The sequence below is a fragment of the Argopecten irradians genome, chromosome 6 (genome assembly GCF_041381155.1).
Source record: "Argopecten irradians isolate NY chromosome 6, Ai_NY, whole genome shotgun sequence".
NCBI classification, from domain to species: domain Eukaryota; kingdom Metazoa; phylum Mollusca; class Bivalvia; order Pectinida; family Pectinidae; genus Argopecten; species Argopecten irradians.
In genome coordinates this window covers 28956660-29075140 of record NC_091139.1, presented here as the reverse complement: position 1 = coordinate 29075140, position 118481 = coordinate 28956660, and the positions used below count along the sequence as shown (strand labels likewise).

Below are 118481 nucleotides of genomic sequence, written 5' to 3'. Positions count from 1 at the left end.
TAGACATTGTAACATTTATTTAAACAGACACTGTGTAGGCAGTAGTACCATTGGAGCAGATTTACGGTATTATCAGTAGATATAACTCTGTTTCAAACAACATAGTTTTAGTCCTACGGTATACCGCCTACATGACCCTGTGGTGTAACACCTATTTGATACAAGTGTATCCTTATGAGGGAGTAATTTTATGCAGTTTTAACACTAACAAATGGACGCCTCTGTAAAAGTCTAACCAATACCGTCTCAACGACAAAATCATTTCATTGACATTTAACATTTAGCGGGATTATATTAATAGGAAATTAAATTACAAATCGATATTGTATTATATTAAATACCTTTATGATATTTTCTTTCTACATGCTATTCATTCGTTTTAATTTTTTATGACTATCTAATACTTATATTTTTTATCCATAATGAGCACAAATCTGAATCACATAACAAACTAAATCACACAATAAATTTATACATCTTAAAGTCTATAGTACATACTTATGCCGTATGGTATGCTGGCCTGGACAGTTGTACATGTATGCCTCTTTCAATAACATCAATGCATCCATATTTATTACATGGAAATATGAATATAGTAGTCTCCATATTAAACTCCACATAAGAGTAGATCTCCAACATAAAACGTTTATCAATTCGCCCTCTTTAAAATTAAATCACTCGAATAAAGTGAAATGAATCCCGACCTGGTTGCTAAGGTAAATACTCGGATGGTTTCTAAGGTTACTTGTTGGTAACCAAGAACTAAAGGTCACTGGCCATTCTGGCACTGTGTCAGTGGGTCAGGGATATCAGCTCTACCCGGTGATGGTACGACTAGGGGACTGTGTCATGAGCGAAACCATCTATATACTGTATATATATATAAAGTCACTGACCTGAAGGTTACGATAGGCAGTAAGGCACTGCTGGCGAGCTGGCCGCAGCCCAGCGTAACGTTATCGAGAGGGTAGTGATCTCTAACGTGTTCATTAGCCTTTAGCAAGAGACATGGAGCTCTTTATTAGCATACATAGTTACACACCAAACATAAAGTCACAAATTAATGGCAGTGAAATGTTATTTAAGTAGATGTTTTGCTGCTCTGCAACGATATTGCTATATCCGATGAATGAGATCGCGACGTTGTGACCAGAAGACGAAAACAAGCAATTACCAGAGTTACACAAAAACATGTTTATTATGGGATCAGAACAAATAGCATAACATGGAATATAAATGAGTGCATTATTTCCGTGGAACATTCAGATCGTTTTCACGAGAAGAATTATCCGTGGTATGTTAATGGAACAATGGTTACAATAATATAAGTCACAAATATATAATACAAGGCCCAGTGTAATATCGTCATGGTCCTTATACAAAACAAAGTTATTGTTGTTGCAAAATAATGTTTTAAACACCAACATTCTGTCCAAAAAGGGTTCCGAACATATCATTCTACAGTATGTTCAATACTTGCTATTTAAATAATGAGCATCTGCAATGGAAGTTTATGCCTGCAGTCTGTCGTCGGATAACGGATTTTTGATTGACATTATTATGCAATATAAATTGATGAAGTGTGATACATTTGGATGATCTATTAAAGTTTACATGATCCATAATGTTTTGACATATTGATAAATGTCACATTTACACCTTTAGGGCCAATGTCTGCCGCCAACAAAGCTCCGACGTACGACAATGTCCGCAAGCAGGAAGTACAAACCTTTTCACGTCGCTGCCTTCCCTAACGGACACTCGTACAGTTTGGGCAGAGCAAAATAATACGAATGTTTACAATAGAATGGACAGAGGTCAGTGCTCACTTCATATAACAAATATACTATACAACAGTGTCAATGGCCACGGTACATAGCTTTCATTAAAGTTAAAATCGATATTTACTATCATGTAAGAAAATAAAAAGTTTTTACTAATTCGAATATCGAAATGTAGTTTATATATTACTACTTTGACTCAATCTATACAATATGGCTTTAACTGTACATAATGGCTTATGTGATATTCATATTTGCAGGAATAGGTAAATAGGTGGAACGTACAAAATGTATCTAATACGAATTTATTTCAATTTATTAATTTTTATTTGTATTAATTATTTTAATGAAACTGAACTAACAATTATCGCAAAAAATGCAATTGCAGGTACAATTAATTAATGTCTCATTAAAATCTCCATAGAAATTATTAGATTAGTATAATATGACAATAGCGTCTATTATCTAGTGTGCACCGAATATATTCACACATCCCTATCCACTTATGCAGGAAGTGCGGGACGTAAGAAGTTACATAACTAACAGATGACTGCACCTCTACAAACACATGTAAACAATGAGTGATATATACTGTACCTCACACGATATCTAGTAAATATGTTTCTATATATAAAACACACTAGTATAACCCCGGGTGTTTACCTATGGAATGACAGCTGACACTCGAACCCAAATCGACATTGGAACCCCCGTAATTGCGTGATCATGGTGCACACTGCTACCAATATACGTGTTTATGTCCAGGTAATGGTGCATTGTATAAACGAACCATTGTATTTACATTCGCTTATCTCGATAAAAACAAATGATAAATTGATTACATGTTGTTATAATAATCAATGTTCAAACAATGTGATACTTCAAATGTTTGTTTAGAATCGGAAGTTCACCTTTAATGGTCTTCAACCTGTTGGCGTGTTTGGTAAATGAATGTCTTAAGTCATAGGTAAACAACAAATACAAATAAGAATAATTATGTCAATATGATCCAGTTGTAAATATAGAAAATTATGTGTTTTCAATTGATACGTATATTATTTACAACTACGAAAATCCCGTGACAAATGAAAGATTCTTTGTTGATAACATATAAGAATAAACTAGAACATTTGATAATTGTAATGGGCGATGAATGCCACAAATGTCCGTAAAACGCCCTAAAATTCGTGCTACTGCATGTGGTATCCCTCAAAACTGTTAACACCCGTTTTCGTCAAAATAGGATGATTTCGACCAATCAAAAACCTCTTTTAATTGACCGTGAAAACACAGGTTATCTAATTGTACCATTGTATTCGGTGTCCTTATAGTCTCTACAAACCAATTTTTTTTCTGAAATGTCTAATTTTTTGGCAACTCAGGAGCTAAGAAATGACGGCCATGTCTTACCGAACGAAAATCATATACCCTGCCACATCTAATAGATCGACCTTAATACTAATGTCATAAGTGTCATAGGAACTCGCCAAAAGGTTTTCGAGAAATCGTGCGGAGAAAACTTCACAGCAGATAAGATAACTGATTGAGAAGCAGAGTAAGACCAATAAGTATCCACTTTGTATTAAAGGGGCAAAATAAGATAATTTTTCTTTACTATCTTCTATTGATGCCATAATGGCATAATTACAAATGATATGATCTAGTAATCGATGTTGATTATTCACTTTGTGCATGAAGAATATTAGAACAATGAATATCTATACAATCCTATGTGATTGTTAATTTTTGGTTTATGGAATTGCAGTTGCAGGAGGACTAATGCTGAAGATACCTGAAAGATCGAATAAAAGAATAACTTGCGAGAGTATTTTAATCCGAGATTGACCATGCAGTGGTTTGTCTTTCTAAGACTCGTCAATATTACGACTAAAGGTGTGTTGTTTTGAACGAGGTTCGACAGACACCACATTCTACAAAGCAGGAAAAATTGATTCAGTCTAGGAAGGGATTGGAGATGACCAATAGTTTACACAAATTCAATAATTGTACTTAATTTTTGTATTTAAAACGTGTAATATATGATAAAGTACTAAAAGACATATACAGTATACGACCTAAACTGGCCACTAATCTCTAGATTATTAAAGCATCACTAAAATTTGGCTTGATAATTTTTTTTATTCTGCGACATATCTGGTTGTAGACTAAGATTCAAACTAGCGGAAGTAGCCAAATATGAATAAATATTATAATTCTGCCGAGAAAACATTATTATATAACATACGGTACGGTAACCATTATAGTTTATGGACCTTGGTGACGCATTACTTTAACAATATAGCATTGGTGAGAAAAACGAGTTATTTATAGTATCCTGTTGATAATAGGTTAGGATTAAAAGAAATAGCACAACAATAATCTTCGCGTATTTCTATTTCAAAAAACAAAATCAATTTCAGTTTTATAGGATTAAGCGCTAGAAATAGAGACGGCACACATTCGTATCAACACTAGATCAATAATATGTTATATAATTATATATATTTCTATAAATATGTTTAGCTTGGTGAATGATCTTATCAAACACAATAATGTATTGTTAGTAAAATGTCTAATTTCCTGATCAGGTAACATGAAAATAATCCGGCTTTGAGACGGCGATCATAGTGGACAGCTCTAGCGTATTGGTATCGATCTCTCACTGTTGACCGACTACGGGTCAGCAGTATATTACAGAAGGTCATGTCCGGACTGTTCTTTGACCCCAATAAATTAGTTATTTAGAAATTCATTCCAAAATACAAGTTCCTCAATAGAGCAAAAACGATTGTTGTAAAAATACACTAAAATATCAATATGGATGAGTATTATATTCTATTTATATATTTTTCTTCAAACAGGCTTATTTCTATAAAAGGAATAGCTGAAGCTACACATGGTCATTACACTGTATAGACCACTGACCTCCCCGTAGCTGATTAGCCGGACACAGGTGCCCGACTCAGTTGTCACCAACACCAAATCCTCCAAGTTCAATAACATCTTTATGCTACACATCTTACTAGTAATATAAATTTCCGGCTGATTTCACAACATTCGAATACATGTCTTTTATATATAAACAACATTTAATCTATCTCCACTTCCTCACCTGATATTTGACGCGATGTTCTTGCGTCTCCGACAAACAAAATACACATGTTATGTCTAAAATAATAACACCCTTACAACATTGAATCTTTATGCTGACATTATGACTATGAGAAAGAGAATCCAAAGCTCATAAACTAGTTTTCTATTAAATATGCATTTGTTATGACTTTTAAGAGGATTTCTAATAAACAACTGTGTATAAGTGTAATTCGAATACTCGAGTTTTATTGACACTTATTTTTCAAAATACAAAATTTTGGATATCACCGGCCATAACAGAAAACAAGTTACAAAAAAAAAAGAAAAAAAAACATGAAATTTTACATCCGTGAAATGTAACAGCCACACAGTATACTTTAAGCCATTTTACAGTGTGTGAAGTATGATATTAGCGGTCGGGTGTACTGATTGGTATGATTGTAGTATAATTGTAGCATACTATAATAAGGCAACAGTATAGCACTTTAAACAATTGAAAAAACATCCCACATATTTATAACCTATATAAACACGCCACGTAAACCATGCATTCCTTTCAGTATAAGATAAACAGAATATCAATTTGATAACTAAAAGTGTATTTTTTTTAAAAATTCGATAAGCAATATATGGCTTAGAGTAGTAAACGATCTGAAAGCAGTACGTAAATCATTCTGTAATATCTTCCATATGCACAATTAAACAAACTGTGATCTGCAAGGACGACATGAAAAAAAGTGTGTGTCAAGTCGTGACATCTGCTTCTCTGTGTGGCTTCTTTGTTTTGGCAAGACTACCTTATTAGGCTCTGATTTGTTTCAATTTTGTTTTAAATATATAAAACTTACAAAATATTGGGCATATCATGATTCGGTATTTAAGTTTATCTTTATTTTCATACAATTAATGTAAAAGCGGTGTTACGTCAGTACGACAGTGGCATCCAATTAATATCGAAGACGTAATTGCATGTCAGAAGTTAGGACCAAAAAGTGCTGCACTAAAAAATTCCCTGGAAATCGTCAGTGATGATAAGGGTTAAAGCTCCGATCTGAGAGGGCAACTAAATTGAAAACCAAACTAGTCTGGATAAGAAGGTGTAAATGACCCACAGTCTTATCATATTTGCATTGTTTTTGGCTTGGAATATCTCTGTATGCTATAGCCATCATTAGCGAGAATAATAAAGACTTATAAATTGGAGATGGAAATTTATCTTGTCTCTCGTTATTGTAACAGCAGGTAGTAAAGATACTTTCGGACACTGGTGTCGCTATTGTTTACTGGACGGTAAATGACCAGCGCGGTCAATGATTAACTGTAGTAGTGTCCGAAAGGGTCAACCACCCTTTTGATAAGAAAGAAGCCGAGCTGTGTTGTACTACTTGAGAGCACTATAGCTAAGGATCACTGATTCTTAGCCGTGGTGTTAAATTGTCTACAATTCATGGCACGTCAAGCAGACATAAGTTCATAATTTTTGTTCTTTACGATATTTCTTTATAGATGTGAGCAGCCACTGTCCAATGTAACTGATAGCTGGAAGTTTGACTACATAACAACTCTGTACCTGACGAGTTATGTATCAAATTCTAAATGCACAAAAACTTCTTTAAAACATATTTATTCATTACCAATTATTGTGAAACGTGTAATAGGCAAGATAAATTGCAATGACATCTAACCTTAGGCACATGGTAGACCTATATACCTGTTTGGGTTAAGATTGCGTGTTCGGGTCTTGTGTAAGTGTGTTTCTTTTAATTTGTATTTCAAAGTGTTATAGTTTTCGTTCAGAATCCCCGAAAGCGATTTAGAATTTCGTGAGATTTTATTGGCTAACAAACCGGATTTAGTGAAATTATACTTTCAATAGCTATTGAATGTAATCGTGATGTCCGGATCGTAAAGAAAGCATAAGTATCCTTAATAATGACGAGCAATCCGTGGCACGGTTTTAAAATTCAATGGACATGGCGGCGGATGTAGACACACTATCTATTATACTTCTTCCTTCATCATGTTTATGTCAGAGATAAACAAACAAATTTAATCATGCACACTGTTGCAAACACATTTGAACTAGTCATGCTATCAATTTCATTTAATAGCAAGTTACTTTCGACATGTTATTAATTTCGTATAATACCATATACTTTTGACACGTTATCCATTTCGTATAATAGCAAGTTACTCTGGACACGTTATCCATTTCGTATAATAGCAAGTTACTTTGGACACGTTATCCATTTCGTATAATAGCAAGTTACTTTGGACACGTTATCCATTTCACATATTATCAAGATACTTTGGACATGTATCCTAGTTTTATCAGATAGAATCAAAATTCTTGTTAAAATATAAACAGAATACATGTTGGCGACATCTAACATATTGGACGTTGCCACTTGACCAAAGTCGGTAAATGAAACAAATCGAACAGGAAAAGTTCTGACTGTGTATACATGTTATATAGCCTTTCTGCGGCAATGGTCATGCAGCTAAAGCCAATGAACTTCACGTTCGAGCAACAGGTTGAATGACCGGGGCTCTGCCTCCGATCTATGTCCACCAATCAATATGGCGGATAATAAAGAGTTGATGGACATTGAACTTGAGCATTAAAATGCTCATCTGAATCAGATACATATACCTTTGTAACAATAAGATGCCATGCAGTATCCCACTAGCTTCAGTAGAAGTTTGTTATGAAGAGGGGTATAACCGATTTATATTTATGTAAGTTGCTGCACAGTATGGACGCGATTAAGAGTGGCAAAGGTAGATCTTCTTACATTCGGACATTTGCCCCTTGTTCACCATTTAATTATTTTTTCACATATGCTTTTTGCCTTTCATATTTGTAATGCGTAGGTGTTATTGCTGTTTATGAAACAGTGAAAGAGGGCATTACATAAAGTAAAGAGTACAACGGATTTACATAAGATGGTTGCACAGCTTGATATTGTTCACGAGTGTGTGACCGAAGTATATTCATTCAATACCTGATGTAAACGGTCATTGGCCTTCTTACCAACGATCGATTTATCCTCCCATATGCTGTTTCTTACATGCTTCTATTGAGTTAATTATATTGCTTTTTACGATAAATGACCGCACTGTTGTCCAGTTTATATACTAAAAATACAAAGTACAGGTTTTATAGTAATGGCAAGTTTCTTTGCATTGATTTTTGCAATGTTTTCTTTTTATCAATGGATGCGTACTTTTGCTTAGTATAGCAGTATTGGATTTTTTTGTTTTGCTCTTTTATTTGGCAAACGTGTGGTAATTAAAAATATATATTATTGTCAACTTCCTTTTTGCTCTATAATTTACAGGAGGTACAATATGGCGAACGTGGAGTTGACAATCTTGATCGTGATCTTGTTATAAAATGAAAATCCAACATCATAACAAAATTTCAATTTAAATCAATCAAACAAAATAAAAAGAAACTCATCTAATGTTTATGAAGATACTTTAACATAGACAGGATAACAGGTCCATGCGCTTCGGGAAAAGTGATTTTTGTACACTTCATTGCAAACAGCCTCTGCGCGAATTAAGTTCAAATTTGGGCCAGATCATGACATTTTGCGTTTATTTATGAACATGCAAAAAATAGGGATGCGATAAGGCATTTTATTTCTAAAATGATTACAATAAGCATTATTAATATGACAAGAAAAATGTACTTATTTAGCGATCATTGAATATTGGAAAATATTGATATACATTGATACACATGTGTTAATTTTGTAGAGGACGGGGATAAAGTTTACGTGTTGCATTATGTAGAACACATTTAAAGCATTGTTCAGAACATCAATATAGTATATACACAATAAGACCTACTGATTTGTGTATATAATGTTGATTGGCCTTGTCCTAGTTTCAAAAAGAAATAAACTTAATCGTGTTTCTGACAGATATAGTATGACATTCAGCATTTCAGCGACTGAATGTGTGACATGGAATTCCCGTAAGAGTTGTATTATTTCCTTATTATACATTTAATTAGATAGATAGGTCTATATAATAATTTGTAAACACGTGTAAGTATAATTAAGATTCAAAAATCTAATTAATTAACGGTACGTATCACAATCGTGTCATTGTGTGTCGCGATAGACCTTGAAAGCGGAATAATCATTATAACTTTTGTCAGTATGTTTTAAAACAATGCATGTATATCTTAAAATATCATTTAGCTTGGGTTTTTTTTGGCCGGGATAAGCCGCTTTACGTGACGCTACAATTAAAAATCACCAAATAAAATTTTATCGTTGTTTAAGTTCATTCAATAACAATATACATCGATAGAATCGCATGTCGGCTGTTTTTATTTTAGTTTGCTAAATTCAACTTTTCATGATAAGCATTATTGGAATTTTCATCAAAATATATGCTAATATTTCTCGGCATAGTGGCTTTATTTAGTGTATTTCAATATGAGACACAATGTAATAATAGAAATTTATTAATTGTACAGATTCATCACAAAAATGCTTATAAAGTCTTCCGACGTTTATAAATGCTTCAACTACAAACTATACACCTATTGTATAAGTCGCACACCTCATAAACTTTAAACAAATGCAAGATGCATCATAATGATTTGAGTAAACAGGTGCCCGATATGATCTTGACAGGCAGTTATTAGCAAAGTGAGAAGCGGACAATGTCTATTTTACGGTTAAACAGACAATCGGTTCCGGGTAAATTGCCTGGGAAATACAGCAGTATTTTGACGGCCTGTCAGTAAAAGAGACCACAACACTATCGTCCGTAATCAATATATCTGTACTGAGTGGCCAGGGCACCTGTAACCTTCGTAAGACACCGAAAATCCATATCACTGCCAACAGGGTAAACTGTTATCATGTCCAGTGATCCTTATAATAAAGGTGTTAGACTATGTCATTGTTATATGCATGATAATATGGCAGAGATACAAAATTTTGATGTTATTGCGTTTTGTATTTCTACCAGGCCGCTTGTAATGGAATATATTCACAATGTCGAATGATTGTGTACCCAAGTGTCTTTAGCTCGCCACATTCATTCTCGTCATGTTTCTAGGACTGCTAATGTTTCCATGTTGCACCTATACTTGGGGTATCTGCCGTCCATCGCACGATTCGTTTTCTAAGTATATGCAAGCATTCAGAGTTCTGTGACATCTGTCCTCTTTGTCTTTTTACATTTTTATCTTATTGTTTTCCATAATGACCGTCTCCACTGCCATGTAATGTCCTGAGAGTCGATGTCTTATCAATGATGTCGATATTCTGTCACTAGTTTTATCATCCTAAAACTACCATAATATCATATTGTTTATCACTATTATCCATTCTCCATTCTTATTGTCTTATTGTTTCTATACAATATGAAGATTTTAGCATTTCTCGATTAGCATGACTTTGCTTGCCACCCAAACAAAAGACATGAATTCTAATTCACTTTTATTTTGAAAACATAAATTGATGCATATATACAAGATGTTATTTCCACATAAATTAAGGATGAAATTAAACCGTGTTTTTTAATATGCGCTTCCTTAATTAATCTATTACCCCCATCTAAATATATATATACGTCGAATGGTTGGATTTATATTCAAATTAAGGAAATGCATCTTTTAGGTTTTAAACGTGCGACGATTAATTAAGGAAGCAATTATCGTAAACTACCTAATTAGGCTAATAACAAGATTTATTATTTGCAACGTAATTCTAATTAAATAACATTAATGTTATAAATGTAACTAAACAAACTTTCTTATTCAAGATTAGTATAAAAATTGGGAAAATAAGTTAACATCATTATTAAAATCGGGTTTATATAAAAAGTGCAAAAATGCAAATTTATATCGAAGTCAAAAGAAACATCATTATCAAATTCGCATCCATATCCTTATAAACGTTTGCATACACACGATTATAAATACAAAACGTACATCATTTTATGTATGAAAACTTAAATTGCTTATGTACATCCATATTGATTCCCTTGCCACCATATGATCTTATTTGTTGGTGGGTATACCTGATGAAACAGTTCATTGCCAATACTAGATCAACTGGTTTCATCATGTCTGTTTTCCCCGTGTTCCTTTGATTTTAATATAAGTTATGGATTCGTTGTCTTTATTTCAGCGCAAAATCTCATACAGCAATAGTATAAATGTAGGTGATTAAGAGTGAAAATAACTTCCGACTTGGATGGACCAGCTTTGCACCAAGTTGACATAAAAACGGGGGTAACAGTATTTAGGTATTATCTTACATAACAATGGATAATGGTGGTAGTCCCACGCAAGTAATGATTACCCCAGTGTGACTTCAATGAATTGCCTTATTTCGTTGTCCGAAAACAAAATGTTCAACTCAGCATTGTTATAGAAAAGTAAGGTACGGCTTGTAGTTGTATTCTAACCAACTAGACATGACGTTATGTAGAAGGGATTGTAAGAAACATCGAATCATATAAGTTATGCCATTATTCTTAAATCATACTTGCTGTCATAATTCGAGAATGTTGGGTAAATGACGAAGTCAAAATTGTTCAGTGTTAATTTATATAAATTGATAATTCATTGCAATGTATTCCTACCATAGCATATCAAGCATGTATTATCACAATTTCTCATTTCTAAATTGATTTTCGCACAATGGAAAAGGAATTATATCATAAGGTCTTTCGTCTCAAAGTATTGGCGTAATTGAAATGCATGAAGATAATGCACATTGATTTGCAAAATTAGACAATATAACAATGTATTAATTATTAAGCATGAAAAGATAATAAAATAATGCGTCCAGTTACTGTTATTATTTTCGTTTATTTGTGTTTCATTCAGCAATGAGCAATGAAAATTTAATATTATAAGCAAAAATTTACTCATTTTGGTTGGTACATATATATGTACAATTAGTCAAAAAGCTTGTCGTAAGGCATTAGGTTTACTATCACATTCCTGAAAGTTATACATGTATGTGATGCCAAAACACATGTTCTTATCAAATTCATATCTCCCTTATCAGATAATATATCTATATGGAATATTGGTGAGATTTGATATTGACAACCATGTCACATATCAAAGTGAGAGGCGGACAAATCTTATTAATGGTTAGACAGGCAATCAGATCTGGCTAAATTACCCGAGAAATACAACAGTATAATTTGACGGGCTGACAATCTGAGATACAACAACATTGCCGATTGTAATCGATATACATTTTGTATGTGTACTTACTGATCTCTCGTAACTCTAATTAAATAACAACACTGACAGAACATTTTAAGTTATACAGTTAATATTCTACTACATTACTGAACTCAATGATCCAGTTGAACAATACACGTCATTGTGATTGGACTAATGAGTGTATCCCATTGATCTGTTGGTCACTATCTGTCACGTGAACCGGATGTGTAGTAAAATATATACTTTACATTCATTCATTAATGGACACGCATGGTTGACCATACTATTACAATACTACTCCCTGATCTCAGCCAACCAACGAGTGTCTGTCTCGTGTTCAGATCTTCTTATCTGTTTTGGCTCAAAATATAAATTGAATCCACTGCAGGTCAGTGAGGGGAGCATGTACCCTTTAGGTGCAGACTTTATGTTAGGCTTGTCTATATCGGCGTTAGAAGTATAGGTAGTTAAAACCCAAGCACTGAAGCATGATCACACAAAGGTACATCTCGTCCATTATCTGAAACTAGAGAATAACTATGAACCAGGAGAGTTTTTACTTGCTCGATCCTAAGATAGAACAACACACCTTGTTAGTCGATAATCACCAGTAACACTCTCTATAATTAGACGGTATCTGGCTTCACACAATGCTCTGTTGGCTTTTTACGATTCAGGGACAGGAAGTGCTGACTCGATAGCGGTTTTGTGGTCATTGTGAACTAGAGTATTTAACCTAGAATATACTAAATCTGTGATAAAGTGTAAGACCTTAATTTGTAGCCATTATTCCGAAAGCATTGTCCATGCTTCCGGCTGTCTATCAGAAATCATAACATGTATCATATCAATCTAGTGTGAATAACGATCAGTGCTTTATTCAGTTATATTTATTTGTTGAATACATAGGATGACTTGTCAAAATGCCATTGCGTAACAACTGTATTACACGGTGGGGCTGAGAGGATCATTCGATTCGCATTTGTGGATCAACCCCAGCCATTTCAAATGAAGAGATCAAACGTGTAAAGCATTTATAATATAATTTGATTTTTGATAGATTACGAAATTTTTGTTACACAATAAACCTTGCAGTTTTCTTCATTGTTTTTATCCATCTTAATTTGACACCGATATCAATCATGATCCGTCAAGGTTAGTTTGACAGAATGTTATTGTTAGTAATATCGTAAACTTGACACTGGCATATTACAGATGAATGTCTTGTTTTATTATACGGATAGTATGTCTTCTTTACATCCGGTTCCGTATTGTTACAATATCAGTAATGGTAAATTACAAGATAAAGACGAGTGCGACAGCTTTCATAGCGTGATAGATAAGTTGATATCTCTATGTCCCGAAACAATTTCTCTGGAGTGCCTGGCGCGTGTGGGACACATTTACACCAAAGAGATAAAACTGATAGCGCTCTCTTCTGTTTCTCCTCCGCGTGATCCGAACATGGGAGATAGATTAAACACTAATTAGTCTATATCATAAGTACATATCCGGCTTGTGTGTGTCCTGGTGGTCTTCAAAAGCTCTCTCTTTTTTTTCTCTCTCGGTTAGTCTTTACAGAAGCTGTGAATCTGATCAACTGGGGCCATGTTTCAAACACTTCAAACAACTTCATCCAAATTTCGTTCCGCGCATAGAGATAAAGGGATTTTATTCATATAATTTGTATACTACACAGGCATATTCCTTATTTATCAACTGTCGTTGAATTACTATTATGTATGATATGTGATAATTTTGAAGACATGACTCGATCATACCATGAATAAGGATGTCCCATCAATTTATAAATCGCCAGGCAGCACGTGCTCGCAAACGCACGTGTACTTAGTCATTGTCGTATCAAATGCAAGATCACTGTGATATCAAGATTGATTGACAGCTGGAAATCCGTCAATAGATTAACCAAAAAAATTTAAACGATTTGTTTTCTATGATGCTTGTAATTCAAATAGGATTTTGAACAGGACATTACAGATTGGCATCATCAGAATCCGTAAGTGTTCCGTAAAAATGTCCAGAAGCGAGCTGTCATTGGGTAATCACTTTTGATATTCGGGCTGATTTAGGTTGGTATATTATCGTCAATGTTAGCATTAGATAGAAAGGAATAAATCTTATTACGAATTATCGTTAGTATGGATGTCCTGAACAGAGACGAATTATGCAACAACTTAGATCCTTGTATGAGTAGCCCCTTTGCACCAGACAGTACGGGAAACAAATGTTTGTTTTTTGCAATCTGCGTCTAATAGTGAATGACCTTTGTGCAGTGGCCAGGACGGGTCTATGGTAGAGAGATTAGCTGTTTATCGGTGCTGTCTAGCCAGGACTTAATTATGTCTGGAATTTGCCTGTTCTATCTGTGCACAGGGGCCCGTTACTACTGTTTATATTATAATATATATTTTCAGTCACGGTATTGGGATATAACGTACCCAGTGACTGAAAATATATATTATATATAAACAGTAGTAACGGGCCCCTGTGATCTGTGGAGACTGTCCAGTAGCAGTCAGTCATCAGCAGTCTGCGTCGGGACACTTCAGAAGGCGCGAAACAGTGGAAGCCTCTTGCGTCTTAGATCTGGGGATGGGATTCAAGGTCGCCAGTGCACGTTTATTGACCGGGCCTGTCAACCCGTCCCAAGGAAGGTGCAATCTCGTTATAACTCGATCGCCGTCCCGTATGTAACAATTGCTTCTTCGGAAACATGAATGGGGCCCTGTAGGCTGCACTGTGTGGCTCGTGCCCCACTCCTTGTGTAATATGGTGTGGATGTCAGGTTGTTTGTCTAAAAGTGAATTCCCGCAGACTGATCTGTTCAACACATGTGTGTGTGTGGAATACCAAGTACAGTGCACTACCGACCCAATACACAACACAAAACTCTAGTGATCAGCAGAACTGTAGATATATGCTGAATACATATTTCGGAGCGCTGTGTCGGCCCGCGCGCTGGGAGTCTAACATTAATCATTTGTGGACTACAATAGCATGAGTCCTCCCCCACACTCCTCGGTCTAACTTCCGCACTGACTTACCCGGGAACTCATCGCTTTCTCTCTGAATTCAAAACGGATAAAACCGCAAAATTCTATTATAAAGGCCACATTTCCGCCGAGACTCCGATTAGCGGCGGATTTAAAGCTAACGACTTCTAAACATTCTTAATCGTATCACCTGTTATTCACCTGAGCTGTTTCGACACAGTACATGATCAAAGGCTGTTGTTTTTGAACCGCCACATTCAGTTCGGTTTAAAATATACATCACTTCGGGTGAGTTGGTGCCCCACGTGTATCAGGGTGCTACAGGTAAAGGTTTGAGGGTCCGTTGTGAACTTTGACGGAAGGGTACCAGCTAACCACATCAAAAGTATTAAAGAAATAGAATATACGATGACTTTTCAGAATGGTAATTGGAGCAACAAGGCTTAGCCTGGACAAAGAAAAATGCCCAAAAGAACCGCGTTTTTCAAATCTACACGTGACTGTTCAGATGCACAAATATTTTCCATCCATACAACCGAAAGCATTTAAATTACAAATATCATCGGCATTTTCTGATATCGGATGTATTGTATTAGATGAAAGAAGATTTTGTCAGTGCTAAAATATCGGTTCTTGGTTTATCTCACGATTAATCGCAAAGTTATTCACATACATATATTGTATAAGGCTCCCGAATCCATATGAACATGTAACATGGGTAACACTACACATGCCTTGTACCATGCCTTGTACCATGTGAATTCGTTGGCAAAAAACGTCAAGATTCTTGTACTCTAGGTGGTATCACAAATATAAAAGTGTACCAGGTACCATTTTTTGAAGGAGAGATCAAACCAATGTATCAATACTTGGCCTGTGCCCTTCTGGTTTTTCCAGTCATGTACCTCCGCCACCTCCGTCAGTGGGATGGGTTGGAATGGAAGTGAGAAGCAGGGGAGTAATACAGTTAGGAGGCTGCCAGCACGCGGAAGCAGCCACAAGAAGGTGAAGGTCGTCCATCCGCCACTCCTCGACAGACGGGTCGATATCGTCTAAAGCATGTGGATGATTACCCAATTATGTATAAAATTACGAAAATATGGCAGTAGTAGTAAAATGGTAAATGTAACACGTTAGCGCCATGACTGACGTCACAGTTATCGTCCTACACATCATTTTAAGTGTAAAACAGCACGCTTTTATCACGTATATACAGCTATCACATGTATCATATAGACATTGCCAGCTATAGCAGCAGTGAAATATAAACACATTTATCAAATTTTAGTACATTGCACAGAATTTACTGCACACCAAACTCTTGGAGTGGCCTGGTAGTAGATTGCAGTGGGCAGTTTGAAGTTTGAGGTAGGGGCGAACATATGGCGCTATATGTTTTCAAGGTATCAATGTATTGGGTCTATTTTAAATAAATACCAGATTCTGCATTGACAGTTTACAACAAACGTCACATTTTATGCTACATCTAGCTTAACAAATCTACATTCGCACATATGGTTTATGCTAATATCTTCGACCCTTTCAAATGACCACGTGGGTGACCAATTACATGTCACCATGCCACCACGTGCGCCCGGTCCTCCGGATGTTTGACAAGGTCTAGGTATCCTCTTACTTTATTTGTATTTATACACGTGGCTTTAATGTAGATATAGATCAGAACCCCCTCCTCTTCTCTATCCCATTACGCCTTTTGACAACGATACCCCTTTGCCGCCTCCGTCGAAGGAATGGCCCTCCCCCGCAATGCTTTAAATGAGATAGGTGTGCGATCACAGTATACACCATTTCAAGGTCAAGCCTCCGACGAATTTTAAAGTCGGTAGTGTGTTAATAATGTCGTCTCTACAACCGGTCTCGGTCGAACAGACACACTTACTATGTGTGACGTCACGGTAACATCGACACTTGAACCACGTGGTTCCGGCTCGGAATAGATACTAGGAAATGTTTTGCAGATTCAGAACACAAGACAAATCTATCTCTTTTTTTTTCATATATCTAAATATTATGGATAAAACTTTACATCCGGCCCTTTTGTTTTAAATGTGGTTGAAGGGTATCATAATTTATTGTATTATTGTTTTCCTAACGCAAACAAACAACGTACTTTTTATTAATACTCAAATTTAATAAATACTTAAATTAATTCTCTATTCTAATTTATATGCTGCTATCAAACGGTCATTTTTTTTACATCTGGTGCCGTTTTTAATTTCCAGTTTTTATTCTACAGTTTATTTTCTATGTTTAGTATACTCTTATGTTCTAAGTATCGATATTCTTATTGTAGACATGAAAATAGGCAATCTGTTTTATTGACTATATTAATGTTATTGAAAGTTTGCACTCTTTCGGCTGATTACTTAGTATGCAAATGAATTTGAATCTCAATTAACATTAATTTTGAGATAATTTATGCAAATGAATATTACATGTACAGAGGGGGTTTCCCCAATTTAACACCATGACGACACGGGAGGCCCTCCCACCACACCCATAATAACTTACTCTCCAATACTGAGAAAATGACGTCACATCAAACTCATTAGTACGACCTTTAGTACGACCTTGAACTTCAAGGAGTTTTAGAATATTAATTAATTTTGACACATTTACCTGGAATTGTTGACAATCTTATCAGCATTATACGTGGTAAATGAGCAAAGCAAGTGTGCATAATAAATAGTTTTAGTTTTTATTTTAAATATCGTAGTCTTTGTTTTGCGTTGTAATTACAATTCGTGCGTACAAGCATTAATACGTTGTATATATTTGTAAATACTATCTAATATTATTAATTTATAAAATGTAAGATTTGTGGGTATAACCATATTGTGTAATAGTATTTTTCAACGCAATTTAATGTGATAAAATATCCTTGTTTTGTAAACATAAAATACTAACACGTCAACCCATTGCTTATACAATTCTTAACAGACCGTGTCACTTTAGGACGACACCTATTTTATGTGTGACCCGGTGGATGTTCTGGGAGGCTGTGGTATATTAATGTTGTGTCTCTTTATCATAGTGGAATATTTGTATAGCGCTTTGCCATGCAGTTTTAATGTGATAACAAAGTGTTGTTTTCAGTATACTGTCAGATATGTATAGTGATAGAATCCAGAAGTATACACTTCCTTCTATCTGTTTTCTTTCACACGACTTTAGCCCGTATGCAGATAAGTAAATACAGACACAGGTCCCGTTTAACAATTATTTAGTATTACTTGTTTTGACACCCGATTCACTTGTTATAGACGCCTTTCCGCTACTATGGAGTATGATCGTTAACGTGAGGTCACAACTGACACGACAACATTGTTATTATTATCGATTTAGACAAGATAACTCCGGCCGTGTTTACTTCCTGTGTGATCCGAAGGTTAACGAGAATGCACCGGTGCAGCGGTCGGTGGTCGCCAAGGAGACGTGTTTATGTCCGAAATGTTACGGACTTTAACATAGCTTCTGATTACGGATACACATCACTCTGTAACCTTCACCTATGACAATCGAACGTAAACACGTTGATTAACCGATATAATCAAACATCCAGGGTATATTGTCTGATTAAATTTTATTTTACGTTGTATAATATGCGAGAATAATAAACAATCAGTGTTAGGTGTTATATATCACACTGAATCCCTCACTCTTGCTCCATTTAATGATCATCTGTTTCTCCTATTTCAAGTCTATTTACAAATCTGGTCATATTTATGAGGACGACTACAGATTCGACGTCGAAAAAAGATGGAAGTTCCCGGAGAAAAGTCATCAATTTACGGTCAGCATCCGACAGTTGGGTGCATCGCGCACGTAAACATTTGGTTTGTGATAATGAACGATAACAAAAATGAACAGTTCACAATGAAAGTCGCAGTACAGTTCACAATTAAAGTCACAAGTATTTTACATGCTCATTAATTTTCTTTAAAACATGCGTAGTTGTCCGGTTCTATATTCGTGGCGCGGTGGTTTCTTTTAGGGTACCTCCTTAGCCCAACATGTCTTTAAATGACCCTGGTTGTCAAGGAACTTGAACAAAAATAAACTCCAGTTCCTGATAAATTAAGTATATGCAAATTTTATGAAAATAATTAAAGCAATACAAAGAGCTAATTATGACAGATTACTTAAATGAAATAAATTACGATTTGATTTTAATAGTCTACAGAGCGGAGGCCTGATAATATACTCCGGGACTAATAGATCAGAGGATAACACTAACATAAACTTTCGTCCTGATTTCCACTTTCCCTGACCGATAAAGTTCCTGCCTAGGTCGGTCAGTGTATGTTTTGGTTTTGTTATACATGTACCGAGATACCCCATGACCAGTATTTTAATCTTAAGTGGTGACGTCAACAGTTGTAAAACTAAATGACCAATGTACCTGCGGACACCGGGTTTGTAAACATTACATTCGGTCAATGTTTGTGCTAGGTAACGCCAGCTGTCTGCGGTACTGGTAGTCAAATGGTCTCCCTTGGCTGTGGTTTGATTATCTCCCCTTTCATGTGAACGACAACTGTTGAATCCCACCGCTATCTCACGGTGTGGAACGATGTCAGTCGCACCTGTGTAACCCTACTTCCCTAGTTACGTCTCGTGAGATCCCGGACATCACTTAGGATTAGTGTCATAGATGAGAGATAACATTAATTTGTCATCTTGACAGGTTTATAACGGTATCTTTTTCTAATGTAAAGTCTTTCTTTAATTGTTTACAATAATTTAAGCGATCCATTGTTACTGTTATCATTTACATTATTGTTGGTGCAGATTCATACATGAACATTGATTTAAATGTTAAGTTTACGGCTTTACCTCATAACATAGGACTGTGTCTCCTGGGTATATACTTTAAAAATCACGATAGAATTCTCATTATTAGGAGATAAACATTCTAAAGAGCTCCTTACATGTAGAGCAGCCATTACTAGAATTACAAGTGAATAACCACAATTTTATGTTTCACACTGAGGTGGATGTCATATGATATTCGCTCCTAGTTTGTTTTCGACTTGGCAAATTAGTTGGTGAACTCCAGTCTGATTTAACTTCCTAACGCCAAGTTGCAGCTTACTAAATTTTGAAACAATACAACGGAGATATGTATGTGTGTTAATTTAAGATTGACGCTTTGTACAGAATCCTCTGTCAATCCATTGGATCTGCAGTTATCTAGCGTTAGATAAAAGGCGACTAAATCATCTGGCTTTCATCGGGCGAACGTCTCCCTTGACACCGTCTCACTGTTTGCCATTGAGCTGAGCGATTGCTCCCGTGATGAAGGCTTTGGGTTCTGACCCGGTCAAGACGCACCATAGTCTATAAAAGTGGTAGTCTCTACTCCTGCTTAGCGCTCAGCATACCTTTTATAAACGGAGTTGGGCAATGCGAGCGAGTGAGTGTGTTGAACGGTGTCCTTGGCGGCTTGCTTCAGTGAGATAGTATAATAAATGGCAAGAGCCTTACTATTATAAAGAGTCACAACACAAGCATACCACAGTCTCCCAAAAACACTTACACAACACAAACATACTGCAGTCTCCCAAAACACTTACACAACACAAGCATACCACAGTCTCCCAAAACACTTACACAACACAAACATACTGCAGTCTCCCAAAACACTTACACAACACAAGCATACCACAGTCTCCCAAAACACTTACACAACACAAACATACTGCAGTCTCCCAAAACACTTACACAACACAAACATACTGCAGTCTCCCAAAACACTCACACAACACAAACATACTGCAGTCTCCCAAAACACTTACACAACACAAATATACTACAGTCTACCAAAACACTCACACAACACAAACATACTACAGTCTACCAAAACACTCACACAAACAAACATACTGCAGTCTACCAAAACACTACACAACACAAACATACTGCAGTCTCCAAAACACTCACACAACACAAACATACTGCAGTCTCCAAAACACTACACAACACAAACATACTGCAGTCTCCCAAAACACTCACACAACACAAACATACTGCAGTCTCCCAAAACACTCACACAACACAAACATACTGCAGTCTCCCAAAACACTCACACAACACAAACATACTGCAGTCTCCCAAAACACTCACACAACAAAACAAACATACTGCAGTCTCCCAAAACACTCACACAACACAACAAACTGCAGTCTCCCAAAACACTCACACAACACAAACATACTGCAGTCTCCAAAACACTCACACAACACAAACATACTGCAGTCTCCCAAAACACTCACACACACACAAACATACTACAGTCTCCCAAAACACTCACACAACACAAACATACTGCAGTCTCCCAAACAAACACACAAAACTCACACAACACACAAAACATACTGCAGTCTCCCAAAACACTCACACAACACAAACATACTGCAGTCTCCCAAAACACTCACACAACACAAACATACTGCAGTCTCCAAAACACTCACACAACACAAACATACTACAGTCTACCAAAACACTCACACAACACAAACAAACTGCAGTCTACCAAAACACTCACACAACACAAACATACTGCAGTCTACCAAAACACTCACACAACACAAACATACTGCAGTCTCCCAAAACACTCACACAACAACAACACAAACATACTGCAGTCTCCCAAAACACTCACACAACACAAACATACTGCAGTCTACCAAAACACTCACACAACACAAACATACTGCAGTCTACCAAAAACACTCACACAACACAAAAACATACTGCAGTCTCCAAAAACACTCACACAACACAAACATACTGCAGTCTACCAAAACACTCACACAACACAAACATACTGCAGTCTCCCAAAACACTCACACAACACAAAACATACTGCAGTCTCCCAAAACACTCACACAACACAAACATACTGCAGTCTCCCAAAACACTCACACAACACAAACAAACTGCAGTCTACCAAAACACTCACACAACACAAACATACTGCAGTCTACCAAAACACTCACACAACACAAACATACTGCAGTCTACCAAAACACTCACACAACACAAACATACTGCAGTCTACCAAAACACTCACACAACACAAACATACTGCAGTCTACAAAAACACTCACACAACACCTAACATACTGCAGTCTCCCAAAACACTCACACAACACAAACATACTGCAGTCTCCCAAAACACTCACACAACACAAACATACTGCAGTCTCCCAAAACACTCACACAACACAAACAAACTGCAGTCTACCAAAACACTCACACAACACAAACATACTGTAGTCTCCCAAAACACTCACACAACACAAACATACTGCAGTCTACCAAAACACTCACACAACACAAACAAACTGCAGTCTACCAAAACACTCACTCAACACAACACAGTCTCAAACATACACAGTCTCCCAAAACACTCACACAACACAAACATACTGTAGTCTACCAAAACACTCACACAACACAAACAAACTGCAGTCTCCCAAAACACTCACACAACACAAACATACTGCAGTCTACCAAAACACTCACACAACACAAACATACTGCAGTCTACCAAAACACTCACACAACACAAACATACTGCAGTCTCCCAAAACACTCACACAACACAAACATACTGCAGTCTCCCAAAAAACACTCACACAACACAAACATACTGCAGTCTCCCAAAACACTCACACAACACAAACATACTGCAGTCTCCCAAAACACTACACAACACAAACATACTGCAGTCTACCAAAACACTCACACAACACAAACATAACTGCAGTCTACCAAAACACTCACACACACACAAACATACTGCAGTCTCCCAAAACACTCACACAACACAAACATACTGCAGTCTACCAAAACACTCACACAACACAAACATACTGCAGTCTACCAAAACACTCACACAACACAAACATACTACAGTCTACCAAAACACTCACACAACACAAACAAACTGCAGTCTACCAAAACACTCACACAACACAAACATACTGCAGTCTCCCAAAACACTCACACAACACTCACACAACACAAACATACTGCAGTCTACCAAAACACTCACACAACACAAACATACTGCAGTCTACCAAAACACTCACACAACACAAACATACTGCAGTCTACCAAAACACTCACACAACACAAACAAACTGCAGTCTACCAAAACACTCACACAACACAAACATACTGCAGTCTCCAAAAACACTCACACAACACAAACATACTGCAGTCTACCAAAACACTCACACAAACACTACTGCAGTCTCCAAAAACACTCACACAACACAAACATACTGCAGTCTCCCAAAACACTCACACAACACAAACATAAACTGCAGTCTCCCAAAACACTCACACAACACAAACATACTGCAGTCTCCCAAAAACACTCACACAACACAAACATACTGCAGTCTCCCAAAACACTCACACAACACAAACATACTGCAGTCTACCAAAACACTCACACAACACAAACATACTGTAGTCTCCCAAAACACTCACACAACACAAACAAACTGCAGTCTACCAAAACACTCACACAACACAAACATACTGTAGTCTACCAAAACACTCACACAACACAAACAAACTGCAGTCTACCAAAACACTCGCCACAACACAAACATACTGCAGTCTCCCAAAACACTCACACAACACAAACATACTGCAGTCTACCAAAACACTCACACAACACAAACAAACTGCAGTCTCCCAAAACACTCACACAACACAAACATACTGCAGTCTCCCAAAACACTCACACAACACAAACATACTGCAGTCTCCCAAAACACTCACACAACACAAACATACTGCAGTCTCCCAAAACACTCACACAAACACAAACAAACTGCAGTCTACCAAAACACTCACACAACACAAACATACTGCAGTCTCCCAAAACACTCACACAACACAAACAACTGCAGTCTCCCAAAACACTCACCCCACCAACACAAAGCATACTGCAGTCTCCCAAAACACTCACTCACAAAACACAAGCATACTACAGTCTCCCAAAACACTCACACAACACAGCATACTGCAGTCTCCCAAAACACTCACAACACAACACACAACATACTGAGTCTCCCAAAACACTCACAAACAACCAAGCATACTACAGTCTCCCAAAACACTCACACAACACAAACATACTACAGTCTCCCAAAACACTCACACAACACAAAATACTGCAGTCTCCCAAAACACTCTCACACAACACAAACATACTGCAGTCTCCCAAAACACTCACACAACCCAACATACTGCAGTCTACCAAAACACATCACACAACACAAACATACTGTAGTCTCCCAAAACACTCACACAACACAAACATACTGCAGTCTCCCAAAACACTCACACAACACAAACATACTGCAGTCTACCAAAACACACACACACACACAAACATACTGCAGTCTCCCAAAACACTCACACAACACGACATACTGAGTCTCCCAAAACACTCACACAACACAACATACTGAGTCTCCCAAAACACCACACAACACAAACATACTGCAGTCTCCCAAAACACTCACACAACACAAACATACTGCAGTCTCCCAAAACACTCACACAACACACAAACATACTGCAGTCTCTCCCAAACACTCACACAACACAAACATACTGTAGTCTCCCAAAACACTCACACAACACAAACATACTGCAGTCTCCCAAAACACTCACACAACACAAACATACTGCAGTCTCCCAAAACACTCACACAACAACAAACATAATGTATCTCCCAAAACACCCACAAACAACAGTCTCAAAAACACTCACACAACACATACATACTGAGTCTCCCAAAACACTCACACAACACAAACATACTGCAGTCTCCCAAAACACTCACACAACACAAGCATACTACAGTCTCCCAAAACACTCACACAACACAAGCATACTGCAGTCTCCCAAAACACTCACACAACACAAACATACTGTAGTCTCCCAAAACACTCACACAACACAGCATACTACAGTCTCCCAAAACACTCACACAACACGAGCATACTACAGTCTCCCAAAACACTCACAAAACACGAGCATACTACAGTCTCCCAAAACACTCACACAACACGAGCATACTACAGTCTCCCAAAACACTCACACAACACGAGCATACTGCAGTCTCCCAAAACACTCACACAACACGAGCATACTACAGTCTCCCAAAACACTCACACAACACGAGCATACTGTAGTCTCCAAAACACTCACACAACACAAGCATACTGCAGTCTCCCAAAACACTCACAAACACAAGCATACTGCAGTCTCCCAAAACACTCACAAACACGAGCATACTACAGTCTCCAAAACACTCCACAACACAAACATACTGCAGTCTCCCAAAACACTCACACAACACGAGCATACTGTAGTCTCCCAAAAACTCTCACACAAACACGAGCATACTGCTGTCTCCCAAACACTCACACAACACGAGCATACTGTAGTCTCCAAAAACACACACCAACACAAACATACTGCAGTCTACCAAAACACTCACACAATACAAACATACTGCAGTCTCCCAAACACTCACACAACACGAGCATACTGTAGTAAAACTGTCAGTCCCAAACCACACAAAACACGAGCATACTGTAGTCTCCAAAAACACTCACACAACACGAGCATACTTTAGTCTCCAAAAACACTCACACAACACGAGCATACTGCAGTCTCCCAAAACACTCACGAAACACATTCCTTACATGGAAGGCCGTCCTTTAATGACATTAGCTGTTAATAGGGCGTTGAACCTGAGCCTGAACCAACTGTTCATCCTTGCTAGAGAAGTTACCTATTACTTGTTGTAAAGCAGGTATTGGAATATGCCGAGGCCGACACAGAAGGAAGTTGATCAAGGTTAGTAAACACAATATTTAGTCACATCCACCCACGGCCAAGTAGTTTATAACTCCGTGCGTATGGAATGTCTTTTCTCCAAGAATAATTTTAATGTTTTGAGGCACACGTGGAACAACACGTTAGAAGTGTACAAACATCTGTAGGCAGTACAGGGTGATCAAAAATAAATAGGAAATGTCTTTTAATCTGTGATTGACGGTCTGTTTTGGTATCATTCAGAATGATTGGTTGTGGCACACAAAGTCAGTAACGCTGACACCCACGCAGTCTTACAAGGACGAAAAAGCTATGAGAGTCACCTGCTGGAGTGTTGATGGCCAAAACAACATCGTCCATCATCGTGACGGTGGGAGAGTCTAAGGAGGGGGTATCTCCATTTGCCCACTTTTTATAATCTGATAATAAGTAGAATATTCTGACAAGGTTTATAGTTTATTTCTGAGAAATTACCCTGGATTTATCTGTATTTTACCTGTGAATTTCACTTACTTATTCCATAAGGGTATCATTTATGCATTACATGTACATGTATGAAAATTATATTACATGAAAAAAAATCTATTGTTTTTTTTATATTCTTTTTGTGATTTCAGTTATGTTCTTGATATTTTTATATATTTATTGAACACATCTAATGTAAAATCAGCATTTATTACTAACTTCAAATTTTCAAAAGCCCTTTCTATCTTTTTGAAAAACATATATATGTATATACATACATACAACTACATTAAACTTCATGTACATATACATAGAAAGGGCCAACGGGGGTCATGATGATCCACTTAGACAGGAGTTGTACCAGTGATATCAGGCAGCGATATATACTTTTAACCAACGCATTTTCACGTGCGATTAATTTTTGCGTATTTCATCAATGATCAGAAACCGCGAAAATCAATATGCGCGAAAGTCCATTGGACACAGACACATTTAACAGAACATCGCGAAATGAACTCGACGTGGAAAGGTCGTAGAGCATGGAAGTGCGAAATTCATCTGATATACAGTGAACTGAAACCTTTAAACCCTTGTTATAAGCATATATTCAAGCATTATTGATGAATATTAAAAGTTTGAACATCAACTATTCCGATATATCTATTCGGCGAACTATCAAAGAACTACTCTATACGCATGCAACATTTTTCTGACAAATTATCAAATTGTATTAGATCTCAATAATTTGCAGCATTAAAAAGCTTTTGAGTTATAACTAATTCCATTTTAAACGCTGTCTTTTCGAATCAAAGCCATTGTATCATTGTATTAAAAACACGAGCTTTTCTTGCTAAAGATTTACAGGGAAACACAGTCTTTCATTTTATTGTTTTCGTGAGACATCGGTACAAGGTATGATTGTTTTCGTGAGACATCGGTACAAGGTAGGAATGTTTTCGTGAGACATCGGTACAAGGTAGGATTGTTTTCGTAAGACATCAGTTTTAGGAAGGATTCAGTAATTATATAATTTTTCGGTGAATTGTTGGTGAGAAGCAGGAAATAGAGTAGAGGCGGTGTTATTAGTTTGACTAGCGGCTCAGACATACTTGTGTATTCCTGGGATACTTCTCATCAGCCGGAAGTCTACGAAATTATCGGCTTTATCAGTATATCCACGACTTGTTAGAAAAAAAAAAGATTTAAGAAAGAATATCTACTCAAAAAGACACGAACTTCCGTGCTGACGGTGGTAAAACCAGAGCGATTTCCGCACGAAATAAAACAGGTTTGTGGAAGACTAGAAAATGGCCTTGATCTAGTAGTTATCAACACAAAGCCAGCCAAACAAGAAGGTTTGAGTAAATGAGGTTGTTGGTAAGTATTAACCACAATCAATAAATACAGAAATGAATATGTTTTGTCTTTTGTGAGGAAAAAAACGTGTCTCCTATTTAGCATTTGAAAGTGAAAAACTAATAAATATATAATTGCACAGCACAACATAATCATGATCGATGATTGGAAACTAGATGGTTTCGAATTCAATAATAATGTACTTCACAAACATCAATACCATCTACAACGATTAATGAATAATGCAAAACCATTTGACCTTTGATATGGAGTTCAAGGTCAGAGAAGCAGCGCATTGCACGTTATTGCGTTTTTTAATCCTGATTTATCTGAACGAATGTGAAGTTATTGCTCGGACACAACTGATCAGAAGGGCCATCAGAGCAAGCTGTACACGCCGACGAAACAGAACAAAACAATACAGATATGATAAGTTTAAATGCTTCCATTTGTCCATAGTTACCATCAGGTCCGAATCCGTTTAATATATCCACATTTATAAATTCTGCCTCAGACAGAAAATGTAATGTTATGCACCACCACATGAAATGCAAACAAGATAAAAATAAAATGAGAAGAATTCTGTTTAATTGCTCGTTACAGTAACTCCGACTTGCGTATAATTTTAATCAACTGTTCTTGAATGTCATAATTGCCCTTCTAATTTGTCATCTGATATTTAGGCACGACTTCAATTAAATACAGTAGAAATGTTTAATTTATTTTAACGACAAGCGAAGATTTATGTTATTGCTAAACTCTACGTGAACTAGCCTTAACAATGGTGCCACAGGTAATACAGTCAATTGTCAAGTTATCTCTTGCATTTTATTAATTATAAGTCTATATGAAATCCTGAAAGAACATTTAATATTATCTTGAAAATAATCCATAGCAATATGTTTTGATTAGTTCCACAATTTTGCAGATGTACGGATGATCGGGTAGGGTTTCTAGAGCTGTCTTCATGAAATCATTGTACGACACTAAAATACACATACCTTGAAGGTGAGGCATATTGGTATTGTAATATGCATTGTTGTTTAAAACGCATGTTACCCTTTGTTCAAAATACTTGGGTGTGGTGATTGCATGTGTGTTTTGGGAGCCCGTGGTATCAGTTCATATCTTTCTGCGATGACAACGACCAACACTGCCGGTGAAAATCTAACCCCGACGAAACGTAAGCTGATGGAAATCCAAGTCGTAAATAGTGTAATTTCAATCATATAGCATCGTTCTCAGTTGCTAGCGACAATAATATGCCAATAGTATGAAAATTGACCAATGCCTTCCTTGCAGAAAGTATCGCCCAAGTTGCGCACTCTCAAGGAAATACAACTTTGATGCACTCCCACGAAGACAGTGAAAAAAAAGTAAAAGGTGATTGTTCAATAATGAATTTTATTACATAAATTTTAGTGTTTGATCGATTACATTAGGATGCACATTTCATCTGTCAAATATGACTGTGCAAGCTAATGCAGCTGATCACTTCGACATATCCCAAATCCATTTCAATCACCGCCAGGTCATGCCCACAAAATTCCATAGCCAGTTTAGATTGATTATTAATGAAGATATGTGGAAGGCTCTGTGTTCTGTCCCCGGATCGAAGCACACCATAGTAATAGTAGCGCTGAGAAAGTGGGACGACTGGTTTGTTATTGTCGGCATAGTGTGTGTTATTCGATGTCTTTATAAATGTAATGCTTCAGTGAGATAACACTATAATAAACGACAAGAGTCACACTATCACAAGGAATCAACACGAATAGACAGGCTCCCAAAATATAGCAGCAGTCACACACGCAACATATTGCATTGAGGGGATGACTAGCCTGGCACTGGTTGTTAATAGGACTAACCTGATAATAGAGGTTTTATATGCAGAAAACATAGGTATATATATAATGTAGTCAAATGTTCATTTATCCAAAACACCAAACTCGGACTTAGGTTTTGTGGAATGGAAAGTGCAAACCCTAAATGGGATAAACGTCTGAGAAAACTTGGAATAATCTTTTACGCAGAGCAATATCGGACTTGCAAAGGGTAACCATGGGTAAGTATTTTTGATATTGTAAAGAAAGCAAAATTGTTCTTAAGCTCTGGTTTTGGGACTAAAATCTAATGGGGAAAAAATATTCTGAAACGAAAGCTAGGAGAACTCGAATTACATTTCGGTATACGGGTAAGAGGAACTCTGGTGATATTATACTGATCAGTAATGATAAAAAAAACCCTTGATAGATCATCAAGTAATTAGAACCTATATATAACATCTCAAATTTTAAGCTATTTGGGGGTTTATTGTATACTGGTATATCTATGAACACAATGAGGTCTGTCGGTCTAAATCCGGATTTCCTAAGATAGGATATTCAGGTCAGCACAAAAGCTATTGTCATTATTGTCAAATCGGTTCCGACCACTTTCTTCTGCTTTGACGTCATTCGGGGCCGACAACTGTGTATCAACAACTTCCGGTCTATCGCGCGCAAGTATTAGTGGCGGCAGCAAGTAACTTTACCGGGGGAAAACTGCCGAATGGATATTCTAAACCACAAAGAGACAATTGGATTTCCAGACTAAATTTCAGTAATCATGTACCTTCTTCTCGCAACTGTCTTTCCCAAAGAGGTCTGAGAATTTGTTACTGTATAAATTTCGGTACAGTATAACCTTCGTAAAATATCGTTTACGGAAAGTGCCGAAGGTTTCCGATTGAACGTCGTTTTATCACATAGCAGTTAATTAAATAATTGTTCACAAAAAGAAAAAAAATCTGCATAACATAATTATAGAGATTTTCTTATCTCTGGTTTTCATGGTGAATTTCATGTATCCATCTGCTCTTCGTTTTAGTCTTTGTTTATTTTTTGTGATGGTAGGATAACCTACAGACTACACTACATGGTAAAGGCGGCTTCATCAAAGCGACATGACTAAGCGACATCTTGTTTGAGAATATGTGTATTGCTTTATTCACCTTATTGCTTTGTCATAACGATAGATAAATTAAGCCACCTTTTCTTTGAATGTTTAAATGTACAAAGGTTACAGACAATCCGAGCTAGAAGGCAGACATAAGCTTCGGGGTTTCTTTTTAACTCTTATCTTCTCAAGCAAAAAGCCTTCACTTTGATGATCTGTGAATTAGTTATATACGCATGTACTGTATACATAATGATGTGTGATGTTGTAACAACTAGAGTAGAAGGCGTCGATATTTCTTTGTGTGTGCATATACATGGGGGCATATTACATTAAACTAAGATTTACAGAAACCACTACATGATACTAACGGATGATTAATCACCACATCATTAGAAATACATTTGGCTTTCTTTCGGCAATAAGCCAGCTTCGTGTGTTGCAATTTTTTTTAATTTTAGATTCATCGTAGGATACATTGGTGGTCTTCATTAATAGATATCGTAAAGTACATTTTTTGATTAGATAAGAGAAGTTTAATATTTGGAGTTTTATGTTTTGATCAAGTTCATGTACAACCATCAGCGAAATAATGTCATTCGTGTACGTCATTGCATGCATATGTACCCAGTTCTTGGACTCATGAAACTTTAGTCTTTAGGAACATAAGTACAGTATATATTGTATTGTTAAAGTACAAATTCACGCTTGGTCGGAAGGAAGTATCTAAACATCTGTGTATTACTTTACCTGTAATATGATCAGGGGCGTTGTCACCAGGTAAAATTGTTGTGACCCACTTCATAGATAGTAAATAAATATTACAACGAATTTCTGACGGGTAGCTAAGAGCTGTGACGTCAACGCGTGATTATCGATTCTAAAATTAGACACAACTCCTCGCGACTTCCTACTGTTAAAATTTTCTTTGTGAAATCGAATGTTGTGTTGATTACAAGTAATCAAAAGACCGGCGTGAACCTATCCGCTAGGTGTCCTCATTGTACATGGTAAATATTAACTATATAGATTGGCCAATAGGTAAATATGACAGTGTTTTAGCAGTTTAACACTGCCGAATGACGTCAAAGCATGTATGTTAATTCTAAAAATACCACAAACTTATTACACAATTAAACTTAGAATAAGGTGATAGTTGTTCCGTCTAAAGTCTTCTCAGTTTTCACACAAGGTATCACAGTTTTTAAAGCTCTTAACTATTTAAAACAAATATAGTTCATATGCGTGAATATAAAACACTCTAACTAATTAAGAGACACGAACGACGAAGGAATATTAGTTTATCATGGGTCAATGCGTGCTGGGCTTCGAACTCACGACCTGTAGCTCTAGCGCTTCGCAAACATTCTTACGGCTTATACGATTAATGCGTACATGTATATCATCTATAGGATTAATTCGATTTCCTGATATAAGCACTTTTTGTCATAGTAGTACCGAGTGCATGCGATATTGTTTGATCAAATTAATTATCAATTAAATAGGTTACATCTATGAGCAGACCTTCTTTAATTGGAGGTTTACCCCAATAACTCTGCAGTATCATGGTATGAATCAGAGTGGCCATACGCCTTACCGTTTATGTAAAGGTATAGAAGACTAGTAACAACTGATAGACATACAATTTACAATCACGCATGCCATCCGGGTTTTTTTTAAGTTTGAACCATCTTTGTATTTTTGCAATTATTTCAACCGATTTGAAACCTTGGTTTGGATCGTAGCCTAAAATAACGTAATATTGTGCGATTTTCTCAAATAATCAAATTTTTTACATAACGGAATACACACCAAGATAAATATTTGTATGTATGTATATTATATAGTTTGTATATATATATATATGCATACTTTGCATTCCTTCAGGAAGTGCCGTTAAGCTATAATATACACGTGTTGAAATATTCTGCAAAAACTCAATGAGACTGTCGCCTTTGTACTTGTTGTAAGTGTATATAGATAAAACAAATTAATTCAATAAATTTAAGTATTAATTCTAGACGATACCTATCTACGACACAATATTAATTATCATATATCGCTTTTCATAAAACCGCTCATCAATTAAAAATGATTAGATCAGAAAATCTCCGATGAAACGACTACACAATAATGAATTATTGTACGCGAGTTTAATAGGCCATACCGGTACGAGCAGCTTGATGAGCCAACAACCTGTCAATCATTATGTAGATTACTACCGTAAAGTGACACACACTCATACCTACAGTTAGTACGTACTATATACACAAAGCACCTAAATGTCTATTTACACAAGCAACTTTTTACTTATATATCATACGTATTGTCTTAATTTATTGGTTATTTATTCATGGGAAATGTTAATGTCATATACTTCTGTTTAGATCCACCTTCTTTAATGACTGTTTCCTAGCCGAAATTCATTGTAATTAGTAAGCCTGCAATACACAATTAACTCCGAAAGTCATTAGGCTATTACATTAGCTGAGTGTAATCAGCGCGCTACCTGTGTAAGCCAGGTACGATATATACTCACCTGTAGGGCCTGGTACGACATTATCATACCTGGCAGGTAAAGTTACACCCTGACACATCAGCATCACCAAGGTCCTGATACCACCCTGTTCATGAAGCATCGCTATTTCCGGCTGTTACATTATCAAATGCCATAACGAGTGTGACATCATCATGCAAGTGTATATTACATAAAATACATCAAATAATATCAAAGTATCAAAGCAGTTTCATATGCGATCATGTTTTGTTTGTATTTATACTCCGTAGGCGATTTTCAGCATTATTTACTTGTTTGTTGCAATAACTATTGCGGAAACTCTTTGGCTGAATACTGGCAACAACCTCAGTGGCATTCTTTTGTGAATCACGTGCATGTCGTAATATGAAATTATAAAATGCATAATCCCCCAACTGTTTAACATGCTCCTTAAAATTGAGTATAAATATTATTTCTTTATTGAAAAAAGGACGATCACTCATACATATCGCGGCGATGTTGTGTATCAATGAAATCATTATGAATCATTCCTGCATCATGTTTGAGCAGTTTATCATATTTCTTTTCCTGCAATACACATGTACATTTGTATGTATTTCGAAGCTACAAAGGAGCAAATGAGAACTAAATCGATCGTGAGTTACACTTCCTTGTTGGATATGTACATATATGTGTGGGTGCACATGTAAAGGGTATTCCCATTATCAAAGATTCTGAAACAGGATATAAAATTAGGTCACAGATATAATGCATCGCGTTCTTATCAAGCAACAAGGCTTAACTCCGGTTGCTCTGACGTCACCACACGAGCGACCGTACCGCGCTTGAATTTCACTGAAAACGTAAGCTTTCTACGATTTGTTTCGAAGGGAAAAGTGATATTGTAAATACAGTAACCGAGACTGTGTGGTTATAACATTGACCGATATATTCAAGCCATTCAAGAGAAATGATAGTCAGTTTTCTGCATTTTATGACAGTCGTGATATCTGAACAAGAGCACGAATGACCACTTCCGGTTTAGTCTCCGTATGTTTGACGTCACTAAAAGATATGCATCATATTGCCTGATCATCAAACACTTAACAAACCCCGACAAGTGTTTTCATCTCAGAACTGCATACACAAGTCAGAGAACTTTTCTTTTGCAAGAAATTGATTAATGTGAGGCATGCCTGATTTTATGATAAAACAATGACGTGTTCCACGAAATCTCCACTCTTTACATTTGTAAAGGTTTAAATATTTCTTTGAGACATTTGAATCTTGTTAATATATGATAAAATATATACCAGAGAAAGTGATTCATCAATGACTCACTGATAAATGAAAGCAAGTTAGCTATTGAACAATTGGAAGCAGACTTCCCAAACGTTCTAAAAGCTATAATTTGTTTCAATGAGTAGATCGTGATAGTTTACCGCGTATTTGTTGGCTTGAAATACACATACGTCACCACCAACACGTGCGTTACTCCAATTTATAGTATTACACGTGTAATTATCCCAGAGTTCCTACCGAGACCTCTAGTAATGGTTTCATTTGTACTTTCACTATTCATTCTGTTACATAACGACCGGGCATTGTACGTCATAATCTATCCCAGCACGCGCAAATCTCGGGCAGAAAAGGTTCACGCGAGTTCATTTTCGTCAAATGTTTCTGTAACAAACAGCACAAAAATATTGGGAAAACCCAGCAACGTTCCTCCAGCACGCAGAAACTGGCTACAGTAATATTATCGTGGAGTCGTGGGCACCGGGTGAACCCCGGTCAATATTGACCCAATGGTTGTTTACGTATATCGATAACGAAATGGACAGTGAGGTTGTGACCTGATTTACACCCAGCAGTCAACACAGATGTGCTTTATCGCACTGCATATGTATATTGTACACCGCACGGCATAGCACTGCACAGTAGCACCTGGCATTGGAAAATATTATTCACCTTGACATTCGGTGGTTCCCGTGAAATACAGTCATAAGATGTATGTAAACTGCGGGATGAGAGTGCCACAGTTTGGGGTTAATAGGCCAGCTTCTGTATCATATGGCTTACTCATCTATCGATAGGGCGCTCTGACTAATCGTCCCGCGACTCTGAGAGATATGTCACTGTACACTCTTCAAGACACTTTCTGATATTGGAAAAATGTTGCAATTGGAAAACCTTGTTCCTTCTTTTCGAAATCCGCTGCTATTGCAAGCCATACTCCAATTTGAAGCGCTACTGTCATTGAAAGCACTTTCCCTATTGGAAATCTTGCCCGTATTGTAAGCACTCGTTCCGTCATATTAAAACACATTCTTTTGGAAGTTCTGTTCTTATCGAAAGCCCCGTCCCTATTTAAACCGTTATCATATTGGGAGCCATTGTTCACATTAAAACCAAGTTTTTGTGGAAGTATGTTTCTTTTTTTAGTTTTGTTCTTTTATTTAAGAATCCATGTTCCTATTGAAAACCTCCTAAAATATGTTATTTTTGACCTTACATCCATGTCGCACCAAAGCCGACTAAGGCCGAATGTTAGGTAACGCATCCTATTGACAGCCATCAGATGCCACCGGGCAGCTCAGATCGGACAAGCAGACAGATTCGTCAAAAGACTGATAAACGATGGCTTGAGAGGTACAATCGTTCGAATTCAGTTAAGTCTGACCATTTATATTGCTACAAACTGTCAAGACACTGTGTGAAGGCGTGTTTGCGCATCCAATACAGTAATCGTAAAAATATGTAAATCGGAAAAATACCGGATGACCCCTTTATTTTTATTTTGATTGATTTATTTGGGTATTCCATAGTTTTGATTTTACTTGGGTGTTCCATAGGTTTGGTTTTTACTTGGGTGTTTCTCGGGATTAATGACCCTCGCGGTAACTAATCCTGTCACGAATCCATTAACACCGAGAGTAGATTGACCATTTTGCAACAAGGAGCGACAAACATCTAGGCCTAATTATAGTGCAGACCTGAAAAACACGGCATTCCAAAAGAAGGGTTAGTGATGATATCAATGAAAGCTGTTTTGAACTTTCCCTGTAAAGTATATTTATTACATACGATAAACTCCATGTTGAACAAGTCTACCAATCTGTTATTGTGTATTAAAAAATGGTACCGGAATTCACTGCCAGGGGCAAAATTTCACTAAAATATTTCAACTATGTTGCATGTTATAGAAAAACAAATTATTGCGCCAAGTGAAAATGGAATACACTCGTACAAGTGAGATTCCAGGTTGTAGCAGCCTATGGATTTTCAAACACGCCCGGAATGTCAGGCAGTGTTGTAGACATTATCAACAAACATTCTTTTGGTAGACATTGCTAACGTACCTATGCGCAAGTATATCGATTGGTAGTAAATAAATTCACACCTGGTCTGTCTCTCACCTGAGCTGAGGTCATCATGGAATTAGGCTTAGACTTATATACCTTTGTTGACTTTTGGTATTATCGTGAGCTTAAATACAAATGTCTGACCGACTCCAATCAGCCATGGCAAATGTTCTTATCGAACATAATTCTTCATCACTGAGTACATATGCATGCATTACATAGTGCAGTTTTCAAAAATGAATATTTAACTCCCTTGCTTTGTATAGTGAAATAATAGCTCATAAGTGCATGCGTCAGGTTATGATAATTGCTTTTGAGCAACTCATGTAGACGCATTTTGTATTGCTTTTGCTAAAAGACAGATTTGATAAAGTTATGTTCAACTAACCATTGACATCTATAGTAAGTTTAGAATATTTTTCAAAAAATACGATATTTGAAAGAGTTATTTTGCTTCATTTGCTTCAAAGCCTTGACTGTACCGAACATTGCTCGGCGGACAAGTTCTCTCCTCGAAATTAAATTACTATCATGTAATAGTTCTTCTATCATAATTCCCAGTAGACGTTCTCTCTAGCCTAGACATCACTGAGACAGACAGGTATAAGTGACACCAGGAAATGACATTTACCTCCTGACGTTATGATGATGGCCCCCATTGCACCGCGACAACGTAACACCAGAGCATCGTCTGCATACGCTGCACACCCTAGTGTTCATTGACGGGCGAGGAACATTGCTAACTGATGAGGTGGGAATGCAATGGATACGTTTGAATAAAAGTGTCAAAGTTTTTTTTAATGTATTTTTTTTACACCGAAGATTGAGCTCCACTGTAAGAACTACTTATCTTTTAGTTGAAAACATTTGATTCTTATGGATATTATAAACAGGGTCGCACATTTTTTGATGACTTTTTTTTTGTTTCTTTACACTGAAAAACTAATCAGTAAATCAAAAAGTATATATCAAAAGTATTATATGTAATAAAACATGGTTGATTTTTGGAAAAAGGAAACGCATTGTGACCTTGCAAAAACACATGAAATCTATCAGTCTATCGTTGTAGATAAATGGATGTTAAATCTGTAGCTAAATTAAATAATTATGTTGTTATGCAATCCATGATTGTGGTTAAAGAACCTCTCCTGTCGTATATTGATTGATTAACTTGATTAACTTACATTCACCCACAATCCGAACACTAGGTTTTATTGCCTTACCTACCCCTGTTTACCACGCATATTGAATAGATGCTGGATTCGTAGCAACCAGTTACTAAGGAAGCAACTTCCGCGACAGCCAACCAATCACAGCGAGGCTTACGGAGATGACCTCCGAAGCCCCGCCTCCAGTTGAACAAAGAACGTAGTAGCAACGTGACAGATAAAGACAGGCGAGGTGCTCGGGAGTATCCGATTCTTACGTGGATTTCTAACTGCACGAACACAAACCATGACTCTCCCCGAAGGCACGGAAGCCTCAGCTGCAATTTGCACCAAGTAAGTAAAATTCTGACTTATTTCATCTTATCCCTAGACCTAGCTTTCATAAGACAGCTACGTATATAAATATATACACATGTGGCCTACTTTACGTCTGGGCTCGTCTGGGACAAAGAAACTGGTACACAAAGATAGACATTATAAAGCTGTATTAAGTTAAAAGGGAAAATCTGTGAACAATTTCTCTCTAGGCCTTTGCAAAATCTGTTCAATTGCTTGCATTTGTGCAAAAGAGGCCAACAGCTGTTTTGCAACAGTTGGGACTGAAACTTGCCAAGTATGGACAGAAAAAATAATTCCGCCAAACTAAGACTTCAGTTGCAGGTTTTAATTAAATGTTGTGATCAAAATGCAAAACAGAATAATGCCGTAGCTATGTTTCTTATACCGTTAATGTTGCATCAGCACGCCAAATTTTATTCTAGAAATGTCCGAGCCACAAGTCGAGCGAGGTCACGCGCTCTGACTTGCGTCATTCTATTGTTTGCAGTGCTCCAGTTTGCAAAATTCAGAAAAATGTCACAGATCTACTTTTGTTCAAAAAGACCCAAAGGGATTATTTGCAAGACATTTTAATATTCTATTTTATAACTTCTCTGCTTCTCTTTGCTTCTTTGTTTCTGCTGTGCTGGAAACAGCTGATCCTATGAACTCTCTGATTTGCATAATACGATGTGAATATTTAGTAGTTCGGCGTGACGTCAGTACGCAATTTAAGCTTTCCATTTATAGAATAAAACAAGTTGTTGACGTGTTCTATGAGCGTAGCAGATGAGGGGGATAAATATCATGCACTAGGTGTTTATTAGTGTGGTAGAGATTGTATTATTCATTGGCAGTTATACAGAGGGAGAATCTTTCCTGACATACGTCCAGGGATATCCAAAGGTGTATCCCAGCAAACGGGGATCTCCCGGTGACTCACAGCTACCGTCTGTTTAACTGTGTTTATCTTAGTGATTTGACCTGGCATACCTGAGCAAGTCCACTCGGCGGTCTCATTCACCTGGTGCAAATTGATATTTGTTTTGCAGAAAACCGATGAATTTCGGCACGATCGTGACAGAATTCCTGATGCGTGCTTCTGAGGAAGATAGGATCACGTTTGGAGTGTATGGATGTGCAAAGTTGATGGAAGCGTAAGTGTGTAATTATGTTTAATTTTACACCTGTCAATAAATAATGAAGTGTCAGATTACCGGAGTTATCGATCATGCTATCTATGCTTTATATCTCCATTAATTTTGTATGAATTTAAATGAATTAACCTTCATGGGAATTCATTATTTCGCATTATATATATATACATATTTTGCTTTATTATAAGAACATTGAATAAATCACGAAGCTTTGATAAGGAAACTGAAAGACTATGTTGTATAAAGAATAGTTGTTCTCATAAAATAAGTTGTATTGGATTTTTTTCGGTTTTAGCGCCCTTTTGATGTTGATTAGTGCAATTGATTACATCTAACAAAATAATAATTGCAAGGCATTTCTAATGACAGAAATCCCGGATCCGTGGACCTGTGCGTCCTGGCTAAGGCTGTTCCAGCGGACGTTTCTGTGGACATTCAAAACACCCTAATGGAGGCTCATTGTGTGGAACATAGTGTCCGTGTCTTAAAGGTCAGTATGCTGTTCATTCTAGTTACCACAGTTACAGATATGTTGAACAATTACGTATTTTTTGTAATTGAATGACATTCTCCTAACCGACTTCTATCGCCTGTTGATTTTGGTGTTTCTGAGGGGCCAAATGACTTGCAATAAGAGTTGCTTGGAATTTTATTATGTTTTTTTTTTTAAATTTCAAAATAGTATATTTTTAAGATTCAATATCTTGTTGGATCATGAATTAAGGAATATATTTACAAGGAGTTTACTTGTTGGCGGATGGAGTCTGTTGCTCGGCGTCTTTATTTGAATTATGTTCTTATGAAATGGTTCAAAGAATTGTTAAATGGAGAAGATATCCACTATTGTATGGTGACACGACACGAACATACTACAGTCTCCCAAAGCTCATATGCAACACATGGCATATCAAAATACACTTGATACTTTTATATAAACAACATTTCTTCATGATTTCTTTCGTTCCTGAATTTGTTAATGGAACCGTAAATCTCTTGAGAGACAAAACCTTATTTGTCATAAGCACATATCGTTGTAAATAAGCTTTCTTTCAGATCCATGTATGTGCCGACATTTGATGTTATATAAAAATGAGCATAATAATTTATATGGCGGGATTGTCCTCTATCGTCCAGTAATATTTTAGTAGCATGTACTATCGTTGTGGCTGTGTTATTCCATTCTCTTTCCGATCAACAAAGTTTTATCTAAATCCAAAACTTTTTTTACAATTACTATTCAATCACGATGCATAGGCAATATTTGCCAGTAGCGACCATGATACGTCAAGTGGAGGATAAATATCTAAATCGTGTGTATGTGCGTGGGAGAGATTGGTGTAAACAGATGCTCCACTAGTCGATGTGGACAGGCGATTTACGTACGTCGCGACGATTTACGTACGTCGCGACAGCGGCCACGGGTATTGTTCTCCCTATAATATAAGTCTCCGCTGTACTCAAACTGTAAACAAGATTACACGCAATTGACACTTTATCGCAGCAACTTTTTCACCTTTTTATATTAATTAGCACGTTTTTCGTGATGTATTGCGTGAACAAGGTCCAGTTAAAGTTCATAGCGACACTAGGTAGATTATCGAACTCCCGAATGCAGTAAAGTAACTGAAAAAGTTATCACAGAAAGTGCATTTGTATCTGAACCTTGCCTGTTTTCTCTCCACCATGATTAGTACGCAATGACTAAAATGTTGGAACCTTTCTGTCCGTAACCAAACTTGACTTTGCATTCATTTGTAATGAGTTACATTATGAATATTCTCATTTGGTATGGTCGTTAATAATATGAACGCATTTAGTGCAGCAATGAATGGACGCTTAAAGAATCAAAACTAGCGTATCTGTAGCGTATCTGTAGTGTATTTGCAAATCGGATAGTAATCGTCCTAATATGTTTAAGGGGTATTAAGTAATATTTACTGCAGACTGTCCAACCATCTTATCGCGCAAAGTTATAGTAAATGTTGTCTCTTCCTGCTATAGGTTGACAGTTCTGAAAAACTTGAGAAGATTCTTTCGCTGCATTACAAGAAAAATAAGGAAGGATCCGTCCCACATCGCTCGCCTGCGGAATACACATGCATTCTAATACAGGTATACATTTATAAAATATTTTATCATTTCTTTTTGAAGTATTACACAAATATGATAAGTAGTAGGATATAAATGGGTTCTTAATGACTTAAAGTTATCGATATATGCCCGGTATATACCCGATTTCGGTCTAAATCAAGCAAACGTGATTCTTGACCTCCTAAATCCATTATCTTAATTAACCTGTACATAATTAAAATTGCACAATACTCATTAAAAAGTAGTGGTACCTTATCATATATCTGTCTGTATTGTATTTAAGCATGCGAAGAAGGAGATGCCGGTGGACGAGATGTTGCTAGCTTGTTGCGACGAGATGATGTCGGATGGCGTCCTAATGAACCATCCTCTACAATTACCGATCTGAAAGTATCATACCATATGTCACCTACGCCCTATAACCTACCAAGGTAAAAAGGACTAAATACACATACAATACATGAACAAAGACCTTATCTTACATGGTATTGGTACTAGTCAGTGATGTGATACTTCGGCATCACCAGTTACACAATTTACACAGCATTTGTCTTCTGTCTAGAATTTCGTTCTTCTTCGCAAGTTCAATGCAATATGAAGCTTAGTTTTAGGATATTTATTTATTACACAGACAATGTTTTAGGATGCATTAACTATATTTGATACTTCATTCCTTTGTTAATCCACATCTAGTCAGTGGAATTATCTAGATGTCAGTTTTTGACGTGTAACATTTTTGTTGTTTCAGGATCCGACGCTGGAGACTGAAGTTTGGTCTCCATGGTGTTTCTTCAAGCTGGTCCGTACGAAAGGACAAGGTTTGGGTTCACATCAATCCAGGCCAAAGGTCAACGCATTTGCTACTAAGGTCACTAGTCGCGCACCCCGACTGGACACCTGACCAGCTGGTGACCACTGTCCGACTGTAACGGAGAAGCCGGGACTCTGGGGTCACCCATCTGTTGTAGTAGTACTGTTGGCTCTGCCTTGTAACGGAACAGCAGACACATAAGGCCTGTCGAGTACAACACGGTCCATTGAACGTGCAACATACCGGCAGTCGACGTCTATTATGCAGACGGCCACACGTACCCATCGATCTTTACCAACATGGACGCTGGTCAGTGGTCTTATATTGTACAAGCAATCTTAATATCATTTCCATCAGCTAAGAAGTTTATTCTTACATTATCATTGCTGTCATTATTGGATATTGAATAAAATCAGGAATATTCGTTTTCAACTTTGTTTTTGTTTGATGTAAGAGTAGTTATATTTTAAGCAAGGGCAGGTTATAAATATAAACCATTAAAGGACCGTTCGCTGTATAAATCCATATCAAATCCAGTAATGTCAAACTTTTAAATTAGAATGGATTTTACATAAAACAAGAGAACAAAATCATTAAATCTTAGTGATAACAACCAAGGTTAGTTTTCATTTTCATTTTCCTACCTACGATTAAGAGACCACTACTTTTTTACGGAAAGGGCTTTAAAATGAGTTCAATTCCTTATTGATACACATACAAAGGGAATTTATCGGCCCATGAATGGTAAATATTATCATTCTGATAATGCAGGATGAAAATATCGATAAAAATGCAATAAAGCTGCACATTAACATCTCATTCATTGACAGCTGAACGGTTGAATAGCAACTGAGAATCCAAACCAATTTTCGTTATAGGGTTTGATAACTATTGCTGCATTAGGTATGCAATGTTATTAAAACACGAAAAGCAAAATACGAAAATCAAAAGAATTTTCACCGACCTTAATGTTATCCCATGTTCTCTGTAAGAGGAAGCGTCTCATGTCCGAAATCCACCATTGAAACGGTAGTATGATGAGATCCGCTACTGGATCTAAACAATAGTAAATTGAGTTGTTGTATAAGAAAATTTCAGCACATCTTTATTATTGCAGCTCTAGTTCATCTGTTAACCATCCGAAATATGTACAATTTTAGAAAATTTAAAACTTTGTCATTTTGGCCTATCTTGGATATTTTTTTTTCTGTGATGAACAATTAAATTTAGCTTGGAATTTTGAGCAAATTCAATATAAACTAAAATTATGAAGGTACGTAAGTTACGTCTTTATCAGAAGGAGAGAAGGACACAGTTTGTTCAAAGATGCGGTCTATGATTTCTAGATGAAAAAGGAAAAACTATTGAGGAAAAGGTTCACATTTACATAAGGTATACAACAGCAGCGCTGATACATAGTGCTAGTATCAAACTAAGTGGTACTAGGATGCAGTCGATATTTGGAATTCAACATCTAAACATTTAATCACCAAATAACAAGTTTGAAAATGTGACAGATTTTGGGCGGAGGGAGGTCAGAAAGGACACAAATCCTATGTATTACAGTGATTTGGTCCTGGTTGTTTGCTGACGACCTCAGTGTATTGCTGGTGAAGTAGGGCTTGGTGTTTAGGGTGTGTCCTGCTGTGACTCTGTAGTCGACTGGCTATCCCTATACCTATCGATGGTGTTAATTATGTCGTACTTTGAGGTCTATGTGTAAAGTCGTACTTTGATACCAAAGATAGAATAGGATGTGAGGTGTTAGTAGATTTCTCGTAGGAGTGACCTCTAAGGCTGTATATCGCACTGTGTTGTTCACCTGAATTGTGTCCTGCTGTAAGTCTATTTCCAACACTATCGGGATCACTCGTGCTGCTTCTATTTTAAAATTCTGCCACTTTCTTGTTTGGTTTTATTTGTGAATAATAAACGTCAATGCATGTTTAGACAAACAATAAGCGACATTTTGTCACTATGTAACCGCCAATGGAAAATGACAAGCACTGGAAATATATGTTACAATCAGAGACTAATTGTGGAAATGGCATCGAAAAACATGACAAGCACTTCAAAAGATATGTAACAATCTAAGACTTTTTGTGCAACTGGAACGAAAAAAATGACAAGCACTGAAAATATATATTACAATTAAAGTGTATTTGAAAATAGTTTACAAAAATACATCTGAGAGAAGATCCCTGTAATAATGCCCCTCGGCTCCAGCAATGCCCCCGTTCAACCAGATGCCAAACAGCAGACAGGTTGTCGCAGAGACATTAAACCTAACCGCAGCATTACTAAGGCAAAAGAAAATCACAAGTCATGTCAGAGCGGGTAAAGTGTATATACTCATCTCAATAACTTTACCTATTTTCCGGCTATTAAGTTTCACACGGAAGATGTTAGGAGAAAGAGTACCGCTCGCTTAACAACCGGGCCAGCTCGGGCCTGTCGCGTGGCGGAGGACATTCTCGGAACTGGAGTCTTTGTTCGGGAGGCGACAATGTGCCACCTTGCGTTCTAACCTTCGAAAACGGGGTCAGTATTATATGAGCACACCGGTACTGGTGACATATGCTGTAACAAAGAAGTGTATATCAACACAAAGACATTCCGGAGATTCGTGTAACAAGACAAGTCTTTAACGGCCAGTGAAACGTGGCCATCATGATGCCGCTGCAACACTGTCGCGCACATTTCTCATTTCGTTTGTTGGTTTAGACACACTTTAATGATTTATCAGCACTATTAAAGCTTGTCAGGCTGATGTGGGAAATTAATTTTTAGTTATAAAAATAGCAAAGCATAGGATGTCATTATCTGGCAAACGTCGCAGAGCGAAACGCCATTGGCAAAACATGACCGTTTGGACTGGTCAGTTGCCCACCCACACTTTAAACTTTAAACGTGATTACTGACCGATAATGACCACCACGTGTTACGGTGAAGCTCCCTCGTATCCCCATGGGGTCATGTTAATGTGCGCCGTATCCTAAACATGTCGCGCCCCCTAGACAACAGATGGTATATCTAAACAAAAACTACATGTTTATATTTACTCCGTGAAACACGACATGGACAACTCATTACTGATGTCCAATACGAATACGGAAGGTCTTTTATGGAAACAGACTGCTCACAGGCAACACCTTGTGGATTTTTTCTTCTGTAGCTATTGTTTCTTTGTAGCAGAGTGTTAATATCCTCGATGCTCCGACTTTACACCACCAACAAATCTGGCACGTCCTTACATGATCCTGGCTGATGATAGGACGTTGAAACTTTAAAGCCAAGCCATTCTTCGCGATCCCAATGCTATTGTCTAATTGATAAGTTACTTTTCTTTTGTTTTTATTTGAGATACAACACAACAAGAAACCCTGTTTTTTCTTCTTCTCGAAAGTTGGAATGGATGCGGAAATTGAAACTCACAGAAATTTTACCTGTTTTTATTTCCTTTTCAGACTATTTATGACTTTTCAGTCAAGAGTAATACTGTACTTCCTTGCAGATCGAAATATAACCTCTTCGAAACTGATACTGGTTTGGAAATGTGCTGACTTTAACAAAATGTTTGTTTTTGTGACAGTTTTACAGTTTATTTTACTTCTCTTGCAAACCAATTGCAACATTATACATGTATTAGCAATTATGTCATTTACAAACTTGAAGTTGTGTAGCCTTGTGTGGCAATTTATGAAAAATTACGATAACAATACATGTATGACAGATACTCTGCTAGTGTTTAAGCATCGATGCGTCACTTGACGATTCGGAAACTTCAAAAGATAAAATACATCTTAAAATTAAATCTATATCATTTATCTACTCTTTGAACTTTGTTACACTTTGTGGTATTGTGATGTAAACTTTTTTACCTGATGACTATCGGACCGTGAGATATGAGCCATATAACACTCTTTATTTTCGGCGAAATTTCGCTGCTTGCTTGGGCCAGTCGTGTGCCGGTGAATGTATTCGGTGATAAAATGCTCAAATTGTTGTACATCAAAAATACTTTCGCTTTGAATTATTTCATGTAACATCCTGTCTTTTTATGAATTAAATTATTAGCATACTAGATATATAGGTGAATCCATGGATGTCTTGGTATACATAGACTGTAAATAAAGGAGTATTTCAAGGGGATGATTTCCTAACAGTAGTTTTAATAGACACACCCACACAGTAGAACTTTAACACACGTTACAAAAGAAGAATATGTTTGTGCTTTAGTGTCGCTTTTAGATAAACAGTTTGTTTCCGGTTCAACAGATATTTGATGGTCACGACTTCCGGTCTTCATTGTGCCTCCACTTGTCTGTTCAGCGTGACCATTATATAGACATAGGCAAAAACATACATTTCCAATACACTCGAAATGAGACATGATGACAGTATATATACAGGTACGTTATATGATCATGTCTTGCAATAAAGAAACAAAGGGAGATCGTCCTAATGATATAACATGTAGCAATAACTATATTATATCACGCCACGTGAACTAATTTGTCACGTTGAGAAGTTTTCTTTGTTTATTTCTATTAGTTTGTTTCGATCTCAACCTTTCCGACCGAGACTTCTTCCCGCCCGACGTGACAGTGAGAAGTGCCGCCCAGGTACCTCGTGCTTATATACTGATCTATTTGTGTATCGGCTCACTATCAACAATACACACGCCACCGGTATGAATGAACACCTGACGGCGCGATGATTGGCTAGACGGAAGTAGCCGAGTAGCATTTCCGGAAATATCCGATTCTTTAGTCACGTTCTCCGGTAACAGGTGTCTCAAGAGACTAGAACCTGACATGAGTATTCGAGTACTTGATACCTATGTACCTAAGTATACTAACACGCATCACTTTGTTAGTTAGATACTTAGTAAATAGCATTTTTTAATTATGTTTACAAATTAAGAAAGAAAAAAAAAACTCAGTTCGACTTCTCGGCAATGATGTCACGCCTAATCTACTGGAGAGTACGATAGTGATTCACTGACTAGAATCCTATCACTTCCTATTTTAGAATTTTAACAATTGACGTCATCCCCCAAAACCCATTCCACACATTGCTACAATACTGCAGCAGTCTTTGTGATAATTCTCTTAGGAATGTCACTTAAAAAAACATTAACCAAAATCGCGTGGTGTGTTAACTTTATTATGCATATCAATTAGTAATGATATCAATGAATTTGGAATGTTTATGAATGGTGCTTCATGTCCGGTATTCGTTAATATGAAAACCATTATGATTCAAAATTCGTTATTTGCCATTTAACTATTCTGGTGGTTAGTTTTGAATGAACAGAATGTTTTTGAATATATGTTAAAGTGACTTAATGAGCGTAACCATGTACTGCTTATTCATTTCGCAACCAAATGCAATAAAAGTGCAACACAATCATGTTTTAGTGACAGAATGATTGTATCGTAGAGTGGCGAACAAACCCACGCCATCTTCTACTCCCGTCATGTTTGTCTAACCGGAAGTAAAAATCGGCATTATTTGTACAAAATCGTGTAAAATTGACCTTAAAAGGACCACCAGATGAAAACTTGTAACAATTCCTCTGAGAATCGGTCGATATAATCCATCCCGATGGCCTTGTTTACAAGCAGACGATATTCACGCCTTACAATTCTGTATCACCAAATATGGGCATAGACTGGAATTATTTTGATTCTGATGCTGAACGTACTTCAAGGGGAATAACCCATGCATCATAGTTTTTCATGACGAAGGGACACTTGTTTGTGAGTCACATGTCGATATATACTGGGTTATGTAACATCTAAGGTACACGTATAATTACAAATTAATTTAGTGTCAAAATAGCAAGGATTTATAAGAGTCTCATCTACGTCCATGCATAATAGATAGCTTCTACAAAATCATGATAATAGGTATAATGAAAATCAACAGTAAAAATAAATCATCTATGTTATAGTTTTTGTTCATTCATAAAATGTTAAATATAAATGTCTCATGATTTAAAAACTGTGAAATTTATAACTAAGACTTAAGAAAAAAATCGTAGTTCCATGAGAAAAACCATCAAAATATAGTCATTGCCTGTCGATTCGGTTGCTTCATTGAAAATGACGATTCACAATGCGCAGGGCTATCAGTGTCGTTAAAGACACTTTGGTAAATATTTTCTTGGTGGGATTAAAACTATTTAAATTAGTAACTCGTGCATTGCAGACAAAATTGAGAGGAAGGGAAATAACTCTTGAAGTTGATGAACAAGAACACAGATTTGTGTACTGCACCCCAAACATACATGTGATGAAGGGGAGACAACTCTTATAAATAACGGAAAAAATACAGTGATTTGCTTCGGATGAGAAAATGATATCTTTTTCATGTATGACAATCACAATTTCTGTTCAGAATACAACAAAGAACAAAATAACAAATAATGATATAATACTAATATATAATAAAATATTTCCCAAGGAATCCGCAACACAGCTATCCCCCTCCCCCCTACTCTGCCGTCGTATGTATCAACCAATTAAATGCAAAGTTATAAAAAAGGCGTCATTTTCACGTTATATATATGCTGGCACATCGCGAAATGTTTACATATGAATATCGCGAAATTAAACACTCGCATCCTTGTTTACAATATGGTTGAGTAGGCCAAATGTGGTTAGCTGCTATATATATAGTTATCTTCCATGGTTGAATTTCTCTTTCTAGAAGTGACTAGTATATGGCGTCACCTGCCTGGCCTCCTGTTTATATCCTGTGTATTCCTCTCACATTCAGACTAGTACTCGTACGCTTCCATTCGTACCACAAACTGGAAGTAGAAGAGGGCAAATCGAGTTAGCCTCGGTATATATTGCTACTTCCGCTTTAGATTCTAAATAATCATGTAACAAGAACGTTTGAATCAGTAACAAGCATTGGCTGTTAAATTAATATTAAAACCCATTTATGGAATCCGTTAACTTGAAGGAATTCCTTAACCGTGGTACCGATTCGGGCGTCATTTTTCTTATAGGCTTTAGTGTAGAACATTAGAATGACGATACTTAGCCTGGCAGATTGTCCTGCAGTCACAACACCCCCCCCCCCCCCAAAAAAAAAAAAAAAAAAAAAAAAAACCAACAAAAAACAACAACAAAAAACCCAGATACATCCTATGGATGTACACGACCAAAATTCTTACATTGCTTATTATAAACTAGACATCTTTTTCAGGAAATTAATACTTGCTTTTATTTTTTATATGCGAAGCGTATCTTTTATATAGGTGCCGCCGTCATGAACAAATCTAAATGAGTTCTATTATTACTCGTACGAAAACGTGGTGGATTGAAAATAAGAAGATAAAATAAGGCGAGCAACGAAGGCGAGAGAATATCAGACAGTGTCCGCAGCTATGTCACCATAAGAAAGAAATTTAATTCAGCGAATGACTGGAAGTGATATGTGAAGGGTTTAATAATTTTGCCCCACAGTATTTAAAATAAAATCCACAATAATAAATACTAATGGTTGATTTATTCTCTATCGAGACCAAATAAAGAACCAAATACGGAACAAACGAAACAATCTGAGGTTATAAAGTAGTACATTTTGTTTTTTACATAGCAGTAAATGTATGCAAGGATACTCTGTGTTCTGTGATCTGGTCAAGACACACCATAGTCTGTAAAAGTGAAAGGGAATGGGACGATTGTTTTTGCCAGTTGTCATTATATGATGTGCTTGTTCTGTCTTTCAGTATGAGAGAGAAAAAGGGCAAGGTAGTTTACAACTTGGTGTTGTCTGAGGAGGTCAATTTTACGTTGTATGTACATGTATATAATATATTGTTTTACGTCCGATAAAATTCCTACAAACTGGGTCCTTGTCCAAGTGTCACAAACATTTCCTAACTAAAGGAAATCCATTAACTTAAAAATTCACACTGAAAGGCTTAATACAGAAGTGAACTTAAGATTTTTCCTATGACCTTTTGTAATGGTTTCCGATGGAGAATTTTAAGTTAATGAAATCCTTTAAGTTAAGGAACGCTGAAAATTCTGAGCCATGGTCATTTAAGGAAAACGTTTGAAAAAATAGACAAATATTATTTGAAATTCTTAGGTATACCTATCTAGTAACATACTAGTAACATCTAGTTTATGTCCGATATACTTAAGTATGCTTCCCAATAAGAGTTACCTCCCTTATATAACAAAATTGACACATATACTGCCCACATAAACAAATACATGTACACCTAAATAATGTACATTGAGCAAGATGAATATATTATATTACAGTATTTTTTCTTTGTTTTTTTGCTTTTTTTCTCTCTATCTCCTTTTATATATATATATATATATATTTTTTTTATAATTTTTCAATTTGAAGTGTTTATTTATACAAAGTAACTCCTTTTACACAGATTAAAACAAAAAGGATATTATCTACTCAGCTTGTTAACCCTATCAGATGCTACTTATCTATTTGCTGACACTGGTTTTTGATCCCCTTCAGTATGGCCTGTGTGTTGTGCATATAGACTCTTTGGCCTTTCTTCAAATATTCAAATATTCAAAAATATATATAAATTAAATTTTGGCATTTTAAATGAGTTACTTCCCCTTTATTTTTGCTTGTTTGAATATTTGTATTAATGTGTATGTACTTGTATATACTATTATATTTGTCTATATTTCTTGCCACTTGTCACCTTAAGTAGAAGACTTAGATAGGCCTTGCCAGCTGTCTTATCCTCTTTACTGTAAACATTATGTCAACAGAATTTGTTAAAATTCAATGAAATTGATACACGAAGACGTATACCATGAACAGGTATATGGCCGATGTTATTGAATGGACGTGTTCGTATTTGATAATACCATCGTTATAGATAATAGCAACGGAACCATTAAAGCTGGACTGGCTGTAGCACGTGTACACTGATGGCAGGTGTGCCTCTGCATCTCCCGAAGTTGTAAACTACCCCCCTTGTAAAGACATGTTCTGTATGGGGCACTATCATGGCTTGGTTTCACACAGAGAAAGACTAGGAATATTTAGTATTACAAAGTGTGGTGTTATCAGATACAACAACAACTATACAAAACCAATTATCTTTGGCGAGAGAATGTAGTCTTTATTTAACAGATATGTTCGTTCCGTTTCCAGAATCTTGTGACAGACTCCACACTGAGGGGAAGTTATGTCGGTGCTGAGGCCCAGAGCAAGAGAGGAATCCTCACCCTTAAGTACCCCATCGAACACGGAATAGTCACCAACTGGGACGACACGGAGAAGATCTGGCATCACATATTCCACAAAGAAATGCACATGAATTCATCAGAACATAGACTTTTGTTGACCGATGCTCCACAGACACGCGCAGAAGCAATATGGACCGAGACCACAATTAACTCTGCTAAATGTTTCATTGTAGCGTTAAAATTCATAACAAATTCCCAAAATTTCGTTGACAAGTTTCCATCTAACCTGGTCAAGGTCAATATCCGAGGAACAAATTATGAAAACCCTAGCATGACCGGCATTTTCTCAAGATATCTGTTAACAAGTGTCACCATGTGCCAATTATATACATACGGGTCATGGGTTTGGGTCAAAACAGGACTTTTTACACAGGATTCTGGAGCAATAAAAACATAAAGAAAATTCAGTATTTTACACTATAACAGTTAATTTGACATATATACTACACATCTATATTAAATTTGTTTGCAAATACCAAGTTCACAGGGGCATGCTGCATGTTTTCATAAAATACATACATTTCTGAAAGGACTTCATTCGTGGGTATTGAAACCGGGAGTATGTAATTGTGTTCTCAGTCCATATGTCGGAAGTGGTGTTTGAAACATTTTGCACTCCGTCTATGTCCATAGGGAACGAGGCTAGTCTGTCCCTGTGCACTTCCAGTTCCACAATTGGCCTCGTTCTGCATTCAGAAATTTCTACTTTAATACTTATGTTGTACCAGTTTACGAAGGCTATGCATTACAACGCTTGCTTTCTGGCTAAGTGTGGTTTGAAAAATATTGCATCGAATATAGTGCTCACTGGTGGTAATACATTGTTCCCAGGTTTCTCACAACGTTTACAAAGGAACTGACGACTCTAGCAAAAAAGACAGAAGTTGAATCATGCATTAGAGTTTTCGCCCCTGAAAATAGAGACGTATCGTCGTCGATAGGGGGCGCTTTTGTTTCATCACTTCCTACTTTTGATCGTTGCTCAATGGTTATTAAAAAAGAGGAATATGTCGAATGTGGACCAAATGTTGTGGCCAGGGTTGACCAATATAAAATATCACGAAGGACGAGAGATTTGTTTTCGTTCAGAACCGGCCGGGGAAAACGCAATTTGATTGTTAATTGGTCCGCCCCGTTTTAAATAGAATTGTTTTGTAATGAATGAAACTACACACGAATTTGGTTAACCATGTACTGAAAAAATGTTTTTATTTCGTTATGGAAGTGAGCGTTACATTAAACAGTTCTGCAAATCATTGTGTATTTCTAAAAGGTCATTGTTGGTGAAAAGAATATGTCACATTATCTCGGCTGATAGGTCCTGCAATTTAAGACAATGTGTGATACAAACTGTATATATACATGTATGTGGATGTTCAAATGTCAAATAGTTTGTCTACGTGTGCATTGTCACACAGTCAGCGAATTGTATTTCTGTAATTTTAAGTTGTAAAAATATGATATTGAATTTGATATTTATTTTTATTTTTAAAGGCATCAATAAAATACAATAATTTTGTAAATGCTTTCATTGTATTTACATTTAATATACATGTACATACTGGTTACTAAATAAACATTCGGTCCGGATTATATTGAACGTAAGTCGGACTTTAATGTTTATAAAAAATCAACATAACAAACTTAACCATCACCGCTTGCATCAAAATAACTACGCAGGTAAAACCAATTAACCTGTCGATTCTGTACGGTATCATGTTGGTTATAAATATAAACCTTCTGCACTGTCAATAATTGTTAAATTTAGAAATGACATTGTAAGGTGGCTGTACCACCGTATATGGTTATAACGAACTACATTTGTAGGACATGCATAACGCCATATAAGGGTATAGGGAAAGACAGACTTTCCATATAAGGAGATATCAGACATGCTGTGTCAGGGCCTACCACGAAATGCAACTTATTTCAGTACCTTAACTATTTGACCGGATTCATTTACTGATTAGGTTCATAATATTGATATCCGTTGCATGACCTGACTAGTATTTTTGGCTGCTAAAGACAGTCTTAGAGAAAAACAGATAGAAGTCTCATTTTGACGTCTTCCAATTCCGATTTTAAAACTACATCGTAGAGAATCATTAACAGTGAGTTCAAAACTCATGCGGGCGGTTGCCAGGTACATTGTACTGAACGTAAATGGACAGCTTACTCCGGGAGCTCCGGCTTCCCTCCGCCTATTATAAAAACATACTTAACAACGACCCTGGCTGTTAAATCTTTCAAAAATTTTAGTTAAGCCGCCGTGATCTTGTGGATACTAAAAAAGCTATATTTTCATTAAACATGCTAAACACAAATGGTGATATCTCTATTAATTGTTTTGTTTGCTATCTCCCATTATTGTTGTGATATTCTATGTATGTTTACAAATCATCCATGGATGATCACTGGTATGTTTATAAATCACCCATGGATGACTGCTGTACCACACTCAACATACACTATTAACAAGGTGGAGGTTAAATTAGATTTGATGATTTTACAGATAAAACCTATACATTTAACATGAGTTAAATTTAGGTATGATGAAATCCACTACACCGTATTTTATATATCTATTTTACATACGTAACTCGCCATATAAGGATAAACACACTTTCCATAAGGGAAGCAAGTAATGTATATTTTGAAGTCCGGTCGCCAGCTTTCACAGTGACCTTAGTGTGATCGGGACAGTTTCGGAATGTGGGGTAATTTCCAAGATAGAGCAATATCAATTTGTCCAATATATGATTGAAAATATGAAAATAATCAGGAAGCATAGACCACCCCTTGTTGGTTAAAGTGTGCTTGTTTCCTCCTCTGTGTAGGTCTAATACATTATTAAGGTATGTTTGAGTCTACTAGTTAAAGATGCTCCACTGTCGACAGAGCATAAATGATATTCATCATTTGAACAATAATTAGTGTTTAATCTTGTATATAAATGTTTAATTAACACAAAAAATGATACAAAATAATTTATTTTGCTTTGGTTGATGGATGCGCAATTCTATATTCCATATAGAATATAGTGCCATGGAATTTTTTTCGTGATGCAATTATTTTTTTAACGTGAAATAAAATTAGAAGCATAGACCACCCCTTGTTGGTTAAATTGTGCTTGTTTCCTCCTCTGTGTAGGTCTAATACATTATTAATGTATGTTTGAGTCTACTAGTTAAAGATGCTCCACTGTCGACAGAGCATAAATGATATTCATCATTTGAACAATAATTAGTGTTTAATCTTGTATATAAATGTTTAATTAACTGACGAAAAATACTTTATCGTCTGCTACTGTTTTTGATAGTGAAACATTACCATTTATCAGCGGTGGATCATCTTTAACAACTTATCTTTAAAAACAAATCTAACTTCAAATTTACATATTTATTCAAAGGTATGCTTTGTGTAATTTGTACAATCCCGAAATCATTATATAATTATATATATATATATTTCATTTTCCCTTAAAATGTCAAAATAATATCAAATATCAATATCAATTGTTAAGTCTCCCGAAACATGTCCATTTTTCCCGACACAAACCAGAAAATTACTAACTTTATTTTGATACATATTTTATATTTTAATTCAATGTCACTCAAAGTATAAAATATCTTTCTCATAATTTTCGGAGTTAATGCAAACCACAATAACAAGATAATTTATTAATAGCTAAACGTTGAGTTAAATTAAATTAGCTTTAACGCAATTAACAAAAGAATCAATTAGTAGCTAATCACATAAGCTCTGACTTAAATTAACTTTAGCGCAAAGCTCATAACTTGTACATGTATAAGACATGGAATAATTTTGCGGAGAATGAAACTTGAACGCAAATACGTGGAAACCATATTTTTGCTATAATGCTACTTGTATGCAAAGACTAATCAATTTATCTCTTTATCATATATTGATTAAGAATTAGTTCTAATCATAAGAAAAATAATGATAATTATTTCTATCCATAAGAAAAAAATGTAAAAAATTCCATAACACTAAGTAAATCAGTAGTTTTATTTTTATAATGACTGAATAAATGAATGAATGATCATGAATATTGATTTATAATATGAACTTTTATCATTTCTAACACAGATTTACTTTGTAAAGTTGATATGTTCATGATATTTTTACGGACAACCTAAAGAAAAGACATAGACATATCCTAACGAATTTAACAAGCAATGGGATGGTGAAATTATTTTGTTACCTCCGAAAGTCAATCTTTGTAACTTAGTCAGTATATCTGATGATACATGACACTCTGCTGACTGTGAGGCCTGGGTATACATACCAAACATTTACATACACACCAGTATCGATTGTCAATAGCTATTGTGCTTAATCGATTATCAGCTCGCGATCGTAACACGTGCGCACATGGAATGTTACGACCACGTGTTGAGTTACGGTGATTACATATCTGTCTGTATGTAATTTACTAGTTCTGTATCTCGTGCGATTTTGCCATATATAGTCATTCCTTGTCTGAATTTCTTGGTACTGGTCTGTATTGTGGTATCATCGTTATTCCTGTAGGGCTAGTGTTTATACACACATAGCTCCTCATCATAGTTATTTATAACATGCGGAACCTATACACTTAGAGAGTCTACACAGTTTGTCTGAGGAATTTTGTCAGATTTGAGAAAACAAAAGAAAAAATAACAAAAAATGTTAATAAAAACGCAGCAAATCAGCTTAATGGTATATCAAGTTCTGGTTGTAGTAAATTTACCGCAGTAACGCAAAATGTAAATGTAAATATTGACTTACACATGTATCTATGTTAGATATGTTGAGGGCTTTAAAGATTAAATTATTCCCTGAAAACTGTTATCTTAAAACATACGAATAAATAATGATTATTTACATAGTTAATACTCATATGTATAAATATATAAAAACTGACTTAAACTTCGATACAATTGATAAAGTTGCATCTAGTATTGACCTTTGAGAATTCATATTAGTAGATATTGTATTTAATGTATGAAGCAAGCTTGTATTGAGAGAGGGCTTTATATGATTTTGAGAAAACCCTGTTGTATTATACATAAGATATCATAAAATATGATTAAACCAAAATATTGGTAGAGAGAATCATATTCATATTATTATTAATAATTATTTCGTGAGTTCGGATTCACAGGGACCCTGGAATAATTTATTCTACATAGATTGTTGCTAATACCATACGTTTTCGGATCTAGATTGCATGAGGAAGATGTATTTTGGGAGGGGTAAAATGTTGATAGAAATTCAAGCGGCACTAATTACTTCAGTCCACGTAGACTATGGTATGTCTGATTCTCAGATCCTTTCTGTTCCGGAAAACTTAGGCTCAGTTCGATATGCCTGTTCGACGATTAATTGACAATATTATTAATAGCTGTGACGTTTTTGGTTTATCACAATTTGTACTTCCTTGTTGGCAAATCCGACGTTATAGATAATTCATCATAAAACCGTCATTTACACTATGTCGCGTCTAAAAATAAAACAATATATTTGTTATTACTAATGATGTTTATATTGATATTTACTGTTATGTCTTGTTATTGTTTACTTTTGTGACTTTGTTTACTTTTGTGACTTTGTTTACTTTTGTGACTTTGTTTACTTTTGTGACTTTGTTTACTTTTGTGACTTTGTTTACTTTTGTGACTTTGTTTACTTTTGTGACTTTGTTTACTTTTGTGACTTTGTTTACTTTTGTGACTTTGTTTACTTTTGTGACTTTGTTTACTTTTGTGACTTTGTTTACTTTTGTGACTTTGTTTACTTTTGTGACTTGGTTTACTTTTGTGACTTTGTTTACTTTTGTGACTTGGTTTACTTTTGTGACTTTGTTTACTTTTGTGACTTGGTTTACTTTTGTGACTTTGTTTACTTTTGTGACTTTGTTTACTTTTGTGACTTTGTTTACTTTTGTGACTTTACTTTTGTGACTTTGTTTACTTTTGTGACTTTGTTTACTTTTGTGACTTTGTTTACTTTTGTGACTTTGTTTACTTTTGTGACTTTGTTTACTTTTGTGACTTTGTTTACTTTTGTGACTTTGTTTACTTTTGTGACTTGGTTTACTTTTGTGACAGGGATTGGACTTCCTAGTGACTTCCTAAGTTCCGGGTCTTATTATCAACAATACATATGTACAGTCGACAGAGGAGGAAGTTAAAAGAAACTAAGGGTCCCTTGACTTCACCTATTTCCTGTCGTGGGATACTTAAAGATATATTTCAGTCAATTATGGTAACAATACGGCTTAATTTTTTCCGGTGTATGACCTCTCCTTGGAAAATTTTCATTCACATAAGAAAACTAGATTGATTGTAAGAACTGATTGAAGCATACATTTTAATGTATTATTTTTTCACCACTATACCAGTCAGAGAATACATGTTATATAGTAATTTCGAGTGATATTTGAAATCAGCCTGGTTCTATAAAAGTGAAATAAAAATCTTGAAATCTTGAATCAAATCTGCATTTACATTTTTGAATCTGTTTTAGCCTTTTTAAAATTAACATATTAGGGTGGTTTTTTTTATACTAGATGCATCAGTTCTATCGAAATAAAAGCTAGACACCCAGAGCATTTAAACCTATAACATTTACAGATTGTTGGTAAGGGTTAAATACAGATAATTATGTGTTTAGTAAAACTTAACGGAATCAGTTGTATCGAAATTAAATCTAGACACCAAGAGCATTTAAACGTGTTATATTTACAAACTAGATAAACGTTAAATACATTTTTTGTGCATAATTATGTCCCTAACTATCTAGTCCCTCTGGACAGGACAGCTATTATTGAATGTAAAACACGCACACACTGAATATTCATTACTCACGCAATAATAATTTAGTTATCACATGGACGGAAATAATTACACAAATTATAGTTGTTATTTCATATAAAGGACCATTCTCTTGGTTACCCACATCCGTGTCGACAGTTAAATGTGCTTGGCGGTATTTTTGGAATTTGTTTTATCATGTTTAAGTTTTCTACTGTTGAAGCGCGAAATTGGATAATATTTACACACGCATACACTGGCATCTAGTTTCAACATAAACGACTCTATCAGCGGCGATTGACGAAATGATGATCCCGTTGGAAGAGAATAACATGTGATATCATTAAACCCTAGGGGACGGGAAACCCCGTTGGTGGGGAAAGGGTTGGGTAGGGCATTCCTGTGGTCGGATAACGATCGTACGGGTAGAGGCATGCTACAACTAACTACAAATACACTTAATTAAATTACTAATTACTTAATAAGCTGCTAACGCTGCACAAACTGATGATGATTCCATGTATCATTTTAGACTGACTTGATTAATATTATACATAAATTTTATGATAAATTAATATCTGTTAAAAGTGTCTGCTTTATTTACTATCCTTTAACTAAACACATAAGTCTCCGTTACTGCTGTTGGGTCCATGTGAGAGAACATTGGATTTGTCAGTTGTAGCCATTTATCTGTGTAAATTAGCGGCTACTTGAGAAGCTATCTTATCCCGTCATCATAAAGATGTTTTTCTATCTATAATGACGTTATTCCGATGACATATACCGCTGACGTGTCATCATTGATAACACCTACTTAGTACCTAGTAATGACTCGTGCTAGACTACCCCCGGGGGGACAGGCCTCTATATACTTACAATATACATACTGTTCTACATACAAAATGTTCATGCATATAAGTTAATATTACAGCAAAGCAATAATTTCTGATCATTTTATATCCTTGTGGACTGCCGTGATAAAGGAATCAACAATTAAACATTTAATAGATAAATTTAAATCTATCAATATACAACTACATGAATATTGTACATAAGAAAGTACTACAATTAGAAGTACTTAACCCTATCTAAGTCAGCAACAACCTCCGTGTTAAATCTTCACGTGTTAGATTATAATGGCACATTTTAAACCTATTGATATGTTATGTTTAGGCTCTCGGGAAGGAGTTTTAAAACGTACAGATTAATTAAAATCTTTAAGTTGTAAGACGATATATATAGAGTGTGCTGACCGTGTACTATCGGCCTACTAACAGTCTACTACTGTGTATACGAGTAGACGTAGACAACACCTTCAACACCTTATATGACTAACGATATACTATTTTACCTGGCGGGTTATATCCATATATGGGCATGCTTCGGCTTAACGACTCGGGCCTTCTCGGAATCGCTCTATGACGTGCCGGCTAACGTAGACGTAGACAACACCTTATATGACTAACGATATACTATTTTACCTGGCGGGTTATATCCATATATGGGCATGCTTCGGCTTAACGACTCGGGGCCTTCTCGGAATCGCTCTATGACGTGCCGGCTAACGATATATAAGCAACGGCATGCCCGTAGTCTTCAGAACGGTTCTTACCGCTGATAACTGAACATCGTAGTAACGCTGCTAGGATAAAGCCAACCAACATTCAAAATGTGTGACGATGACGTAGCCGCTTTGGTTGTGGACAATGGGTCCGGAATGTGTAAAGCTGGATTCGCCGGAGACGATGCTCCACGTGCTGTTTTCCCATCCATTGTTGGAAGGCCCAGACATCAGGTAAGCGACTTTTATTAATAAAATTGATGAAAATGTATGAACAAATGTTTTATTATGAAAAATACTATAGTTTTCTTTGGAAACTTATAAGTGTAGTTATAATTTCTTTTATGATACTTATTACTATTGTATTCTTGTCAGCTTTAAACATTTATCAAAAACATTTTTGATAAATGGATTTAACATAAAGGCGCCCGTGGTTACTTCACTAGTGTTCACAACCGAAACAATTCCATCGCTTGGTATTGTTATACAAACTTTCATGATCAGTAGTAATCTTTATAACAGGATATAACTTTTCGATCAAAACAGTTTTAATTGCCGTACGTTTCTGTTTTACATTTACACAATGTTATAGTAAATATAAACCATTATTCTACATTGACAAATCTAAAAGTAATTCAGTGCATTATATTAGATTGATGCACGCTTTCCCTCTCAAATACCGCCAGTTAATAATTTCTACTAAATACTAAAAAATCTTCTGAAAAGGACACGCTTCGCCCCTGTTGGAATGAGATGTATTTAAGATTAGTACTAAGTTTTATCTATAGGTTCGTTAGTAACAGTATCCGAATATCGGAGTAGCAATTGTAAAACATTATCAATAAATATGTTATCAGAACCAGATGACCATCAGCATTCTGTACTAATTAGTGTAATGCTCACGTGGGTGATTTTGTGGTCAGCCCACAAGGAATCAGGTTACTTACTAATAGACTTATTGTACATATGGCGTAACCGCATGTGGTCAGGCGTTAGTCGTAACGAAGCCACATGGTCAGACATACGTCGTTACCAATCCACATGGTCACTCTGGGCCATTTTGCCAGTTCTCTAAATCAATATATTCCTTATACATTTGAATTGAATTATGCCTAGTGTGAAACAAATACATGCATGCATACGATTTTTTCTTTCATATCTACGGTTGTAATACTGGCTGGTATAGGGCAATACACTCATGCCGCCTCCTGAGGCTGTATTGCATGGCCACCCATGCAATAAAGCCTCGTGACGTCACGGCGTCAACAAAATTTCTGTTTCCTCGCCAAAATTTTAACATTTTTTCCACAAACTTGACTGGGTTCACTATAAAAGATGCAAACAACGCAATTCTTGTTGAAAATATCACGTAATAAAATTGACGTTCAGTCGTGGATTTCTTCGAATTTATTTCAAAATGGCGGGATGTTATAGTTGTAAAATTGCAATAAAACGTCGAGGTATGAAAGAAAAATACTCTTTTTTCATAAGTGGATATGAAGGATAGGAATATTCTACCCTCGGGATCACAAAATGGCAAGTCTCGGGTTTTACTACAAATTTTTGACCCTCGGGTATAATATCCCTATCCTTCATATCCACATGTGAAAGAGTCTTATAGTATTGGCATAATTCCCGTTTAATAAAGTCTGTATATTATGCACGGCTTTAGCCACTTGGAATAGAATAAATGAAGTTTACAATACAACCAAATTTTAATATTGATATTAGAAATCAGGAAGAAAATCAAACATCATTCTATAATGTATTCATGTTCTTCTTTGTCCAGGGTGTGATGGTTGGTATGGGACAGAAGGACAGCTATGTCGGTGATGAGGCCCAGAGTAAGAGAGGAATCCTCACCCTCAAGTACCCCATCGAACACGGCATTGTCACCAACTGGGACGACATGGAGAAGATCTGGCATCATACCTTCTACAACGAGCTCCGTGTGGCTCCAGAGGAGCACCCCGTCCTCCTGACAGAGGCTCCCCTCAACCCCAAGGCCAACAGGGAAAAGATGACCCAGATCATGTTCGAGACCTTCAACTCTCCCGCCATGTACGTGGCCATCCAGGCTGTGCTATCCCTGTACGCCTCAGGTCGTACTACCGGTATTGTGTTGGACTCTGGTGATGGTGTGACCCACTGTGTACCCATTTACGAGGGTTACGCTCTTCCTCACGCCATCCTTAGGTTAGATCTTGCTGGACGTGATCTCACAGACTACCTCATGAAAATTCTCACAGAGCGTGGTTATTCTTTCACAACCACAGCCGAGAGAGAAATCGTTAGAGACATCAAAGAAAAATTATGTTATGTTGCTCTTGACTTTGAACAGGAAATGTCAACCGCTGCTTCCTCTTCATCCCTAGAGAAGAGTTACGAACTTCCCGACGGTCAGGTCATCACCATTGGTAACGAAAGGTTCAGGTGTCCCGAGTCTCTGTTCCAGCCTTCATTCTTGGGAATGGAATCTGCTGGTGTTCACGAGACCACATACAACAGTATCATGAAATGTGATGTTGACATTCGTAAAGACTTGTACGCAAACACAGTTCTGTCTGGAGGTACTACCATGTACCCCGGTATCGCTGATCGTATGCAGAAAGAAATCACCGCCTTGGCACCAAGCACCATGAAGATTAAGATCATCGCTCCACCAGAGAGGAAATATTCCGTCTGGATCGGTGGCTCCATCTTGGCTTCTCTGTCCACCTTCCAACAGATGTGGATCAGCAAACAGGAATATGACGAGTCTGGTCCTTCCATCGTCCACAGGAAGTGTTTCTAAACTACACAAAAAACTGAACGCCATATTTATTTGTTGCCATGAACTCATGACTGTGTGTTAAGACTGTGTGTTAGAAGTATGCCTGGTGCCATCAATCATTGACTCTTGTTCATATTATATTTGTGTTTATTACTGAATGTTGATGAAATTAAATGATATTAATATGAATTCATTTTATTATAGTTTTCTTTACATTTAGCTGTACTGGAAATCATACAAGTCGGATCTTGGCGTCAAATTTTGCATTATATATTGACAAAAGATTTTGCTGATCGCTCTGAATGATCTCAAAATGTTTTCATGGGTGTCAAATCTTTTTAAATTAATTGCACAGACATTTAAAAATTATTGAAAATGAATGGACGCAAATGTACGTCAACCTTAATTATCAAATTATGACGTATCTTGGTGTCGATGTTCTCTGTATGTACTGATAGGGGAGACAAATTCACTGATCGGCCACATTTAAACGGAAACCAAAATCCGACAGCTTTACTGAATGTACAACACCAATAATAAGAGCCGTCAGTACAGACGACAATAAAATGCAGTCACTGTTAATTTAAGGCAATAACACTTGAATGGTTCTGTTAAAAATCAAACTCTACCTGATTTTCATGTTCAGCCCCGTTTATACAAAATGGCAGTCGTTTGTAACGGTGAATTCCATTCTGGCATTGACCAGGCTCACAAGCGTAACACAATCCACTATTGTGGTTCAGTACGATACCTTATCTCGCTTTGTCCTCTATTCCGCTCGATATCTCGTTCAAAAACGAAAAGAGTGATAACATCTCCGACATTATGATAGAGTACTTGTAAGGTATAGTCCATGACAAGGGTTAGGACTCCATTTTGTTACAACTAAAGGAGATGTTGATCTTTAAGTCCCTAGGATTGGTTTTAAATCCCAATCTGTCTATATCTGATACAGTTGTGTGGAGTCTTGAGATAGAATTCTGATTTATTTGATACATTGTACAGATTCTTGTAGTGAAGTCAGTTGATAGGCACTTTTTGAAATGGCGAGGTACCAAAGGGCAGTGGTCTAGGGGTCATAGAAACTGTTTACGCGGGAATAAGCCATAGAAGCCATATTGGACTTTTTATAACTCACTAGAACGTTTGAACTGTATGATTGTTAGAATGATATAACCCGTTAAAGCACCTACGTGACGTGTCCGCAGGTGGAGGTCGATAATTACACCATCTTATCGTCGTTGAATGATCATTACTCGAGTGACCAGACAGAATGACCGCATAGTGACAATCGGACTGTCCAGTCATACATTCCGGACATACGTAATGATTGACTGACAGGACATGATGTATTATCTAATGTACAACAATGTATTATGATACCGCTATTGTTACGGTCACTTATTACAATGCATTACATGTGTTCCACACAGCTTCTAGTCATCATAAAAGCCAGACACTTGTTTTAACAACTTTACAACAATAAAATGACATTAGTAATGGCCACCTTCAAAATTGTATTGACAGAGTAAAAGCATTCAGAAGGTAAAATAATACTGAAACATTAATCTTTGATTACTATATGAACGTTGGTGAAATTAGGAAAATATTCTTACATGTATATGAATTATAGGAAATATATGTTGCAACATTGCATTTCAAAAAAAGTAGATAATCCGAATTTATTTTGACTATAACCATTAAGAAGACATTGCATTCGATTTTTCTATTGATATTTACTAGATAAATCGCTTTGATCATATTATTTCTATCAAAGATAATCAAAAAGTATTCTAACAAAGTTGTTAGCTTGAATAAATAACATTTGATGATAATTTTTGTTTGTGTCAAAATACATGTTAATGATATATTATAGGGGGATATACATTCGACACCCCCCTCGTCGATTTTTTAAAGGTTTATTCAGATGTGTTATATATCGAAAACATAATTTAGATAATAGTAATTTTATTCGTTGTTTTTGTGTCTTGACAAAGAGGCAGACCGCCTCGAAAGTTCGACAATATTTTGTCCACACTGTTAGAATTACTTCTTTGCCCTATATTTACTACTTTAAGTAATTCGTATCCTACAGGCATATATCTATAACGATCCAGTAATTTTTGGAAAAAAACCGTTGATATTTCTTCGTTGACCCGTATAGCATAATATTGATATATCAATGTGCAAGGTCAGCATAGTATATTAGAATATCTGAAATAGGAAGTTATTCTTATTTTATTTCTGTAAAATATAAATCTATAAATTGATATAAATAATAATCCTTTTTATATCATTCAAGGGTTATCTTCAATACAATTTTTATATTTTTTTGGTCGAATATACATCACCTATAATACAAAGTATATCATTAGCATGTATTTCGACAAAACAATAAATTATCATTAACTATAATTCATTAATTTTACTAACTTTGTTAGAATACTTTTTGATTATCATTAAATTGAAATATGATATAAGCGATTTATCTTATAAATATCAATAAAAGACTAAGAGATGTAATATTCTTTCTAAAGGTCAAGGCAAGATGAACAAGAACTTTTAATTTATACGGTTAGTTGACTTAATATTTTCTAAATTTACAATAATGAAAATGCATTGCGACTGTCTATTGGATTTACACATAATGCTTTCGCTAAATTTTATTTTTGAATTGAGACAACATATCATAGATGAAATGCACATTTCAATAATGAGATGCACATTTCAATGATGAAATGCATAATGATTAATGTTTATTTTGCCAACAAAGTGTCCTTGCCATCCAATACTTTTCGCACTCTAATTAGCCATTAATTTCATACATCAGTACCTATTAAACATTGGGATGACTATAACAATACTATAGTCTTGATTAACACCTGGGATCATTAATTGCATTTTAAACCTTAGCATTGTAATGACAAGTATCAATTGTATTAACTTAATAAGCATCATAACATGTATTATAACAATAGGTAAACAATTATGTTTTAATGATAAGTTACAAAGGTATTTTAATGGTAAGTAACAATTGAATATAATAATAAGTAAAAAATATTGTAATGATAAGTAACAATTATATTGTTATAACAGGTAAGCAAATATTTTGTGATAAAAAGTAACTGTTGTATGATAATAATAAGTAACAATTGTATTACAATAATAAGTCAAAATAGTATAATGATAATATGTAACAATAGTTTTGTGATAATAAGTAACAATTGTATTACAATAATACATGTAAGTCACAATTGTATTATAATGATAAGTCAAAATATATAATGATATATGTAACAATTAGTTTGTGATAATAAGTAACAATAGTATTGTAATAAACAGTAACAATAGTATTGTAATAAACAGTAACAATAGTATTGTAATAAACAGTAACAATAGTATTGTAATAAACAGTAACAATAGTATTTAATAAAAAACAATAGTATTGTAAAAAAGACAATAGTATTGTAATAACAGTAACAATAGTATAGTAACAATAGTATTGTAATAAAAAAACATAGTATTGTAATAACAGTAACAATAGTATTGTAAAACAGTAACAATAGTATTTATAATAGTAACAATGTATTGTAATAACAGTAACAATAACAATAGTATTGTAATAACATAACAAGTAACAATAGTATTGTAATAAACAGTAACAATAGTATTGTAATAAACAGTAACAATAGTATTGTAATAAACAGTAACAATAGTATTGTAATAAACAGTAACAATAGTATTGTAATAAACAGTAACAATAGTATTGTAATAAACAGTAACAATAGTATTGTAATAAACAGTAACAATAGTATTGTAATAAACAGTAACAATAGTATTGTAATAAACAGTAACAATAGTATTGTAATAAACAGTAACAATAGTATTAATAAACTTGTAATAAACAGTAACAATAGTATTGTAATAATCAGTAACAATAGTATTGTAATAAACAGTAACAATAGTATTGTAATAAACAGTAACAATAGTATTGTAATAATCAGTAACAATAGTATTGTAATAATCAGTAACAATAGTATTGTAATAAACAGTAACAATAGTATTGTAATAAACAGTAACAATAGTATTGTAATAAACAGTAACAATAGTATTGTAATAATCAGTAACAATAGTATTGTAATAAACAGTAACAATAGTATTGTAATAAACAGTAACAATAGTATGTAAATAAACAGTAACAATAGTATTGTAATAATAAGTAACAATAGTATTGTATAAACAGTAACAATTATAGTATTTTAATAAACAGTAACAATAGTATTGTAATAAACAGTAACAATAGTATTGTAATAACAGTAACAATAGTATTGTAATAAACAGTAACAATAGTATTGTAATAAACAGTAACAATAGTATTGTAATAAAACAGTAACAATAGTATTGTAATAAACAGTAACAATAGTATTGTATAATAAACAGTAACAATAGTATTGTAATAACAGTAACAATAGTATTGTACAAAACAGTAACAATAGTATTGTAATAAACAGTAACAATAGTATTGTAATAAACAGTAACAATAATAATAACAGTAACAATAGTATTGTAATAATAAACAGTAACAATAGTATTGTAATAAACAGTAACAATAGTATTGTAATAATCATAACAATAGTATTGTAACAAACAATAGTATTGTAATAAACAGTAACAATAGTATTGTGATAATCAGTAACAATAGTATTGTAGATAAAATAAACATAACAATAGTATTGTAATAAACAATAACAATAGTATTGTAATAAAAACAGTAACAATAGTATTGTAATAAACAGTAACAATAGTAACAATAGTATTGTAATAAACGTAACATAGTTTGAACAATAGTATTGTAATAACAAGTATTGTAATAACAGTAACAATAGTATTGTAATAATCAGTAACAATAGTAGTATTCATAACAATAATTGTAATAATCAGTAACAATAGTATTGTAATAAACAGTAACAATAGTATGTGTACATAGTATTGTAATAATAGTAACAGTATAAACAGTAACAATAGTATTGTAATAACAGTAACAATAGTATTGTAATAAACAGTAACAATAGTATTGTAATAATCAGTAACAATAGTATTGTAATAAACAGTAAGTAACAATAGTATTGTAATAACAGTAACAATAGTATTGTAATAATACGTAACAATAGTATTGTAATAATCAGTAACAATAGTATTGTAATAATCAGTAACAATAGTATTGTAATAATCAGTAACAATAGTATTGTAATAAACAGTAACAATAGTATTGTAATAAACAGTAACAATAGTATTGTAATAATCAGTAACAATAGTATTGTAATAATCAGTAACAATAGTATTGTAATAATCAGTAACAATAGTATTGTAATAAACAGTAACAATAGTATTGTAATAAACAGTAACAATAGTATTGTAATAATCAGTAACAATAGTATTGTAATAAACAGTAACAATAGTATTGTAATAAACAGTAACAATAGTAATAGTAACAATTATTGTAATAAACAGTAACAATAGTATTGTAATAAACAGTAACAATAGTATTGTAATAAACAGTAACAATAGTATTGTAATAAACAGTAACAATAGTATTGTAATAAACAGTAACAATAGTATTGTAATAAACAGTAACAATAGTATTGTAATAAACAGTAACAATAGTATTGTAATAAACAGTAACAATAGTATTGTAATAAACAGTAACAATAGTATTGTAATAAACAGTAACAATAGTATTGTAATAAACAGTAACAATGGTATTGTAATAATCAGTAACAATAGTATTGTAATAAACAGTAACAATAGTATTGTAATAAACAGTAACAATAGTATTGTAATAAACAGTAACAATAGTATTGTAATAAACAGTAACAATAGTATTGTAATAAATAGTAACAATAGTATTGTAATAAACAGTAACAATAGTATTGTAATAAACAGTAACAACATATTGTAATAATCAGTAACAATAGTATTGTAATAAATAGTAACAATAGTATTGTAATAAAACAATAGTAACAATAGTATTGTAATAAATAATAGTAACAATAGTATTGTAATAATCAGTAACAATAGTATTGTAATAATCAGTAACAATAGTATTGTAATAAACAGTAACAATGGTATTGTAATAAACATTAACATTATAGTAGTGTAATAATAAGTAACAATAGTATTGTATTAAATCAGTAACAATAGTATTGTAATAAACAGTAACAATGGTATTGTAGTAAACAGTAACAATAGTATTGTAATAATCAGTAACAATAGTATTGTAATAATAAGTAACAATAGTATTGTAATAATCAGTAACAATAGTATTGTAATAATCAGTAACAATAGTATTGTAATATACAGTAACAATAGTATTGTAAAAATCAGTAACAATAGTATTGTAATATACAGTAACAATAGTATTGTAATAAACAGTAACAATAGTATTGTAATAATAAGTAACAATAGTATTGTAATAAACAGTAACAATAGTATTGTAATATACAGTAACAATAGTATTGTAATAATCAGTAACAATAGTATTGTAATAAACAGTAACAATAGTATTGTAATAAACAGTAACAATAGTATTGTAATAAACAGTAACAATAGTATTGTAATAAACAGTAACAATAGTATTGTAATAATCAGTAACAATAGTATTGTAATAAACAGTAACAATAGTATTGTAATAAACAGTAACAATAGATATTAAGTTATTTATATAATTCCTTTGCATTTTGTAGTATATTTGTCAATATATGTTCCGAAAGTTTACGTTTGTAACATATTTTATTGCAGAGTGCGTATTGTACACTGCAGTCCATGATTACCTATTAGGTTTGTTTGTGTTTATAATGTCAAGTTAACTTATTGATATATCAGGTTATTTTGAAGGTCACTTTCCACAACAGTATACTTATCAGATTAATGTAACCATTAATGATATCTTGTTAAATACAAAACTGTTGTCAGTTTTCCTGCAGCTTCGATACTATCTATTGTAGTGAACTTTTTACATTACCAATTGTTGTATTCGTTCAAATGTATCCTTACAATACTGTATCAATTCGGAAGTTAATTTCCTTTTCATTTATTGTTGTTGAAATCAAAATGCCACTTTATGATTTTGAGCTTCATGCTGTTATTTCAGCTCTACCACCTTTCTGTCCTAATTTCCTATCATTTTTTTTTATTTCATCGGAAATTTGAACGTTCCTCCACCACAAATCTGGCACTTCCTAAATGACTCTGACTGTTAATAGGGCGTTAAGCTATTGAAACAATAACAATGATCCAAAGTTGAGTAAGTTTTTTAGAAATAAAGAAATATATAATACTCTATAAACTACATTGCAAAAATAATATGTTTTTTGTACAAATACAGCTTTTTCGGTTGTGAATGGAAAAACGTTTTATGTTTTCATGTGGATACAATATGAGGAGTTTATCAACATAGATTTGAGTATTATGGATAGATGATCAGATTTGGGTATCGATGTTTACATGTGAATAGTCATTATGTTTAAATATATAATATATATATATATATGTATGATGCTTTAATCCTAATCTCACCTCTCATACACTTTTAATTATCATGATAGAATAAACATTTAAAAGTAAAGTAAATATCTCGGTCACGCCTGTGTTAGTACCTGTATTGTGCATGTTTCAAGTAGACTAGCCACCAGACTCTAAGTTGTTGATAAGACTTTCTCAGCAGAGATCTTTACTAAATTATCTCCCCTAGTTTGAAATTTCAAGAATCATACATGTAGTAGAGACCAAATTTAAGTGATTTTTTTCCATAATTGCAAGGTACACCAGTATAAGTGTGAGCATTTAAAATACCGCGCCATTCGGAAGCTGATCCATCTGCTTTTCCCATCATTCTTGTGTATATATCCGGAAACATGTCGTCTGCCCATATGTAGGAAGTGAGGTAAATGATAAACAAAGGCTCACACCTGTAAGTATAAGTCTTATATTTAGTCTATAGAAACAATTCATAATTCCAGGTATGACATACATAATTCCTCCGTCAAAATAAATATTGATTTCGTTATCCATGTTATCGAAGATGTTGTAACTAGGTTGTGGATACTATATCTCGCTGTACCCGACTGTTTTACTGTGCCCAGTATGAGTAAGTATGTGTGTAAACTAATGTACACGTATACAAACTGGAGCGTGGGTTAGATGTATACACACACACACACACACACAGCTTTCTTTGTGAATAAGTAAAAAGTAATTTTACGATGTGTGTTGGACACTATTACAGAAAAGTTAAGAATCTCACATATATATGTATATATATATATAAATGTAAGATTTATGAATATAAGTGCATAGCAGCAGAAATATAATTTATATAGATGATACAATTTCAAATCTCTGAATAACAATAAACATTTCATTCGAAGTTACAAGTTGTATTTATAAAATGACAATATAAGTCCTATATATGAGATATTTAACATACAGTTTTGTTATGTACTTGTGTTTATATCACATATATCTCCGTTACTGTTTCGTTTTTGGCACTTTTTATTATCCACTAGCAGACTCTACAGCGACTCTACAATTTCCAATTATATTCTTTATCTACCAGTTACCGAATTTCTGTATCACATCTAAAATTTTATGTTTTCATTTTTTTAATATTTCATCATTCTTTCATTATTGATTTATTTCGTTCATAGCTTGTTATATTGTTCATTCAAAATATTAACTTCAAAAATGCAATTCTATTTTTGCATATTATAGGATTATTTCCTTTGCGGAAAGGTACTGTATCCATCGTGACGTCATTATTTTGTGAGCGAAGCTCGCGTCCTTTTCTTTGAAATACAATATGACGTTACACTCGAAAAAATCTGACTTCAAAATCATTATCTAGCCGCAAGTATTTTAACATGCAAAGTCAGAATACTGGAACATGCGCATCTCTCTGTAAAACACCAATGTTTGGTTGTATATGTATATGGTTAATTACCGTTATTCAAAAGGACCAATGTTTGGTTGTATATGTATATGGTTAATTACCGTTATTTCAAAAGGACCACAAACAAATAAAGTACATTTTCAGTCCTAACAACCGGTTACATATTTTTACGTAATCTTACACTCCGCTATTATGAGAAATGACTAAGCTCGCATATCCTTTATTTAGAAAGGAATCTAATGGATCCACCTGCCGTTGTTATTGACAATGGATCTTCTACATGTCGTGCCGGACTGGCCGGGGATATTGGTCCGATCTCGTTTCCCTCAATCGTCGGCAGACCAAGACGTAAAGTATGTACTATGATTTACAAATTGTTACAAATGATGTTTACTTAATTGCGAAAAGAAAATGTCAGATACTATTTTAGTCCGATTTACAGAAAGAATATACTACCTACGTAGGTTAACATGTCCATCCTATAGTTAGGACCAAATTATCACGATTTTTTTTGTGTGTCAGAGATTAACAGCATAGAACTTAGGAAAATGCAGATCGACGAATACTTTGTGGTAGTTTTATGATCGTCATTCAGATCTCATTTGTTCATATCAAAATACCTTGCGTTACGAAGACATATACAGGAATGTTTCACTTGTTGTTTCGATGTCACCAACCGCGTCATATTTATCCCATTTTTTTGCAATTTTATTTTATCGATTAAACAGATAACGCTGACGTTTTGGAGCACACAGTTGGAATTTTCTTTTGATTTTCTATGTTAGTCTACAAATAAAACAGAATATTCTTTATGTTGCTAATATTAAACTAATTACTGGGGTGAATTAAGGTTAGCTCATTACTTATCTACACGCCATTTCTATAGTATTTTGCAGCTATGAATATGTCTTCATATGTATGTAATTGTATTTTACAGGGCATTGAAGGCGTCCCAGACGACCTCGTCCTTGTTGGCGATGAGGCTAAACAAAAGCGAGGCGTGCTCACCTTAAAGTATCCTGTCGAGCATGGTATAATCACCAACTGGGACGACATAGAGAAGATCTGGCATCATACCTTCTACAACGAGCTCCGTGTGGCTCCAGAGGAGCACCCCGTCCTCCTGACAGAGGCTCCCCTCAACCCCAAGGCCAACAGGGAAAAGATGACCCAGATCATGTTCGAGACCTTCAACTCTCCCGCCATGTACTTAGGTAATAGGACAGTAACGTCACTACATGCATGTGGCATAAGTACGGGTGTGGCGGTGAATTGTGGAGCTCGTACGACCTATGCGGTACCGATATATGAAGGTCATGCTCTTCCATATACAATTCCTAAAGTGGAAGTTGGAGGACGAGATCTCACAGACTACCTCATGAGGATGCTCACAGAGCGTGGTTACTCATTCACAACCACTGCCGACAGAGAAATTGTGAGAGACATCAAAGAAAAATTCTGTTATGTTGCTTTCGATTTTGAACATGAAATGTCATCAGTGTCAACACCTCACGAAAATTATACCCTTACTAACGGAGAGAGTATTCGGATTGACCGTGAAAGATTCAAATGCCCAGAATGTTTATTTAACCCTTCTCTCATAGGTTGGGAACGTAGAGGCCTTCACGAATCTATTTACCACAGTATAATGAGATGCAATAAAGACCTAACTGCAGACATGTTTAGTAACGTTGTACTAACTGGCGGTACCTCACTTCTGCCCGGGTTTGACGCCCGTTTACAGAAGGAGTTGAACAGACTAGTCCCGGTCGGTATGACGTGCCAAGTGACAGCTCCACCACATAGACTGACCAGTGCTTGGTTGGGAGGATCAATGATAGCATCACAACCCAATTTTAATGCAATGTGTATAAGTAAGGACGAATATGACGAATTTGGTCCAGGTCTAGTTCATAAAAAGTGCTTCTAAAATAGCCATTTTGTGCCGGCTAAAATGTATTTTTTTTGTCAGAAAAATGACCAAATACTCACCCTGTCAAACTGTTGTTAGTACGTACTTACTACATTGATTGCCTTTGTCGATTAATACATTATCATGTTCAAGTTGTTGATGAAGGTTGTTCACATATCTAACAATAAAACAAGTCTTACACACAATGTACATCGCTGTGTATGAAACTTTGCTAATTCCATACAAAGAAACAGAACAAAATAGTATCTGCAGTCTATAGGTATGGTCTTAGTAAAATTAAATGTGAAAGAATGGTTAAAAGACATTCGTAATTTGGTTTAAAATGGCTAATTATTTGTAATTTATCGGAAACATTTTTCAAAATGAAGAGATTTTTTAGAAACTCATGACAATGAAAACATTTTATTTTTTAGAATTTAAAAACTTCAATACCCCCTATATATGATAAATGTAAACCAAGAGTATTTAGATTTTGACAGCAAAGACAAAGTAAAAAACAAATCTTTGTAGTGATGATTTGGTATCTAAGAATTATTCTCGAAAACATCACTATAAAACGAAATAACACTTTTAAATACCAAGCATGTAATTAAACCCTCACGAATGTTTTCATTACGTTTCAGATCTCGGGCAAAGTATATACTTATCATTTTATGGTGGTGGCGAAATATTCTTTCCATTTTCGCAGACATTTTAATAAGACTTGGATTGATTATCAGATACTTTACGTTTAAAAATTGTTTTCCTATTTTGTCATTGATTTCCAAGTTTGTTGATATAGAGGTCTTTGAACTTGAAGAACATCTTTGTTTTTCATTTTTTTTAATAAAAAAAAATATTATACAAGTTCTGAGAGAGAAAACAATAACGATGTTTTTTGTTTTGTTTATATAAGATGTTTCCTCAAAGTTTCGTTTTAGCGCAATGTTAATTCACACACTGTCTAACAACGTTTTACAAGTCCATACTACAAGGACTAATGCAAACTTTTAGTTTACTGGTTCAGGTTTTACATATAATTTTACTTATATTTTTCATAATTAAAATATTTTGATATTATATTTGAATTAAACTTTTTGTGTTGTTATTACATAATGGGGAATTTTTCAATTCAATTGGTCAGAAGCCGATTAGCTTTTGTAATGATGCGGTTGCTTCCCACTTGGCCTGTCCTTCAGTTGTCAATCAAAGGTATTGTATATGGGTTAAGTTGTAAGGGAAGTGGGTAAATAGAGGAATATGGATAAATAATTTGAATCACTACTTTATCATTGAATGAATTTTAACCACATGTAGCAACATTTTAAGAAAAGAAACAAGATTTGCAGAAAGAGGTGACAATCTTTTAGGATCAGAGGGATATGGGCCTACATGTACCAAGAGAAAAGATACAAATGTCATCGAATATCAGCTATAATACAATTTATAAAGGTAACTACAGTGTACTGCAATTTTATGTGTATTACCCGCGACCTATACGATTTCTTTTACTCCGGGCTATATTCAATGTGACTATTATCTGCCGAATCGGGATATATGTAACAACTGCTACGCAAAAAAATGTGGGATAAATTATTGAAAACGGCAAGTGAATAGATGTACAATTGTCCACATACATGTACAAGTATTATGAGCTGGTGAACTTTTTGCATCTGGATACTTTTTCCCCATGTATTTGAACATATGTGTTCTTTTTCACGTAAAATTAAAATATTATTTTAGACTCACATGCTATTATTTGTAAACACTTCACTTTAATGGAATTTAGGGCATATGTGGGCTCACACCAAATCAATTAAAAGTAACAAATAATTCATAGCAAATTATGCGCATGTCGATATGAAACCATACATAGTCTAGTTTAAGATGAAAATAAATAAGATTAAACCAAATATTAGCATTCATGTATTTACAAGCAATTACGATTAAATAAAAGACATCAAATCATTATGCTGTTTTGAGAACATAGTATTTTTTTTATTCCAGAATTATTCGATATGTTACGTTCCATCACCCTTGAATGAAGTTAAGATGGTGAAGGAAAGCTAGAGAAAAGCAAACGACCAGTGGCCAGTACCTGCCCCACATGGGATTCGAACTAGAGACCCGGAAATGGGGACTTCTACAAGAAATAAGTCTGGACATTTTAACCACTCGGGCACCAGAGCTACCTTTTCTTGTACTAACAGTTTTGTACAAACACAAATATAGCATAAAATAATACAAAATGGTTAATCGGCAAGAAATAGCTTATGAAGAGACGTATTACTTTAAAACGTACACAACTTTCTAACATAATGTAAAATGTAAAAGTGCATATATATTTTGACAAGAATCGCCGTACAAATTAGTGTTCACAACACATGAATTAGTCCATTTGTGATTTGTTTTGATTTTATGTTGTTTTAGAAGTACCAAAGTAACCTATGTGCATAAATCTAAAACATATGAATCTATAACATATGTGTAAACGTCCTGGCCCTTTCCGTTCTGTGTATTTTAAGGAAGTGAACTACCGACTGTAGATTTTTTTAAATCTCCACCAATATCACTCTTACCAGTTGTAATGCAAAAACGTACGAGACAAGGTGAGGCTTACATCTCTTCATGGTAAGGAATTCAGGTGACTAAATTGGATCGCTAGACTTTGGGGTTGATAAGTATGTATAAGGTGTTCCAGAAAAATACCGTTGTAATCTTTTGTTATATATTTATGTATATTTTGTGGTTTTTTTCTCTCACTAATTCCAACATCCTTATGTCAGCCTAGCAATGTGAATATTCATATTTTTATCTAAAAAGCTAAATATGCTCAAACTGTTATTTTTCTGACGAATCATACAAGAAATAACGGACACCTACATAGATTGTCAGTATTTAAGAGTAATGTGTAAGACAAAATTTTAATCATTTGCATTCCACATATTTATTGTATGTAAATATATCATTTTTTTTGCGAGCGATTCAATTTCTATTATTTCATAGGGCAAATAGAGCGAAATTAAACCACGAAAATATAATAACGCGAACTGTCGTTAAGAAAAATATATCTCTTAGAAAATTAGTCTGTTTACAGTACAAGCTAGAAATTGAATGTCTAGAATAATTTTACCTTAATACAATGTGAAATAAACATAATTTATGAAGAGTACATCAAAAATTCAGAAATGCTAAAGTTGGCTTAAATATTAAGTCATTATTCACCTTTCCAAGGTTTTGATGAGATAGAATATAATGGATCTTCCTGCTGTTGTGATTGACAATGGGTCCGATACATGTAAAGCTGGACTGGCCGGAGATCCAAGACCAGTCATTTCCCCATCAATTGTTGGTAAACCGAAACAGGAGGTATGTGATTATTTTCATTATCCGTATTACTTGAGATATTTTGATATATAAAAAAAATCAACCACAACCTTTATTTGAAGCCGAAATCCTTTTATGACAGATTTCAATATTAGCATAATGCCTGTCAAATAATTTGTAGATGTTGTTTTCATTGAAAATTGTTGAACTATAAGTTTTCCTCTAAAATTTTGATATGATTATAAGAAAATAATTAAGTATGGAAGAGTGAGTAAAAATTCTTTATTTAAAAACACATTATTTTTTTCAAAGTAAAGTATCTTGCCAAAGTAAAATTGCTGAGTGAATTTCCGACCCGCTTATTGGTCCCATTCTTACTGCAAATTGCACTGAATACCTTCTAATGCATAATGAAAAGATATTCACCAAAATTTCACAATTTCGCAAATTCACTCCTTTGACAAGATACATTATATCATTGTAATTTACTTTGAAAATGTAATGAGTTTACATCACACTTGCTGGGAAATACACATGTAACCCTATATTGCTTCTGATATTTTACTGCAAATTCATTCATATTAACCAAGTAATGATAGTCAATATATATTCTCCTGGCAAATATAATTTTATTCATTCCCACTTAAACGCCTATATCTCCATACTTTTGTAATTAACAGACTATAGACGGTATTCTGAGCGGCAATAGTCTTATTGGTAATGAGGCCAAGAAGAATAGGGAAGATTTGATTATCAAGTATCCAATACAACACGGTGTCATCACCAACTGGGACGACATGGAAAAGATCTGGCATCATACCTTCTACAACCAGCTCCGTGTGACACCAGAGGAGCACCCCGTCCTCCTGACTGAAGCGCCTCTCAACGCAAAATCCAATAGGGAAGAGATGACCCAGGTCATGTTTGAAACCTTCAATATTCCCGCCTTTTTTCTAACCAACCACGCAGTTTTGTCACTATGTGCACGAGGCCTTACAACTGGTATTGTGTTGGATAATGGTCACGGGATAACCAACGTGGTTCCTGTGTATGAAAATCATGCTCTTCCTTATGCTATCCCGAGAGTAGATTTTTCAGGACGGGATCTTACAGACTATCTAATGAGGATGCTCACAGAGCGAGGTTACTCTTTCACAACCATAAACGAAAGAGATATTGCAAGAGATATCAAAGAAAAATTTTGTTACGTTTCTTCAGATTTTGGGTTAGAAATGACATCTGTGTCTGCGTCCAAAGAAAATTACACTCTTCCTGATGGGAAAATAATCAAAATCGACCGGAAAAGATTCCAATGCCCAGAATGCCTTTTCAACCCTTCTTTGATCGGCCTGGAAACTATCGGAATTCACAAAGCAATTTACTACAGTATATTGAGATGTAACCAAGACCTAACTGCAGACATGTTTAGTAACGTTGTACTAACTGGCGGTACCTCACTTCTGCCCGGGTTTGACGCCCGTTTACAGAAGGAGTTGAACAGACTGGTCCCGGTCGGTATGACGTGCCGGGTGACAGCTCCACCAGATAGACTGACCAGTGCTTGGCTAGGAGGATCAATGATGGCCTCACTTCCCACGTTTAATGCAATGTGTATCAGTAAGGACGAATATGACGAATTTGGTCCAGGAATTGTCCACAAAAAGTGTTTCTGAGAAAAACAATATATGAACGAACATTTTAACGGTTAGGGAAGGTAGCTTTTATGCAGCAGCTGCCAGTTAGAAGACGTTTTACCGTTATAAAAACAACAGCAATAGTGAATGTCACTCTAACCGGAAGTGGTATGAAGGCATATAAAGTTCATTCTAAGAAGATCTTTGTGTGTTGGACTAAGCCATCTTACCCATATTACTTTCTACAAATCTCTATATCTTTCACAATCATAATTATGTAATTGTTTGATTTGTTGTATGATACAAAGTAGTCAAATTATTAAACAAATATTTAAATTGAAGGAATCAAATCCACAAAAGTACAAAACACCCTTTTAATTTTATAGATCACTATTAACAAAACAAAGCAAATCACAAATCGACGAGGATGGGATTCGAACCCACGCGGGGAGACCCCAATGGATTAGCAGTCCATCGCCTTAACCACTCGGCCACCTCGTCTTGCCTGTTAATATAATGTGTAGACAGCAAAATCCAGTTTAGAAATGATTATATAATGAGTTCTACTACTTCAATGTACTGATTCAAGAAAATTTGATGATTTTATTCCAGTAACACATTCAATCTATTTTTGCAAAGAAAATCTAACATAAAATAACTACACGCGGGTGACCGACAGACATCTATTTTCTGTATAATAAACTACAGATTACACATGGACTCTACACGTATTTAAACCATTGTGTCTGTTGCTGTTGTATACACATTGTACGTGTTGTTTAGCGTTTGCTATGCTTATGTTTATTCCTGAATATTTGATATGCTTCTTTTAACTAAACTTAAGGTAGATGAATACTGTTAGAATGTTTTGTGGTCGACAAAATAAAATGGGAAAATTCTTAGCGACATGACGTCATGTGAATGTTTGATTTTTTAAGAGTCTTTTTTTCACTGGAAGTTCAATTCCTGGAACATAAAATACCAATATATTCACAATACCCTTATGCATGTATTGTTAAGCTTTTACCAATATCTTTTTCAGACACCTTTTACATTATTCTGACAGATAACTTCAGATTTTGTACTGCCATTCCTGATACATTCTTATAAAATGGTTATGCTATCCTTTATTGCACATAAATGTCATCCTCACAAAATTGTCTGTTTCTTTTTTTATCAACTGAGACATAAATACATTGATTAAAAGAAAAAAAAGATGTAAAACTACGAAGATAAGACTCAGAATTTTTTTTGGTGTTTTTGTATTAGTTTGAAAGGATTTGAAAGGAAATCTTAATTACAAAAAATATTAATTAGATAAAGCAAGTGTATGTGAGGCCAATTATGAAATCAAATTACCAGTGTAAGACAACTTTCATTCATTTAACAATCATTTTCTTTTATTCTAATGAATCAAAGTATTTCAAGGATAATATCAATCCAAGCAAACTTTTGGCAAACTTTGTGAATGCGGATTCTCACAAATGTTTGCAAACAAAATTTATTTCATACAAAATAGTAACATCAATGCGTAAAAAATAAAAGTTCTGACATATTTGTATTTTCCAAATGATAGCATCAATCTTGATTGACTTTGGCGTAGAGAAGACATTGACTTAATTTGCACTAGTGAAATTGTTAAGAATTAAGCAATTCAGATTTAAAGTTAAGATGTTAACCATGTTATATATCGACATCTTTAAAACGGTTTTGAGATGGTGAGTTCAAGAAAAGTTCACAGACCGTTTATCCATTCTACATTACCCATTTTACTAAAATTGACAAAAATTATTCTGGAAGCGCCTCATTTATAATGTTGTAAGACTGGCATCTTCAAAATAGGTCTAATATATAAGTGTACCAGCATCCTTTATTTCATCTACTAGACACAAATCACAACTGATGATTAGTTTCAACAAATATGAGGTGGTATTAAAAATAATTCTGTTGAATCGTTTGAAATGTAGGTGTTTCTCTCCAGGACGTTTAGAGTCAGTGAGATACCAAACGACATTATATTGGCTATTTGAAAATAAGGTGTTTATTCTTTAGACTCTTAGCAAATCACATATTCTAGTTGGTAAAATATGAAAGGTGATTGGTATTAAAGTCCGAAGGCTTTATCGTTTAAGATAATCAGACAGTGTGTGTGAAATATCATCAAATTCATTGACATACAACAGTTGTTTGTAATATAACAAAAGAGGAAAATTATAGGACATAATGATGCATCAAACTGAATGACGAGTGTTGCTTTATTGTTCAAAATTTTTCATGCCTCAAACTTAGTGAGGAACAAGACGAGGTGGCCGAGTGGTTAAGGCGATGGACTGCTAATCCATTGGGGTCTCCCCGCGTGGGTTCGAATCCCATCCTCGTCGGTTCATTGTTTAAGCTAAATCTTTGATGAGAGAAGTAAGTTTTCATTTCACTTAATTTTGATTGATTCATTTAGGATATGCCATACAGACGTGTTATTGAATATCAAATGTTATTTTATGGAATCATATCACAGACTGTTTATCAATTCTACATGACACATTTTACTATTGTTTGAAGCTGAGCTTCTTTAATTATCCAGATAATTGTGAACATTCGGTTAAAACGAACTGCAAATGGTATTTGACTAAAAACCTTCAGGAAGCGCGTCATTTATACCCGTTGATTCCAATACTGGTAACAATAATGCAGCTAGCATTAAACAAAATATAGCTATAACTTCCTTTTCAATGATGACAGATATACCCTATCTGATAACCATGTGAATGAAAACAATATTTCCACCTAACACGAATGATTTTAACTTGCATTGCCAGCTTTAAATGAAGGGTAATTTCGTGTAATATTAAAAGATTGCATCATGCCATAAAATTTCATATAAATTTTCAGTAACATGCATATTTATATAGTCATAAGACGTGGTGTCTAAGTGGTTAAGGCGATGGACTGCTAATTTCTTGGGTTCGAATCCCATCATCGTCCTACATTTTGCTTTTCTGGTAATCTTGCCTTTAAAACATAATATGGGAGATAACTCTAGCTGACTAGGGAGAACATTATTCTACTTTATACTAAATTGCCTGATACTTTGTGAATTCTGCAATTGTTTTCATTAATTCTTTCTGTAAAGTTCTGTATAGTTGTTCAGACACCGTTATAGACCTTTATTAGAAGAACTGCAAATCAGTGCACTTTATTTTAATCAATTAGTATTTTCTAAATGTAGTATCAGAGGGGATTTATAGATATTGTAAAAAATGCATTCAATATTTTGAGATTGGTATAGAAAAGCCATTGATTTAATTTGCTATGGTGAAACCACAGGGACCTGGCACGAAAAAATTTTAACCAATAGTATACATATATATATTATAGTATCAAGGGTATGAACTCGGCGTTCGAGAAAAACGGACCTATATTTTTAAAACCATGATTATTTTAATAAATGGGTTATATACAACATTGACGGATATCTTACCTTAAAGAGAAATAATTTATCTTTCCATTGAGTGCTTGATGAACAAAATTGGCCAAGTATTGACGAAGTTATGGCTTGATGAATCGGGAAATTTACGAAAAATATGCTAGGTAGACATTTCCCTGTCCGGTCGATATATGTCGTCTCGGCTCTAATGGGTACCTCAAAAACCAAGCCAAAATCACAAAATCTACGCTTGTGGTGGTAAACAGTACCCATAACTGTGTTCATCCACAATCTCCTTTGGAGGTGTCATGACCCGTACTTTGTAGAAACTCCCATTTAAACATCGTGTAGCTCACTTACTTTAACCGTCACCGCCATGTTCATTTGTTTTTCTGAACGCTTCTCGACTTTACATATCGTGACTACATTATGCAAACTATGTAATGTTGTGCTTGTAAATAAACTCGAGAAGCGTTCCGAATAACAAATGAACATGGCGGTGACGGTTAAAGTAAGTGAGCTACACGATGTTTAAATGGAGTTTCTACAAAGTACGGGTCATGACACCTCCAAAGGAGGTTGTGGATGAACACAGTTATGGGTACTGTTTACCACCACAAGCGTAGATTTTGTGATTTTGGCTTGGTTTTTGAGGTGCCCATTAGAGCCGAGACGACATTTCGACCGGACAGGGAAATGTCTACCTAGCATATTTTTCGTAAATTTCTCGATTCATCAAGCCATAACTTCGTCAATACTTGGCCAATTTTGTTCATCAAGCACTCAATGGAAAGATAAATTATTTCTTTTTAAGGTAAGATATCCGTCAATACTGTATATAACCCATTTATTAAAATAATCATGGTTTAAAAAAAATAGGTCCGTTTTTCTCGACCGCCGAGTTCATACCCTTGATACTATAATATATATATATGTATACTGTTAGTTTAAAAAAAATCGTGCCAGATCCCTGTGGGTGAAACTATTAAGAATTAAGTGTTTGTAAGACAATGCGGAATTAAAGTTGAGGTGTTAACAATATTATATGACCAACATCTTTGAAAGCGATTTTGAGATGGTTAATTCAAGAAAAGCAACTCAAAATCAGAGCGATGGTTTGTCATTTTACATGCTAAGCAATAATCAAATTCCTTCAAGGATTTAAGATTGCTTTTGTCGATTGCATAAATTGATCAATTGAGTTGTTTTTGAAACCAATTGAATGAACTGTAGTTCATGTTGAACTTGTTTGTAATTAGGCCTACAACCCCTCCCTACCCTCCAAAAATGTACACACGCCCCTCTCTTCTTTTGCTGACGACTTGAATAACACTACCAATGCTAACGCTTTACAAGAACGAGAATGTGACGTTCTTTAATTTGTAGAGATCTTTACGTGATATTCGCACATGTTAACAATAACAGTATATATTAAGTTGGAATTTTTGAGGCGCATTGTTAAGTGATATATCTTTTACGATGAATACAATGCTGTAAGAAAGGCGTTTTCAAAATAGGTCATTTATACTAGTGTACCAGCATCCTTTATTTCTTCTACTAGACACAAATCACAACTGATGATTAGTTTCAACAAATATGAGGTGGTATTAGAAATAATTCTGTTGAATCGTTTGAAATGTAGGTGTTTCTCTCAAGGATGTTTAGAGTCAGTGGGGATACCAAACGACATTATATTGGCTATTTGAAAATAAGGTGTTTATTCTTTAAACTCTTAGCAAATCACATATTCTTGTTGGTAAAATATGAAAGGTGATTGGTATTAAAGTCCTAAGGCTTTATCGTTTAAGATAATCAGACAGTTTGGACAGTTTGTGTGAAATATCATAAAATTCATTGACATACAACAGTTGTTTGTAATATAACAAAAGAGGAAAATTATAGGACATAATGATGCATCAAACTGAATGACGAGTGTTGCTTTATTGTTCAAAATTTTTCATGCCTCAAACTTAGTGAGGAACAAGACGAGGTGGCCGAGTGGTTAAGGCGATCGACTGCTAATCCATTGGGGTCTCCCCGCGTGGGTTCGAATCCCATCCTCGTCGGTTCATTGTTTTAGCTAAATCTTTGATGAGAGAAGTAAGTTTTCATTTCATTTAATTTTGATTGATTCATTTAGGATATGCTATACAGACGTATTATTGAATATCAAATGTTATTTTATGGAATCATATCACAGACCGTTTATCAATTCTACATTACACATTTTACTATTGTTTGAAGCTGACCTTCTTTAATTATCCAGATTGTTTGCGAACATTCGGTTAAAACGAACTGCAAATGGTATTTGACTAAAAACTTTCAGGAAGCGCGTCATTTATACCCGTTTAGTTCAATACTGGTAACAATAATGCAGATAGCATTAAACAGAATATAGCTTTACTTTCCTTTTCAATGATGACAGATATATCCTATCTGATAAACATGTGAATGAAAACAATATTTCCTCCTAATACGAATGATTTTCACTTGCATTGCCAGCTTTAACTGAAGGGTAATTTCGTGTAATATTAAAAGATTGCATCATGTCATAAAATTTTATATGAATTTTCAGTAACATGCATATTTATATAGTCATAAGACGTGGTGTCTAAGTGGTTAAGGCGATGGGCTGCTTATTCCTTGGGGTCTCCTCGCGTGGGTTCGAATCCCATCATCATCATCCTACATTTTGCTTTTCTGCTAATCTTGCCTTTAAAACATAATATGAGAGATAACTCTAGCTGACTAGGGAGAACATTATACTACTTTATACTAGATTGCCTGATACTTTGTCAGGTATTTGTGGGAGAATTTGTGCAGTGTTTGAATATCACCATTTAAGCTTACTATGCCACAGTCACAAATTTTCATATTGTGATAATATTTTCTGCAATTGTTTTCATTAATTCTTTCTATAAAGTTGTTCAGACACCGTTATAGACCTTTATTACAAGAACTGCAAATCAGTGCACTTTATTCTGAACAATTAGTATTTTCTAAATGTAGCTTCAGAGGGGATTGAAAGATATTGTAAAAAATGCATTCAATATTATGTTTCAATGTTAAAACATCTGGATTGAGTTTGGTGTAGAAAAGCCATAGATTTAATTTGCTATGGTGAAACTATTAAAAATTAAGTGTATGTAAGACAATGCGGAATTAAAGTTGAGGTGTTAACAATACTATATGACCATCATCTTTGAAAGCGTTTTTGAGATGGTTAATTCAAGAAAAGCAACTCAAAATCAGAGCGATGGTTTGTCATTTTACATGCTAAGCAATACTCAAATTCCTTCAAGGATTTAAGATTGCTTTTGACGATTGCATTAGGTGATACATTGAGTTGCATTTGAAACAAATTGAATGAACTGTAGTTCATGTTGAAATTGGTTGTAATTAGACCTACAACCCCTCCCTACCCTCCAAAACTGTAAACACGCCCCTCCCTTCCTTTGCTGACGACTTGAATAACACTAACAATGCTAACGCTTCAGAAGAACGAGAATGTGACGTTCTTTAATTTGTAGAAATCTTTACGTGATATTCGCACATGTAAACAATAACAGTATATATTAAGTTGGAATTTTTTAAGGCGCATTGTTAAGTGATATATTTTTTACGATAAATACAATGTTGTTAGAAAGGCGTTTTCAAAATAGGTCATTTATACTAGTGTACCAGCATCCTTTATTTCATCTACTAGACACAAATCACAACTGATGATTAGTTTCAACAAATATGAGGTGGTATTAAAAATAATGCTGTTGAATCGTTTGAACTGTAGGTGTTTCTCTCAAGGACGTTTAGAGTCAGTGGGGATACCAAACGACATTATATTGGCTATTTTAAAATAAGGTGTTTATTCTTTAGACTCTTAGCAAATCACATATTCTTGTTGGTAAAATATGAAAGGTGATTGGTATTAAAGTCCGAACGCTTTATCGTTTCAGATAATCAGACAGTTTGGACAGTTTGTGTGAAATATCATCAAATTCATTGACATACAACAGTTGTTTGTAATATAACAAAAGAGGAAAATTATAGGACATAATGATGCATCAAACTGAATGACGAGTGTTGCTTTATTGTTCAAAATTTTTCATGCCTCAAACTTAGTGAGGAACAAGACGAGGTGGCCGAGTGGTTAAGGCGATGGACTGCTAATCCATTGGGGTCTCCCCGCGTGGGTTCGAATCCCATCCTCGTCGGTTCATTGTTTTAGCTAAATCTTTGATGAGAGAAGTAAGTTTTCATTTAATTTAATTTTGATTGATTCATTTAGGATATGCTATACAGACGTATTATTGAATATCAAATGTTATTTTATGGAATCATATCACAGACCGTTTATCAATTCTACATTACACATTTTACTATTGTTTGAAGCTGACCTTCTTTAATTATCCAGATTGTTTGCGAACATTCGGTTAAAACGAACTGCAAATGGTATTTGACTAAAAACTCAGGAAGCGCGTCATTTATACCCGTTGATTCCAATACTGGTAACAATAATGCAGATAGCATTAAACAAAATATAGCTGTAACTTCCTTTTCAATGATGACAGATATACCCTATCTGATAAACATGTGAATAAAAACAATATTTCCTCCTAACACGAATGATTTTCACTTGCATTGCCAGCTTTAACTGAAGGGTAATTTCGTGTAATATCAAAAGATTGCATCATGCCATAAAATTTTATATAAATTTTCAGTAGCATGCATATTTATATAGTCATAAGACGTGGTGTCTAAGTGGTTAAGGCGATGGACTGCTAATTCCTTGGGGTCTCCCCGCATGGGTTCGAATCCCATCATTGTCCTACATTTTGCTTTTCTGGTAATGTTGCCTTTAAAACATAATATGGGAGATAACTCTAGCTGACTAGGGAGAACATTATACTACTTTATACTAGATTTCCTGATACTTTGTCAAGTATTTGTGGGAGAATTTGTGCAGTGTTTGAATATCACTATTTAATCTTACTATGCCACAGTCACAAATTTTCATATTGTGATAATATTTTCTGCAATTGTTTTCATTAATTCTTTCTATAAAGTTGTTCAGACACCGTTATAGACCTTTATTACAAGAACTGCAAATCAGTGCACTTTATTCTGAACAATTAGTATTTTCTAAATGAAGCTTCAGAGGGGATTGATAGATATCGTAAAAAATGCATTCAATATTATGTTTCAATGTTAAACCATCTGGATTGAGTTTGGTGTAGAAAAGCCATTGATTTAATTTGCTATGGTGAAACTATTTAAAATTAAGTGTTTGTAAGACAATGCGGAATTAAAGTTGAGGTGTTAACAATATTATATGACCAACATCTTTGAAAGCGTTTTTGAGATGGTTAATTCAAGAAAAGCAACTCAAAATCAGAGCGATGGTTTGTCATTTTACATGCTAAGCAATACTCAAATTCCTTCAAGGATTTAAGATTGCTTTTGTCGATTGCATTAGGTGATACATTGAGTTGCATTTGAAACAAATTGAATGAACTGTAGTTCATGCTGAAATTGTTTGTAACTAGGCCTACAACCTCTCCCGTCCCTCCAAAAATGTACACACGCCCCTCTCTTCCTTTGCTGACGACTTGAATAACACTACCAATGTTAACGCTTCAGAAGAACGAGAATGTGACGTTCTTTAATTTGTAGAAATCTTCACGTGATATTCGCTCATGTTAACAATAACAGTATATATTAAGTTAGAATGTTTGAGGCGCATTGTTAAGTGATATATTTTTTACGATGAATACCATGTTGTAAGAAAGGCGTTTTCAAAATAGGTCTTTTATACTAGTGTACCAGCATCCTTTATTTCATCTACTAGACACAAATCACAACTGATGATTAGTGTCAACAAATATGAGGTGGTATTAAAAATAATTCTGTTGTATCGTTTGAAATGTAGGTGTTTCTCTCAAGGACGTTTAGAGTCAGTGGGGATACCAAACGACATTATATTGGCTATTTGAAAATAAGGTGTTTATTCTTTAGACTCTTAGCAAATCACATATTCTTTTTGGTAAAATATGAAAGGTGATTGGTATTAAAGTCCGAAGGCTTTATCGTTTCAGATAATCAGACAGTTTGGACAGTTTGTGTGAAATATCATCAAATGCATTGACATACAACAGTTGTTTGTAATATAACAAAAGAGGAAAATTATAGGACATAATGATGCATCAAACTGAATGACGAGTGTTGCTTTATTGTTCAAAATTTTTCATGCCTCAAACTTAGTGAGGAACAAGACGAGGTGGCCGAGTGGTTAAGGCGATGGACTGCTAATCCATTGGGGTCTCCCCGCGTGGGTTCGAATCCCATCCTCGTCGGTTCATTGTTTTAGCTAAATCTTTGATGAGAGAAGTAAGTTTTCATTTCATTTAATTTTGATTGATTCATTTAGGATATGCTATACAGACGTATTATTGAATATCAAATGTTATTTTATGGAATCATATCACAGACCGTTTATCAATTCTACATTACACATTTTACTATTGTTTGAAGCTGACCTTCTTTAATTATCCAGATTGTTTGCGAACATTCGGTTAAAACGAACTGCAAATGGTATTTGACTAAAAGCTTTCAGGAAGCGCGTCATTTATACCCGTTGATTCCAATACTGGTAACAATAATGTAGATAGCATTAAGCAAAATATAGCTGTAACTTCCTTTTCAATGATGACAGATATACCCTATCTGATAACCATGTGAATGAAAACAATATTTCCACCTAACACGAATGATTTTCACTTGCATTGCCATCTTTAACTGAAGGGTAATTTCGTATCATATTAAAAGATTGCATCATGTCATAAAATTTTATATAAATTTTCAGTAGCATGCATATTTATATAGTCATAAGACGTGGTGTCTAAGTGGTTAAGGCGATGGACTGCTAATTCCTTGGGGTCTCCTCGCATGGGTTCGAATACCATCATTGTCCTACATTTTGCTTTTCTGGTAATGTTGCCTTTAAAACATAGTATGGGAGATAACTCTAGCTGACTAGGGAGAACATTATACTACTTTATACTAGATTTCCTGATACTTTGTCAAGTATTTGTGGGAGAATTTGTTCAGTGTTTGAATATCATTATTTAAGCTTACTATGCCACAGTCACAAATTTTCATATTGTAATAATATTTTCTGCAATTGTTTTCATTAATTCTTTCTATAAAGTTGTTCAGACACCGTTATAGACCTTTATTACAAGAACTGCAAATCAGTGCACTTTATTCTGAACAATTAGTATTTTCTAAATGTAGCTTCAGAGGGGATTGATAGATATCGTAAAAAATGCATTCAATATTATGTTTCAATGTTAAACCATCTGGATTGAGTTTGGTGTAGAAAAGCCATTGATTTAATTTGCTATGGTGAAACTATTTAAAATTAAGTGTTTGTAAGGCAATGGGAATTAAAGTTGAGGTGTTAACAATATTATATGACCAACATCTTTGAAAGCGTTTTTGAGATGGTTAATTCAAGAAAAGCAACTCAAAATCAGAGCGATGGTTTGTCATTTTACATGCTAAGCAATACTCAAATTTCTTCAAGGATTTAAGATTGCTTTTGTCGATTGCATAAGGTGATACATTTAGTTGCATTTGAAACAAATTGAATGAACTGTAGTTCATGTTAAAATTGCCTGTAATTAGGCCTACAACCCCTCCCTACCCTCCAAAAATGTACACACGCCCCTCTCTTCCTTTACTGACGACTTGAATAACACTACCAATGTTAACGCTTCAGAAGAACGAGAATGTGACGTTCTTTAATTTGTAGAAATCTTTACGTGATATTCGCACATGTTAACAATAACAGTATATATTTAGTTGGAATTTTTTGAGGCGCATTGTTAAGTGATATATTTTTTACGATGAATACCATGTTGTAAGACTGGCGTCTTCAAAATAGGTCTTTTATACTAGTGTACCAGCATCCTTTATTTCATCTAGTAGACACAAATCACAAGTGATGATTAGTGTCAACAAATATGAGGTGGTATTAAAAATAATTCTGTTGTATCGTTTGAAATGTAGGTGTTTCTCTCAAGGACGTTTAGAGTCAGTGGGGATACCAAACGACAGTATATTGGCTATTTGAAAATAAGGTGTTTATTCTTTAGACTCTTAGCAAATCACATATTCTAGTTGGTAAAATATGAAAGGTGATTGGTATTAAAGTCCGAAGGCTTTATCGTTTAAGATAATCAGACAGTTTGGACAGTTTGTGTGAAATATCATAAAATTCATTGACATACAACAGTTGTTTGTAATATAACAAAAGAGGAAAATTATAGGACATAATGATGCATCAAACTGAATGACGAGTGTTGCTTTATTGTTCAAAATTTTTCATGCCTCAAACTTAGTGAGGAACAAGACGAGGTGGCCGAGTGGTTAAGGCGATGGACTGCTAATCCATTGGGGTCTCCCCCGCGTGGGTTCGAATCCCATCCTCGTCGGTTCATTGTTTTAGCTAAATCTTTGATGAGAGAAGTAAGTTTTCATTTCATTTAATTTTGATTGATTCATTTAGGATATGCTATACAGACGTATTATTGAATATCAAATGTTATTTTATGGAATCATATCACAGACCGTTTATCAATTCTACATTACACATTTTACTATTGTTTGAAGCTGACCTTCTTTAATTATCCAGATTGTTTGCGAACATTCGGTTAAAACGAACTGCAAATGGTATTTGACTAAAAGCTTTCAGGAAGCGCGTCATTTATACCCGTTGATTCCAATACTGGTAACAATAATGCAGATAGCATTAAGCAAAATATAGCTGTAACTTCCTTTTCAATGATGACAGATATACCCTATCTGATAACCATGTGAATGAAAACAATATTTCCACCTAACACGAATGATTTTCACTTGCATTGTCAGCTTTAATTGAAAGGTAATTTCATGTAATATTAAAAGATTGCATCATGTCATAAAATTTTATATTAATTTTCAGTAACATGCATATTTATATAGTCATAAGACGTGGTGTCTAAGTGGTTAAGGCGATGGACTGCTAATTCCTTGGGGTCTCCCCGCATGGGTTCGAATCCCATCATTGTCCTACATTTTGCTTTTCTGGTAATGTTGCCTTTAAAACATAATATGGGAGATAACTCTAGCTGACTAGGGAGAACATTATACTACTTTATACTAGATTTCCTGATACTTTGTCAAGTATTTGTGGGAGAATTTGTTCAGTGTTTGAATATCATTATTTAAGCTTACTATGCCACAGTCACAAATTTTCATATTGTAATAATATTTTCTGCAATTGTTTTCATTAATTCTTTCTATAAAGTTGTTCAGACACCGTTATAGACCTTTATTACAAGAACTGCAAATCAGTGCACTTTATTCTGAACAATTAGTATTTTCTAAATGTAGCTTCAGAGGGGATTGATAGATATCGTAAAAAATGCATTCAATATTATGTTTCAATGTTAAACCATCTGGATTGAGTTTGGTGTAGAAAAGCCATTGATTTAATTTGCTATGGTGAAACTATTTAAAATTAAGTGTTTGTAAGACAATGCGGAATTAAAGTTGAGGTGTTAACAATATTATATGACCAACATCTTTGAAAGCGTTTTTGAGATGGTTAATTCAAGAAAAGCAACTCAAAATCAGAGCGATGGTTTGTCATTTTACATGCTAAGCAATACTCAAATTTCTTCAAGGATTTAAGATTGCTTTTGTCGATTGCATAAGGTGATACATTTAGTTGCATTTGAAACAAATTGAATGAACTGTAGTTCATGTTAAAATTGCTTGTAATTAGGCCTACAACCCCTCCCTACCCTCCAAAAATGTACACACGCCCCTCTCTTCCTTTACTGACGACTTGAATAACACTACCAATGTTAACGCTTCAGAAGAACGAGAATGTGACGTTCTTTAATTTGTAGAAATCTTTACGTGATATTCGCACATGTTAACAATAACAGTATATATTTAGTTGGAATTTTTTGAGGCGCATTGTTAAGTGATATATTTTTTACGATGAATACCATGTTGTAAGACTGGCGTCTTCAAAATAGGTCTTTTATACTAGTGTACCAGCATCCTTTATTTCATCTAGTAGACACAAATCACAAGTGATGATTAGTGTCAACAAATATGAGGTGGTATTAAAAATAATTCTGTTGTATCGTTTGAAATGTAGGTGTTTCTCTCAAGGACGTTTAGAGTCAGTGGGGATACCAAACGACAGTATATTGGCTATTTGAAAATAAGGTGTTTATTCTTTAGACTCTTAGCAAATCACATATTCTAGTTGGTAAAATATGAAAGGTGATTGGTATTAAAGTCCGAAGGCTTTATCGTTTAAGATAATCAGACAGTCATAAAATTTGTGTGAAATATCATAAAAATTCATTGACATACAACAGTTGTTTGTAATATAACAAAAGAGGAAAATTATAGGACATAATGATGCATCAAACTGAATGACGAGTGTTGCTTTATTGTTCAAAATTTTTCATGCCTCAAACTTAGTGAGGAACAAGACGAGGTGGCCGAGTGGTTAAGGCGATGGACTGCTAATCCATTGGGGTCTCCCCGCGTGGGTTCGAATCCCATCCTCGTCGGTTCATTGTTTTAGCTAAATCTTTGATGAGAGAAGTAAGTTTTCATTTCATTTAATTTAGAAGGATCCATTTTAGGATATGCTATACAGACGTATTATTGAATATCAAATGTTATTTTATGGAATCATATCACAGACCGTTTATCAATTCTACATTACACATTTTACTATTGTTTGAAGCTGACCTTCTTTAATTATCCAGATTGTTTGCGAACATTCGGTTAAAACGAACTGCAAATGGTATTTGACTAAAAGCTTTCAGGAAGCGCGTCATTTATACCCGTTGATTCCAATACTGGTAACAATAATGCAGATAGCATTAAGCAAAATATAGCTGTAACTTCCTTTTCAATGATGACAGATATACCCTATCTGATAACCATGTGAATGAAAACAATATTTCCACCTAACACGAATGATTTTTCACTTGCATTGTCAGCTTTAATTGAAAGGTAATTTCATGTAATATTAAAAGATTGCATCATGTCATAAAATTTTATATTAATTTTCAGTAACATGCATATTTATATAGTCATAAGACGTGGTGTCTAAGTGGTTAAGGCGATGGACTGCTAATTCCTTGGGGTCTCCCCGCATGGGTTCGAATCCCATCATTGTCCTACATTTTGCTTTTCTGGTAATGTTGCCTTTAAAACAAATATGGGAGATAACTCTAGCTGACTAGGGAGAACATTATACTACTTTATACTAGATTTCCTGATACTTTGTCAAGTATTTGTGGGAGAATTTGTTCAGTGTTTGAATATCATTATTTAAGCTTACTATGCCACAGTCACAAATTTTCATATTGTAATAATATTTTCTGCAATTGTTTTCATTAATTCTTTCTATAAAGTTGTTCAGACACCGTTATAGACCTTTATTACAAGAACTGCAAATCAGTGCACTTTATTCTGAACAATTAGTATTTTCTAAATGTAGCTTCAGAGGGGATTGATAGATATCGTAAAAAATGCATTCAATATTATGTTTCAATGTTAAACCATCTGGATTGAGTTTGGTGTAGAAAAGCCATTGATTTAATTTGCTATGGTGAAACTATTTAAAATTAAGTGTTTGTAAGACAATGCGGAATTAAAGTTGAGGTGTTAACAATATTATATGACCAACATCTTTGAAAGCGTTTTTGAGATGGTTAATTAAAGAAAAGCAACTCAAAATCAGAGCGATGGTTTGTCATTTTACATGCTAAGCAATACTCAAATTTCTTCAAGGATTTAAGATTGCTTTTGTCGATTGCATAAGGTGATACATTTAGTTGCATTTGAAACAAATTGAATGAACTGTAGTTCATGTTAAAATTGCTTGTAATTAGGCCTACAACCCCTCCCTACCCTCCAAAAATGTACACACGCCCCTCTCTTCCTTTACTGACGACTTGAATAACACTACCAATGTTAACGCTTCAGAAGAACGAGAATGTGACGTTCTTTAATTTGTAGAAATCTTTACGTGATATTCGCACATGTTAACAATAACAGTATATATTTAGTTGGAATTTTTTGAGGCGCATTGTTAAGTGATATATTTTTTACGATGAATACCATGTTGTAAGACTGGCGTCTTCAAAATAGGTCTTTTATACTAGTGTACCAGCATCCTTTATTTCATCTAGTAGACACAAATCACAAGTGATGATTAGTGTCAACAAATATGAGGTGGTATTAAAAATAATTCTGTTGTATCGTTTGAAATGTAGGTGTTTCTCTCAAGGACGTTTAGAGTCAGTGGGGATACCAAACGACAGTATATTGGCTATTTGAAAATAAGGTGTTTATTCTTTAGACTCTTAGCAAATCACATATTCTAGTTGGTAAAATATGAAAGGTGATTGGTATTAAAGTCCGAAGGCTTTATCGTTTAAGATAATCAGACAGTTTGGACAGTTTGTGTGAAATATCATAAAATTCATTGACATACAACAGTTGTTTGTAATATAACAAAAGAGGAAAATTATAGGACATAATGATGCATCAAACTGAATGACGAGTGTTGCTTTATTGTTCAAAATTTTTCATGCCTCAAACTTAGTGAGGAACAAGACGAGGTGGCCGAGTGGTTAAGGCGATGGACTGCTAATCCATTGGGGTCTCCCCGCGTGGGTTCGAATCCCATCCTCGTCGGTTCATTGTTTTAGCTAAATCTTTGATGAGAGAAGTAAGTTTTCATTTCATTTAATTTTGATTGATTCATTTAGGATATGCTATACAGACGTATTATTGAATATCAAATGTTATTTTATGGAATCATATCACAGACCGTTTATCAATTCTACATTACACATTTTACTATTGTTTGAAGCTGACCTTCTTTAATTATCCAGATTGTTTGCGAACATTCGGTTAAAACGAACTGCAAATGGTATTTGACTAAAAGCTTTCAGGAAGCGCGTCATTTATACCCGTTGATTCCAACACTGGTAACAATAATGCAGATAGCATTAAGCAAAATATAGCTGTAACTTCCTTTTCAATGATGACAGATATACCCTATCTGATAACCATGTGAATGAAAACAATATTTCCACCTAACACGAATGATTTTCACTTGCATTGTCAGCTTTAATTGAAAGGTAATTTCATGTAATATTAAAAAGATTGCATCATGTCATAAAATTTTATATTAATTTTCAGTAACATGCATATTTATATAGTCATAAGACGTGGTGTCTAAGTGGTTAAGGCGATGGACTGCTAATTCCTTGGGGTCTCCCCGCATGGGTTCGAATCCCATCATTGTCCTACATTTTGCTTTTCTGGTAATGTTGCCTTTAAAACATAATATGGGAGATAACTCTAGCTGACTAGGGAGAACATTATACTACTTTATACTAGATTTCCTGATACTTTGTCAAGTATTTGTGGGAGAATTTGTTCAGTGTTTGAATATCATTATTTAAGCTTACTATGCCACAGTCACAAATTTTCATATTGTAATAATATTTTCTGCAATTGTTTTCATTAATTCTTTCTATAAAGTTGTTCAGACACCGTTATAGACCTTTATTACAAGAACTGCAAATCAGTGCACTTTATTCTGAACAATTAGTATTTTCTAAATGTAGCTTCAGAGGGGATTGATAGATATCGTAAAAAATGCATTCAATATTATGTTTCAATGTTAAACCATCTGGATTGAGTTTGGTGTAGAAAAGCCATTGATTTAATTTGCTATGGTGAAACTATTTAAAATTAAGTGTTTGTAAGACAATGCGGAATTAAAGTTGAGGTGTTAACAATATTATATGACCAACATCTTTGAAAGCGTTTTTGAGATGGTTAATTCAAGAAAAGCAACTCAAAATCAGAGCGATGGTTTGTCATTTTACATGCTAAGCAATACTCAAATTTCTTCAAGGATTTAAGATTGCTTTTGTCGATTGCATAAGGTGATACATTTAGTTGCATTTGAAACAAATTGAATGAACTGTAGTTCATGTTAAAATTGCTTGTAATTAGGCCTACAACCCCTCCCTACCCTCCAAAAATGTACACACGCCCCTCTCTTCCTTTACTGACGACTTGAATAACACTACCAATGTTAACGCTTCAGAAGAACGAGAATGTGACGTTCTTTAATTTGTAGAAATCTTTACGTGATATTCGCACATGTTAACAATAACAGTATATATTTAGTTGGAATTTTTTGAGGCGCATTGTTAAGTGATATATTTTTTACGATGAATACCATGTTGTAAGACTGGCGTCTTCAAAATAGGTCTTTTATACTAGTGTACCAGCATCCTTTATTTCATCTAGTAGACACAAATCACAAGTGATGATTAGTGTCAACAAATATGAGGTGGTATTAAAAATAATTCTGTTGTATCGTTTGAAATGTAGGTGTTTCTCTCAAGGACGTTTAGAGTCAGTGGGGATACCAAACGACAGTATATTGGCTATTTGAAAATAAGGTGTTTATTCTTTAGACTCTTAGCAAATCACATATTCTAGTTGGTAAAATATGAAAGGTGATTGGTATTAAAGTCCGAAGGCTTTATCGTTTAAGATAATCAGACAGTTTGGACAGTTTGTGTGAAATATCATAAAATTCATTGACATACAACAGTTGTTTGTAATATAACAAAAGAGGAAAATTATAGGACATAATGATGCATCAAACTGAATGACGAGTGTTGCTTTATTGTTCAAAATTTTTCATGCCTCAAACTTAGTGAGGAACAAGACGAGGTGGCCGAGTGGTTAAGGCGATGGACTGCTAATCCATTGGGGTCTCCCCGCGTGGGTTCGAATCCCATCCTCGTCGGTTCATTGTTTTAGCTAAATCTTTGATGAGAGAAGTAAGTTTTCATTTCATTTAATTTTGATTGATTCATTTAGGATATGCTATACAGACGTATTATTGAATATCAAATGTTATTTTATGGAATCATATCACAGACCGTTTATCAATTCTACATTACACATTTTACTATTGTTTGAAGCTGACCTTCTTTAATTATCCAGATTGTTTGCGAACATTCGGTTAAAACGAACTGCAAATGGTATTTGACTAAAAGCTTTCAGGAAGCGCGTCATTTATACCCGTTGATTCCAACACTGGTAACAATAATGCAGATAGCATTAAGCAAAATATAGCTGTAACTTCCTTTTCAATGATGACAGATATACCCTATCTGATAACCATGTGAATGAAAACAATATTTCCACCTAACACGAATGATTTTCACTTGCATTGTCAGCTTTAATTGAAAGGTAATTTCATGTAATATTAAAAGATTGCATCATGTCATAAAATTTTATATTAATTTTCAGTAACATGCATATTTATATAGTCATAAGACGTGGTGTCTAAGTGGTTAAGGCGATGGACTGCTAATTCCTTGGGGTCTCCCCGCATGGGTTCGAATCCCATCATTGTCCTACATTTTGCTTTTCTGGTAATGTTGCCTTTAAAACATAATATGGGAGATAACTCTAGCTGACTAGGGAGAACATTATACTACTTTATACTAGATTTCCTGATACTTTGTCAAGTATTTGTGGGAGAATTTGTTCAGTGTTTGAATATCATTATTTAAGCTTACTATGCCACAGTCACAAATTTTCATATTGTAATAATATTTTCTGCAATTGTTTTCATTAATTCTTTCTATAAAGTTGTTCAGACACCGTTATAGACCTTTATTACAAGAACTGCAAATCAGTGCACTTTATTCTGAACAATTAGTATTTTCTAAATGTAGCTTCAGAGGGGATTGATAGATATCGTAAAAAATGCATTCAATATTATGTTTCAATGTTAAACCATCTGGATTGAGTTTGGTGTAGAAAAGCCATTGATTTAATTTGCTATGGTGAAACTATTTAAAATTAAGTGTTTGTAAGACAATGCGGAATTAAAGTTGAGGTGTTAACAATATTATATGACCAACATCTTTGAAAGCGTTTTTGAGATGGTTAATTCAAGAAAAGCAACTCAAAATCAGAGCGATGGTTTGTCATTTTACATGCTAAGCAATACTCAAATTCCTTCAAGGATTTCAGATTGCTTTTGTCGATTGCATAAGGTGATACATTTAGTTGCATTTGAAACAAATTGAATGAACTGTAGTTCATGTTAAAATTGCTTGTAATTAGGCCTACAACCCCTCCCTACCCTCCAAAAATGTACACACGCCCCTCTCTTCCTTTACTGACGACTTGAATAACACTACCAATGTTAACGCTTCAGAAGAACGAGAATGTGACGTTCTTTAATTTGTAGAAATCTTTACGAGATATTCGCACATGTTAACAATAACAGTATATATTTAGTTGGAATTTTTGAGGCGCATTGTTAAGTGATATATTTTTTACGATGAATACCATGTTGTAAGACTGGCGTCTTCAAAATAGGTCTTTTATACTAGTGTACCAGCATCCTTTATTTCATCTAGTAGACACAAATCACAAGTGATGATTAGTGTCAACAAATATGAGGTGGTATTAAAAATAATTCTGTTGTATCGTTTGAAATGTAGGTGTTTCTCTCAAGGACGTTTAGAGTCAGTGGGGATACCAAACGACAGTATATTGGCTATTTGAAAATAAGGTGTTTATTCTTTAGACTCTTAGCAAATCACATATTCTTGTTGGTAAAATATGAAAGGTGATTTGTATTAAAGTCCGAAGGCTTTATCGTTTAAGATAATCAGACAGTTTGGACAGTTTGTGTGAAATATCATAAAATTGATTGACATACAACAGTTGTTTGTAATATAACAAAAGAGGAAAATTATAGGACATAATGATGCATCAAACTGAATGACGAGTGTTGCTTTATTGTTCAAAATTTTTCATGCCTCAAACTTAGTGAGGAACAAGACGAGGTGGCCGAGTGGTTAAGGCGATGGACTGCTAATCCATTGGGGTCTCCCCGCGTGGGTTCGAATCCCATCCTCGTCGGTTCATTGTTTTAGCTAAATCTTTGATGAGAGAAGTAAGTTTTCATTTCATTTAATTTTGATTGATTCATTTAGGATATGCTATACAGACGTATTATTGAATATCAAATGTTATTTTATGGAATCATATCACAGACCGTTTATCAATTCTACATTACACATTTTACTATTGTTTGAAGCTGACCTTCTTTAATTATCCAGATTGTTTGCGAACATTCGGTTAAAACGAACTGCAAATGGTATTTGACTAAAAACTCAGAAAGCGCGTCATTTATACCCGTTGATTCCAATAATGGTAACAATAATGCAGATAGCATTAAGCAAAATATAGCTGTAACTTCCTTTTCAATGATGACAGATATACCCTATCTGATAACCATGTGAATGAAAACAATATTTCCACCTAACACGAATGATTTTCACTTGCATTGTCAGCTTTAATTGAAAGGTAATTTCATGTAATATTAAAAGATTGCATCATGTCATAAAATTTTATATTAATTTTCAGTAACATGCATATTTATATAGTCATAAGACGTGGTGTCTAAGTGGTTAAGGCGATGGACTGCTAATTCCTTGGGGTCTCCCCGCATGGGTTCGAATCCCATCATTGTCCTACATTTTGCTTTTCTGGTAATGTTGCCTTTAAAACATAATATGGGAGATAGTTCTAGCTGACTAGGGAGAACATTATACTACTTTATACTAGATTTCCTGATACTTTGTCAAGTATTTGTGGGAGAATTTGTTCAGTGTTTGAATATCATTATTTAAGCTTACTATGCCACAGTCACAAATTTTCATATTGTAATAATATTTTCTGCAATTGTTTTCATTAATTCTTTCTATAAAGTTGTTCAGACACCGTTAAAGACCTTTATTACAAGAACTGCAAATCAGTGCACTTTATTCTGAACAATTAGTATTTTCTAAATGTAGCTTCAGAGGGGATTGATAGATATCGTAAAAAATGCATTCAATATTATGTTTCAATGTTAAACCATCTGGATTGAGTTTGGTGTAAAAAAGCCATTGATTTAATTTGCTATGGTGAAACTATTTAAAATTAAGTGTTTGTAAGACAATGCGGAATTAAAGTTGAGGTGTTAACAATATTATTATGACCAACATCTTTGAAAGCGTTTTTGAGATGGTTAATTAAAGAAAAGCAACTCAAAATCAGAGCGATGGTTTGTCATTTTACATGCTAAGCAATACTCAAATTTCTTCAAGGATTTAAGATTGCTTTTGTCGATTGCATAAGGTGATACATTTAGTTGCATTTGAAACAAATTGAATGAACTGTAGTTCATGTTAAAATTGCCTGTAATTAGGCCTACAACCCCTCCCTACCCTCCAAAAATGTACACACGCCCCTCTCTTCCTTTACTGACGACTTGAATAACACTACCAATGTTAACGCTTCAGAAGAACGAGAATGTGACGTTCTTTAATTTGTAGAAATCTTTACGTGATATTCGCACATGTTAACAATAACAGTATATATTTAGTTGGAATTTTTTGAGGCGCATTGTTAAGTGATATATTTTTTACGATGAATACCATGTTGTAAGACTGGCGTCTTCAAAATAGGTCTTTTATACTAGTGTACCAGAATCCTTTATTTCATCTAGTAGACACAAATCACAAGTGATGATTAGTGTCAACAAATATGAGGTGGTATTAAAAATAATTCTGTTGTATCGTTTGAAATGTAGGTGTTTCTCTCAAGGACGTTTAGAGTCAGTGGGGATACCAAACGACAGTATATTGGCTATTTGAAAATAAGGTGTTTATTCTTTAGACTCTTAGCAAATCACATATTCTAGTTGGTAAAATATGAAAGGTGATTGGTATTAAAGTCCGAAGGCTTTATCGTTTAAGATAATCAGACAGTTTGGACAGTTTGTGTGAAATATCATAAAATTCATTGACATACAACAGTTGTTTGTAATATAACAAAAGAGGAAAATTATAGGACATAATGATGCATCAAACTGAATGACGAGTGTTGCTTTATTGTTCAAAATTTTTCATGCCTCAAACTTAGTGAGGAACAAGACGAGGTGGCCGAGTGGTTAAGGCGATGGACTGCTAATCCATTGGGGTCTCCCCGCGTGGGTTCGAATCCCATCCTCGTCGGTTCATTGTTTTAGCTAAATCTTTGATGAGAGAAGTAAGTTTTCATTTCATTTAATTTTGATTGATTTATTTAGGATATGCTATACAGACGTATTATTGAATATCAAATGTTATTTTATGGAATCATATCACAGACCGTTTATCAATTCTACATTACACATTTTACTATTGTTTGAAGCTGACCTTCTTTAATTATCCAGATTGTTTGCGAACATTCGGTTAAAACGAACTGCAAATGGTATTTGACTAAAAGCTTTCAGGCAGCGCGTCATTTATACCCGTTGATTCCAATACTGGTAACAATAATGCAGATAGCATTAAGCAAAATATAGCTGTAACTTCCTTTTCAATGATGACAGATATACCCTATCTGATAACCATGTGAATGAAAACAATATTTCCACCTAACACGAATGATTTTCACTTGCATTGTCAGCTTTAATTGAAAGGTAATTTCATGTAATATTAAAAGATTGCATCATGTCATAAAATTTTATATTAATTTTCAGTAACATGCATATTTATATAGTCATAAGACGTGGTGTCTAAGTGGTTAAGGCGATGGACTGCTAATTCCTTGGGGTCTCCCCGCATGGGTTCGAATCCCATCATTGTCCTACATTTTGCTTTTCTGGTAATGTTGCCTTTAAAACATAATATGGGAGATAACTCTAGCTGACTAGGGAGAACATTATACTACTTTATACTAGATTTCCTGATACTTTGTCAAGTATTTGTGGGAGAATTTGTTCAGTGTTTGAATATCATTATTTAAGCTTACTATGCCACAGTCACAAATTTTCATATTGTAATAATATTTTCTGCAATTGTTTTCATTAATTCTTTCTATAAAGTTGTTCAGACACCGTTATAGACCTTTATTACAAGAACTGCAAATCAGTGCACTTTATTCTGAACAATTAGTATTTTCTAAATGTAGCTTCAGAGGGGATTGATAGATATCGTAAAAAATGCATTCAATATTATGTTTCAATGTTAAACCATCTGGATTGAGTTTGATGTAGAAAAGCCATTGATTTAATTTGCTATGGTGAAACTATTTAAAATTAAGTGTTTGTAAGACAATGCGGAATTAAAGTTGAGGTGTTAACAATATTATTATGACCAACATCTTTGAAAGCGTTTTTGAGATGGTTAATTAAAGAAAAGCAACTCAAAATCAGAGCGATGGTTTGTCATTTTACATGCTAAGCAATACTCAAATTTCTTCAAGGATTTAAGATTGCTTTTGTCGATTGCATAAGGTGATACATTTAGTTGCATTTGAAACAAATTGAATGAACTGTAGTTCATGTTAAAATTGCCTGTAATTAGGCCTACAACCCCTCCCTACCCTCCAAAAATGTACACACGCCCCTCTCTTCCTTTACTGACGACTTGAATAACACTACCAATGTTAACGCTTCAGAAGAACGAGAATGTGACGTTCTTTAATTTGTAGAAATCTTTACGTGATATTCGCACATGTTAACAATAACAGTATATATTTAGTTGGAATTTTTTGAGGCGCATTGTTAAGTGATATATTTTTTACGATGAATACCATGTTGTAAGACTGGCGTCTTCAAAATAGGTCTTTTATACTAGTGTACCAGCATCCTTTATTTCATCTAGTAGACACAAATCACAAGTGATGATTAGTGTCAACAAATATGAGGTGGTATCAAAAATAATTCTGTTGTATCGTTTGAAATGTAGGTGTTTCTCTCAAGGACGTTTAGAGTCAGTGGGGATACCAAACGACATTATATTGGCTATTTGAAAATAAGGTGTTTATTCTTTAGACTCTAAGCAAATCACATATTCTTGTTGGTAAAATATGAAAGGTGATTGGTATTAAAGTCCGAAGGCTTTATCGTTTAAGATAATCAGACAGTTTGAACAGTTTGTGTGAAATATCATAAAATTCATTGACATACAACAGTTGTTTGTAATATAACAAAAGAGGAAAATTATAGGACATAATGATGCATCAAACTGAATGACGAGTGTTGCTTTATTGTTCAAAATTTTTCATGCCTCAAACTTAGTGAGGAACAAGACGAGGTGGCCGAGTGGTTAAGGCGATGGACTGCTAATCCATTGGGGTCTCCCCGCGTGGGTTCGAATCCCATCCTCATCGGTTCATTGTTTTAGCTAAATCTTTGATGAGAGAAGTAAGTTTTCATTTCATTTAATTTTGATTGATTCATTTAGGATATGCCATACAGACGTATTATTTAATATCAAATGTTATTTCATGGAATCATATCACAGACCGTTTATCAATTCTACATTACACATTTTACTATTGTTTGAAGCTGACCTTCTTTAATTATCCAGATTGTTTGCGAACATTCGGTTAAAACGAACTGCAAATGGTATTTGACTAAAAACTCAGGAAGCGCGTCATTTATACCCGTTGATTCCAATACTGCTAACAATAATGCAGATAGCATTAAACAAAATATAGCTGTAACTTCCTTTTCAATGATGACAGATATATCTTATCTGATAACCATGTGAATGAAAACAATATTTCCACCTAACACTAATGATTTCACTTGCATTGCCAGCTTTAACTGAAGGGTAATTTCGTGTAATATTAAAAGATTGCATCATGCCATAAAATTTTATATAAATTTTCAGTAACATGCATATTTATGTAGTCATAAGACGTGGTGTCTAAGTGGTTAAGGCGATGGACTGCTAATTCCTTAGGGTCTCCCCGCGTGGGTTCGAATCCCATCATCGTCCTACATTTTGCTTTTCTGGTAATCTTGCCTTGAAAACATAATATGGGAGATAACTCTAGCTGACTAGGGAGAACATTATACTACTTTATACTAGATTGCCTGATACTTTGTCAAGTATTTGTGGAAGAAATTGTGCAGTGTTTGAATATAACTATTTAATCTTAATATGCCACAGTCACAAATTTTCATTTTATAATATTATTTTCTGCAATTGTTTTCATTAATTCTTTCTGTACTTTTGTTCAGGCACCGTTATAGACCTTTATTACAAGAACTGCAAATCAGTGCACTTTATTTTGACCAATTAGTATTTTCTAAATGTAGCATCAGAGGGGATTTATAGATATTGTAAAAAATGCATTCAATATTATGTTTCAATGTTAAACAATCTGGATTGAGTTTGGTGTAGAAAAGCCATTGATTTAATTTGCTATGGTGAAACTATTAAAAATTAAGCGTATGTAAGACAATGCGGAATTAAAGTTGAGGTGTTAACGATACTATATGAGCAACATCTTTGAAAACGTTTTTGAGATGGTTAATTCAAGAAAAGCAACTCAAAATCAGAGCGATGGTTTGTCATTTTACATGCTAAGCAATACTCAAATTCCTTCAAGGATTTAAGATTGCTTTTGTCGATTGCATTAGGTGATACATTTAGTTGCATTTGAAACAAATTGAATGAACTGTAGTTCATGTTGACATTGTTTGTAAGTAGACCTACAACCCCTCCCTACCCTCCAAAAATGTACAAACGCCCCTCCCTTCCTTTGCTGAAGACTTGAATAACACTACCAATGCTAACGCTTCAGAAGAACGAGAATGTGACGTTCTTTAATTTGTAGAAATCTTTACGTGATATTCGCACATGTTAACAATAACAGTATATATTTAGTTGGAATTTTTTGAGGCGCATTGTTAAGTGATATATTTTTTACGATGAATACCATGTTGTAAGACTGGCGTCTTCAAAATAGGTCTTTTATACTAGTGTTCCAGCATCCTTTATTTCATCTACTAGACACAAATCACAACTGATAATTAGTTTCAACAAATAAGAGGTAATATTAAAAATAAATCTGTTGAATCGTTTGAACTGTATGTGTTTCTCTCAAGGACGTTTAGAGTCAGTGGAGATACCAAATGACATTATATTTGCTATTTGAAAATAAGGTGTTTATACTTTAGACTCTTAGCAAATCACATATTCTTGTTGGTAAAATATGAAAGGTGATTGGTATTAAACTCCGAACGCTTTATCGTTTAAGATAATCAGACAGTTTGGACAGTTTGTGTGAAATATCATAAAATTCATTGTATTATTGAATATCAAATGTTATTTTATGGAATCATATCACAGACCGTTTATCAATTCTACATTACACATTTTACTATTGTTTGAAGCTGAGCTTCTTTAATTATCCAGATTAATTGTGAACATTCGGTTAAAACGAACTGCAAAATGGTATTTAACTAAAATCTTTCAGGAAGCGCGTCATTTATACCCGTTTAGTTCAATACTGGTAACAAAAATGCAGATATCATTAAACAAAATATAGCTGTAACTTCCTTTTCAATGATGACAGATATACACTATCTGATAACCATTTGAATGAAAGCAATATTTCCACCTAATACGAATAATTTTCACTTGCATTGCCAGCTTTAACTGAAGGGTAATTTCGTGTAATATTAAAAGATTGCATAATGCCATAAAACTTTATATAAATTTTCAGTAACATGCATATTTATTGCTATGCTTGCTAGGCCATAGTCACAATTTTTTATTTTATGATAATACTTGCTGCAATTGTTATCATTAATGCTTTCTATAGTGTTGTTTATACACTGTTATAGACATTTTTGACAATAACTGCAAATCAGTGCACATTATTCTGATAGGAAATGCGGAAATAAAGTTGAGGTATAAGAAGTGTTATATGACCGACATCTTTGAAAACGTTTTTGATATTGTTAGATCAAGAATAGCAACTCAAAATCAGAATGATGTTTTGTTATTTTACTTGCTAAGCAATACTAAAATTCCTTTATGATTTAAGATTGCTTAAGTTGATTTCATTAGGTGATACATTGAGTTGCATTTGAAAAAAGTGAATGAATTGCAGTTCATATAGAAATTGATTGTGATTAGGCATACAGCCCCTCCCCACCTCCCAAAAAATCCCACTTTTCCTTTGCTGACGAAGTAAGCAACACTTATGATGCTAACGCTTCAGAATAAGAATGTGGAGTTCTTTAGATTGTAGAAATCTTTACATGATATTTGCACATTTTAACAACAATAGTATATATTTAGTTGAAGTCATTGATTGCTTCTGTTTTTCTAAGTTTAAAAGTAAGTATGTTTGAATTTCGCGGGTGAGAGAAAGCGCGCGAATTACCTGGTTGCACGGACGGTCAGTGGATCGAGCGGCCGGTTAAATAATGGCGTAGTGGCGGTGGTCGTATGACCGTGGATTATACGGGATATATATTGGTAATATCAGCGAATAAGCGTGAAATACATACAGCTCATGGTAAGTTTCGTTTATTTTCCTGTAGATATATATGTAATCCGGGTATAAGTTTGATGATTTTGTGAATGTTTGAAGGTATAATTAGCATGGTATCTATATATTCTCTACAGTACAAGTGTGCTATATATGTACGGTGAGCAGTGAGTGCAATCGTGTTGTTCGTTTAAGGGTTTACAAAAGGGAAACAGATGGAAAATTGCAAAGACCAATATTCAAAGATATAAACAATTAATATTAGCTAATTATACACCAAATTATTCGTCTAAATGTATAGAATGTAAAAATGTCCATTATAACTCTGTTGTCGTTGGAGTTTAGTCCGTTAAAACTGACCATAATCACAGGCTCAAAATTCTGACTGATCGCCTGTTTATGGTCAGCTACATGTACCTACTGCTCTTGCAAAGCCGGGGATTGTATTACAAATCTGGCGACAGCGATTGTAGGACTTCTGTAGGTTTAATTGGGGTCAAAGAGGTCTTGATAGTTAAAAGAAAACATTTGGCACTCACTGTAATACATGTCACATCCCAACTCATCACATTCATGATGCTATGTCCTTAGTTATGTTCGAGACGTCCTAGAATCAGTGTTTGTGTAGCCATCTTTGAAGACTGAAAGTTAATTTTAACACCCAATCAGACAGCTGTGATCGATTTCCGGTGAAATTCGGCGATTCTAATTGGCTGTTAAAATTAACTTTTGGTCTTCAAAGATGGCTACCGAAACACTGATTCTTGGATATTTCACACCAAACCGGAAGTGCTATATTTAAAAGATATAGTAGTTTCGTATTCATCGTGTTTTTGAACTTTTTGATACTATTCAAATTGCATTTTTGATAATATCTTAGAGAGAGCCAGTGAGTTCTAAACATTGACCTAATTCCGGAGTTCCAACCTCCTGGAAGACCTACTGATAAAGTCACTATCAATAACTCAACAAAGTTGAAAGGGACAGTATTTTGAATCAGCTTGTCCATCTGTCCTTTGATGAACTTTTTTCTGGCTATGAAACATCATTTCAATGACCAGTAAAATAGATATAAAGTTGATATAAGTGAACAGCATCAATTGATAGCGGTGAGTGGGGATAAAATTCATTTTGGAAAAGTGGTTAATTCAACCCCCAAAATTAACAAGAAAATTATTATGATTTTTTAAATTGTTATTGTAATGTTAACATATTGTCCGGATCTTGTAATAGGCATACAAAAAAATAATCCCTTTGGAGTTTCATAACTGTTTTTCTCTAACAATATTGAGGACTTGTAATCCAAAAATAGAAATAGGGGAGAGTGTCGGTATTTCTTAGCGGTTAAGCCTATGCTTCCTCTAGATTTATTGGACTTTTCTTGGAATAGCCAATAGTTCATTAGTTTATTTCGTTCAAAACCAGGCAAAAAGTTTGACACCTTTGTGCTAGATATTACAAATTCAACTTTCAATTGATGATAAATGGAATTCGCTTAGTATGATTTCAATGCATAAACATTTATCGTATGGACAATATTTTATGCTTAATTATGCATATATATATATATATATATATATCTGTCTAATTGACACCAAATACATACAACATAAATTTGTTTTGGTAAATGCACAGTTGATTACTTTTATTCTGAAGTAAAATAAAAAGCCATAACTTTTCATTGATCGTAATGTATAAATCAAGTGACTTTTGTAACTGAAGAAAAATACTTATTTGTCTGCTCCTGTTTTTGATAGATAGTAATTAACATTTGTTGGCATGTGGCACCTTTACAGCAGAGTTTATTTTTAACATGGGATTATATGTCTAATTAATCATCAGTGAATCATATGGTTGTTTGTGTCATCTCTAGTAAAAGAAAGCATTATAATGTATATTGAATTTCTTAATTTCAGATTAATTGATAGCAGTCGACTTCCTTTTGGCCCAGTCCGGAAATAGTGACCACAGACTTCACACACAATTTGCAAAGTCGAGGAAAAAAGGTTTCTTCCTTAGCTTGATGTCGAGGAGGCTACTGAAGAAGTAGAGTTTGATCGCACCATCAGCTACGCAGTGGATATAGAACATCTGCCAGGTAAACGTTGTCGCACATACATGGTTGCCAATCTACATCATCATAAGGTTGCTTGATACTACGTTTCTTATAAAACGATCGCCATTTTGCTCCAACTCACTGGAACCATATTAACCATCTTTAACAGCCATCAGTATTTAAGAGACAAGACTCACAGAAAAAAAAAATGATGAGACTGTGTATTATCTAATATACTTTATACATTTATACCACAATGGTGCACAGAGTGATATTAAGTATAAAATCAGACAATTTATGAATACATCATATAACCCACATGCTCTCCTCATTGAGTGTTAAATGTCTATTGTATGTATTGTATATTCTATATTATCTTGACCATGTGTAAAACGAGCTCCTAAGGTCAACATGCAATCAAGTTTAAATAAAATCTATTACTATTATTATTAGTATGTCTCTTAATTACTGATGGTTATGAGGTAAACTTAACGCTGCGATGGTGCAAACTGACTGCCATTTGTGATATACCACAACCGAATGATTTATGTTGGTTGACACCATTGACATAATGATTTGGATTATCAGCATAACAATACTGTAAATGCACTTATTTCAGTGCAATTAAATTTTCAGTGGTATTTTTCTTCTGCAAACTAACAGATTCTGAGATTCATGTAGTGCTCACGTAATAGTTATTTACATTATGTTGCAGATAAACCAAAAGTTCCATCGAGTCAAGGACCGGTCCATATGAGCCTGTGTGACCGATGTGGTATTTGTCTAAACACGGGAGAGATGGTCACCCATGCGATCACTTGTGCGTCAACTGTACAAAAAATATTCAAAGATGTGTCAGCCTTAAGGGACAGTCCTTCACCAGATTTGCAAAATTTAGAAGAAGAAGAAGAATCTTTTCTGGTACTTGAAATCTCTTTTGAATTGGATGTTGGAAGACAATTAATAATTATTATTATATTCCAGGCAGCAACATAAAAGTTATATATCGAATGCAATGTCCAGATTTCCATATAGCGTCATATACATCTATACTATGCTCTTTAACGTTGGTATGGAAAATAAGGGTATTATATATAAAGAAATATACCTATTCTTCAAAGCCAGAATACTTTGATTTTATCATCCAGAATGGAGGATATGGATTTTGTTTATGATCTTGTTAGGCTCTATTTCCAATTATTATTACGCAATTTAATGTTATTTACAGATCAGGTCACTGTGATCTATGTTTTGAACTTTTACCTCTGTTTTAGTAAAAGCTTGTCAGGGCTCGATGAGCTTCTAACATACTTGGTTATTATGGGTTCACCTTAGAGAAATAGCTTGTTGCATACTTAAAACTAGAGGCGTGTTTAGGGTGGCGAGCGCTCGCTAGCCTTAGCGGGCATTCGGTCCTGAACGGATATGAAAGCAGCCCTGTTTAGGGATTTTATTCTTGTAATAGTGCCAAAACAAATGACCTATATTTTTACCTTTAACCTCAGGGACTGATATCGATCTTGGGCCGGCAGACTACCATATTATCATATTAAGAGAAGAAATGTTCGTTATTGCTATTAAGTGTGCAGATTCCATTTAGACAGTTACATAAATACCACCAAATTGGCACACCTGCTGACTTCTTTAATTTCAACAAATCATCAAATATCTGTTATGAAGAGGAATAGTGCAGAAAAATACATCTAATTCTTCCATTTGACCAATATAGATTAACTAGTTGTGGGCACAAAGATCTCATTATTTGTAATAATAACATATATCTCATCTGCCTTTTTAGTCCCTTAACACTCTCAGATTACATTTCTTTAAAGCTTATTATTCCTTTATGAGTCAACAATTGCATGGACCGAACACGTTCGTATAATATGTTGCTATTTTTTGCACCTTTTATAACAGTGATGGACATATAGTGGGTCAAACTATGTACTGCTTTATAATGTCCAATTTCTTAGAGTTCTTAGAGATTATTATTAATTTTATATCGATAATTTGGCTATATATGTTATGCAGATTGGTCTTATTTTAAGTGGCTGTGTTTTTGTCACTAGAATACTCGTCATGATGCCCATAGTTTCCATGGTTGGGAGAAAGTTGCCAATCTTTCGGCATACTTGGTTGATCAACTGGACACTATAGCAACATCATTAACAATGTCAGAGTCGAACCAGATTGTCAGGATGCACGCTGGTTTGCATCAGATCGACAAAAGTCCAACCAAGTATGCCAGGAAGTCAAAGAAGAAAGTCCTACCAGGTCCTTGGAGAGCATCAAGGAAACGTAGTGGTTCTTCTCCTGGTGTACACGCATCTGAGAGGTAAACGTACTGTTAGATTATTAATTAATTCACCAGGTCCAAAGGACCAAGGTGAGGTTTTGCAATATATGAACGACTCTGAAAATAATTATTTGAATTACACTCGCAAAGTGTTACAGGACATTTACATAGCTATTCATCCACCCCATTACTCTTGTAAAATTTCTTCAGAATACATCAAATGGTCTTTATTAATGGGTTAATTCACAGTAAGAGAATAGGAATAATAATGACTACATTACGGTTAGCACAAGTATGTACCCAGTGAATCTGATAATAAGATATGGAGTAAATCCAAGAGGTCCCACTTATTTTTATCTTTTTTTCTGTTTTAAGGGTAGGGGGATGGGCTTTACTACAAAACTTACTTTTAGTATTCAAACATATTGAATTTACTCTTAGACAGGGTAATCCTTTTGGCTGGTTATAGGACAGTCTATGTGCAGACAAATTATGTCAAAACTCTAATTTTTTGTTCAATTTATATGAAACTTCACAGCAATGTTTGGGACTAAGCGTAAAATTACATGAATCCTTATTTCTTTATTAAGACTTTGATTGCCATTGTAACCAGGTCACCAGATGTTGTACATTTTCTTAATGGCCAATTAAACAATCTTATTCAAATTTTATCATTTTTCTAACATTGTATCTAAAATTTGACACGTCACATGTATCATGAAAACATAATGGAGAAACATATGGTTGACATGTTCTCGAAAATAATCATTGGCTTACAGTCCTATTTAAAATTGGTATTAATTATTATATTTCATTCAGGTTATACAAGACACATGGGCGTGCAAAACAGAGCCCAGATACCAACAGGATATCAGAATGTACCTGCATTCGTCTGTGGAGGATGTACCAGTATGTGCGGAATAGACCCAACTATGCCGCTGGAAAAACTCTCTAGGTATCACATGCCATTGTCAAACATTACAGTTTGATAAACAGCTGCTGGAGGATTGCCATGCTATCCAAGACAACACCAATCATGTGCTGGTCACATTGTTTAACACAACTGCCAATGCATGGTAAATATCAGAGTCAATATCATGAAATTATTATGATATGTGTATATGCTACTGTAGTTAGTGTCTTTTTTGAACTCACCTGGTCTGAAGGGCCGATGAGCTTATGCCATGGCGTTGCATCCATCCGTTGTCCCGTCTTAGGGGAAGGGGATCAGATTATGCATGAATGGTGAAGCTGACCCCCTGGGTTCAGAGGGGCAGGGTCCAAATTGGGAAAAATAGTAAATAATAAAAATAATTTTCCTATCATTTAGATGAAACGATTTTCGTGGATAAAGGTGAATATATTTATTCATTTGTTCCTTACAGCCAGATAAATGGGCACAAATATAGCAAATTCTCCTGTTGTAAGAATGGAGTTTTAGTTTGAATTTGATATGAAGCAACATTTTGTGGAGAACAGCTTTTGTATAAAAATAATATGTAAATATTAAGTCTATAGAATGCTTGGATAAAATTAGTTACCTTTTGGTTTAAACTATGGCCCTGGGCCTCTAGGGGGGCCAGAGGGGTGGGACTCAAAAAGGAAAACATTGGCAAATTTTCTCTAATCCTTCTTTTGCTGTAGGAATGCAAGGATTTCATTCAATTCTTTTCTACAGCATTACTATTCTTGTGTTTTGGAAAACCAAATTTAAATACTTAAATATGTTGAATAGCATTATTGAATCTGAAAAGCAGGTGAGCTATGTTGTGTTATTGTTTTGACTTTAAGAAAGTTCAATATGGCTGCTCTGGGGTTTTAAATGAGACAGTTTTGTAACTGGCTGATTCATAGTTGCTTATTTGATACACAGGCAATATTTCTTCACTTGAAATTCAAATGAAGAAATATTGCCTGTGTAGGACTCTCTTTCAGCACAGCACATTCTAATACCAAAGTGAGCCAGTCAGTCATTTATCAAAATAATCTGAACACTTAATGTAATATTAATTGTCAAGCATATCCAAATATGAGGTCAACTATAAAAATCACTTACTGAAAAAATGTATATGGCCAATGTGATAGCTTTGCAGACAGACAAGGAATATTTATTCTTCAGCAATTCTCTCCTAATGTTTAGTAAATTAGTGTGAAGAATTTAGGTCAACGGTACTTTAATCAAGCATGCCATTACATCGCAATTACATGATTATTTTCTTTATATTACTTAGGATGCAAAAGAGGCAAAAAAGAGCCGACAGAGATGATGCTCTTCTCAAGGGGACAGATTTACAAGCTCTGTCGGTTTCTAAAAGGCAGATACCAGTTACATCAAAACCAACCACTCAAAGACAGCCAGGTCGTACTATTCTTATATTTAATGAGCCAGGCAATAGGGAAGGCCAGTTAAGTAAAAGGCAAAGAAAGAGGATAACAGCCACAGCCATACGACCGGCAATGATGCCAGCTGCAGCCATACGACCGGCAATGATGCCAGCTGCAGCCATACCACCGGCAATGTTGCCAGCTGCAGCCCAACCACAAATTTCTCAATGGCCACCAATTATATGGCAGCTCTCATCCCAACAAACTCCGCCAGTTGTCTCCTCCAATTTCACAAGACAATTACAGTAGAGGCAGACAGCAATATAAGTCCAGGAGAGGATTGAAAGAGGAGAGCCTCCTGTCAAAAGACATAAAACATTGTATAGATACATTTTCAAAGCCTGTGGAAAAGAAAAAAATCACAAACTGGCCAAACACATACCAAGGGCAAGTGGTATTGTCCATCCATAGGTGTCAGTGTTGGGGAATGGCAAGAGCAATTAAAAAGGTGATGTGCTTCTATGCGTCTTGCATTTTGCTAATTGATAATGTTTGTGCAACAAACACTTATTTTATTAATTGTGTATAACAATTTCAACTTCTTAAGGATCTGCTCTGGTTAGTTTTCAGTCTCGTTGGAAGTCTTGTTTTAACATTAATAAAAGGTTCACATTATATCATGTTTGTTCTATTTGATACATTTTGTGCCTACGTTTTGTTCCAGGTTCTAGTTTTGTTTGTTCTTGGATGGTTTCTATAGTTTTTGGTAATTTTTTTGACATATTCTAATCACCTATCAGTGACTATGAAAAAAACAGTTACCAGTTGTTACTATAGACAAAAAGATAATTGCATAATTTAGCTCTTACATCTGCCATAGGTGATTTCTATTGTTCTCAAACAAGGATGAAAATTTTATCAAAGGTCAATGTTCTTACATCATGTTTTAAAGGTGAAGCTAAAATCCTTTTTTTTCAATTGACATCTTATATTTTATTTCTTTGAATCTTTTAGGTCTGTTCTATTTTTTATATTAAATTGTTTCTTTTATAATTTCTTAGCGAATATTTATGATATGAATCATTATCATTTTGCAAGTCATATTTTCTTGTAAATGACACATTCATGACAAAACAAAAAAAAGTGAAGTGAAATAATCTCTTATAAGTCACAAGTGGCACCATGTACAATTGATTTTATTAGATCAATCCAAGTGAACAATTTTCAAACATTCAATCTTAGCATGTCGTATAGGTTGTGTAAATGATGTTGTGTGTCAAGACAATCATCTGAGATTTCCACTATCTTCTATGTTGATGTTACATCATTACTTAATATCAGTTAATGTTTATATGAAGGATATATATCCTTTTTGTTATCATTGTCATAAAGTTATGTTGATGAATAAAAACATGTTGAAATCTTAATGTTTGTTTGATTTCCTTATCACTTTTATGGTCAATAATGCATTTTGTTTCAGATTTTGCAGTAGATTTGATGAAGGAAAGGTTTTGAACAACAAACAACATAACTGGAGGATTTCGTCAAATATTTCACACTTCTCTCTCTCTCTTTTCCTTTTCCCACCCTCCTTCTCCCCCATTTCCCCCTCTCTCACAGTCCTTTATCCACCTTTTTGGCTGAGTGGTTAGGACCGCGTGGGTTCGAATCCCATCCTCGTCGGTGTATTCTTTTGAGATGAAAGATAATCAGTGATTTCATTTTTTTGGATTGATTTATGAAATGTCAAACCGACGAATGGCAGAAGAATGCTTATCGTTCTGTAATTCTAGTTCACTGATTACATATTTTCGCCCAATGTTGATAGTTATTCTCTCCAGCTTTATTTAAATAAAATAATCTTTTTTTTGTCGTTGATGAATTGTCGTATGATTATCAATATCTTAGTATTGAGAGATATTATTCTAGAAAAGTTAATAGGCTATGTAGTAGTTTTATTTATATTGGAGTGATCAATACATTAGAAGACATCACTTTAAGTATTGGAAAAATCTAACAATGTCATTATATCCACCACTGGACTATGTCCTGCCAAAACTGAAGATATTGTGTGCGACAACAAATGAGACAGGTAGTTTGGCCCTTAGATGTATATCACAAGAATCGAATAACAGTACATTGTAGTTAGTCGTATGGTTTTGAAATTGGACTCGCTGTAATCTTTATTGGCCTGTGATTGGTAATTTATTTTCTCAAATGGAGAGACGATTCCATTTGATTTATATATATGGATCTTCTTAAACAAATTGTATTCAATTTATTTCAAATTCAAAAGCTCTATAACTCTCACGATGCATAACCGTGCATAATCCGCTTTGAAACTGATGGAGGAATCGATGCTGTATTATTCTTCTGATATTCAGAAAGGTAACAATCATCCTGTAATCATGTGATATTCTAGGGGTTACTATCACTGTCGTTATACCCACCTCTGGACTTTGTCATAGTAAAAAGGGAGGACAAAAACATCACCAATTACAGGTCAGGTCTACAGAGACTTCCATTGAAAAATAAAAAGAATGATGCTTAACTTCAAAGGCATGCTCTGTACCTTTGTTCGATTCTTTTGATGTATAGCCATATACCAAACTACCTGTCATATGATTTGCTATGAACTAGTCCCTGGCTGGATATGATGATAGTGAAAGCAACCCCTGAAATATCGAGGATGGGTACAAAAAATTATCATAATATTAACACAAGCACGAACGCTGTGCTGAAGGTTTATGGAAATCAATATGCATTACATAGTCTCTGTCACATAATCGCATAACTTATGCGCTGAAACGGCTATAATTTTTCTATGCACAAGCAATAATTCACATATGGAAAGCTTCAAATGAAACCGATGTGAAACTGACCTATAATCAAGGTTAATTTCACACAAAGATAGCTTGATATCCATTTGAAATGAAATACAGATCAAATTGAACCCGATAAAATCTCTTTTTTTATTTGTACTTAAAAATAAAATTCCAATTTAGTTCCTGTTGTTAATAACGACATCTTTGTTAATAGGTTATTAAGGGAATCATTGGAATCGCTGTGTCGCAATTAGATATTTGTTTAGCAGTTGTACTTCTTTGCAAACATTGCGGATGTTATGTCCATATTGTTGGATAATCGAAAGACTTTGGAACGCATCTTCAGCATCTTCAGCATGGTCTGCACTTATAAAAGTAGTCAGCTGAAATATGAAAAAAACCAGTTAAAGGTTTTGCTTGTGACATTTCCAATTTCAAAATTATTGAATATGTAATCAAAAATCAAAAACAGTTCATTTATTCTGCAAGCCTTGATTATCCCGATGAGTCTCTATCAACAGTGTTTGTATTATTGTTTAAACTGTCTACAACTTTTAGTGCCTTTTTGGTAACAGTGTTTGCATTTCCTGTAACAAGGAAAATGTATAGTGCGTGCATGTTGTTAGACCTTTTATTTCAGATTGGAAAATATGGTTTTTATGATGATATTGTTACATAACCAATGGCAGCTATACAGGTACGAATGACATTTCCATGACTAGTGCGATGTGTTCAGACCAGATAGCATAAGTACGCTAAAATGTAAAAGTGTACAAGTTCGATGTCGATTTCGGTACTACTGAATATACAATATAATATTAAAGCACTAGTATGGTTCGAAATGACTTGATCTCGCTACTCTTTGTATATTATCTCGTCATATATGTTTGATGAAGGTGACACATCTTACTAGTCATGAAACATCACACATACGATTTCCACAGGATGTGTAACAATATTATTATATCCATGGAATTTTCGTTTTTTTGTCTTAATTACGCTATTCTACTATCTATTGTGTAATTTTTCTCACTGAAGCATACATTCGTGAATGTGAAGTGAAAGGGATCAAATAATTTGGTGTAGGGAATCTTGTGAAAATAAATATATAAGGACAATGGAAGAAGGGAGTATGATTAGGAGGACAGAATGCACTTGTATGCGGTGTGCTGTGTGTATGTGTGCGAGGTGCGTGTTTTGGGAGACTTTGGTATATTCGTGTTGTGTCTTCTTGTATAGTGGAACTTTTTATAGTCCTATATCACTGAAGCATGCCGAAGAAGACACCAAGCAACAAACCCCACCGGTCACATTATACTGACAACGGGAGAACCAGTCGTCCCACTCCCGTTGTGCTAAATTATATATATTATTCAATGTCATGTATAGAAATATAAAAGCTAATATTGTTTAAAACACACACACACACACACACACACACACACACACACACACACACACACACACACACACACACACACACACACACACACACACACACACACATATATATATATATATATATATATGGTACATTAAATGAATATGGTTAAAAGTCAAGGTCTATGCAAGATTTACTAGTTTTATCCGTTGTTTTCCAATCGCTATTAAATTTCTATAAATAAATGTAATCTTTAGTAATGTTAGTGACCGAAATACGAACATTATATATTACATTTTTTTCATGAATTCGGGTCATAATCAAATATTTCCACCATTTTTTTGGTTAGTATAGTTCGTTTCATTTTGAATAATGGCTTTATAGAGATCTAGAGATCATCTTTTTGAGACCCATTTGCCTTTAATAACAGTCTGAATTTCGTTCTTCCATGTTTCGATAAATAGACGATAGTGAAATGAAAAGCTCATAATTAATCATCGTGTTGATAGCAATAAAACTGATTATCAATTTTTAATAAAATATCCTATGATACCATATGTATGGCAAATACATATATAAGGGAGGTAGTTAATAGAGCATAATTAACATTTATATCTGTTTGATTAAAATTTGTTCAAAATAATTTGATTAAAGTATGTATCTTGTTTTTTTCAGTTGAGAATGCATCAACTTATCTACCTATCTCATGAAACAGAAAGGTTTTATCTATAACGTCTATGACGTATTAATTTTTGTTAGTTTTTGAGAGATTAAAACGCTATATGAACATATATGTCATTTTACGGTGTTAAAACTTACTTTTCGACAATTCTTGTGTTTAAAGAATTCAACAATCACGTCGTCGTTGAAAACTGTATGTTGTGCTCTAGCTCTATCCAACTCGTTGCTCAAGTTGCTCAAAGGAAGACCTTAGTGGAATAGAAGAAAAAGACTACCATGAACAGCAATACATTTTAAAGTATGCAATAATCTGACAATTATCTGACAAGAAATCCTAAATCTACATACTAAGTATTATTGCATGGCTTTCTAGGAATAAGTCCCGAGTGACGAAAAAGCATGCAATAACTGACTTACTGCATGTCTCTTAACCTCGAACAAAAAGACAGGTTGATTGAAAAATACACACCTTTCCATCCCTATACCCCAACCTAACCATTGTTCTCTGTTTTGATTTACCTGTACCTATTATGCTTGTGAGTACTTTTCAGTATTAGGGGTTCTTTGTTGAATGTTAATACACCAGTTTGTCATTATCCATCGTAAGGAGCACAAGGAGATTTGCCA

At 34.6% G+C, this 118481-nt stretch overlaps 5 protein-coding genes and 12 non-coding genes across 18 annotated transcripts in view; 15 read left to right on the top strand and 2 right to left on the bottom strand.

The window, feature by feature from the left end:
• The first annotated feature begins 37962 nt into the window (after positions 1–37962).
• LOC138325558 (growth arrest and DNA damage-inducible protein GADD45 alpha-like) lies at positions 37963–42594 on the top strand. The gene is made up of 6 exons (XM_069271306.1): positions 37963–38122; positions 39160–39264; positions 39634–39754; positions 41266–41376; positions 41639–41786; positions 42104–42594. The coding sequence occupies exons 1-5, from the start codon at positions 38076–38078 to the stop codon at positions 41741–41743; spliced, it is 489 nt and encodes a 162-aa protein (XP_069127407.1). The 5' UTR covers positions 37963–38075; the 3' UTR covers positions 41744–41786; positions 42104–42594.
• A 17237-nt stretch (positions 42595–59831) lies between these two features.
• On the top strand, positions 59832–62767 carry LOC138325556 (actin-2). Its single transcript, XM_069271304.1, has 2 exons — positions 59832–60039; positions 61595–62767. Exons 1-2 carry the CDS (start codon positions 59914–59916, stop codon positions 62597–62599), a joined length of 1131 nt encoding a protein of 376 aa, XP_069127405.1. The 5' UTR covers positions 59832–59913; the 3' UTR covers positions 62600–62767.
• A 7639-nt stretch (positions 62768–70406) lies between these two features.
• On the top strand, positions 70407–74326 carry LOC138325555 (actin-5-like). 2 transcript variants are annotated; one of them, XM_069271303.1, is made up of 3 exons: positions 70407–70547; positions 71754–71878; positions 72463–74326. In XM_069271303.1, exons 2-3 carry the CDS (start codon positions 71765–71767, stop codon positions 73453–73455), a joined length of 1107 nt encoding a protein of 368 aa, XP_069127404.1. In that variant the 5' UTR covers positions 70407–70547; positions 71754–71764; the 3' UTR covers positions 73456–74326. The 2 variants fall into 2 exon arrangements, with proteins under 2 accessions (XP_069127404.1, XP_069127403.1); XM_069271302.1 differs by having other exon boundaries at positions 70503–70547; positions 71758–71878.
• Positions 74327–76667: 2341 nt separating this feature from the next.
• Positions 76668–79436, top strand: LOC138325557 (actin-5-like). The gene is made up of 2 exons (XM_069271305.1): positions 76668–76806; positions 77445–79436. Exons 1-2 carry the CDS (start codon positions 76693–76695, stop codon positions 78435–78437), a joined length of 1107 nt encoding a protein of 368 aa, XP_069127406.1. The 5' UTR covers positions 76668–76692; the 3' UTR covers positions 78438–79436.
• Positions 78818–78899, bottom strand: Trnas-gcu (transfer RNA serine (anticodon GCU)). Its single transcript has one exon. It is a non-coding gene; the product is annotated as a tRNA-Ser (tRNA).
• A 1261-nt stretch (positions 79437–80697) lies between the features above and the next one.
• On the top strand, positions 80698–80779 carry Trnas-gcu (transfer RNA serine (anticodon GCU)). The gene has a single exon. It is a non-coding gene; the product is annotated as a tRNA-Ser (tRNA).
• Positions 80780–83806: 3027 nt separating this feature from the next.
• Trnas-gcu (transfer RNA serine (anticodon GCU)) lies at positions 83807–83888 on the top strand. The gene has a single exon. It is a non-coding gene; the product is annotated as a tRNA-Ser (tRNA).
• Positions 83889–85951: 2063 nt separating this feature from the next.
• On the top strand, positions 85952–86033 carry Trnas-gcu (transfer RNA serine (anticodon GCU)). Its single transcript has one exon. It is a non-coding gene; the product is annotated as a tRNA-Ser (tRNA).
• A 2057-nt stretch (positions 86034–88090) lies between these two features.
• On the top strand, positions 88091–88172 carry Trnas-gcu (transfer RNA serine (anticodon GCU)). Its single transcript has one exon. It is a non-coding gene; the product is annotated as a tRNA-Ser (tRNA).
• Positions 88173–90231: 2059 nt separating this feature from the next.
• Trnas-gcu (transfer RNA serine (anticodon GCU)) lies at positions 90232–90314 on the top strand. Its single transcript has one exon. It is a non-coding gene; the product is annotated as a tRNA-Ser (tRNA).
• A 2060-nt stretch (positions 90315–92374) lies between these two features.
• On the top strand, positions 92375–92456 carry Trnas-gcu (transfer RNA serine (anticodon GCU)). Its single transcript has one exon. It is a non-coding gene; the product is annotated as a tRNA-Ser (tRNA).
• A 2061-nt stretch (positions 92457–94517) lies between these two features.
• Positions 94518–94599, top strand: Trnas-gcu (transfer RNA serine (anticodon GCU)). The gene has a single exon. It is a non-coding gene; the product is annotated as a tRNA-Ser (tRNA).
• Positions 94600–96660: 2061 nt separating this feature from the next.
• Trnas-gcu (transfer RNA serine (anticodon GCU)) lies at positions 96661–96742 on the top strand. The gene has a single exon. It is a non-coding gene; the product is annotated as a tRNA-Ser (tRNA).
• A 2059-nt stretch (positions 96743–98801) lies between these two features.
• Trnas-gcu (transfer RNA serine (anticodon GCU)) lies at positions 98802–98883 on the top strand. Its single transcript has one exon. It is a non-coding gene; the product is annotated as a tRNA-Ser (tRNA).
• Positions 98884–100942: 2059 nt separating this feature from the next.
• On the top strand, positions 100943–101024 carry Trnas-gcu (transfer RNA serine (anticodon GCU)). The gene has a single exon. It is a non-coding gene; the product is annotated as a tRNA-Ser (tRNA).
• Positions 101025–103085: 2061 nt separating this feature from the next.
• On the top strand, positions 103086–103167 carry Trnas-gcu (transfer RNA serine (anticodon GCU)). Its single transcript has one exon. It is a non-coding gene; the product is annotated as a tRNA-Ser (tRNA).
• A 10997-nt stretch (positions 103168–114164) lies between these two features.
• Positions 114165–118481, bottom strand: part of LOC138325554 (uncharacterized) — an 8609-nt gene continuing 4292 nt past the window's right edge. The window contains exons 4-5 of the mRNA XM_069271300.1: positions 117993–118102; positions 114165–116175 (exon numbers count right to left, since the gene is read on the bottom strand). Coding sequence (XP_069127401.1) covers positions 116020–116175; positions 117993–118102 — 266 coding nt within the window. The 3' untranslated portion in view covers positions 114165–116019. The remainder of the gene's footprint in view (positions 116176–117992; positions 118103–118481) is intronic.

Excerpts from the sequence above, each read along its gene's own strand:
- LOC138325555 (XM_069271302.1), top strand. The coding sequence starts at position 70,525 with ATGATAAACAAAGGCTCACACCT. Across the intron at positions 70,548-71,757 it reads ATAAACAAAGGCTCACACCT|GAATCTAATGGATCCACCTG; the intron begins GTAAGTATAAGT and ends TTATTTAGAAAG. Across the intron at positions 71,879-72,462 it reads TCGGCAGACCAAGACGTAAA|GGCATTGAAGGCGTCCCAGA; the intron begins GTATGTACTATG and ends TGTATTTTACAG.
- LOC138325557 (XM_069271305.1), top strand. The coding sequence starts at position 76,693 with ATGGATCTTCCTGCTGTTGTGATTGACAATGGGTCCGATACATGTAAA. Across the intron at positions 76,807-77,444 it reads TTGGTAAACCGAAACAGGAG|ACTATAGACGGTATTCTGAG; the intron begins GTATGTGATTAT and ends TGTAATTAACAG.
- LOC138325558 (XM_069271306.1), top strand. The coding sequence starts at position 38,076 with ATGACTCTCCCCGAAGGCACGGAAGCCTCAGCTGCAATTTGCACCAA. Across the intron at positions 39,755-41,265 it reads ATAGTGTCCGTGTCTTAAAG|GTTGACAGTTCTGAAAAACT; the intron begins GTCAGTATGCTG and ends TTCCTGCTATAG. Across the intron at positions 41,377-41,638 it reads ACACATGCATTCTAATACAG|CATGCGAAGAAGGAGATGCC; the intron begins GTATACATTTAT and ends ATTGTATTTAAG.
- LOC138325556 (XM_069271304.1), top strand. The coding sequence starts at position 59,914 with ATGTGTGACGATGACGTAGCCGCTTTGGTTGTGGACAATGGGTCCGGA. Across the intron at positions 60,040-61,594 it reads TTGGAAGGCCCAGACATCAG|GGTGTGATGGTTGGTATGGG; the intron begins GTAAGCGACTTT and ends TTCTTTGTCCAG.